The sequence below is a fragment of the Argopecten irradians genome, chromosome 6 (assembly GCF_041381155.1).
Source record: "Argopecten irradians isolate NY chromosome 6, Ai_NY, whole genome shotgun sequence".
NCBI lineage: Eukaryota > Metazoa > Mollusca > Bivalvia > Pectinida > Pectinidae > Argopecten > Argopecten irradians.
This window is the reverse complement of record NC_091139.1, coordinates 46407253-46508824: the sequence shown is the minus strand read 5'-3', so window position 1 is coordinate 46508824 and position 101572 is coordinate 46407253. Positions and strand designations below refer to the sequence as shown.

Below are 101572 nucleotides of genomic sequence, written 5' to 3'. Positions count from 1 at the left end.
TTGTCACCACTTGATACATACAGTAAGACTCTATCCTACACAAGTCATCCCTTGTCACCACTTGATACATACAGTAAGACTCTATCCTACACAAGTCATCCCTTGTCATCACTTGATACATACAGTAAGACTCTATCCTACACAAGTCATCCCTTGTCACCACTTGATACATACAGTAAGACTCTATCCTACACAAGTCATCCCTTGTCACACTTGATACATACAGTAAGACTCTATCCTACACAAGTCATCCCTTGTCAACACTTGATACATACAGTAAGACTCTATCCTACACAAGTCATCCCTTGTCAACACTTGATACATACAGTAAGACTCTATCCTACACAAGTCATCCCTTGTCACCACTTGATACATACAGTAAGACTATATCCTACACAAGTCATCCCTTGTCACCACTTGATACATACAGTAAGACTCTATCCTACACAAGTCATCCCTTGTCACCACTTGATACATACAGTAAGACTCTATCCTACACAAGTCATCCCTTGTCACCACTTGATACATACAGTAAGACTCTATCCTACACAAGTCATCCCTTGTCACCACTTGATACATACAGTAAGACTATATCCTACACAAGTCATCCCTTGTCAACACTTGATACATACAGTAAGACTATATCCTACACAAGTCATCCCTTGTCATCATGTCATCACTTGATACATACAGTAAGACTCTATCCTACACAAGTCATCCCTTGTCACCACTTGATACATACAGTAAGACTATATCCTATACAAGTCATCCCTTGTCAACACTTGATACATACAGTAAGACTATATCCTACACAAGTCATCCCTTGTCATCATGTCATCACTTGATACATACAGTAAGACTCTATCCTACACAAGTCATCCCTTGTCACCACTTGATACATACCGTAAGACTCTATCCTATACTCAGGTACACTACCATAGCGGAATATTTCATATCAAAAGGTCTGGATCAACAATCTTCTAAAAAAGTAGTTGTAGAGATGATGTTTTAAGAAAACATGATATTTTATGACTATATTGAATTTCATTTGCATCACATAACAAGCTGATTTCTCTAGTATCAAACGTGTAATAGGTCAATTTTCTAGCCATTAATACTGAGGAACACATTCGTATAAAATGTAATGTGCAGGTTTTTGACAATATCTTTTAGCATAGATAGAAACTGGGGTTTTTCTGGGGGACATATTACACTCTAAAACAAATTAAAGCACATCTTCCAGTGTCCATCAATCTGTTATTATCTTTGTAAGGCGTTGGAACTGTATATAAGAAGGGCGATATCTCACCTTATAAAACAAAAAAATGATACATGTATATTTATAAGAAAGTTATTATGTGAAATAATTATCATACAAACAAAAAGTTTTAACGGAATAAAACGAATTCGATTTTTAAATTCAAAATTGATGTTTGTAGCAGTACTTGTGTATTGGTATGGAAGGCTCACATAAGTATATATCTGAGGGTTGTCAACCATGACGTTGTTTACCACTCAGCTCCATACATCAACAAACCCTTGGGCTAATGTTGATAAACTATAAGTACAATTCGTGTCCGATCACAATATTTCTAGAACAGCTTAACCATGTCTATTTACTGACATAAAAACTCTTTTGCATCCTATCTTATTTACACATTGAAAAGTAACAGTATCTTTAAATCCTACCCCGACAAATGGAGTGCCGAGGTATTTTTCTATGGTGATTGTTTGAAGTCTTTTAAGTAAAATTATGAAAAATGTGAAAATTTATAAATGTATGAGTAGATATTGACCCGTGATTGAACCCGGATATGGATTGTTGGTTTCTACGTTAACTTTCCTTTTTAAACTGTGTACAGACTGCTGACTACGTTAAAAGGCAGAATATGTTTACATGTATATTTAAAAACCAGGTAAATACTTCCTCGTGTAAATTTTGCATTTAATCACACACAAATCTGAACATTCTTGAGAGTGACAAGAATATATATATTCACAATGAAAATACTTAAAAAAAACCCGTTGCTCGAAACAGTATTAAAGACAATTTTGGGGCTAAGGTGATGACAACATTTTTGTTTACATTATACAAAAAAAAAATGTTTTTGTTAGGATTCTACATGTTAATCAGAGTATGTGGCATAAAAAGGGACAATTTATCTATGACAGCGTTTTCTATTAAAAAAATTCTCTCCACCTATGGAATTATTATTTAAAAGATGATAGAGAGCACGATGACATCACAGTGGGCCGTCACTCCTGATCCACTGCTCTGATTCGGAGGCTCCATTGTGTCAGTGTTGGTTCAGACGCGGTTTAAAGGATATCACAGACTTTTTAGATACCACGTGTAATCTGGTGAACTGTTCCAACTACCCACAACTGCTGTTAAAGCGATGTCCAAGGTTACATTGTACTTCTAATCTGGTTACTGTCTTCAGAGTCCTCTGAGAGTGACCTCTTGTGATAATAACAAGAGACATCGTCAACACTTTATATTTCGTCGAGCTTATCAACCTGTATAAAAGGTTTGGTGACATTAAAGATCTTTGACGTAACTAACGAACGTTCGTAAGTTATCAAGTTTTGTGAAATTGTTCGTATAAGTAATCCTCATGTGATCGCTCTCCTCTGAAAATTGAGCTGACGTAAATGGCTTTAGATTTTCGAGATCCAAAACTGTCTGCATCCATTTCTGTCGAATACGAAAACCACAAAACGATTCAGACCTCACACTCAATGGAATTAAAATTACAGTAGTTGAACATACTAATTTTCTTGGACTAATAATTGATTCGAAACTGTCATTCCTTCCTTATATCAAACATCTGAAGGATAAGTGCTCGAAGGCGCTATCATTCTACGTGTTCTTTCCTGTTTTGAATGGGGTGCAGACCGTGAAATGCTTCTGCGTATCTACCGGGCACTTATTAGATCAAAACTTGACTACGGCTCGATTGTCTATGGATCGGCTCCTATCTACAGATGCTTGCCCTATTCAGAATCAGGGACTGCGTCTCGCTCTTGGAGCTTTTTTAACAACACCCGTGAAGAGTCTCCGTGTGGAAGCTAATGAGCCATCTCTAGACGATCGAAGAAAGAAACTATCCTTAAATATGCTGCTCAACTGAAATTCAATCCCAAAAACCCCGCATTTAATCTTGAATTCAATCCATAACATCAAGATATATTCACACAAAATAAAAAGCTCATACCAACATTTGGCATCAGAATTTCAAAATTTTTGCAGGTACAAAATTATAAATTGCGACGCCATTGACGAGTACACCGTATCGGATGTACCACCATTGCTCATTCAAACACCGGATATCAATTTAACTCTACATGAGAGAGCAAAGTCCGGTGCATTACCGAAGAACACAAATCCTCCTTCCGGGAGTGTATTAGGTCCTGATCATGTTCAGATCTACATTGACGGCTCAAAAGATGGTGATAATATTTCGGCAGCATGCTGTACATCTAAACACTGTTCCTCTATCCAACTCCCGGATGTTGCCTCCATTTTCTCTGCGGAAGCAAGTGCTATCGGTCTGGCTCTTGACCATATCGAAGAACAACGCATTAAAAAGGCAATCATCTGTTTCGACTCTCTTTCGGTTCTTCAGGCTTTGTAATCAAGAAACCCTAGAAACACATTAATCCAAAATCTTTTGATCCGAACAGTTCGATTATCTTATAAAACTCAAATTACTTATCTCTGGATTCCCAGTCATGTGAGTATAAAGGGGAATAAAAAATATAAAGTAGCTAGACTGCTCTTCGACTAGCATAAACAGATTTGAAACTGCCATACACTGACTTCAAGCCTTCAATTCAGTCAGCTATCAACCACAATTAGCAACAAAGGTGGTATAACGAAACCAACAATAAGCTGTTTAAAACATACACTTAATCCTAAACTGTCCAGTCGGAGAGACCGCAGAGAGGAAGTTGTTCTCTCTCTCGACACCGAACTGGAGACACCTATTTTACACATTCCTATATATTAAGAGGGGAGGATCCTCTTGCATGCTATGCATGTGATTCTCCTCTCACAGTGGAACATGTTTTATTGCGTTGTATTGATTTTAAACACATACAAGATCAGTATTACGATGCCTCCGACATGTACACTTTATTCCGTGTCGTGAGACATAATCGTATTTTCAATGATCTCAAAGAGATCGGTATTTTAAACAAAATATGAACGTTTTCTCATCTTATTATCGTATCAACTCAACATCTTTTCATCAACATTGTGCATGGGTTTTCTCATGTGTTTTTACCAAAATTATTTTATCCCATGCAATTTGTTTTTATATACAGGGTGTTCCAAAAAACATGTCCCGACTTTGACAGGTAAATACTTTTGCAATACTAAACTTTTTTTTACAAATTCAAAATGATTTGGAAAGCAGGAGTATCCAAAGTTAACTGAAGTGAGTACACATGTACATATTATATCATCATTATGTGTGATGACGTCATAATTGAAATGAAGACATCATCGATAAAGATTCCGACTGAAGTTATTGAACTTTACAATGCGGTCGCAATATCCCCTACTTTAGTAAATGAAATGTTATGAAAATGTCACCCAGGTATGAAGTCCACCAGGAAGCAGATTTACAGGATTTCGAGGTGGTGAGGAATTTCAGGGACAGTATTCATCATGCCATAGAAAAGAAAAGCGGACACCTTGTGCCCTTTCTTAAACTGAAAGTTATTGATTTTCTGAACAAATCGCGAAATTAGCGAAATATGACTTTCTCTCGATTTTCCATATAAGAATTAACAAAAAGATATTTGTCTGGATTGTTATATTTCGTTGTACAGAGCAGATCACTACCTTTCTAATGGTAAATAGATCAAATTCCTCCATCTATCAAAATATTTTTAATAAAGCGTCAAACTCGGGACATGTTTTTGGGACACCCTGTATATAAAATCAACATTTAAAATCTGTGTTTTAGTTCTTACTTGCCTTTATCGTATCCTAATCATTTTAGATACAGTCATTGTTTATATCCTGATAGTAATGCCTAACTTTCAGTTTGGCCCTAAATGACCTTAGTTATCGATGGGCCGTCAAACTCAAACAAACAAACCTCTGAACATTCTCGATTACAATTTTGTCCTTGAGCAGAATCGTGTTTTATGTGCATGTCGCATAATGAAAGTGCGGTCGAATTATTGTCTTATACGAGTTATAGAACATCTCTTGATATAACTAAATATCAACCTTCGAAACACGAAAAGAGGCATGTACACTGCTGTCTCCAACGTTACGTCTTTTTCGGATTTATTTTGTATGCATTTAATCTCGATACTTTGGGCCGCTTTGGCTCGAGTGGTTTAGGTGTCCCTACATATTACCACAATACCTTCACTTCTGGGTCGCGAGTTCGAATCCCACGTGGGGCAGTTGCCAGGTACTGACCGCTGGTCGGTGTTTTTCTCCGGGCACTACGAATTTCCTCCACCAACAACCCTGACACGTCCATAAATGACCCTGGCTGTTAATAGGACCTTAAACTAATAAACCCAAACCTAACCATCTCGATTTTCGATGTTGCATTAGTTTTTGTTGTCCTTGGAGTGGGATTGGAGTTTTTGTTGTCCTTGGAGTGGGATTATAGTTTTTTATACACTGCCTTACTTATTTATTCACTTACATTAAAATATTAAGACCAAGACAAAATGCATGCATGTCTTATCATCTGATATTTATTACGTATGGCAGGTGACATTTTACTAAGAAAATCACTCAGTTATTAATTTGTCTAACTTCTATGTAATGTAAATAATAGAAATAAATAAGCATCGTTCGTGATAAATGTTGAAACTACTTTTTTAGATTATTTCAAGATGCAATACATGTGTTTTATCATTGTTAGACTTTAAAAAAAATAGAAAACTAAAATATAAAGGTTCACATTGTTTTATTGCAAATTCCGATGAAAAATACTTCATACATAAAAGGAGGGTCAACCAGTTAAAAAAAATATCCCTATATAAATAGGAGAATCAACCAGCTTTAAAACATACGTATTACAACAATAGGGGTGGTCATTGATATGTAACAAAGGTAAATAAGATGGGACTATCTATAACAATGTAGCTTAACAGGTAAAAACATCCACACTTATGGTATATAAATAAACCCATTGTTTTCATTGCAGCAGACTGGATTATCAGTCATAAGATATCTACTCTCCGCTAGACGTCGCTCCAAAATACATGAATACATGTACCGTCTAGTGGAGAGAATGAAATTCAGACATTATGACAGACGATGTACGGGATCAAGGTCAACTTGTATACAAAATACATTCGTGAGCGCTAGAACGATGGACTGCAAATAGGTACGTCAGTTACTTTATACTCCTTTATTCTTAACAATACAATAAACTGATGACGGCATGAAAACGTAGCTGCGCACTATACACGAGTGTTAAGATGTTCGCTTTATCAGTGCTGCGCATTATACACGAGTGTTAAGACGTTCGCTTTATCAGTGCTGCGCATTATACACGAGTGTTAAGATGTTCGCTTTATCAGTGCTGCGCTTTAGACGATGTTTTACGGGTGTAAATGTCATCAGTGACCAACAAAGAATCAGAAAGGTAATTGGTTCAAAAGATTCCAGATATAATATATATATATATCGTTTCATATCGTAACAGATTCCGTATAATATTATTTTAACAAGTTTCGGATAAAATTTGTGACTACTACTTCTTGTATCAAAAATGGTTATCCAGTCGTGAAATAATTCAAACAAAGAACACAGGTCTAGAAATAAAATCCACGGGTAATTAATGAAAAAATATATTTACACCAAAACCCTGAATCTAACAAATGTATCACAGATATCTATGAACACATGACAGACGTATGCTGGTATACGCAACTGCAACACCTACCAGAATGACATGTTTTCTATCTGAAATAAATGTTGACATTTACATACTGTAATCGTTATTTTTCTATCACTGAAGTTTGAGAAAAGAGGTAACGTACTTAACAGTGCAATGTTAATAAAAAACAACCCTGATCTGGTCATATCAACCAAAACAACCCTGATCTGGTCATATCAACCAAAACAACCCTGATCTGGTCATATCAACCAAAACAACCCTGATCTGGTCATATCAACCAAAACAACCCTGATCTGGTCATATCAACCAAAACAACCCTGATCTGGTCATATATCAACCAAAACAACCCTGATCTGGTCATATCAACCAAAACAACCCTGATCTGGTCATATCAACCAAAACAACCCTGATCTGGTCATATCAACCAAAACAACCCTGATCTGGTCATATCAACCAAAACAACTAAAATTTTGTCAAAACAACTAAGAAATGTCCTATTCTAACAATAAAGCAAAAATGTAGTATTTTTTAGTGTATTTGAAAGCCTGCCCCAGAAGTTTGAGTGATAATAATGATAATAAAAACAACACAAAATACAGAAATATTACTGTATCAATAGACCTAAAAAGCAAATATAAATTTGTAATAGCAAGTCTGTCATTGTTATATTTTTACACTAGAGGCTTGGCATGAAAATGTCTACCTATCTATAAAGGCAATCTGATTATAGTGACCAGCTTTGTCAGTCGCTCATTCAGCCAAACTGTAAAAGTATTCTCCAAATTAAAGATATAATCATCAAATAACATGAAAGGTAAAACATATTCACTTAATTAATAAAATTGTCCACATAGTTTCACTCACTTTCTACTAATCGATTAGTATTTCTGTTTTACAATTTTCCCGTGAGCATTTTAATGATACAATTTCTAGAGGTGCCCATTAAGTTTGGTAACCCAGAAACAATTATTAAAACAGAATTTGATAAAAACTTCCATCAGAATTATGCATTATCATGTGAGACAGTGAGAAGGATGAGGACAATATCAACCAGAGATCGTACTGATTTAGTTATCAACGTAATACCCTAATATGTCACCAATTTGACCTGAAGTATGACTAATTTTCTCTGTAGTAAATAAACCCTCGACGCACAGTGGATTGAGAAACATATGGATATAATCTCCTACACAAACTATCCGATAGCAGAAGACTTTGGTGATAAAACCAGCCGGAGACGAAACCTGTTGGACAAATGAGACGTTTCTATCGGGAAGTTCCACGTAAATAATTGGTGTTTGTTGTACAGAAGAAGCCTGGCGAGGGCGAGCCAGGAAGACAGTAGAAATATATTTTAAACACCCTGCTGATTGATCTTCTTTACGTAATTCTCCCTACTGAGCCAGCATACCTCTGGTATTAAGTAGAGGAACCTCACACCAAGTCAACTGATCACGATCAGCTCTATTACCTAAATTTTACCAAGTAGAGAAACCTCACACTAAGTCAACTGATCACGATTAGCTCTATTACCTAAATCTTACCAAGTAGAGGAACCTCACACCAAGTCAACTGATCACGATCAGCTCTATTACCTAAATCTTACCAAGTAGAGGAACCTCACACCAAGTCAACTGATCACGATCAGCTCTATTACCTAAATCTTACCAAGTAGAGGAACCTCACACCAAGTCAACTGATCACGATCAGCTCTATTACCTAAATCTTACCAAGTAGAGGAACCTCACACCAAGTCAACTGATCACGATCAGCTCTATTACCTAAATCTTACCAAGTAGAGGAACCTCACACCAAGTCAACTAATCACGATCAGCTCTATTACCTAAATCTTACCAAGTAGAGGAACCTCACACCAAGTCAACTGATCACGATCAGCTCTATTACCTAAATCTTACCAAGTAGAGGAACCTCACACCAAGTCAACTGATCACGATCAGCTCTATTACCTAAATCTTACCAAGTAGAGGAACCTCACACACAAGTCAACTGATCACGATCAGCTCTATTACCTAAATCTTACCAAGTAGAGGAACCTCACACCAAGTCAACTGATCACGATCAGCTCTATTACCTAAATCTTACCAAGTAGAGGAACCTCACACCAAGTCAACTGATCACGATCAGCTCTATTACCTAAATTTTACCAAGTAGAGGAACCTCACACCAAGTCAACTGATCACGATCAGCTCTATTACCTAAATTTTACCAAGTAGAGAAACCTCACACTAAGTCAACTGATCACGATTAGCTCTATTACCTAAATTTTACCAAGTAGAGGAACCCCACACCAAGGCAACTGGTCACGATCAGTTCTATTACCTAAATTTTACCAAGTAGAGGAACCTCACACCAAGTCAACTGATCACGATCAGTTCTATTACCTAAATTTTACCAAGTAGAGGAACCTCACACCAAGTCAACTAATCACGATCAGCTCTATTACCTAAATCTTACCAAGTAGAGGAACCTCACACCAAGTCAACTGATCACGATCAGCTCTATTACCTAAATCTTACCAAGTAGAGGAACCTCACACCAAGTCATTGATCAGATCAGCTCTATTACCTAAATCTTACCAAGTAGAGGAACCACACAACAAGTCAAACTATCAACTGATCACGATCAGCTCTATTACATAAATTTTACCAAGTAGAGGAACCTCACACCAAGTCAACTAATCACGATCAGCTCTATTACCTAAATCTTACCAAGTAGAGGAACCTCACACCAAGTCAACTGATCACGATCAGCTCTATTACCTAAATCTTACCAAGTAGAGGAACCTCACACCAAGTCAACTGATCACGATCAGCTCTATTACCTAAATCTTACCAAGTAGAGGAACCTCACACCAAGTCAACTGATCACGATCAGCTCTATTACCTAAATCTTACCAAGTAGAGGAACCTCACACCAAGTCAACTGATCACGATCAGCTCTATTACCTAAATCTTACCAAGTAGAGGAACCTCACACCAAGTCAACTGATCACGATCAGCTCTATTACCTAAATCTTACCAAGTAGAGGAACCTCACACCAAGTCAACTGATCACGATCAGCTCTATTACCTAAATCTTACCAAGTAGAGGAACCTCACACCAAGTCAACTGATCACGATCAGCTCTATTACCTAAATCTTACCAAGTAGAGGAACCTCACACCAAGTCAACTGATCACGATCAGCTCTATTACCTAAATCTTACCAAGTAGAGGAACCTCACACCAAGTCAACTGATCACGATCAGCTCTATTACCTAAATCTTACCAAGTAGAGGAACCTCACACCAAGTCAACTGATCACGATCAGCTCTATTACCTAAATCTTACCAAGTAGAGGAACCTCACACCAAGTCAATTGATCACGATCAGCTCTATTACCTAAATCTTACCAAGTAGAGGAACCTCACACCAAGTCAACTGATCACGATCAGCTCTATTACCTAAATCTTACCAAGTAGAGGAACCTCACACCAAGTCAACTGATCACGATCAGCTCTATTACCTAAATCTTACCAAGTAGAGGAACCTCACACCAAGTCAACTGATCACGATCAGCTCTATTACCTAAATCTTTACCAAGTAGAGGAACCTCACACCAAGTCAACTGATCACGATCAGCTCTATTACCTAAATCTTACCAAGTAGAGGAACCTCACACCAAGTCAACTGATCACGATCAGCTCTATTACCTAAATCTTACCAAGTAGAGGAACCTCACACCAAGTCAACTGATCACGATCAGCTCTATTACCTAAATCTTACCAAGTAGAGGAACCTCACACTAAGTCAACTGATCACGATCAGCTCTATTACCTAAATCTTACCAAGTAGAGGAACCTCACACCAAGTCAACTAATCACGATCAGCTCTATTACCTAAATCGTACCAAGTAGAGGAACCTCACACCAAGTCAACTGATCACGATCAGTTCTATTACCTAAATCTTACCAAGTAGAGGAACCTCACACCAAGTCAACTGATCACGATCAGCTCTATTACCTAAATCTTACCAAGTAGAGGAACCTCACACCAAGTCAACTGATCACGATCAGCTCTATTACCTAAATCGTTACCAAGTAGAGGAACCTCACACAAAGTCAACTGATCACGATCAGCTCTATTACCTAAATCTTACCAAGTAGAGGAACCTCACACCAAGTCAACTGATCACGATCAGCTCTATTACCTAAATCTTACCAAGTAGAGGAACCTCACACCAAGTCAACTGATCACGATCAGCTCTATTACCTAAATCGTACCAAGTAGAGGAACCTCACACCAAGTCAACTGATCACGATCAGTTCTATTACCTAAATCGTACCAAGTAGAGGAACCTCACACCAAGTCAACTGATCACGATCAGCTCTATTACCTAAATCGTACCAAGTAGAGGAACCTCACACCAAGTCAACTGATCACGATCAGCTCTATTACCTAAATTTTACCAAGTAGAGGAACCTCACACCAAGTCAACTGATCACGATCAGCTCTATTACCTAAATCTTACCAAGTAGAGGAACCTCACACCAAGTCAACTGATCACGATCAGTTCTATTACCTAAATCTTACCAAGTAGAGGAACCTCACACCAAGTCAACTGATCACGATCAGTTCTATTACCTAAATCTTACCAAGTAGAGGAACCTCACACCAAGTCAACTGATCACGATCAGCTCTATTACCTAAATTTACCAAGTAGAGGAACCTCACACCAAGTCAACTGATCACGATCAGCTCTATTACCTAAATCTTACCAAGTAGAGGAACCTCACACCAAGTCAACTGATCACGATCAGCTCTATTACCTAAATCGTACCAAGTAGAGGAACCTCACACCAAGTCAACTGATCACGATCAGCTCTATTACCTAAATTTACCAAGTAGAGGAACCTCACACCAAGTCAACTGATCACGATCAGCTCTATTACCTAAATCTTACCAAGTAGAGGAACCTCACACCAAGTCAACTGATCACGATCAGCTCTATTACCTAAATCTTACCAAGTAGAGGAACCTCACACCAAGTCAACTAATCACGATCAGCTCTATTACCTAAATCTTACCAAGTAGAGGAACCTCACACCAAGTCAACTGATCACGATCAGCTCTATTACCTAAATCTTACCAAGTAGAGGAACCTCACACTAAGTCAACTGATCACGATCAGCTCTATTACCTAAATCTTACCAAGTAGAGGAACCTCACACCAAGTCAACTGATCACGATCAGCTCTATTACCTAAATCTTACCAAGTAGAGGAACCTCACACCAAGTCAACTGATCACGATCAGCTCTATTACCTAAATCTTACCAAGTAGAGGAACCTCACACCAAGTCAACTGATCACGATCAGCTCTATTACCTAAATCTTACCAAGTAGAGGAACCTCACACTAAGTCAACTGATCACGATCAGCTCTATTACCTAAATCGTACCAAGTAGAGGAACCTCACACCAAGTCAACTGATCACGATCAGCTCTATTACCTAAATCTTACCAAGTAGAGGAACCTCACACCAAGTCAACTGATCACGATCAGTTCTATTACCTAAATCTTACCAAGTAGAGGAACCTCACACCAAGTCAACTGATCACGATCAGCTCTATTACCTAAATCTTACCAAGTAGAGGAACCTCACACCAAGTCAACTGATCACGATCAGCTCTATTACCTAAATCTTACCAAGTAGAGGAACCTCACACCAAGTCAACTGATCACGATCAGTTCTATTACCTAAATTTTACCAAGTAGAGGAACCTCACACCAAGTCAACTGATCACGATCAGCTCTATTACCTAAATCTTACCAAGTAGAGGAACCTCACACCAAGTCAACTGATCACGATCAGCTCTATTACCTAAATCTTACCAAGTAGAGGAACCTCACACCAAGTCAACTGATCACGATCAGTTCTATTACCTAAATCTTACCAAGTAGAGGAACCTCACACTAAGTCAACTGATCACGATCAGCTCTGTTACCTAAATCTTACCAAGCAGCAAACAGCTGCCTGTAGTAAAATACTTTATCTTTGGCATACGTACAAAAAATGACAAAAATATAAATATAATGTGCATATAAAGTAAAATTATGTCTAATAAAAGATATCTACAAACTGGCACAATCTTATTGAAAGGAAGATTTAAGTTCTCGCGTTGTACTAAAGGACATAGAGAACAACATCTTGAACAACAATCAGGCTTCAAGATCATAACACTGTCTTAAGTTTAGTCAGTCACAGATGACGTTGCAAAATGTTACATTATTTTTTAATAGTTCAGCAAACAGCGAAAACTTTGAAGTCTAAGATTGTGTCATTATCCTGGAGTCTAGATCTCCATTTTAATCGGACTAAAATGAGGACATCACCGGGATAATGCTGTACATGTAGGAGAAGTACCTTATACAGTGTATGTACAAACAACCAGGTGTCATGGAAGACGTTAATCGCACATACTGTAAATATTGATAGTTTAGGGGTAACCAGACGTTTATCACACATACTGTAAATGTTGATAGTTTAGGGGTAACCAGACGTTTATCACACATACTGTAAATGTTGATAGTTTAGGGGTAACCAGACGTTTATCACACATACTGTAAATGTTGATATTTTAGGGGTAACCAGACACTTCACACACACTATAAATGTTGATATTTTATGGGTAACCAGACACTTCACACACACTATAAATGTTGATATTTTAGGGGTAACCAGACACTTATCACACATACTGTTAATGTTGATATTTTAGGGGTAACCAGACACTTCACAAACACTATAAATGTTGATATTTTAGGGGTAACCAGACACTTCACAAACACTGTAAATGTTGATATTTTAGGGGTAACCAGACACTTATCACACATACTGTTAATGTTGATATTTTAGGGGTAACCAGACACTTCACAAACACTATAAATGTTGATATTTTAGGGGTAACCAGACACTTCACAAACACTATAAATGTTGATATTTTAGGGGTAACCAGACACTTCACAAACACTGTAAATGTTGATATTTTAGGGGTAACCAGACACTTCACACACACTATAAATGTTGATATTTTAGGGATAACCAGACACTTCACACACACTATAAATGTTATTTTAGGGGTAACCAGACACGTATCACACATACTGTATATGTTCATATTTTAGGGGTAACCAGATGTTTATCACACATACTGTAAATGTTGATATTTTAGGGGCAATCATATTTTTGTGGGGGGGGGGGGGGGGGATTGGGTTTGGGGGGGTTCGTTTTCCATTGTACCAGAATTCTGCATCACACCATTATTGTGACATTCTTATGTGAGTGGTAAATAAATTGATAACAAAAAAAGTGCCCAATGCATAAGTAATTAACATATTACATTACTTAATGACCGGGACACCTGAATTAAAGCTCCTGAATTAAGGTGTTGTAGCACCTTTGTCATCTTAATGTACAGGGCCCCATACAACATGGTCGTATTTCTCCCGTAGGACTTGCTCCAGTTCCTTACTCTGCTCTGCATCTCTTGTCTCCACTACACATTTCACCTGTCAATCACAAAGAAAGCTTTTAACCAATGAAACTGAATATAAGGGATAGGACAATGAAACTTAGTGAGGCAACTTTTACAAGGGAAATAACCCCTACTTCAGAAAAAATCATGACAGAATTTAGTCAGAATATTACAATACTCTCACAAAGGGAAACAACTCCAATTAATTTGTAAGTAACCACATTATGATTTCTCCATAATGACCAATACCCACCAGTAATATATAATACTATAATTACGGACAGGGATTAACTATTGGCCTCCATGCTATAAGTAACAGTGTAATTGTTAACAAGAGAATAGACATGTTTGTATTTGTTGAAGTAAAATATGTTTGTACCTGTACTGAAAAAATGTCTGACTTTATCCACGCTCGCTCATGGTACATATCCTTTAGACTGTAAAGAAAAAGGAGAACAAATATTGTAATTAGGGGACAAGGTGTAATTAGGGGACAAGGTGTAATTAGGGGACAAGGTGAGTTTTATTAAATATATATCATGTTAATGACAGCTACAAACTCGGACGGCTGTCAAACATCTTTATATACTTCAGATTTATTACAAATATTTTTTTCTCTAACAACAACCTTAATTTAAACAAATAAAATGCAGTGTGGGTAAAACAAAACAAATCAGCCCAAATGTTTGAGATTACCTGAGTATATACGAAGTGACTAAAACATGAATATGGTACCTAATTCCCATCTTTGAGATGGTCCTGGCGAGTTCTGTTATACCACCTGGTCTGTCACTGACCGTCACCACAAACCTGACCAGTCGTCCATCAGCCGCGAGACCCCTCTCTATGACACGACCCAGACATGTGGTGTCAATGTTACCGCCACACAGGATCACAACTACTCTGTATAGGTCAAATGTACAGCAGCCATATTATAAAGAAACACACAATATATATAGTGGAAACTACAACATGCTTCTCATAAAGTCTCTTAACAAATTTAATTGCTATCATGATTATAGTTTATCAATTCCAAGGTGCTTGTAAAGAATCAGGACCTTTGCATTAACAAAACTACAAATATTGTCTTTTTGTATATTACCAATCAAAAGACTGTGCTTGCTTTTAGTTTCTATTCAGAAACTTAAGCACTTTTCACTAAATACAACTGTAAGCACAGTAGAAGCATTGATATCAGCACTTTTAATCACTAACAGAAAATTCAAGACCTTTTCAGCCACAGTCCCTTTATAATTTTAATAAAATGGATTAAAGTGGTATTAAGCACTTTTTCATGCATTAAACCAAAATTCAAACACTTTTCAAGCAGGGACTCCAATTCAAGTTCTTTTTATGCACTGACCAAAAATACAAGTACTTTTCAAGCAGTGCCATAAACTTTAGCCCTTTTTATATTGACCCAGAATATGAGCATCATTCAAGCTCTCAGTTCATAGACTTTTTATCTTCTGCTGTGAACTGTGTACTCACTTTTTCCCAGACAACTCTGGTAGCATGCCCTGTATAATGGCGGCCAGACCAGTAGCCCCCGCCCCCTCCACAACCGCCTTCTCTAGCTCTATCAGTCGCAGGATGGCCAGGGCGATGCTCTGTTCCTCGACCACCACCATCTTGTCTATGAGAGGGGCAGCAGTGACAAAAGCGTTCACCCCTACAGTGGGAACGGCCAGACCTACAACATATACATACACGACCAGTAAGTACACAGCCAGACCTACAACATATACGTACACAACCAGTAAGTACACAGCCAGACCTACAACATATACATACATGACCAGTAAGTACACAGCCAGACCTACAACATATACGTACATGACCAGTTAGTACACAGCCAGACCTACAACATATACGTACATGACCAGCAAGTACACAGCTAGACCTACAACATATACGTACATGACCAGCAAGTACACAGCCAGACCTACAACATATACATACACGACCAGTTAGTACAGACTTATTGTACAGATTGTACCAGCAGTAAAATGGCAAATTATACAATAGTAGCATTTTGATGAAGTTGATGCATGTTTTTATTGACTAAAGAAAACTAATAAACTGAGGACAACTTACCTAGATTATGTTGTTGTGAAAATTTAATAGAAGTAATGATATTTGATTTATGCTTTCATCTAGCTTCAATATCAATATCTACACATTAAGAAATGTAATAGCCATTTGTGTTAGAAAGCAAAAATCAAAGTCTTGTCCATTTTATTGTCAGCTTCAACTCAAATGTAATGTGTTTGCGACAGCCTTTCAGACCTGGATTTCGTCAGTCAGAGAGTTTGTGTATTATTATCACAGCAGTAGATAAGTTAGACCTGGAATTACCATGTTATACATCACTCTCATAAAAACTCAAATCTGTGAGCTAGCAGTTTCAGTATTAGATTGCCAAACAAAAATTAATTTCTGACACATTTTAAACAACATTAGGCACTCTAACCCTATTACATGTGCCATGTATGGACAGTTTCTACAAGTAGCTAGACATTCTCATCCTATCCATTCTGTGATTCCTCTAACCCTAATAGCACACAAGAGAATCTCTGCAAATCCCTTTAAAACTTTCTCTGCATACTGTTACACCAATATCACTGTGCTATGAAGCTTTCGGAGCCCTCTAGACTTATTGTTTCTGCTGACCAGTAGCACACACCAATATCACTGTGCTATGAAGCTTTCGGAGCCCTCTAGACTTATTGTTTCTGCTGACCAGTAGCACACACCAATATCACTGTGCTATGAAGCTTTCGGAGCCCTCTACACTTATTGTTTCTGATGACCAGTAGCACACACCAATATCACTGTGCTATATGAAGCTTTCACATGTTCTGCGACCATAGCACACACCAATATCACTGTGCTATGAAGCTTTCGAGCCCTCTAACTTATTGTTTCTGCTGACCAGTAGCACACACCAATATCACTGTGCTATGAAGCTTTCGGATTGTTTTGTCTTCTGCTGACACTGTGCTATGTTTCAGAGCCCTCTGACACACACACCAATATCACTGTGCTATGAAGCTTTCGGAGCCCTCTACACTTATTGTTTCTGCTGACCAGTAGCACACACCAATATCACTGTGCTATGAAGCTTTCAGAGCCCTCTAGACTTATTGTTTCTGCTGACCAGTAGCACACACCAATATCACTGTGCTATGAAGCTTTCGGAGCCCTCTACACTTATTGTTTCTGCTGACCAGTAGCACACACCAATATCACTGTGCTATGAAGCTTTCAGAGCCCTCTAGACTTATTGTTTCTGCTGACCAGTAGCACACACCAATATCACTGTGCTATGAAGCTTTCGGAGCCCTCTACACTTATTGTTTCTGCTGACAGTAGCACTAATATTGCCTGACGGCGACATAAAACCCTTCGACTTCTTTGGGTTTATTGAATGCTAGTTGGTCTGTAATAATTCCCCACTGGCACCTCAATGATGACATCATAACCAAGTAACCAATCGGCGTACAAGAATCAATCAAAGTGAACAGGTGAAAAAGGTATAACCAGGTGAGTTCTAATAACATGGCAGGCAGATTAGCAACCAGTCCTGACTGTTACCATCCTGGGATGGTAGTCAGTGTCCCTATATAGAGGGCTCAATCAGAAGCTTACCATCGGCTAGTGTCGAGATCATTTTCCCAGCTTTCAGAGTACCTGTTCAGTCAGAACCAAGAATGCTGTACGACATCAAATATTTGTGGATGAAATACACTTTTTTTGTAGCTTGGGACTTTTTAACAATTTTTGGGATAAAAACCTTTGTGGTAGTATAGCTATTAATCTATTTGTACCTACAGATTTCACATTTGTAGACAAGGTAACGCAATATCTCAAATGCAAATCTAAGTGATGCAGTGTTAGAAATAACAAAATCAATAGGAAAGATAGAGACTGATGCAGACAAAAAGAGAATTGGATTCATCCAGAATTGATCTCTTGGTGAAAGTGTTTCCCAAGAAATGGCATGTTTGTCTTACCATCAGCCAGTGTTGAAGTTGTAGAAGTGTAGACAGGCTTGCCAGCTTTCAATGCTTCAGCAAAACTAGGGCAGGTCTCCGACTCCACTCCCTGTGAGGATCAAAGTGTATGTAGGACGTTGCTATGGTGATAATAATTTCAAATATAAACAAAAGGCCCAGAGAGCCTGTATCACTCACCTTGTTGTTTTTTTTAGTAATTATTACAAAGACTCTTACAATTAGAACAAGATGCCCAGAGGGCCTGTATCGCTCACTTGAGGTTTTTTTTTTGGTAATTATCACAAAAACTCTTACAATTAGAACAAGAGGTCCAGAGGGACTGTATCGCTCTCCTGGTTTTTTTTATTAATTATCACAAAGACTCTTACAATTAGAACAAGAGGCCCAGACGGCCTGTATCGCTCACCTGGTTTGAAACGCTAAGTAATGTTCTGAATACAGGTTCATTGTTTCTTTTCTGAAAGAATTTGAATATTTACTCCAATTCCCTTATTGGACCCCACTCTTTCTGCTCCAGAGGGTCAAAGCCAAAATTTGTACAAATTCTGATACCCTTCCTTCAAGGATGTTTCTTGGCCAAATTTGGTTACAATCCATGCAGAACTCTAGGACTAGTAATAATTTAAATGATTTACCTCTATTTCCCCTATTGGGCCCCGCCCCTCCTTCCCCAGGGGGGTCAGAGCCAAAATTTATACAAACTCTGTTCCCCTTCCCTAAGTATGTTTCTGGCCAAATTTGGTTATAATCCATGCTTAACTCTATGACTAGTAGCGATTTAAAGAATTTACCCCTATTTCCCCTATTGGGCCCCACCCTTTCTGCCCCTGGGGGGTTCAGAGCCAAAATTTATACAAACTCTATTCCCCTTCCCCAGATGATGTTTCTGGCTAAATGTAGTCATAATCCATGCAGAACTCTATGACTAGTAGCGAATTAAAGAATTTACCCCTATTTCCCTATTGGGCTCTGCCCCTCCTACCCCCAGGGGGTCAGAGCCAAAAGATATACAAACCCTGTTCCCCTTCCCCAGAGGATGTTTCTGGCCATATTTGGTTACAATCCATGTAGAACTCTATGACTAGTAGCGATTTAAAGGAAATGGTGATGGATGACGGACGGACGGATGGACAGACAACGGACGCCGCGCCATGACATAAGCTCACTGGCCCTTCGGGCCACGTGAGCTAAAATGAGCAATCTGTTCGATTCTGATCCGAGATACTTACAATAATCTGGACAGATGGCTTGAGACTTTTGATCGCCAGTGCGGCCCCAGCGATGAGACCAGCGCCACCTACTGGGATGATACAGGCATCAAGGTCAGGGACTTGCTCCAGGATTTCCAGGCCGACAGTTCCTTGGCCAGCCAGGATGTGTGGGTGATCATATCTAACAACAAAATATATAATACTTTCCTGACATCTTATAGGTGTAGATAGTAAAGTGTGCATTCTAATAGTAAAACAAATACCATTAATGAAAATCACAACTAAGGTATTCATAACAGTTATAAGAATGTCACAGACATAATATTAGTTAGGGTTTCTGGACCAGTACTTAAAAGTCATTCACAGACTTTGACCCTTGTTTCCTTAAATGAAGGTCAAGGTCAAAGTCTTGCTATAGTCCAATTACCAGGTCTCTTTCAGTGAAAGATTTAAAACGTGTTAGATCATCTGACACCACTGTGTAATGTTGAATGAGAATTGGGATCATTGATTTAAAAAAAACTTGTAAGTAAATTTAAGGTTCAAGGTTAAGTCCCTAGGCCTTATAGACATTACAGGGAAAAGATGACAACAAATACACTATACAATGTTTTCACAGAGAAAATTTCACAGATGAATTATCCACAGTTTACTATAATCTCATTTCCCTTCTGTCTGGTAATCCCACAAAAGATTGCATCTTATAAAGAAGACAAGGAATAAAATCTATATACAAACCCATTGATGTATCGTAGACCCTCTTGCTTGCCGAGTTTCATTGCATATTCCCTCGACTTTAATAAAGAAGACAAGGAATAAAATCTATATACAAACCCGTTGATGTATCGTAGACCCTCTTGCTTGCCGAGGTTCATTGCATATTCCCTCGACTAAAAAATATAATCATACACTGACAATAACTGAACCATATATCAAACAGATATCTTTACATAGATCTGTTTACCAAAGTAAAATTTACAAGTACATGTAGTATGCTTTTTAGTTACTTATTGTCATCTGCATACTTCAAATAAAACATACATGTAACAAGAATTACACAGAAGTGGATGTGTCGCCTGCACAACAGCATCACAAAAAATAGTTATTTACAGTTGAAAATATTGTTAATAATTAGGTGAAGTTATCAAATCTGGTAACTCTTGCAAATATTAATGGATTTTGACCAGTATCGAACCCATCTAAGATCTCATTGATATAAAGCAATACACCAAATTTGGTTGAAATCGGACAATAAATACTAAAGTTATTGAGTGGAAACCATTGTTTGACGATTTTAAAGTCCCGTAACTCTTGCAGATATTGACAGATTTTGACCAGTATCGAACCCATCAAAAACTCATTGATATAAATAACTACACTAAATTTGGTTGAAATCGGACAATAAATACTAAAGTAATCGAGCAGAAACCATGGATTTATCTGTTTTGACGATCTAAAGTCCCGTAACTCTAGCAAATATTGACGGATTTTGACCATTATCGAACTCATCTGAGATCTCATTAATATTAATCAATTTATAAAATTTTGTTGAAATTGGACAATAAATATTTAAGTTATTGAGCGGAAACCATGGATTTATCTGTTTTGACGATTTTAAAGTCCTGTAACTCTTGCAAATATTGACAAATTTTGACCATTATCAAACTCATTCAAGATCTCATTGATAGAAAGCAATATACCAAATTTGGTTGAAATCAGACAATAAATATTTAAGGTATGGCACGGAAACTGTTTCCTGGACACCGACATAGTGATACCTAAGTGTCACCCTTGCGTTGCAGGCGACACAAAAATGAATCACTGAGAAATAGAATCAATCACAGGTACAGTCTAAAATTCAACACAACATCACATCTCTACCCATTGTAGCTGTGAAGGGGAAGAATGCTTCCCCTAGATCGATAAAATTGAAGGCATTAATTGTCTTCCCTTGATAGACGATATACAGGGATAGATTATATTCCCCTAGAAAGATATTACAGAAGGAACAGATAGTCTCCCCCTAGATAGATATTACAGAAGGAACAGATAGTCTCCCCCTAGATAGATATTACAGAAGGAACAGATAGTCTCCCCCTAGATAGATATTACAGAAGGAACAGATAGTCTCCCCCTAGATAGATATTACAGAAGGAACAGATTGCCCCCCTATAACAGAGGAACAGATAGTTCTAGAAGTTGGGAACAGATTGCTCCCCTAGATAGATATTACAGAAGGAACAGAGATTGAGTCTCCCCCTAGATAGATATTACAGAAGGAACAGATAGTCTCCCCTAGATAGATATTACAGAAGGAACAGATAGTCTAATAGATATCAGAAGAACAGATAGTCTCCCCTAGATAGATATTACAGAAGGAACAAAGATAGTCTCCCCTAGATGATATTACAGAAGAACAGATGTCTCCCCTAGATAGATATTACAGAAGGAACAGATAGTCTCCCCTAGATAGATATTACAGAAGGAACAGATAGTCTCCCCCTAGATAGATATTACAGAAGGAACAGATGTCTCCCCTAGATAGTATTACGAGAACAGATAGTCTCCCCTATAGATATTACAGAAGGAACAGATGTCTCCCCTAGATAGATATTACAGAAGGAACAGATAGTCTCCCCTAGATAGATTTACAGAAGGAACAGAATCCCCCTAGATAGATATTACAGAAGGAACAGATGTCTCCCCCTAGATAGATATTACAGAAGGAACAGATGTCTCCCCTAGATAGATATACAGAAGGAACAGATTGTCTCCCCCTAGATAGATATTACAGAAGGAACAGATAGTCTCCCCTAGATAGATATTACAGAAGGAACAGATAGTCTCCCCCTAGATAGATATTACAGAAGGAACAGATAGTCTCCCCTAGATAGATATTACAGAAGGAACAGATAGTCTCCCCCTAGATAGATATTACAGAAGGAACAGATAGTCTCCCCCTAGATAGATATTACAGAAGGAACAGATTGTCTCCCCTAGATAGATATTACAGAAGGAACAGATAGTCTCCCCTAGATAGATATTACAGAAGGAACAGATAGTCTCCCCCTAGATAGATATTACAGAAGGAACAGATAGTCTCCCCCTAGATAGATATTACAGAAGGAACAGATTGCCTCCCCTAGATAGATATTACAGAAAGAACAGACTGTCTCCCCTGGATCGATAATATTGAAGGCATTGATAGTCTTCCCTTGATAGACGATATGCAGGGATGGATTGTCTCCCCCTAGATAGATATTACAGAAGAAACAGATTGTCTCCCCCTAGATAGATATTCCAGAAGGAACAGATTGTCTCCCCCTAGATAGATATTACAGAAGGAACAGATTGTCTCCCCTAGATAGATATTACAGAAGTAACAGATTGTCTCCCCCTAGATAGATATTACAGAAGTAACAGATTGTCTCCCCTAGACAGATATTACAGAAGGAACAGATTGTCTCCCCCTAGATAAATATTACAGAAGGAACAGATTGTCTCCCCCTAGATAAATATTACAGAAGTAACGGATTGTCTCCCCCTAGATAGATAAGACAGAAGCCTTGATGGCTAAAGTTGAAGGAATCCAGATGATTACAAGGTTGGAGGTTTGATGTTTTAGTGATAAACTGCTGACATAAACAAAACGTGCCTGCCCCTCCTTTTAGCGATAGTTATCTTTTACAGATAATACAATCAGGGTCATCCATTAACAAAGGACAGATAAGAGTTATCTAAACCTTAAAACCTCTGAGGTGAGGGAGATTGATTTAAGATGATTATAAATGTTCCATGATAAAGATCAACCCATATTTAGCAACAGGGGCTTGGAGCATGTTCAACCCACTGTTCAAAGATATGTATAGAACCATACCTTGCACCATTAGATAGGTCACAGCCTAGGGGAACCTACATATGAAATTTGAAACAGATCCCTTCAGTAATTTCGGAGAAATAGCAGTAACAAACATCAACTGCCAAAATCCAAGATGGCTGCTGGGGGCCATATTGTTTTTCTTATCAGTCTGAAAATCAGCATGACACTCCTAGGGCCCTAGGGGAACCTACATATGAAATTTGAAGCAGATCCCTTTGGTAATTTCTGAGTAATAGTGGTAACAAACATCAACTGCCAAAATCCAAGATGGCTGCCTGGTGGCCATATTGTTATTTTAGATCAGTCTCAAATTAGCATGAGACTCTGTGTGCCCTGGGGAAACCTACATATGAAATTTGAGACAGATCCCTTGAGTATTTTCTGAGAAATAGCGGTTACAAACATTAACTACCCAAATCCAAGATGGCTGCCTGGCGGCCATATTGGTTTTCCAATCAGTCTGAAAATCTGCATGACACTCCGTGTGCCCTAGGGGGACCTACATGTAAATATGAAATTTGAGACAGATCCCTTCAGTAATTTCTGAGAAACAGCGGTAACAAACATCAACTGCCAAAATCCAAGATGGCTGCCTGGCGGCCATATTGTTTTTCCGATCACTCTGAACATCTGCATGACACTTCAAGGGCCTTAGGGAAACTACATAATAAGTTTGAGACAGATCCCTTGAAGGCTTTCTGAGAAATAATGGTTACAAACATCAACTACCAAAATCCAAGATGGCTGCCTGGTGGCCATATTGGTTTTCCCATCTGTCTGAAAATCTGCATGACACTCTGTGTACCCTAGGGGGCCTACATATGAAATTTGAGACAGATCCCTTCTGTAATTTCTGAGAAACAGTGTTAACGAGCATTGTTTATGGACGGACGACGGATGAAGGACGACGGACCACGGACCACGGACATAAGGTAATTTGAATAGCCTACCATCTAATGATGGTGGGCTAATAAAAACTTTACCTCCGAAATATCCTTCCCTGTGACAATCACATGAGCTCCGTAGGAACGACACGCCTGCACCTTCATCAGTGGAGCTATTTTAGGCATCACCACGGTGATAGGGATGTTGAGTTCTTTGCCATGGTAACTGAGTGCAAGGGCGTGGTTACCAGCACTGGCGGCCACAACTCCTTTCTCTTTCTGCTCCTGTGGGGTCAGCAATGTACTATAGATACATGTATCTTACATGGTCTCAAAAAGGCATTTCTTTATACATGCTTTTATAAGATATTAAAAAGATTATTTAAATTTAATTTTCTAATTTGCTCTGAAATATTTTATCTATGGATTCATGGAGGTAGAAGCTTCCCTTCATCCCCTGTTCTTACCTGTGGTAACATCATCAGTGTATATCTTGCTCCTCTTTCCTTGAAACTGTCAAATGCCAAGAAAATGATCATTACATATCAAAATCTATAAAATTCTTTGACTAATGAGACATTGATAAAAATAACTAACATTATAATCAGTAATTTATTCAGTAATTTTCTCTTGAGATCAAATGCTGATTACTTCATTTTTCCACTCAAAATCAAATGACAGCAATGAACAAGTATTCCCATGGGGAGATAACTCTGAATAAGTCAAAGACTCAATAGTGCCCTATTTCAGTGATAAGTTACATTCTGTAAGCTCCAACTTATAATGAACTCTAAAATATGAAATTTTAAAATCTTTTTGTGCATCTGGACTAAACAATATATAATTTTATAGATTGCATAACAAGAATTCCACTAATCTCAAAGTTTATCAGCTGACTTGACAGTATTTTTTTCACTATAACAAAGTCAAGTCTTGATTAGAGCTATGATGTGATGTGCTAAGGATATAATGAATTTACCTTCCAGTGAACTGCAGAAATTCTTTTTTAAAGAATAGATTCACGCCCAAAAGTCCAGACAATCGAGATCTCTGACAAATGGAAGGATATTTTCACAGATAAGCAGTAAATTCTGTTAAGTTCATATTGTGTCCAGAAACACATACAACCTGTCTTTTTTATATTTAAAATCAAATTTTAAAAAGTAAAAGGAGAGGAGAAAATGTAGCGGCCAGACATGGTTACACTGCTGGAACCAACAGAACTCTAGAAGTGGCTACCAGGAAAGTCGTAGACAGAGTTAGGTAGGTGGTAAACCAGTAATTACATGAAGAGGACTACCTGGTCACTGGGTGTCTCAGTTCAGCTCTGCTACAAATAAATAAAGAAAATATGAGAAAACAAACATTAATATGTTAATTACATGTAATACCTACCGTACATGGAGTCTTCATGACACCATCCCTGATTTTGTAGGCGGCAGCGCTGATGTCCTCAAACTGTATCTGCTTAGGATTGTCAGGATCACAGAACTCATCTTTCAGCGTCGACATACTTATCTGTCTCTCAAACTTGGGCTCCGCTTTCTCTGTTACCAAGGTTACAGGTTCGCCATCCAATGATGTGGAAGCCTGCTGTAATATTGTAAATATTCATGTTTTAGTGATACTACACGTATTATCAATAAAATATTTGATTATAATGACTACATGTAACTTAGAGAAAACAAACAAAAGAGTAATAGGTAACACTATACAAATAAATATCCATTTCACCACTATGAGTCTGGAGAGGCTTACAGACTTGTTTTATTATCTGGCGTTGGATTCCGTCACACAACAAAGGAATCAACATATAAAACACTTAACATGTACAGTCCATATGTTTTATAATGATGAGGCGACATATTATCCTTTATACCAAACAGACTCTGGGTCAGATAGCTGTAACACCATACATCTCCCCTACATGTGTCTTTCAGTAAGTCAGCCCCTATATGTATGAGCAGAAACATATATATACATAAAGATTGGAAACTCTTTCTTTGTCTTTGTTGACAGCCAGCTGATGGACCTATGGTTTATAGGCACTTTCCCTGGGCTAGCTACTTTTAAGTGTACTCTTTTAAACATGATATTTTTGCATCAACACAAAGTTTAAACATTACATCATGGTTTTATATAACCAGTTTTCCCAATTGATGTTATCTAAAATGATTTTTGAAAGCATGAAAATAAGCAATTTTACCCGGTTTTTCAAATATCAGACATTAAACTGGAAATGCTTTTTGTTTATTAATTTATCAGTTAAAATATTATTTTTTCTTACCAAAATCGTTCTCACACCATCTTAAAATTACTTAACTTTTATAACATATCAAAGTTATTCTGCTGTATTTAGGTTTATCTAAAAACCCAAAGCACATACAAAGGTTCATCTGCCTATCGTAAAAATGGCAGAGTTGCCAATCTCTCTAATATATGCTAATATATTTCTGCAAGGATGTATATGAATGTATAAACACAGTCGCCAATAAATTCACTGATTTAAAAGCTTGTTGAGTTTGGATGATATTGTGCTGGATTGATACCCTCAGTGTGTGCCTGTATATTGAGCTTTTTGTCATGTAATAGAGAAGAGATTTAGCATGCAAGGAATTTGAACCCATAACCATAGGCTGACTGGGTCACCCTTCAACTCCTGACCTACAATGTTCAGAGAAATACTCCTATCACAAAGTTACAAGGTGACGATCAATACCACTGTGTACACACAAATTAAACTGTAAACAAAGCAATAATACATACATGGCATCATGTGACACTCATATGTAATCAGGTGGGATAAGACCTCATATATATCTGAATCAATCAAAACTTATCACCTCTATGGATTTTATACATGTGTAACAGGAGAGGAGAAAATGTAGCGGCCAGACCGGGATTCGAACCCGGGACCCTCAGAATACTAGCCGAGTGCTCTACCGACTGAGCTACCTGGTCACCGATGATCGACCCAGTCCAATCCCGCTACACTCCTCCCTCCTTTCTCGAAGTCTTCGCCCTCGAAGACACACGAGACCCTTCCAAACACCACCACCGTGGGTTATTTAGTTGGGCGCCAATTCTGTAACAGGAGAGAAGAAAATGTAGCGGCCAGACCGGGATTCGAACCCGGGACCCTCCGAATACTAGCCGAGTGCTCTACCGACTGAGCTACCTGGTCACCGATGATCGACCCAGTCCAATCCCGCTACACATGCATAAATTCAAAAGAATTTAGTATATTAGTGACACTATAACTCTGTCTGAATATGATAGTCACTTCAATAAACTACAATGTAGTCTGACACTTTATCTTGTAAATGAAGAGTTCATTTTCATATATATATAAGTTTAAGCAGAAACATATATTATGTACTGTATATGTTTCTGGTTTAAGGTCCTACGTGTACTGTAAACATGTATTTGGATAATCGGATGCCCTTCCCTTTCCTTTCCCTGAAGTGTGCCATCATCACCGTGAACAATATACTATTCACCTTCAGTTTCACCTTGAGTAAAGTTTACATTATAGTAGTCATATTCACCATTTTCAACCCCCATAAAATCTGAAAAAATAAAGCATTGTCGGATAAGTTAAAATCATACGTGGAATGTGATGTGCAAGTTGTAAACAATCGGATTCTTTGCCCTTGGCTCGTAATGGCAACACGAAAGGCAAATTATGCATTTATTGTCATCATAAAGGGTTTCTTTCGTTTTCTTTTATAAACAAATGTAATCAAACTCAGTAACTCTTACTATCACATTGACTTATACTCACCATCGTCAATTCGTACTCGTTGAAATCGTCCCGTCAGAAAACGTAAACAACAACACGTTAGGCTTATTTTGTGATCGAACTTCTCCTTAGCCGTTAGCCAATCAAATCTTCGAAGAAGCCACACACCCCTAATGCACAGCCAATCACAATAGAGCTTACATCAGCATTCATATGCGACCTTCACATGCTTCGTTGCACAGGGACTCGAAACATTTAATGGGCCCGGCACCATAAAACTTTTCTCTCGTTTTTTTCTCGTTAACAATTACAAATAGGAAGATAACTGATGTTTGCTCATAATTTGAACAAATAACTGGTGTTTTAATCGTGTAGACATATGTCTAACTAACACAAAAAATGATATAAACTAATTTATTTTGCTTTTGGTGCATGCGCAATCAGTACTTCATTCCATATAGGACATATTTCGGAATTCTTTATTTTTAATATTTTTGTATTGAAGTAAAATTAGGAAGTCAAACTTTTCAATGGTGGTAGTAATGGACAGTAAGTAACTTTTGTAACTGAAAAAAACCAACTAATTCGTGCTTTTGGGTTGTTTTTTTTTCTCTCTTTTTTCCCCCCAGTTTTTGTTGTTGTTTTGTTTTAGGGAAAAACTACCATTTTTCAGCAGCGTCGCATCTTATATTTAAATAATGGTTGAACGACATTCTTTCTTAATTTATATTGAAGCACTGATTTCAAGCACGGTTTCTCACAAAAGTTTGCAAACAACATTTTTACATCAATGCTTATAACTAATTTTATAATCTGTTCTAGTTTACAAGGGATTCTTTTTTCCGATTGATTTAATTTGATTTAACATATTTTATTGCAAATATATACAAAAGGATTGGGTACAAGTTTTATGCAACTTATATTGCCACCCTTTCCAAAATACAGAACGAATACAAGCATGATATGCAAAGTAATGAAATATATAAATATGATTAAATAGTAAATAAGAACACTTTGGAGAGAAAGAGAGAGAGAGAGAGAGAGAGAGAGGGAGAGGGGGGGAGGGGGGGAGAGGAAGAAAATTCAATGTCTTAAAATTGTAATACTAAATCGACTTGATTAATAAATAATAATTTACGGCAACAGTTGGACTAATTATCTCGTTCTTTGCCTTACCTCTAAGAGAATGTCCATCACACTCCTAAAATCTTTCTCCTAGCTGTTCAGGTCTTCCATCAAATCCATAAGCAATCGTCGCCTTAGTACCAACTTGCCATAATATCTAAAATAACGTGATTTAAGTCGATTTCTAGATAACACAAAAATACACAAAAGAGATATCGAAAAGAACTGTTAGGTGTATAACAATAAAGGTATTCGTCTAATATTAAAACCTTTTGCTTAATTTAATAAAGTTTTGAACATATAAAAATATTCCTGTGTTCGTTTCCAGAGACAGATCCTCATTTCCAAACAAGATTAAATTTAAATCAATAAGAACATTTAAATTCATATTATTTAGGCTTTCCAATAGCAAATTCCTTTCAACATTATAATTTTTACATTCGAAAAAAAGTGATGTACACTCTCACAAATATGTCCACAGTTACAGCATGGAGTTTCCACAAGGTTTATCCTGAACAAATCGTAATTTAGGGAACTACATTGATGTCTAAGTTTTGTATGCAATATATTTAACTTCCGGTCACCAATGTCAAAGTAAGAAGGAGAAGATTTTTTTCCGATTCAATATATTTATATCATAAAATATATTAGAACTGTTTTAAAACACTTTCTTGCATAAGATATATATATATAATCATAAAGGATTGATAAATGTAAATGCAAAATAAATGTTATTTCAAAAATACCGAGAAAATCCGAACTGTGGCACACTGCATGTATACATATATGTTACAACGCCAATACATGACTGTAGTCATTTTACAACGATTTTCAAGACTGGGGCAGGTCTTGTGTACAAATGTATGGTAACTAATTTCGGCCATGTCTTTTAGTTTACACATACTTTATTGTCAATACCAAAGACAAAAAGGATCAGATAAAAGTTATTATGTATTTATGGCCCCGTTGGCAGTGTGATATGAAGGTTTATTTACCCGAAGTTGTGATATTTCACTAGGATTTGATGTGATTCAACTAATCACAGATACTTTTGTTTTTGCTTGTTTTAATATTTGTATTAATGTGTACTGTATATATATTATTATATTTGTCTATGCTTCTTGCCACTTTTCGCCTTAAGGAGAAGACCTAGATAGGCCTTGCCTGTTGTCTAATCCTCTTGACTGTAAATAATATGTCAATAAAAGGATCCTTTGTTGAAATTGAAATAACAGACACTGTTATAAACATGAGGTATAATAATGCAACTTATTAACTGATAAAGCCTTCTTCCAAAATAAATGACGAAACAAGAGACAATATACCTAGACAATATTAATGTTAATAACACTAAATAAAAAAATACATCTTAAATGTAATGTCATGTCACATTGATATATAACTCTTTTTGCAGTGTGAAACTTAAAACACGCAAATGTGACAAAATCAGTTACGCTGCAAAACATTGTCGAGGTTTTGTCGCGTTATCGTACTGCCGCACAGTCCACACTGCGCATAGATCTACTAATTTATTTCAATTTGTTCATTGATCGGATTTAGCATATAATATTCCAAATGTTTAGATAAAGATCAAACTTCAGTGAAGGAATTGTCCTATACTGAGATGATATTTCAATAGGCTTGTTATACTGGATACCGCAGAGTCATAAACATAATCAATACATAATTTGGGAATTTGGAGATCCCGCAAATCAGACTGGACAAAACTAGACGCATTTCTGACCTCGGGATATTTGATTTTAGTTTTCAATCATCGGTCAGTTAAAACGTTTTTATATAACAAACTATACTCTGTGATAGAGCCATACATGTACGTATAGGTATATAAAAATTTAATTTCATATGTTACTCTCATTTCTATTGGTTAGATCTTTGGGGTTATTTTTCCATAGACCGAAAGAATGATACGTCAAGTATATTATGGCGTCATACATACAGAACGGTTTCACGGGAAATTTTAAAAGCGGCACAGTCATTGGTCAAAATAAATTATTTGGATAAGATATCAATGCACCGCAACTCCATTTGTTTTATTGTAAAAGTAAGTAAAATCACGGAAATTTATGCATAATTAGTACCTGATTGAGGTATCTGTATTAGATAATAAGCATTATTCCCAATATCTTTTGAGGTTATGAATTCATAGACAAAAAAAAAACGGACGGACATTCTTTTTCATATATGCAAAGTTATTGAGAATATTGCTTAAATGGTAACAGTTACGTGTATCACTGTTGTTACATCAGTGCCCAGTTTCAGCAACAGTCCTTAACTTTAAGGAATCCCGTAATTAACTTAAAATTCTCCATAGAAAAGCATTACAGATCTTCAGGAAAACATCCTAAGTTAAGGAGCTTTCCTTAACTTCTGTAATGCTTTTTTATGGAATAAGTTGAAGAATGTTGATGAAACTGGTCCCAGTACAAGATTGAAAAAAACCAACATCATGCAGCTTTAAGATATTTTATTTGCTCTTGATATTCTAGCAAATTGTCAAATATAAAAGTTCCCATTTTTAGGTGTCAATTAGAACAATTTGGAAACTGGTTAATTGTTATAATAGAATATACTGTACTCAAACAACTTCATCTAACGAGAAATAGTTTGTTTCGAATAACGTGTTTCCAAATATATACCTCGGACACACTTTGTTGAAATTTTTGAAATTAACATATAACGTGTATATTTTACATTTGTTGTATTCTTTAGCAATAAAATGCTTCAGTTAAAAGTACTATTAAAATAAATTTGACAAAACAACAAATTTAATGAAAGAATGCCTGGAATGTGGCTATGTCGTTCACATATTAGAAACAGACTATAGATAGAGTTAGTGGAGGAAAATATGTCACGTGACTTCGGCAGTATCCGGTGAAACTGTCATGGCCGAACTGTCGAAAACTTTACAAACTTATGTGAAGTTGTTTTTATTAGTGCATGCAAGTTTTTAGGCTACTTTGTGCAAATCTGCAACATGCCATAGGGTAGATATGAAGAAAATCGATGTATATTGATTCCCTGGAACGTCCAAAAGTGCGAGATGTACTCGAAGGGACGAAAAATCGGCATAAACATAGCAGGAAAGTTGAAGAAAAAACTGGGAGACACTGATGAAAAAGAACAGGTACAGTTTGTGTGGCGTATTTGAAATGTATTTAATGTTGAAACGTATTAACAACATTATGCAACAATATGACGCGGCAAGTTCACATAATCACAATGCAAAGATCAATCTGATAACATCAGTCACTAGTCTGCCATGTTTTCTAAAACTTCTGAAATATGTAAAAATAAGTCCTACGAATGTTTCCAATCATCACATATTTTATGTTTAATAGTTTACACATATGTGTCTTACTGACCACCGTTATAAACATTTTATGCTTGATGAAAATATAAACTCTCAAAAAATTATTAAACTTCACAAGTTATGGAAGTGACAAATCTGGATCTGATCATCAGTGTTGGCCTATAACTACCTTACTTAACCCTAACCGTTAGCTGAGTTTTTCTGGCCCAGACACAAGGCCTAACTTAGAACGAATCTACGTACCCAGTCTACTATACCTTTCGGCCGGGTACGAAATGGTCCCTATATATGTCGTAGTGGAGCACTGCCTCAGAAAATCACTTGGGCACAGTTTTTTTATACTTTTTTGTTGGTTTCCAATTATTTTAAGTTTGTACATGCATTTATATATTATTTTTGTCCAAAAGAAACATAAAGACCATTCTTAATATCTACTTTACCTCTCATAAGACGTCAAATTCATAATTTGTAGACTAATTGCCGTATAGTTTCCCTTCGAAAAGGGGGCCGCGGTGGCCGAGTGGTTAAGATGTCCCGACATATTACCACAAACCCCCTCCACCTCTGGGATGCAGGTTCGAATCCTATGTGGGGCAGTTGCCAGGTACTGACCGCTGGCCGGTGGTTTTTAGCTCACCTGGCCCGAAGGGCCGGTGAGCTTATGTCATGGCGCGGCGTCCGTCATCCGTTGTCCGTCCGTCGTCCGTCCGTCGTCCATCCGTCAACATTTCCTTTAAATCGCTACTAGTCATAGAGTTCTGCATGGATTGTAACCAAATTTGGCCACAAACATCCTTGGGGGAAGGTGAACAGAACTTGTATAAATTTTGGCTCTGACCCCCCGGGGGCAGGAGGGGCGCGGCCCAATAGGGAAAATAAAGGTAAATTCTATAAAACGCTACTTGTCCTAGAGTTCTGCATGGATTGTAACCAAATTTGGCCACAAACATCCTCGGGGGAAGGGGAACAGAACTTGTATAAATTTTGGCTCTGATAAATGGTGACCCTGACCCCCTGAGGCAGGAGGGGCGGGGCCCAATAGGGGTAATAGAGGTAAATCCTATAAAACGCTACTTGTCCTAGAGTTCTGCATTGATTGTAACCAAATTTGGCCACAAACATCCTTTGGGGAAGGGAAACAAAACTTGTATAAATTTTGGCTCTGACCCCCCTGGGGGCAGGAGGGGCGGGGCCCAATAGGGGAAATAGAGGTAAATCCTATAAATCGCTACTTGTCCTAGAGTTCTGCATTGATTGTAACCAAATTTGGCCACAAACATCCTTTGGGAAAGGGAAACAAAACTTGTATAAATTTTGGCTCTGACCCCCCTGGGGGTAGGAGGGGCGGGGCCCAATAGGGGAAATAGAGGTAAATCCTAAAAATCGCTACTTGTCCTAGAGTTCTGCATGGATTGTAACCAAATTTGGCCAGAAACATCCTTGAGGTTAACAGAATTCGTATAAATTTTGGCTTTGACCCCCTGGAGCAGAAAGAGTGGGGCCCAATAGGGGAATTAGAGGTAAATATTCAAATTCCTTTAGAAAAGAAACAATGAACTTATATTCAGAACATTACATAGCATTACAAACCAGGTGAGCGATACAGGCCCTCTGGGCCTCTTGTTTTTCCCAATTCAAGACTTAAATTTCCCACATCAAAATCGAAATAAATTGAAAATCATTCAATACCTGGTAATTTTGATCATTTTTGCATTTCTTCCTAATTATAAGAAAGATAATTATAAACAGAACATATAGCTTAAATTCCCTATTAATATTTCAGATTTATAGTTTATGTGTATATTTATAATAATGATTAATTACATAACAAAAGAATCTTAAATTAAAATGCATACCGTATTTTTGCGCGTATAGTGCGCACTTTTTTTCATAATTTATCAAGTGAAAAGTTGGGGGTGCGCACTATACGCAGGTACAAGGCATAGCCAGGTCCTGGGTCATAATCACCGACCGGCAGGTCCGAGCTGTGCAGTAACATTTTGTACACGTTGTCGTGAAATAATTATGACTAAATACTTGGATCTTTAAGTCAATGGTCAATGCATATATTCAATATAAAAGGAAAACATCTCTTGAAATTTTTATCTTTAATTCCTTGAAAGTCCGTTTTGAGAGCACATGTGTTCATGACCGGATTCATGTTACGATCGTGAATCTTCAGTAAGGTATCTCCAAATCTAAATGGCTAAATGAATATAGCCTGGAGCTTGAAACGATGTATAAATGTGTAAGTAATTCGTCACATTAGACAGATTACCTTATAAATATGTTTCTCCATCATGTGATAACTTTTGAACTTGCAAATGTTTACGGAAGTGAGTGTAATCCCACATGCAGAGCCAGCAAATTAAATACGAAACTAAAACCTTCTTACATTAACACTGACCAATCGGCACTATAAATGATGGTATGACTGTAAAATTTACTCTTATTACTATCTTTTGAAATGGTTCTGTAAGATATTATCCTGATTTCAATACTAATTGAAATAATTGAGAATACGGAAGCGTGCAGTCAGTAATCAAATATGGCGGCCACCTGTGGTTGATTAGCCTACTCGGTCAGCTTTCCAGCTAATATCTTGGACAATGATTAAATCTAAATGCCGAACAGATACACAATAGACTTGATTGATACCACTTGGAATTACTCAAGGTATGATTAATTATTTGATTGTAAAAACATCGTTGTTGATATCCTCATTATAGTGTCATCGGCAATTCACAAGCTAACTAGGCCTGCCGTTGTGTAAACAAAGTGTCAATCATCGTGTCAAACTCCTCTCGCCAGTTAATTTTAATGAACAGAAGGTTGTTTTAAGCACTGATAAACAATAAGAACCGTTTGATTTTGTTCTTCAAAAGTGTTTGGTGGCAATGCAAAATGTTGTGAACGAAGATACAAAAACTGAGATTTTTTTTTGTAATTTTTTTTTTTCCAAAATGGAACTCAAAAACGTACCTGCGCACTATACGCGGGTGCGCACTATATGCGCAAAAATACGGTATATATATATATATATATATATACAACATATACAAATGATTTTCTTAAAGATGCTCCACCGCCGACAGAGCATACCGTATTTCACCGCAAATAAGACCCCTCCCTTCAAATAAGACCCCCAACCTATTTTGACACATTTTCAGACTTAGGGGGGATGTCTGCAAATAAGACCCCCACCTATTTTTCCGTTTACTGGACGATGGATTTGAGCAATGGAGTAATTAAAAATATCACCAAAATGACTTTGTATCGGAACTTTTTTTGTTTATTTTATCGGCATAGAAAAATCACGTAGATCTAGTAAAGAACTGTTTGTGTGCTTGTTAATTTTGTCATTTAATTCAAGTTAATTCACGGGGGATTTAATTTAATTTATCAATAACTACGAAATGTGAACAGTGTTTATATTTAATCGGAGGCTATTTTCAACAAAATACGCCGATATTTGTTTCCATGAACACTTCAACACGTTTTAGTGTTCGTACGGCTTGTCATTTTTTATATGCATCGGCAAAGATATTCGTCATTGATGCAGATCGTTTCTGCACTCGTAGATTCTAACTTAATACAATCATTACCTAAAACATCTACTTAAGGCATTTACAGTTTCAAATATGTTTATTTGTGAACGTAACGTACCTGCCATGTTTTGTTTACGCAGTCAGTATAATATGATTAGCCGCAAAGTTTCGTATTTTACTCTGGATACCAAAATACTTGCTACGATGTTTTAATGCAGTTAATACTTGGATTAATATCTGAAATATTATCAAAAACTATCGTCGTATCAATAGCAATACCGATCAAATTCCCAAACACGACCCGGTGTGAAAATGTGAAAGTATGGCTTCAACCCGGCGCCATTTTCCTACACATGTGTGTACGATGTTACAAACAACTGCATCAGTGCATGTCGGCACGTTGAAGTTAAATCACGATCGTTTGCTCATTTGACTGAGACAAATGTACGTAAATTCTTCTGTCTATGAACAAATTTGATATGTAAACGTTTGCAGTGAATTTTAAATAGGCCTGAGTCTGAACGGCGATCGTCCTTCCGATTCACAGCGATTGATTCACGTGTTTACTAAGACGGAGATGTAGTTGTGATCGTAAACAATAACCTAATTTGAATATTTTAAAATAACAATACGATTATTAAAACTTCTAGATTAAAATGACATTGCTTATGATGCTGTTTCTTCGTTTTGATTCATTGGTGAATGTCCGCGTGACTCTTGCAAACTTGTGCATTTCCTTTCAGACTTACAACTGCCCTAATATTGTTTAACAAATTATATTTTAATTTGTCATAATATTTGATTTAATTTTACTCATACGTCTTCATTATTATTATAAATACTTGAACATCTTGCTATTACCCATCTGTCATATGACTGTTACAACGATGACAGGACATTAAAAAATCCAAGATGGCGACCTCATAGATCGATGTTATCAGGCGGGTTGTCCGCAAATAAGACCCCGCACCACTTTTGACCTTTATTTCTTCTCTGGGAGGGGGGTCTTATTTGCGGTGAAATACGGTAAATGATATTCATTATTTGAACAGTAATTGGTGTTCAATCGGATGTATGTATGTCTAATTAACACAAAAATAATATATATATTTTCAATTTGCCTTTGGTGCATGTGCAATCAGTTCTTCATTCCATATAGGATATAGTGCGTCGGTATTTTTTCGGGATGCAAATAATTATTTTTCATATTTTTAACTTGACGTAGAATTAGAAGCTCAATCTTTTCAATGGTGGTAATGGTGTAAAGTAAGTAATTTTTGTAACTGAAGAAAAATACTAAATCGTCTGCTCCTGTTTTTGATAGTGAAAAAATATTATTTGTTGGCGGTGGAGCATCTTTAATTAGAAATTATGGAATTGTTATAATTACAGCATGAAAAACAGATTCTCAAATTAACTATAAATGACTTTCTTAATTCCTGGTGTTTTTTTTAAATGACAGATAGAAAAAACCCTGATGATTAAGCAATTTTGGGAATAGATAATCCTATGCATTTTTGTGTGAGAATAATTATTATTTTTTGTTGACGGGTGTGGAATCTATATACTCTATATACTTCTGCTGTGTGCAAATTCTAACTGCACACGCTACTGGAAGTCACTGTCTTCAGTTATCCCGTTCATTGGTAGATTTTACCATTATTTAGTGACACCAACCTTTTAAAAAATAAATATTAAATTAGCAATACCATCCCAGTCAGCATTATTCTAACAACATTGACATTAGAATGCACTCATTTTGTGGCATATGTACTAATGCTTGTATTGGTCATGGTATTCTAATCATAAGCATGTCATCTCATGTCATTCTATTCACTAGATCTGTGGATCAATCTTAAATAGAAATATTTGTCCTGTTTCTCTATGTGTAAAAATCAAACTATTCATAAAGAAAGAATTTTAGGCCAGACAAATACTTATCGCATCATAAGAATTATTGAGTAAATTAGGCTCTATATTAGATACACAAAAAATAACATTATTAGGACGCTGTTAACCTAGCACTTGTTAGTGTGTATTACATGCACATAAAATTGTACGAGTCTGTGCCTGGCGATGAACGTTTGGCTGGTGATGGGGAAGCATCACAATTAACCTCCACTACTTCACAATTTGTACAGCGAACACTTAATGGTGAGGGTGGATTGAAGTGTGCTGTCAATGCATCAAGATCAATTAGTGGTTATTAGTATGGTTGTGTGGCAGGTTACTACACCGGCAGTAGGTCTGAGACACATATCACTAAGTGTGTAATGTATCCATCAAATACGTGTCATTGTATAAAAACTGTATACTAGTGTCAAGTAGCAGCTCAATTACATGTTAACAGGCTAAGGATTATGTCAACAATGAAAACACAAACATTATCCACAACACTGATTACATAATGGTAAAATACAGACAAAGCTTTTGTGGTTCACAAATTCATACAGCAAAAATGCTTATGGTATCTCAATATAATATATCTTGTTGTAACTAATGGGAAGGTTACATATTCAAAGACCTACTATAGACATAGGCAGGTTAATAAGGCTACTAGACATAGACCAGTTACTAGGCTACCAGACATAGGCCAGTTGCTAGGCTACTTGTCATAGGTCAGTTACTAGGCTACTAGACATTGGTCAGTTTCTAGGCTACTAGACATAGGCCAGTTACTAGGCTACCAGACATAGGTCAGTTACTAGGCTACTAGACATAGGTCAGTTGTTAGGCTACTAGACATAGGCCAGTTGCTCATGGCTACTAGACAAAGGTCAGTTACTATGTTACTAGACAAAGGTCAGTTACTAGGCTACGAGAGATAGGTCAGTTGCTAGGCTACTAGACATAGGCCAGTTGCTAGGCTTCTAGATAATGGTCAGTTACTATGTTACTAGACAAAGGTCAGTTACTAGGCTACTAGACATAGGTCAGGTGCTAGGCTACTAGACAAAGGTCAGTTACTATATTACTAGACAAAGGTCAGTTACTAGGCTACTAGACATAGGACAGTCATATTACTAGGCTACTAGAGATAGGTCAGTTACTAGACTACTAGACAATGGTCAGTTGCTAGGCTACTTGACATAGGTCAGTTACTAGACTAATAGACAAAGATCAGTTACTATGTTATTAGACAAAGGTCAGTTACTAGGCTACTAGACATAGGACAGTTATATTACTAAGCTACTAGACATAGGTCAGTTACTCGGCTGGTCAGTTACTAGACTACTAGGCAAAGGTCAATTGCTAGGCTACTTGAAATAGGTCAGTTACTAGACTAATAGACAAAGATTAGTTACTAGGCTACTAGACATTGGTCAGTTACTAGGCTACTAGACATAGGTCAGTTGCTAGGCTACTAGACATAGGTCAGTTACTAGGCTACAGCTAGACAAAGGTCAGTTACTAGGCTACAGCTAGATATTGGTCAGTTACTATGCTACAGCTAAACATTCGTCAGTTACTAGGCTACTAGACATAGGCCAGTTGCTAGGCTACTAGACATAGGTCAGTTACTAGGCTACTATACATTACATAAGTCAGTTACTAGGCTACTAGACAAAGGTCAGTTACTAGGCTACTAGACATAGGTCAAATACTATGCTACATTTAGACATAGGTCAGTTACTAGACTACTAGACATAGGCCAGTTACTAGGCTACTAGATAAAGGTCAGTTACTAGGCTTCTAGACATCTAGACATAGGTGAGTTACTAGGCTACAGCTAGACATAGGTCAGTTACTAGGGTACAGCTAGACATAGGTGAGTTACTAGGCTACAACTAGACATAGGTCAGTTACTAGGGTACTAGGCATAGGTGAGTTACTAGGCTACAGCTAGACATAGGTCAGTTACTAGGGTACTAGACATAGGTCAGTTACTAGGCTACAGCTAGATATAGGTGAGTTACTTTGGTACTAGACATAGGTCAGTTACTAGGGTACTAGACATAGGTGAGTTACTAGGCTACAGCTAGACATAGGTGAGTTACTAGGGTACTAGACATAGGTCAGTTACTAAGGTACTAGACATAGGTGAGTTACTAGGCTACAGCTAGATATAGGTGTGATACTATGGTACTAGGCATAGGTCAGTTACTAAGGTACTAGACATAGGTGAATTACTCGGCTACAGCTAGACATAGGTCAGTTACTAGGGTACTAGACATAGATCAGTTACTAGGGTACTAGGCATAGGTCAGTTACTAAGGTACTAGACATAGGTGAATTACTCGGCTACAGCTAGACATAGGTCAGTTACTAGGGTACTAGACATAGATCAGTTACTAGGGTACTAGACATAAGTCAGTTACTAGGGTACTAGACATAGGTCGGTTACTAGGCTACAGCTAGCCAAAGGTCAGTTACTGGGCTACAGCTAGCTACATAGACATAGGTCAGTTACTAGGGTACTATATATAGGTTGGTTACTAGGCTACAGCTAGCCATAGGTCAGTTATGTTACATTAGACTATAAACATAGGTGAGTTACTAGGCTAAAGCTATATAGCTAGCCATGGGTCAGTTTTATTAGGCCATTAGACATTTAAGTTAGTTATACTAGTCTAGAGCCATAGGTTAGTTACACTATTCTCCCTCTAGGTCAGTTACTAATTCCATTATATGTCTGTTTTATATGGCATCCAATTCTTTATCCAAAATTAAATGCAATAAAATTTTGAATCTTCGCGCTTTTCCTTTGAGTAATTTTCTATAGATACTGGTCATATTGGTCAGCATTTCCTTTGAGTAATTTTCTATAGATACTGGTCATATTGGTCAGCATTTCCTTTGAGTAATTTTCTATAGATACTGGTCATATTGGTCAGCATTTCCTTAGAGTAATTTTCTATAGATACTGGTCATATTGGTCAGCATTTCCTTAGAGTAATTTTCTATAGATACTGGTCATATTGGTCAGCATTTCCTTTGAGTAATTTTCTATAGATACTGGTCATATTGGTCAGATCAGCATTTCCTTTGAGTAATTTTCTATAGATACTGGTCATATTGGTCAGCATTTCCTTAGAGTAATTTTCTATAGATACTGGTCATATTGGTCAGCATTTCCTTTGAGTAATTTTCTATAGATACTGGTCATATTGGTCAGCATTTCCTTAGAGTAATTTTCTATAGATACTGGTCATATTGGTCAGCATTTCCTTTGAGTAATTTTCTATAGATACTGGTCATATTGGTCAGCATTTCCTTTGAGTAATTTTCTATAGATACTGGTCATATTGGTCAGCATTTCCTTAGAGTCATTTGAGTAATTTTCTATAGATACTGGTCATATTGGTCAGCATTTCCTTAGAGTAATTTTCTATAGATACTGGTCATATTGGTCAGCATTTCCTTAGAGTAATTTTCTATAGATACTGGTCATATTGGTCAGCATTTCCTTAGAGTAATTTTCTATAGATACTGGTCATATTGGTCAGCATTTCCTTAGAGTAATTTTCTATAGATACTGGTCATATTGTAAAGTATCCAAATGGTTAAGTTCACTGTCAGATCGATGTATGACTAATGATACATGTTTCTGTTGTCCAAGTTTCGCAATGAAAAGAATTCTTGAATTCCGTATAAATAAACAATCCAGTCTAAACCTACTATCTGATGTACACCCATCCAATTCTAAGTCTGAATTTACCATGGTCTTAGCTGACCTTTCATTTGTGGGATGTACACTGGCCAAAGTGTAGCAATCGGTTGAGAGGTCTTGCGCTATTCATGAATCTAGTTTTTTCTTAACGAGTGATGTAATGACGTTGTTTATAGGTCTTGCAGCGCTGCTTGGAGGCTGTAAAATGTAGTTAAACATCATCGTACCTGTTTTCTCTTAACATACATATGGTCCAAAACTTTTCTAGCTTGAAATTGAGTTTCCTGTTATTGGCATAATAGAGTCCATTGAGTTGGTGTCATGTGTGTTTTAAACTTTATAGTAGAGCTTCCTTTATCATACCATGTTTTCACTGTTAGTGGTGATTTGAGAGTCAACAGTCTAAGTTTGAATTTGCCAGAGTGGCACATGCCCTTGTCAGACTTATCGCATAAAGCTAGAGTACATACTTAAGAGACTGACTATTCGGAATCTTTAGTGTAAAAAAAGTTTTGTCTATTCCAAACTCTGCAATATTGCCTGACGTAGAGTATGTCCACATGGAAATCTGTTCTCAAGAGACTGAAGCCAAGAGATCCCAGGGAACTATAGATGATGTCTCTAACGCCATAAACATTTAGATGGAGGATTTTTTATTCCCAATCTCCTTTTGTTATCAAAACAATATGTAGTGATCTATACTTCATTTTTCTGATGAAAACGTTCTAACTAACCTGGATTTGGATAATTAGGCCCAGATAGAGTTGCTGAAGACTGACTTTGAGTCTGGAGCTCGGGTACATGAGGTTGTTGAAAAAATACAGAACATGAAATTGCGAACCTTGGTCGACGTTGGAAGCTTCCGGAAGATCCAACCTGTGTTGTGAGTAGAAGTATTTAGTGACTAAAGCCTTAACTATATTAGGGGCCTTGTAATATTTCTGAGTGGAATGGCTTCAGGGAAAATCTGTGGAAGCACACATTATATTTTACAACTAGAGTCATTGCCCAGACTTAGTTTGAAGTAGGATGAGCGTACACAGTGTCATAATGACTGAACTAAATGTTCCCTCATATGCTGGAATGAGTGATGCCAAAGGTGCAGACAGGTGATTATTTGATTTGGTTTCATCCTTCCACCTGCAGAATATGACAAGACACGTCACTCTATGTCTATGTACATCCACGTTTAACTATGGGCCGAAAAGAAAGGTGAGTTGTGTACAATCTTCTATAAGATGTAGGTCAGACCTCAGTGCCCTCGCGCCATTGGTAAAATTACGTTCAGTGTGAGAGAGAGAACTGTCACAATATCTTAGACTGTCTATACCGCGGTTGGGCTGGTAATTGATTGCAATCTTTCCAGTCTGCCTCGAGGTGTGACACATGAGCGAGGCGCACTTGCTCAGGAGAACGCCTGAATCTACGAATGAGTAACATACCGGGACTTAATCCGCCTGATATTCCTCACTGTAACCAGATCTTGAGATTGCACGCAGTAATCTGGATGATGTGTGCAGGAATCTTTCACCTGTTTCTACGTATAAGCTCCTCTGTAGACAAAGATGACTTATTCAACATGTCAGTGTGCAAACGCACATGTACCCTTGAGTAGTGATCTACAACTCTATCATGATCAGAAATGACGTGACAGAGATTGTCAAATAAGATCACACTTGGTCCCGACATCCTCTATATCATGAGCAAGAGTAGTTGATGTCACCTAACCTAGTGACTATAGAATGATCCCTCAATTCTTACTGCACTCATGTAAAACGCCTATGTACTCAATTGACGTGTTACAGACATCAAGAAGCTGAAGAATACAGTGGAAATTCTGTTGAATAGTTCAGACAAGCAATCATCTGTTTTATCAGGGAATTACATGGACACTAAGGGATCTACCCATACCTTTCGTCTCTGCAGCCAAGTCATTGCCTAGAAATGAGCGTACACGCCCTCTATCACGGATAGTTACGGTCTAACACCAATGAGTGACAAGTGTGCCCTGATGAAACAAGTCAGAACTATAAGATTACACAATCGCGGAGAGGCACTTTAACAGCTAAACTTTTACTTACCACTGAGTCTCTACGCAGACAAAAGGACAACGCATGTATGCTAATATCAGAAAGAATGAGTGTATAGTATCTCGCAAAATTTGTTCACAGGTTTCAGGGTGGTAATATCACTAGTGAAGTGGTACAAAACCTGATCCTACAGCAGGGCTGGATATGTAATTGTACAAACTGATCTACTGCAGGCTGTAACCATATCTGGTGTAACAATGTTATTTAGGGTGGATATGTACAAACTGATCCTACAGCAGGGCTGGACCATATATCTGGTGTAACAATGTTATTTAGGGTGGATATGTAATGTACAAACTGATCCTACAGTTATAAGGGACTGGACCATAATATCTGGTGTACAATGTAATATTTAGGGTGGATATGTAATAGTACAAACTTGATCCTACAGCAGGGCTGGACCATATATCTGGTGTAACAATGTTATTTAGGGTGGATATGTAATAGTACAAACTGATCCTACAGCAGGGGTACTGGACCAATATCTGGTGTAACAATGTTATTTAGGGTGGATATGTAATAAGTACAAACTGATCCTACAGCAGGGGACTGGTGTAACCATATTTAGGGTGGATATGTAATAGTACATAACTGATCCTACAGCAGGGCTGACCATATCTGGTGTAACAATGTTATTTAGGGTGGATATGTATAATAGTACAAACTGATCCTACAGTTATAAGAGGCTGGACCATATATCTGGTGTAACAATGTTATTTAGGGTGGATATGTAATAGTACAAACTGATCCTACAGCAGGAGGGCTGGACCTTATATCTGGTGTAACAATGTTATTTAGGGTGGATATGTAATAGTACAAACTGATCCTACAGTTATAAGAGGGCTGGACCATATATCTGGTGTAACAATGTTATTTAGGGTGGATATGTAATAGTACAAACTGATCCTACAGCAGGGCTGGACCATATATCTGGTGTAACAATGTTATTTAGGGTGGATATGTAATAGTACAAACTGATCCTACAGCAGGGCTGGACCATATATCTGGTGTAACAATGTTATTTTAGGGTGGATATGTAATAGTAACAAATGATCCTACAGTTATAAGAGGCTGGACCATATATCTGGTGTAACAATGTTATTTAGGGTGGATATGTAATAGTACAAACTGATCCTACAGCTTATAAGAGGGCTGGACCTTATATCTGGTGTAACAATGTTATTTAGGGTGGATATGTAATAGTACAAACTGATCCTACAGTTATAGAGGACTGGACCATATATCTGGTGTAACAATGTTATTTAGGGTGGATATGTAATAGTACAAACTGATCTACAGCAGGGCTGACCATATATCTGGTGTAACAATGTTATTTAGGGTGGATAGTAATAGTACAAACTGATCCTACAGTTATAAGAGGGCTGGACCATATATATCTGGTGTAACAATGTTATTTAGGGTGGATATGTAATAGTACAAACTGATCCTACAGTTATAAGAGGCTGGACCATATATCTGGTGTAACAATGTTATTTAGGGTGGATATGTAATAGTACAAACTGATCCTACAGCAGGGCTGGACCATATATCTGGTGTAACAATGTTATTTAGGGTGGATATGTAATAGTACAAACTGATCCTACAGCAGGGCTGGACCATATATCTGGTGTAACAATGTTATTTAGGGTGGATATGTAATAGTACAAACTGATCCTACAGCAGGGCTGGACCATATATCTGGTGTAACAATGTTATTTAGGGTGGATATGTAATAGTACAAACTGATCCTACAGTTATAAGAGGGCTGGACCATATATCTGGTGTAACAATGTTATTTAGGGTGGATATGTAATAGTACAAACTGATCCTACAGCAGGGCTGGACCATATATCTGGTGTAACAATGTTATTTAGGGTGGATATGTAATAGTACAAACTGATCCTACAGCAGGGCTGGACCATATATCTGGTGTAACAATGTTATTTAGGGTGGATATGTAATAGTACAAACTGATCCTACAGTTATAAGAGGGCTGGACCATATATCTGGTGTAACAATGTTATTTAGGGTGGATATGTAATAGTACAAACTGATCCTACAGCAGGGGGCTGGACCATATATCTGGTGTAACAATGTTATTTAGGGTGGATATGTAATAGTACAAACTGATCCTACAGTTATAAGAGGGCTGGACCATATATCTGGTGTAACAATGTTATTTAGGGTGGATATGTAATAGTACAAACTGATCCTACAGTTATAAGAGGGCTGGACCATATATCTGGTGTAACAATGTTATTTAGGGTGGATATGTAATAGTACAAACTGATCCTACAGCAGGGCTGGACCATATATCTGGTGTAACAATGTTATTTAGGGTGGATATGTAATAGTACAAACTGATCCTACAGTTATAAGAGGGCTGGACCATATATCTGGTGTAACAATGTTATTTAGGGTGGATATGTAATAGTACAAACTGATCCTACAGTTATAAGAGGGCTGGACCATATATCTGGTGTAACAATGTTATTTAGGGTGGATATGTAATAGTACAAACTGATCCTACAGCAGGGCTGGACCATATATCTGGTGTAACAATGTTATTTAGGGTGGATATGTAATAGTACAAACTGATCCTACAGGAGGGCTGGACCATATATCTGGTGTAACAATGTTATTTAGGGTGGATATGTAATAGTACAAACTGATCCTACAGTTATAAGAGGGCTGGACCATATATCTGGTGTAACAATGTTATTTAGGGTGGATATGTAATAGTACTAACTGATCCTACAGCAGGGCTGGACCATATATCTGGTGTAACAATGTTATTTAGGGTGGATATGTAATAGTACAAACTGATCCTACTGCAGGGCTGGACCATATATCTGGTATAACAATGTTATTTAGAGTGGATATGTAATAGTACAAACTGATCCTACTGCAGGGCTGGACCATATATCTGGTATAACAATGTTATTTAGGGTGGATATGTAATAGTACTAACTGATCCTACAGCAGGGCTGGACCATATATCTGGTGTAACAATGTTATTTAGTGTGGATATGTAATAGTACAAACTGATCCTACAGCAGGGCTGGACCATATATCTGGTGTAACAATGTTATTTAGGGTGGATATGTAATAGTACAAACTGATCCTACAGCAGGGCTGGACCATATATCTGGTGTAACAATGTTATTAAGGGTGGATATGTAATAGTACAAACTGATCCTACAGCAGGGCTGGACCATATATCTGGTGTAACAATGTTATTTAGGGTGGATATGTAATAGTACAAACTGATCCTACAGTTATAAGAGGGCTGGACCATATATCTGGTGTAACAATGTTATTTAGGGTGGATATGTAATAGTACAAACTGATCCTACAGTTATAAGAGGGCTGGACCATATATCTGGTGTAACAATGTTATTTAGGGTGGATATGTAATAGTACAAACTGATCCTACAGTTATAAGAGGGCTGGACCATATATCTGGTGTAACAATGTTATTTAGGGTGGATATGTAATAGAACAAACTGATCCTACAGTTATAAGAGGGCTGGACCATATATCTGGTGTAACATGATTAGGGTGTAAATAGACAATGATCTACAGTTATAAGAGGGCTTATAGGGTGGAACATGTAATATGTAATGTACAAACTGATCCTACAGCAGGGCTGGACCATATATCTGGTGTAACAATGTTATTAAGGGTGGATATGTAATAGTACAAACTGATCCTACAGCAGGGCTGGACCATATATCTGGTGTAACAATGTTATTTAGGGTGGATATGTAATAGTACAAACTGATCCTACAGTTATAAGAGGCTGGACCATATATCTGGTGTAACAATGTTATTTAGGGTGGATATGTAATAGTACAAACTGATCCTACAGTTATAAGAGGGCTGGACCATATATCTGGTGTAACAATGTTATTTAGGGTGGATATGTAATAGTACAAACTGATCCTACAGCAGGGCTGGACCATATATCTGGTGTAACAATGTTATTTAGGGTGGATATGTAATAGTACAAACTGATCCTTCAGCAGGGCTGGACCATATATCTGGTGTAACAATGTTATTTAGGGTGGATATGTAATAGTACAAACTGATCCTACAGTTATAAGAGGGCTGGACCATATATCTGGTGTAACAATGTTATTTAGGGTGGATATGTAATAGTACAAACTGATCCTACAGTTTAAAGAGGTCTGGACCATATATCTGGTGTAACAATGTTATTTAGGGTGGATATGTAATAGTACAAACTGATCCTACAGCAGGGCTGGACCATATATCTGGTGTAACAATGTTATTTAGGGTGGATATGTAATAGTACAAACTGATCCTACAGTTATAAGAGGGCTGGACCATATATCTGGTGTAACAATGTTATTTAGGGTGGATATGTAATAGTACAAACTGATCCTACAGTTATAAGAGGCTGGACCATATATCTGGTGTAACAATGTTATTTAGGGTGGATATGTAATAGTACAAACTGATCCTACAGTTATAAGAGGGCTGGACCATATATCTGGTGTAACAATGTTATTTAGGGTGGATATGTAATAGTACAAACTGATCCTACAGTTATAAGAGGACTGGACCATATATCTGGTGTAACAATGTTATTTAGGGTGGATATATATATATATGTAATAATATAAACTGATCCTTCAGCAGGGCTGGACCATATATCTGGTGTAACAATGTTATTTAGGGTGGATATGTAATAGTACAAACTGATCCTACAAAGGGCTGGACCATATATCTGGTGTAACAATGTTATTTAGGGTGGATATGTAATAGTACAAACTGATCCTACAGTTATAAGAGGGCTGGACCATATATCTGGTGTAACAATGTTATTTAGGGTGGATATGTAATAGTACAAACTGATCCTACAGTTATAAGAGGGCTGGACCATATATCTGGTGTAACAATGTTATTTAGGGTGGATATGTAATAGTACAAACTGATCCTACAGCAGGGCTGGACCATATATCTGGTGTAACAATGTTATTTAGGGTGGATATGTAATAGTACTAACTGATCCTACAGTTATAAGAGGGCTGGACCATATATCTGGTGTAACAATGTTATTTAGGGTGGATATGTAATAGTACAAACTGATCCTACAGTTATAAGAGGGCTGGACCATATATCTGGTGTAACAATGTTATTTAGGGTGGATATGTAATAGTACAAACTGATCCTACAGTTATAAGAGGCTGGACCATATATCTGGTGTAACAATGTTATTTAGGGTGGATATGTAATAGTACAAACTGATCCTTCAGCAGGGCTGGACCATATATCTGGTGTAACAATGTTATTTAGGGTGGATATGTAATAGTACAAACTGATCCTACAGTTATAAGAGGGCTGGACCATATATCTGGTGTAACAATGTTATTTAGGGTGGATATGTAATAGTACAAACTGATCTTACAGTTATAAGAGGGTTGGACCTTATATCTGGTGTAACAATGTTATTTAGGGTGGGTATGTAATAGTACAAACTGATCCTACAGTTATAAGAGGGCTGGACCATATATCTGGTGTAACAATGTTATTTAGGGTGGATATGTAATAGTACAAACTGATCCTACAGTTATAAGAGGACTGGACCATATATCTGGTGTAACAATGTTTTTAGGGTGGATATGTAATAGTACAAACTGATCCTTCAGCAGGGCTGGACCATATATCTGGTGTAACAATGTTATTTAGGGTGGATATGTAATAGTACAAACTGATCCTACAGTTATAAGAGGGCTGGACCATATATCTGGTGTAACAATGTTATTTAGGGTGGATATGTAATAGTACAAACTGATCCTACAGTTATAAGAGGGCTGGACCATATATCTGGTGTAACAATGTTATTTAGGGTGGATATGTAATAGTACAAACTGATCCTACAGCAGGGCTGGACCATATATCTGGTGTAACAATGTTATTTAGGGTGGATATGTAATAGTACAAACTGATCCTACAGTTATAAGAGGGCTGGACCATATATCTGGTGTAACAATGTTATTTAGGGTGGATATGTAATAGTACAAACTGATCCTACAGCAGGGCTGGACCATATATCTGGTGTAACAATGTTATTTAGGGTGGATATGTAATAGTACAAACTGATCCTACAGTTATAAGAGGGCTGGACCATATATCTGGTGTAACAATGTTATTTAGGGTGGATATGTAATAGTACAAACTGATCCTACAGCAGGGCTGGACCATATATCTGGTGTAACAATGTTATTTAGGGTGGATATGTAATAGTACAAACTGATCCTACAGTTATAAGAGGGCTGGACCATATATCTGGTGTAACAATGTTATTTAGGGTGGATATGTAATAGTACAAACTGATCCTACAGCAGGGCTGGACCATATATCTGGTGTAACAGTGTTATTTAGGGTGGATATGTAATAGTACAAACTGATCCTACAGTTATAAGAGGGCTGGACCTTATATCTGGTGTAACAATGTTATTTAGGGTGGATATGTAATAGTACAAACTGATCCTACAGTTATAAGAGGGCTGGACCATATATCTGGTGTAACAATGTTATTTAGGGTGGATATGTAATAGTACTAACTGATCCTACAGTTATAAGAGGGCTGGACCATATATCTGGTGTAACAATGTTATTTAGGGTGGATATGTAATAGTACAAACTGATCCTACAGTTATAAGAGGGCTGGACCATATATCTGGTGTAACAATGTTATTTAGGGTGGATATGTAATAGTACAAACTGATCCTACAGCAGGGCTGGACCATATATCTGGTGTAACAATGTTATTTAGGGTGGATATGTAATAGTACAAACTGATCCTACAGTTATAAGAGGGCTGGACCATATATCTGGTGTAACAATGTTATTTAGGGTGGATATGTAATAGTACAAACTGATCCTACAGCAGGGCTGGACCATATATCTGGTGTAACAATGTTATTTAGGGTGGATATGTAATAGTACAAACTGATCCTACAGTTATAAGAGGGCTGGACCATATATCTGGTGTAACAATGTTATTTAGGGTGGATATGTAATAGTACAAACTGATCCTACAGCAGGGCTGGACCATATATCTGGTGTAACAATGTTATTTAGGGTGGATATGTAATAGTACAAACTGATCCTACAGCAGGGCTGGACCATATATCTGGTGTAACAATGTTATTTAGGGTGGATATGTAATAGTACAAACTGATCCTACAGTTATAAGAGGGCTGGACCATATATCTGGTGTAACAATGATATTTAGGGTGGATATGTAATGGTACAAACTGATCCTACAGCAGGGCTGGACCATATATCTGGTGTAACAATGTTATTTAGGGTGGATATGTAATAGTACAAACTGATCCTACAGCAGGGCTGGACCATATATCTGGTGTAACAATGTTATTTAGGGTGGATATGTAATAGTACAAACTGATCCTACAGCAGGGCTGGACCATATATCTGGTGTAACAATGTTATTTAGGGTGGATATGTAATAGTACAAACTGATCCTACAGTTATAAGAGGGCTGGACCATATATCTGGTGTAACAATGTTATTTAGGGTGGATATGTAATAGTACAAACTGATCCTACAGTTATAAGAGGGCTGGACCATATATCTGGTGTAACAATGTTATTTAGGGTGGATATGTAATAGTACAAACTGATCCTACAGCAGGTCTGGAACATATATCTGGTGTAACAATGTTATTTAGGGTGAATATGTAATAGTACTAACTGATCCTACAGTTATATATATTACAGCAGGGCTGGACCATATATCTGAATGGCTGTGTTTATAGCGTGGTATATCCAGCTCACTCCAGCATCTGTACCTCTGTGTTTACATTACACCGACTGGGGGCAAAGTGCCATTTCTCACACACATACATATCTATAGAGTATACCGTAGATTGAATATGTTCTGGTATTGAAACTCAAATTTATTTATGTCTGAAACTTTTATTACTTGTATGGGCTTTGTCTGTGTAATACAAATATAATTTGTAGCTATTGAAATACCTTAATTCCAATCTATTTACAAAATGTGGGTGGGTGTGAAGAGTGCAAATTACTGCATATTATCAGTACTAGACAGAGAGGGTGATGGTACAGGTTTTCAAGTTTAGACGATTAAGTCAGATAAACTGGTACAGGGAGTAGCTGTGTGTGATGTACACTGTTAGAAATGTTGGTGTGTGTTGTGCACATGTGCATGTTCAATGTTCTGAAGAGTTCTGATGATAAAAGATACGATTAGAAGTCTGAACTTCTACAGATATGCATGGGAGACTGACTCAAATACTTTATGGGTTAAAGATAAAATGTGTTAGTTGACGGAAAAAAAGCAATAAAAATTGTAACACATATCCATTAAAGTACATAGGTGAAAGATGCATCAACAGTGACACGTATTTGTACTCAAACACTGGATCCTTACAAATGTATATCTACAAACTAGAAAATTTGACGTTCTAGTTAATGTCCACACTGTGTAGGTATCAAAAGTATATAATGGACTAATAAGAATGGTAAATTTGTTTCATGACCCTGCCAATGCTTTGTAACAGGAAACAATTCATAAACAAACCTGCATAACACAAATACTTGTTTAACTCAAAGTTTAAATTAACAATTTTTCCCACAGATGATTCACAGCATGTATATATATGTACCCATCAAAGAGAGGAAAAAGAAACGTTGGTAGTCAGTATTTACGGTCCCCATAAGGACCACCATAAGTCTTTATAATGGTCACCCCCACTCAAGGGTAACAAGTGTGATATATAAAACCTGTCCGGGTTAAGGGTGTCCAGTCCCAGGATGTGATTTTTATGTCTCTATGTTTTAGGGCGTCCCATCTCAGGGCCTGGTGAGTGACACACCTGGAATGAAGGCAAGTGCCCCGGCCCAGCCTCTTAACAAAAGTACATCACTGGGCAGTATCCATAACGACTCCTCGTCTGACGGTGCCATTGTGGACCACGATGACATCATTAACCTCACACAGAATGTCAAGAGATTCTCAGACGGCCTGGCCAGACTAAAGGCAGTGTTTGGAGAGTGTTCAGGTAAACTAATATGTAGAATACAGTCAAACCTTGTTATCTCAGGTGGAACCATAGCTAGGTACACGGCATGGTAACTTTGTTTACAACTTCAAGTTAATAAGATTCAGCCATGTTTTTAGATTACATAAATCAAAAGGATTATCATAATGCTACTTTAAACTTGTCAATACAGATTTGTTATTGTTGAAAAATATTCAACTAATATATCGAGTTTTACATCCTAAAGTCACTTGGTTGTTCACTTATGCCAAAGTTTTAATACTTTATCAGGAAAATATCATCTCCATCCTCTGTTACCTGTACTAAATATTGATGGTAGATTATAGAATTTAGATTTATTATTTCTGTACAGAATCTGGAGATGAGCTGCGACACAGAACACATGAACAGCTTGGTGAGGTGTTGTATACTCTGAAGAATATCTTACAGACTTACCCTGTACTTCAGTCTACAGAACTGTTCGCTGCCTCAGGTGCTCTTATCTCCAAGGTTAAAAGTGGGTATATTTCTCTTACATTGACAACTGTGTAGTTCCATTTATACTTTTCTTCATTTGCTTGACCTTCAGTTGTCCTCCTATAAATGGAAGGATACAATGGTTCCATTGTCTCTTCTTGTGCATTTTATGGCATTCTATTTTGATTTTATATAAAAATTAAGTCATTATATCTTGTATACGTTTCTAATTTGTCTTTCTTCATTTCTAAAACAAAATTATATGTATATGTATAACATATGGACAGTTATCTATATGTTTTGTATAATTTCAGGTTTTGACTATGTTGGGACATCCACTTCATCAGCAGAAATACATTTTTCTGAGGCGATCGATCAGTTAGCTTTGGTATTTAGTAGTAGGTAGGTAGACCAAGAGGTTACCAGGTAACCTCCAATATACCAAAATCTGCTCACTTAGGTAGGTAGACCAAGAGGTTACCAGGTAACCTCCAATATACCAAAATCTACTCACTTAGGTAGGTAGACCAAGAGGTTACCAGGTAACCTCCAATATCAAATACTCAGGTAGTAACAGAGACCAGTAACTCCAATTACCAAAATCTACTCACTTAGGTAGGTAGACCAAGAGGTTACCAGGTAACCTCCAATATACCAAAATCTGCTCACTTAGGTAGGTAGACCAAGAGGTTACCAGGTAACCTACAATATACCAAAATCTACTCACTTAGGTAGGTAGACCAAGAGGTTACCAGGTAACCTCCAATATACCAAAATCTACTCACTTAGGTAGGTAGACCAAGAGGTTACCAGGTAACCTCCAATATACCAAAATCTACTCACTTAGGTAGGTAGACCAAGAGGTTACCAGGTAACCTCCAATATACCAAAATCTACTCACTTAGGTAGGTAGACCAAGAGGTTACCAGGTAACCTCCAATATACCAAAATCTACTCACTTAGGTAGGTAGACCAAGAGGTTACCAGGTAACCTCCAATATACCAAAATCTACTCACTTAGGTAGGTAGACCAAGAGGTTACCAGGTAACCTCCAATATACCAAAATCTACTCACTTAGGTAGGTAGACCAAGAGGTTACCAGGTAACCTCCAATATACCAAAATCTACTCACTTAGGTAGGTAGACCAAGAGGTTACCAGGTAACCTCCAATATACCAAAATCTACTCACTTAGGTAGGTAGACCAAGAGGTTACCAGGTAACCTCCAATATACCAAAATCTACTCACTTAGGTAGGTAGACCAAGAGGTTACCAGGTAACCTCCAATATACCAAAATCTACTCACGCAGGTAGGTAGACCAAGAGGTTACCAGGTAACCTCCAATATACCAAAATCTACTCACTTAGGTAGGTAGACCAAGAGGTTACCAGGTAACCTCCAATATACCAAAATCTACTCACTTAGGTAGGTAGACCAAGAGGTTACCAGGTAACCTCCAATATACCAAAATCTACTCACTTAGGTAGGTAGACCAAGAGGTTACCAGGTAACCTCCAATATACCAAAATCTACTCACTTAGGTAGGTAGACCAAGAGGTTACCAGGAAACCTCCAATATACCAAAATCTACTCACTTAGGTAGGTAGACCAAGAGGTTACCAGGAAACCTCCAATATACCAAAATCTACTCACTTAGGTAGGTAGACCAAGAGGTTACCAGGAAACCTCCAATATACCAAAATCTACTCACTTAGGTAGGTAGACCAAGAGGTTACCAGGTAACCTCCAATATACCAAAATCTACTCACGGTAGGTAGACCAAGAGGTTACCAGGTAACCTCCAATATACCAAAATCTACTCACTTAGGTAGGTAGACCAAGAGGTTACCAGGTAACCTCCACATATACCAAAATCTACTCACTTAGGTAGGTAGACCAAGAGGTTACCAGGAAACCTCCAATATACCAAAATCTACTCACTTAGGTAGGTAGACCAAGAGGTTACCAGGTAACCTCCAATATACCAAAATCTACTCACGCAGGTAGGTAGGACCAAGAGGTTACCAGGTAACCTCCAATATACCAAAATCTACTCACTTAGGTAGGTAGACCAAGAGGTTACCAGGTAACCTCCAATATACCAAAATCTACTCACAGTTGTACCTATACACACAGTTCTACTTCTGTTACATGATCATGATGTACCTATACACAACAGATTCTACTTCTGTTACATGATCATGTTTGTACCTATACACACAGTTCTACTTCTGTTACATGATCATGTTGTACCTATACACACAGTTCTACTTCTGTTACATGATCATGTTGTACCTATACACACAGTTCTACTTCTGTTACATGATCATGTTGTACCTATACACACAGTTCTACTTCTGTTACATGATCATGTTGTACCTAATACACACAGTTCTACTTCTGTTACATGATCATGTTGTACCTATACACACAGTTCTACTTCTGTTACATGATCATGTTGTACCTATACACACAGTTCTACTTCTGTTACATGATCATGTTGTACCTATACACACAGTTCTACTTCTGTTACATGATCATGATGTACCTATACACACAGTTCTACTTCTGTTACATGATCATGTTGTACCTATACACACAGTTCTACTTCTGTTACATGATCATGTTGTACCTATACACACAGTTCTACTTCTGTTACATGATCATGTTGTACCTATACACACAGTTCTACTTCTGTTACATGATCATGTTGTACCTATACACACAGTTCTACTTCTGTTACATGATCATGTTGTACCTATACACACAGTTCTACTTCTGTTACATGATCATGTTGTACCTATACACACAGTTCTACTTCTGTTACATGATCATGTTGTACCTATACACACAGTTCTACTTCTGTTACATGATCATGTTGTACCTATACACACAGTTCTATTCTGTTACATGATCATGTGTACCTATACACACAGTTCTATCTGTTACATGATCATGTTGTACCTATACACACACAGTTCTACTTCTGTTACATGATCATGTTGTACCTATACACACAGTTCTACTTCTGTTACATGATCATGTTGTACCTATACACACAGTTTACTTCTGTTTCATGATCATGTTGTACCTATACACACAGTTCTACTTCTGTTACATGATCATGATGTACCTATACACACAGTTCTACTTCTGTTACATGATCATGATGTACCTATACACACAGTTCTACTTCTGTTACATGATCATGTTGTACCTATACACACAGTTCTACTTCTGTTACATGATCATGTTGTACCTATACACACAGTTCTACTTCTGTTACATGATCATGTTGTACCTATACACACAGTTCTACTTCTGTTACATGATCATGTTGTACCTATACACACAGTTCTACTTCTGTTACATGATCATGTTGTACCTATACACACAGTTCTACTTCTGTTACATGATCATGTTGTACCTATACACACAGTTCTACTTCTGTTACATGATCATGTTGTACCTATACACACAGTTCTACTTCTGTTACATGATCATGTTGTACCTATACACACAGTTCTACTTCTGTTACATGATCATGTTGTACCTATACACACAGTTCTACTTCTGTTACATGATCATGTTGTACCTATACACACAGTTCTACTTCTGTTACATGATCATGTTGTACCTATACACACAGTTCTACTTCTGTTACATGATCATGTTGTACCTATACACACAGTTCTACTTCTGTTACATGATCATGTGTACCTATACACATTCTACTGTTACATATATGTTGTACACACAGTTCTACTTCTGTTACATGATCATGTTGTACCTATACACACAGTTCTACTTCTGTTACATGATCATGTTGTACCTATACACACAGTTCTACTTCTGTTACATGATCATGTTGTACCTATACACACAGTTCTACTTCTGTTACATGATCATGTTGTACCTATACACACAGAATTGGTTCTACTTCTGTTACATGATCATGTTGTACCTATACACACAGTTCTACTTCTGTTACATGATCATGTTGTACCTATACACACAGTTCTACTTCTGTTACATGATCATGTTGTACCTATACACACAGAATTGGTTCTACTTCTGTTACATGATCATGTTGTACCTATACACACAGTTCTACTTCTGTTACATGATCATGTTGTACCTATACACACAGTTCTACTTCTGTTACATGATCATGTTGTACCTATACACACAGTTCTACTTCTGTTACATGATCATGTTGTACCTATACACACAGTTCTACTTCTGTTACATGATCATGTTGTACCTATACACACAGTTCTACTTCTGTTACATGTTCATGTTGTACCTATACACACAGTTCTACTTCTGTTACATGATCATGATTGTACCTATACACACAGTTCTACTTCTGTTACATGATCATGTTGTACCTATACACACAGTTCTACTTCTGTTACATGATCATGTTGTACCTATACACACAGTTCTACTTCTGTTACATGATCATGTTGTACCTATACACACAGTTCTACTTCTGTTACATGATCATGTTGTACCTATACACACAGTTCTACTTCTGTTACATGATCATGTTGTACCTATACACACAGTTCTACTTCTGTTACATGATCATGTTGTACCTATACACACAGTTCTACTTCTGTTACATGATCATGTTGTTCCTATATACACACAGTTCTACTTCTGTTACATGATCATGTTGTACCTATACACACAGTTCTACTTCTGTTACATGATCATGTTGTACCTATACACACAGTTCTACTTCTGTTACATGATCATGTTGTACCTATACACACAGTTCTACTTCTGTTACATGATCATGTTGTACCTATACACACAGTTCTACTTCTGTTACATGATCATGTTGTACCTATACACACAGTTCTACTTCTGTTACATGATCATGTTGTACCTATACACACAGTTCTACTTCTGTTACATGATCATGTTGTACCTATACACACAGTTCTACTTCTGTTACATGATCATGTTGTACCTATACACACAGTTCTACTTCTGTTACATGATCATGTTGTACCTATAACAACAGTTCTACTTCTGTTACATGATCATGTTGTACCTATACACACAGTTCTACTTCTGTTACATGATCATGTTGTACCTATACACACAGTTCTACTTCTGTTACATGATCATGTTGTACCTATACACACAGTTCTACTTCTGTTACATGATCATGTTGTACCTATACACACAGTTCTACTTCTGTTACATGATCATGTTGTACCTATACACACAGTTCTACTTCTGTTACATGATCATGTTGTACCTATACACACAGTTCTACTTCTGTTACATGATCATGTTGTACCTATACACACAGTTCTACTTCTGTTACATGATCATGTTGTACCTATACACACAGTTCTACTTCTGTTACATGATCATGTTGTACCTATACACACAGTTCTACTTCTGTTACATGATCATGTTGTACCTATACACACAGTTCTACTTCTGTTACATGATCATGTTGTACCTATACACACAGTTCTACTTCTGTTACATGATCATGTTGTACCTATACACACAGTTCTACTTCTGTTACATGATCATGTTGTACCTATACACACAGTTCTACTTCTGTTACATGATCATGTTGTACCTATACACACAGTTCTACTTCTGTTACATGATCATGTTGTACCTATACACACAGTTCTACTTCTGTTACATGATCATGTTGTACCTATACACACAGTTCTACTTCTGTTACATGATCATGTTGTACCTATACACACAGTTCTACTTCTGTTACATGATCATGTTGTACCTATACACACAGTTCTACTTCTGTTACATGATCATGTTGTACCTATACACACAAGTTCTACTTCTGTTACATGATCATGTTGTACCTATACACACAGTTCTACTTCTGTTACATGATCATGTTGTACCTATACACACAGTTCTACTTCTGTTACATGATCATGTTGTACCTATACACACAGTTCTACTTCTGTTACATGATCATGTTGTACCTATACACACAGTTCTACTTCTGTTACATGATCATGTTGTACCTATACACACAGTTCTACTTCTGTTACATGATCATGTTGTACCTATACACACAGTTCTACTTCTGTTACATGATCATGTTGTACCTATACACACAGTTCTACTTCTGTTACATGATCATGTTGTACCTATACACACAGTTCTACTTCTGTTACATGATCATGTTGTACCTATACACACAGTTCTACTTCTGTTACATGATCATGTTGTACCTATACACACAGTTCTACTTCTGTTACATGATCATGTGTACCTATACACACAGTTCTACTTCTGTTACATGATCATGTTGTACCTATACACACAGTTCTACTTCTGTTACATGATCATGTGTACCTATACACACAGTTCTACTTCTGTTACATGATCATGTTGTACCTATACACACAGTTCTACTTCTGTTACATGATCATGTTGTACCTATACACACAGTTCTACTTCTGTTACATGATCATGTTGTACCTATACACACACAGTTCTACTTCTGTTACATGATCATGTTGTACCTATACACACAGTTCTACTTCTGTTACATGATCATGTTGTACCTATACACACAGTTCTACTTCTGTTACATGATCATGTTGTACCTATACACACAGTTCTACTTCTGTTACATGATCATGTTGTACCTATACACACAGTTCTACTTCTGTTACATGATCATGTTGTACCTATACACACAGTTCTACTTCTGTTACATGATCATGTTGTACCTATACACACAGTTCTACTTCTGTTACATGATCATGTTGTACTATACACAGTTCTACTTCTACATGATCATGTTGTACCTATACACACAGTTCTACTTCTGTTACATGATCATGTTGTACCTATACACACAGTTCTACTTCTGTTACATGACCATGTTGTACCTATACACACAGTTCTACTTCTGTTACATGATCATGTTGTACCTATACACACAGTTCTACTTCTGTTACATGACCATGTTGTACCTATACACACAGTTCTACTTCTGTTACATGATCATGTTGTACCTATACACACAGTTCTACTTCTGTTACATGATCATGTTGTACCTATACACACAGTTCTACTTCTGTTACATGATCATGTTGTACCTATACACACACAGTTCTACTTCTGTTACATGATCATGTTGTACCTATACACACAGTTCTACTTCTGTTACATGATCATGATGTACCTATACAACACAGTTCTACTTCTGTTACATGATCCTGTTGTACCTATACACACAGTTCTACTTCTGTTACATGATCATGTTGTACCTATACACACAGTTCTACTTCTGTTACATGATCATGTTGTACCTATACACACAGTTCTACTTCTGTTACATGATCATGTTGTACCTATACACACAGTTCTACTTCTGTTACATGATCATGTTGTACCTATACACACAGTTCTACTTCTGTTACATGATCATGTTGTACCTATACACACAGTTCTACTTCTGTTACATGATCATGTTGTACCTATACACACAGTTCTACTTCTGTTACATGATCATGTTGTACCTATACACACAGTTCTACTTCTGTTACATGATCATGTTGTACCTATACACACAGTTCTACTTCTGTTACATGATCATGTGTACCTATACACACAGTTCTACTTCTGTTACATGATCATGTTGTACCTATACACACAGTTCTACTTCTGTTACATGATCATGTTGTACCTATACACACAGTTCTACTTCTGTTACATGATCATGTTGTACCTATACACACAGTTCTACTTCTGTTACATGATCATGTTGTACCTATACACACAGTTCTACTTCTGTTACATGATCATGTTGTACCTATACACACAGTTCTACTTCTGTTACATGATCATGTTGTACCTATACACACAGTTCTACTTCTGTTACATGATCATGTTGTACCTATACACACAGAATTGGTTCTACTTCTGTTACATGATCATGTTGTACCTATACACACAGTTCTACTTCTGTTACATGATCATGTTGTACCTATACACACAGTTCTACTTCTGTTACATGATCATGTTGTACCTATACACACAGTTCTACTTCTGTTACATGATCATGTTGTACCTATACACACAGTTCTACTTCTGTTACATGATCATGTTGTACCTATACACACAGTTCTACTTCTGTTACATGATCATGTTGTACCTATACACACAGTTCTACTTCTGTTACATGATCATGTTGTACCTATACACACAGTTCTACTTCTGTTACATGATCATGTTGTACCTATACACACAGTTCTACTTCTGTTACATGATCATGTTGTACCTATACACACAGTTCTACTTCTGTTACATGATCATGTTGTACCTATACACACAGTTACTTCTGTTACATGATCATGTTGTACCTATACACACAGTTCTACTTCTGTTACATGATCATGTTGTACCTATACACACAGTTCTACTTCTGTTACATGATCATGTTGTACCTATACACACAGTTCTACTTCTGTTACATGATCATGTTGTACCTATACACACAGTTCTACTTCTGTTACATGATCATGTTGTACCTATACACACAGTTCTACTTCTGTTACATGATCATGTTGTACCTATACACACAGTTCTACTTCTGTTACATGATCATGTTGTACCTATACACACAGTTCTACTTCTGTTACATGATCATGTTGTACCTATACACACAGTTCTACTTCTGTTACATGATCATGTTGTTCCTATATACACACAGTTCTACTTCTGTTACATGATCATGTTGTACCTATACACACAGTTCTACTTCTGTTACATGATCATGTTGTACCTATACACACAGTTCTACTTCTGTTACATGATCATGTTGTACCTATACACACAGTTCTACTTCTGTTACATGATCATGTTGTACCTATACACACAGTTCTACTTCTGTTACATGATCATGATGTACCTATACACACAGTTCTACTTCTGTTACATGATCATGATGTACCTATACACACAGTTCTACTTCTGTTACATGATCATGTTGTACCTATACACACAGTTCTACTTCTGTTACATGATCATGTTGTACCTATACACACAGTTCTACTTCTGTTACATGATCATGTTGTACCTATACACACAGTTCTACTTCTGTTACATGATCATGTTGTACCTATACACACAGTTCTACTTCTGTTACATGATCATGTTGTACCTATACACACAGTTCTACTTCTGTTACATGATCATGTTGTACCTATACACACAGTTCTACTTCTGTTACATGATCATGTTGTACCTATACACACAGTTCTACTTCTGTTACATGATCATGATGTACCTATACACACAGTTCTACTTCTGTTACATGATCATGTTGTACCTATACACACAGTTCTACTTCTGTTACATGACCATGTTGTACCTATACACACAGTTCTACTTCTGTTACATGATCATGTTGTACCTATACACACAGTTCTACTTCTGTTACATGATCATGTTGTACCTATACACACAGTTCTACTTCTGTTACATGATCATGTTGTACCTATACACACAGTTCTACTTCTGTTACATGATCATGTTGTACCTATACACACAGTTCTACTTTCTGTTACATGATCATGTTGTACCTATACACACAGTTCTACTTCTGTTACATGATCATGTTGTACCTATACACACAGTTCTACTTCTGTTACATGATCATGTTGTACCTATACACACAGTTCTACTTCTGTTACATGATCATGTTGTACCTATACACACAGTTCTACTTCTGTTACATGATCATGTTGTACCTATACACTATTCTACACATGATCATGTTGTACTATACACACAGTTCTACTTCTGTTACATGATCATGTTGTACCTATACACACAGTTCTACTTCTGTTACATGACATGTTGTACCTATACACACAGTTCTACTTCTGTTACATGATCATGTTGTACCTATACACACAGTTCTACTTCTGTTACATGATCATGTTGTTCCTATACACACAGTTCTACTTCTGTTACATGATCATGTTGTACCTATACACACAGTTCTACTTCTGTTACATGACCATGTTGTACCTATACACACAGTTCTACTTCTGTTACATGATCATGTTGTACCTATACACACAGTTCTACTTCTGTTACATGATCATGTTGTACCTATACACACAGTTCTACTTCTGTTACATGATCATGTTGTACCTATACACACAGTTCTACTTCTGTTACATGATCATGTTGTTTTATCTATTATTTCAGTCTTATGATGGTTTAACCTCCACGCAGGAAAAAAGTGAAGAAGTCCAAGAGGGTGATAGTAGTGCTAAAGGTAGGACAATATCATAGAAATCATGTACAGTCAAGACTGTCTTATTTGACTTTCCAAGGGACCATTACAAATACCGTAAGTGACATAAGACAGGGAGTCACTTAAGACAGTCCCAGTTCATCCACAACATCATGGTACGAAAATCTGTCTTTAATTGTCTTTAAATTTATTCTTCATAATAAATATATCAATATTCCAGATTTTTGTGAGAAAAAATAAATAAAAATAATAATAAAAAAAAAACACAACTGAAAAATGATTTTACGTTAGGGGTCTTAAGTAAGGTCACATAAGAGAGGGAGTCGCTAGATACAGGAGGTTACTCAGACAGTCCCGACTGTATACTACCATGATAAATTGTTGATGTTCCTACACAGCAATATTGTTCAGAAAACATGTAGAAATAAAAAATAGCATTAGGTCATGCTGAATAGCTACAGACAAATTTACAAAACTTATATCAGGAGCAAGGATATAGGATATCACAAACCACTAAATTCAGATTCAGGACTCAAATAGAGTCTAAAAATAGAAAATAGAGATGTAGAATTTGGTTGATAACTTTTATAATGAAGAATTAAAGTCGTAATAGTAAATATGGTTCTTGCCATTGATAGTTCATTTAAAGAAGAAATTTTGATGTGAATTTCCTTTATCTATGTGACTTGTGTACTAAGGTGTTGCCGTGCTGACTACAGAAGGTGTTGACCGTGTCCTGTGTCAGTTACAAGCAGGCGTGGATGTTGCTCTCCAGCGGGCGAAGGTCTGGTCCAAATATATGAAGGATGTCACATCGTACATAGAGAGAAAGGCTCAACTAGGTAAAATCTGCTAAAATATTATCAGGATTATTTTTTCGCCATAGTGTTACCAACATTCATCCTATCCCATCCTGCTACATTTCGGCATATTTTATCCTGCTTTATTCTTATTTGTAACTTAATTATTTTGAAACTACATATATTGACATAATGTACAAGAGTTGAGGTACATTCATTAGAATTACCATAAGTATAAAGTCTAAAGATAAATTTGATATTTTTTAAGAAGTAAAAGTTGATACTTTTGTCTTTTCTATCATAACTTCTTCAAATTATATTCATTTCTTGTTACTATAGAAACAGACTACTCAAAGAACCTGGGCCGTCTAGCCCAGACGATGAAGCCCATTTTAACAGAGGAGGTAGGTACAAAACACACTGTCTGAAATTGGAAACTTCCCATGTACTCAAGACTATAAAAGTTCTACTTTTCAAATGAATGCTTGGTAAAATAGACAAACAAATCATAGACACAATTGTTAATTAATCTATCATAATACTTGATAATATATGTATATTGTATTACTGCATTAGACTGTTTGAATTATTTGGTTTTCTTTTATTACATGTACCTAATGAATACTATTGCATTGCAATATCCAATTTGACCCTAGGATCCCAAAATAAATCACAATCATCCGCGATTGGACTTTTTTTTCTATTATTTCCATGTAATTTATAAAACCTTGAGACATAAAACTGAAGTTGTTAATATCTAAAAGATTTCTTGGTTTTGGAATAGGGTTAGAAATGAAAAAATGATGTGTCAGCCAAAACAAGAAAAGTAAATTGAATTGTTATTTCCAGGCGTTCTTACCTCTACAGTCGGTGTATTGTACAGTACTACAGCAGGTAAGTGACCAGTGAGTGACCAGCAGGGTTCACACCAGCCGGGGAAATTCTGTCCCAACAATAAGTAAGTGACCAGCAGGGTTCACACTGGCTGGGGAAATTCTGTCCCCACAATAAGTAAGTGACCAGCAGGGTTCACACAGGCTGGGGAAATTCTGTCCCCATAATAAGTAAGTGACCAGCAGGGTTCACACCAGCTGGGGAAATTCTGTCCCCACAATAAGTAAGTGACCAGCAGGGTTCACACCGGCTGGGGAAATTCTGTCCCCACAATTAGTGAGTGACCAGCAGGGTTCACACCGGCTGGGGAAATTCTGTCCCCACAATAAGTAAGTGACCAGCAGGGTTCACACCGGCTGGGGAAATTCTGTCCCCACAATTAGTGAGTGACCAGCAGGGTTCACACCGGCTGGGGAAATTCTGTCCCAACAATAAGTAAGTGACCAGCAGGGTCCACACCGGCTGGGGAAATTCTGTCCCCACAATAAGTAAGTGACCAGCAGGGTTCACACCAGCTGGGGAAATTCTGTCCCCACAATAAGTAAGTGACCAGCAGGGTTCACATCGGCTGGGGAAATTCTGTCCCCAAAATAAGTGAGTGACCAGCAGGGTTCACACCAGCTGGGGAAATTCTGTCCCCAAAATAAGTGAGTGATCAGCAGGGTTCACACCAGCTGGGGAAATTTTGTCCCCAAAATAAGTGAGTGACCAGCAGGGTTCACACCAGCTGCGGAAATTCTGTCCCCAAAATAAGTGAGTGACCAGCAGGGTTCACACCAGCTGGGGAAATTTTGTCCCCAAAATAAGTGAGTGACCAGCAGGGTTCACACCAGCTGGGGAAATTCTGTCCCTACAATAAGTGAGTGACCAGCAGGGTTCACACCAGCTGGGGAAATTCTGTCCCCATAATAAGTGAGTGACCAGCAGGGTTCACACCAGCTGGGGAAATTCTGTCCCCAAAATAAGTGAGTGACCAGCAGGGTTCACACCAGCTGGAAAAATTCTGTCCCCAAAATAAGTGAGTGACCAGCAGGGTTCACACCAGCTGGGGAAATTCTGTCCCCAAAATAAGTAAGTGACCAGCAGGGTTCACACCAGCTGGGGAAATTTTGTTCCCAAAATAAGTAAGTGACCAGCAGGGGCCACACCAGCTGGAAAAATTCTGTCCCCAAAATAAGTGAGTGACCAGCAGGGTTCACACCAGCTGGGGAAATTCTGTCCCCAAAATAAGTGAGTGACCAGCAGGGTTCACACCAGCTGGGGAAATTTTGTCCCTGAAATAAGTGAGTGACCAGCAGTGTTCACACCAGCTGGGGAAATTCTGTCCCCAAAATAAATGAGTGACCAGCAGGGTATATACCAGCTGGGGATATTCTGTCCCCACAATAAGTAAGTGACCAGCAGGGTTCACACCAGCTGCGGAAATTCTGTCCCCAAAATAAGTGAGTGACCAGCAGGGTTCACACCAGCTGGGGAAATTTTGTCCCCAAAATAAGTGAGTGACCAGCAGGGTTCACACCAGCTGGGGAAATTCTGTCCCTACAATAAGTGAGTGACCAGCAGGGTTCACACCAGCTGGGGAAATTCTGTCCCCATAATAAGTGAGTGACCAGCAGGGTTCACACCAGCTGGGGAAATTCTGTCCCCAAAATAAGTGAGTGACCAGCAGGGTTCACACCAGCTGGGGAAATTCTGTCCCCAAAATAAGTGAGTGACCAGCAGGGTTCACACCAGCTGGGGAAATTCTGTCCCCAAAATAAGTGAGTGACCAGCAGGGTTCACATCAGCTGGGGAAATTTTGTCCCTGAAATAAGTGAGTGACCAGCAGGGTTCACACCAGCTGGAAAAATTCTGTCCCCAAAATAAGTGAGTGACCAGCAGGGTTCACACCAGCTGGGGAAATTTTGTCCCCAAAATAAGTGAGTGACCAGCAGGGTTCACACCAGCTGGGGAAATTCTGTCCCTACAATAAGTGAGTGACCAGCAGGGTTCACACCAGCTGGGGAAATTCTGTCCCCATAATAAGTGAGTGACCAGCAGGGTTCACACCAGCTGGGGAAATTCTGTCCCCAAAATAAGTGAGTGACCAGCAGGGTTCACACCAGCTGGAAAAATTCTGTCCCCAAAATAAGTGAGTGACCAGCAGGGTTCACACCAGCTGGGGAAATTCTGTCCCCAAAATAAGTAAGTGACCAGCAGGGTTCACACCAGCTGGGGAAATTTTGTTCCCAAAATAAGTAAGTGACCAGCAGGGGCCACACCAGCTGGAAAAATTCTGTCCCCAAAATAAGTGAGTGACCAGCAGGGTTCACACCAGCTGGGGAAATTCTGTCCTCAAAATAAGTGAGTGACCAGCAGGGTTCACACCAGCTGGGGAAATTTTGTCCCTGAAATAAGTGAGTGACCAGCAGTGTTCACACCAGCTGGGGAAATTCTGTCCCCAAAATAAATGAGTGACCAGCAGGGTATATACCAGCTGGGGAAATTCTGTCCCCACAATAAGTAAGTGACCAGCAGGGTTCACACCAGCTGGGGAAATTCTGTCCCCAAAATAAGTGAGTGACCAGCAGGGTTCACACCAGCTGGGGAAATTTTGTCCCCAAAATAAGTGAGTGACCAGCAGGGTTCACACCAGCTGGGGAAATTCTGTCCCTACAATAAGTGAGTGACCAGCAGGGTTCACACCAGCTGGGGAAATTCTGTCCCCATAATAAGTGAGTGACCAGCAGGGTTCACACCAGCTGGGGAAATTCTGTCCCCAAAATAAGTGAGTGACCAGCAGGGTTCACACCAGCTGGAAAAATTCTGTCCCCAAAATAAGTGAGTGACCAGCAGGGTTCACACCAGCTGGGGAAATTCTGTCCCCAAAATAAGTGAGTGACCAGCAGGGTTCACACCAGCTGGGGAAATTTTGTCCCTGAAATAAGTGAGTGACCAGCAGGGTTCACACCAGCTGGGGAAATTCTGTCCCCACAATAAGTGAGAGACCAGCAGGGGCCACACCAGCTGGGGAAATTTTGTCCCTGAAATAAGTGAGTGACCAGCAGGGTTCACACCAGCTGGGGAAATTCTGTCCCCAAAAATAAGTGAGTGACCAGCAGGGTTCACACCATGTGGGGAAATTCTGTCCCCAAAATAAGTGAGTGACCAGCAGGGTTCACATTATTTGGTGAAATTCTGTCCCCAAAATAAGTGAGTGACAAGCAGGGTTCACCACCATGTAGGGAAATTCTGTCCTCAAAATAAGTGAGCGACCAGCAGGGTTCACACCAGCTGGAGAAATTCTGCCCCAAAAATAAGTGAGTGACCAGCAGGGTTCACATTATTTGGGGAAATTCTGTCCCCAAAATAAGTGAATGACCAGCAGGGTTCACACCAGCTGGGGAAATTCTGTCCCCATAATAAGGGAAATTTCTTTCATCAAATAAATTTATTTAGTGCCAAAAAATAAATGTAAATTTGATTGTAAGAGAATATGAGTTATCTGCCTTCCCAATTAAAAGGTTACTTATATGTTTTCTTTGAAATGATAATAGTTCTCGACTGCCTTTGGTACCAGACAATTCTGTAGATTTGTAACAGTTGACATACACTCTGTCGATGTTAACCTGGGTATTTCTGTTCATGCTTAATTTGGTGTCAGTGTTCTTTTTATGATCAAGAAATGTTTGAACTTTTAGTTGTATAGATTCGTGTATTCCAACAAAAAATATTTGTAAAGAAAATTCATTAGCAGCATAAAGGCCTTTGCTTAGTTATCATAATTTTCTCTCATATCTCGACATGTACATTGTTTCCCTTTTCCTAATCAATTGATTGATTGAATAAAAGATTTAAATACAGATGAACCAGCTTAAGTTTATCTCTTGTGTCTTCAAATACCCTATTGTCTTTATAATACAATGTATGTTCATTGGTAAAAATCATAAAAAAAATCAGGACAATTCATTTTTCCAAAGACTGAAAACTTCTTGCCTTTCAAAATTAAATGTAATAAAATTTCTACCAATTCATTTTGCAGGACAAAGATTATGCCAGCACTTGTCAAGCTACACAAATGTTATTACAAGCTTCCAAGTTTGTAGAGGTAAGAAAGTGAATTGTCTGTTATTGTTTGTAAAAGGAACAGGTCGGTTTGTCTTATACAAAATATTTGATAAAGTCTTGGTCCATAACTGAAGAAAAATGATTCTATTTGATATAAACAAGGGATGATCACACGTATCACTGGAGAAGAATGTCTGAAGATGTAAGGCTGTCTGTCACAATATGTCAAATTGATTGCTTTTAATGGGTTAAAAAATTATTTTGAAAATTCTGTATTTTGGTCCTGCAACATAGCAATAATTCTGTAAAAATCTGATCATTGTCTGTATTGAACAGCCATTAACTGCCAGGCGGTTGGAGCATGACAAGGAACGCAAAACTATAAAAGACTCGTGGCTTAAGGAAGTGAAGAGAATGGTATGTGACAGTGAATCTGAATTATTATTTCACTCATCTTACTTTTTACCATCATGTCAATATTCCAAGAATTAGCAAAAAATTCAATACCTGCACAAATGACTGTCTTTACGGTATATATTGAGTAGGATTTCCCAAGCAATATTCCTTAACTGTTACAGTATTTAATCCTAAAAATAATGAAATATTGTCGTTTAAGTCATATTATTTTCACCTGGCAGCAAGATGCAGTTCACAGCCTACGGAAAGCACAGTCGTTGTATGTAACGCGACAACAAGAGTATGAGAAAGTGCGAGAGCAGGCGAACAAGCTGGAGGCGGATATGTCCCAGAGCAGTGCTGGCACTAGTGCTCTTAGTAAGGTGGATAAGAGACGTAAGATGGAGGAGGAGGCCATGCATAAGGTTTGTATGCACAACACAAAGTACTTGTTAGTGTATCATGTATGCTAGGTTACAGACTGGTTTGTATACACAACACAAAGTACTTGTTAACTTATCACTAGGTTACAGACTGGTTTGTATACACAACACAAAGTACTTGTTAACTTATCACTAGGTTACAGACTGGTTTGTATACACAAATATCACATTCAAACGTACTTGTTAACTTATCACTAGGTTACAGACTGGTTTGTATACACAACACAAAGTACTTGTTAACTTATCACTAGGTTACAGACTGGTTTGTATACACAACACAAAGTACTTGTTAGTGTATCATGTATGCTAGGTTACAGACTGGTTTGTATACACAACACAAAGTACTTGTTAGCTTATCATGTACGCTAGGTTACAGACTGGTTTGTATACACAACACAAAGTACTTGTTAACTTATCACTAGGTTACAGACTGGTTTGTATACACAACACAAAGTACTTGTTAACTTATCACTAGGTTACAGACTGGTTTGTATACACAACACAAAGTACTTGTTAACTTATCACTAGGTTACAGACTGGTTTGTATACACACACAATACTGTGTATCATGTATGCTAGGTTACAGACTGGTTTGTATACACAACACAAAGTACTTGTTAGCTTATCATGTACGCTAGGTTACAGACTGGTTTGTATACACAACACAAAGTACTTGTTAACTTATCACTAGGTTACAGACTGCTGGTTTGTATACACAACACAAAGTACTTGTTAACTTATCACTAGGTTACAGACTGGTTTGTATACACAACACAAAGTACTTGTTAACTTATCACTAGGTTACAGACTGGTTTGTATACACAACACAAAGTACTTGTTAGTGTATCACTAGGTTACAGACTGGTTTGTATACACAACACACAAAGTACTTGTTAGTGTATCATGTATGCTAGGTTACAGACTGGTTTGTATACACAACACAAAGTACTTGTTAGCTTATCATGTAGCTTATCATGTACGCTAGGTTACAGACTGGTTTGTATACACAACACAAAGTACTTGTTAGTGTATCATGTACGCTAGGTTACAGATTGTTTTTTATACACAACACAAAGTAATTGTTAGATTATCAAGTAAAAAATAAAACTTATACATTTGTATATAGCTAAAAGAATATCAATTTGTTACAATATCAAGGTTTGTTCAAAATTACATAGATTACACACCAGAGGTCAACTTCTTAGAAAAAAACTTTGCTGTTTTGCATGTTGTCTTCACAACATTTTTACAGAGATTTGATGTCAAGATTTACTGTCCTAAGGTTTACTGTACCTGTGCTTGTGTACAGAGATTTGATGTCACGATTTACTGTCCTAAGGTTGACTGTACCTGTGCTTGTGTACAGAGATTTGATGTCAAGATTTACTGTCCTAAGGTTGACTGTACCTGTGCTTGTGTACAGAGATTTGATGTCAAGATTTACTGTCCTAAGGTTGACTGTACCTGTGCTTGTGTACAGAGATTTGATGTCAAGATTTACTGTCCTAAGGTTGACTGTACCTGTGCTTGTGTACAGAGATTTGATGTCAAGATTTACTGTCCTAAGGTTGACTGTACCTGTTCTTGTGTACAGAAATATGCAAAATTTAATGGCACTCAAATTAAGAAGGTTAGCAGTAGAATGGATGCTGAGTTTTGGCGGGACTCTCTTCTAAAAAGAACTCATGTATTTAGTTCTTATTATAACAATCATGGTTGTGGAAATGTTTGCATAATTATGACGTTTGACTTTCCAGGCTGCGGAAGCTGAGACCACGTATAAGGCCTGTGTAGCAGAGGCGAACAGTCGGCAACAGGAACTCGAAAAAACTAAGGTAGTGTTACTAATGTAATCATCACAAGTTATGTCTACTGGCTTATTCATGAAACTTGATCATTTTACTTAGCAGAACTTGATCATTTTATTTAGCAGCTAGGACTTGATCATTTGATTTAGCAATTGATAATAAAAATGTTTTCCATAAAAATGAGATATTTGATAGATCAATATTTAACTTTAACAATTTGTTGGTTTCAGGCTGATCTAATAGCACGAATACGAGATCAGATTTTTCAGTGTGACCAAGTTATAAAACTGGTGAGTTACAAATATTACAATAAAAAAAAAAAATTCTTGCTTTCAGTAAAGATCCTGTGAAATGACTTAATATATAAAGAGGTTTAAATTATCTTCCAAAGTACAATTTTATTGAAACTTCACATGTCAATGTTTCCACCCCGTCAGGAGGTAGTGCTAACATCCTGTATTGTCACTTTTTAAGACAGTAACAAAGACAGCGGCATTTATAGTTGACAAATATTTCTAGTTTATGGACTTTCATCTCACTATATTGTTACATTTCACAAATATCATTGACTGTCTTTGAGCACTTTGAAAATAAAGTTAAAATGTTATAGGTAGCGTTATAGAATTACAATGTAATGTTTTTACATAGAACTGTGATAATCTTGTTTCCAGGCCACGATAGAATATTTCCATCTCCTACACACAGTAACCACACCAACACCTATACAGGTAAGATTGCTTCTACATATTAACTAGACTTGCTGTATATAGTAATCAATAATCATATCATAATATATTTACCTTTTGTTTTGAAATATGGTCATAATAATATTTTTAGGTCACCTGAGACGAAGTCTCAAGTGACCTATTCTAATCACCTTTTGTCCATCGTGTGTCGTATGTCTGTAAACAATTTACATTTTCGACTTCTTCTCCAAAACTGCTGAAGCAATTTCAATGAAATTTTGCACAAACCTTCTAAGGCATAAAGCCAATCAAAATTGTAAATTATATGGTCCCCACCCCCAGGGGGCTGTGGGAGGGGCCAAAAGGGGGAAAATTGACTAAAATTTCAAAAATCTTCTTTTCTACTCACAGATGTGGTAGAATCAAATACTCTTCATAGATAGAAAGGTCTTAAGGTCCTTCATAAAAATTGTGAATTATATGACCATGGGGTCTCTAGTTTCCCCCTGGGGAGGAGGTTAAGTTTACTATTAGTTTATATTGGGAAAACACATTTTTTAGCATTATTTGGTCATTTGTAATAGGAAATGAGTCAAATATTGTCAGAATTATCAGTATGAGATGGCCATTTAATCCTATTAACAAATTTTCAATAAATGACCCCCAGGGGCCTTAGGGGCCGGGTCAAAAGGGGTTAAATAGGCTAAAACTTCAAAAATCTTCTTCTGAAATTCTAGAAATGGTAGAATCAAATACTTTTCATAAATAGAAAGGTCTTAAGGTCCTTTACAAAAATTGTGAATTATATGACCCTGGGGTCTCACGTTTCTCCCGGGGGAGAGGGTCAAGTTTACTATAGTTTATATAGGGAAAACACATTTATGAGCATTTTTTGCTCAATTTTCATTGAAAGGGAGTCAAACTTGGTTAGAATTATTAGCCTGAGATAGCATTTTAACATCATATCCATATTGGTCCAGGCCGACCCCGTGGGGGCAGAGGGGCGGGGCCAAAAAAAGTCAAATAGGCTAAAACTTCAAAAATCTTCCAAAATTCTGGAAATAGTAGAATCAAATAATTATAGATGGAAAGGTCTTAAGGTGTTTTGTAAAAGTTGTGAATTATATGACCTTGGGGTCTCACGTTACCCCCTGGGGAGGGGTCAAGTTTACTTTAGTTTATATAGGAAAAACATATTTGTGAACATTATTTGCCCAATTTTCATAGGAAATTAGTCAAACTTGATTAGAATTATTAGCCTAAGATATAGCATTTTAACATCCATATCCGTCCTTGATGACCCCCTGGGGGACCAGAGGGTCAGGACCAAACAGGGTCAAAATGATTAAAATTTCAAAAAATACCTCTAAGTTCACAGGTTTGATGGAAGCAAATACTCTTCATAGTCTAAAAAGTCAAATTTATAAATCACTGACCAACTTCAAGGCCCAGCATATAGTGTTTATATGTCTTCAATTTGTTTCATTATTTGTTTCACTATATATATTCTAACTCAGGTGACTGTTAAGGCCCATGGGCCTCTTGTTGAAAATGTATATCAATTTTATGTAAAGTTTAGTTGATGAGAATTCCTTTAACCTTAATACTTGGATAATGAGAATTCCTTTAACTTTAAAACTTGGATAATGAGAATTCCTATAACCTTAAAACTTGGATAATGAGAATTCCTTTAACCTTAAGACTTGGATAATGAGAATTCCTATAACCTTAAAACTTGGATAATGAGAATTCCTTTAACCTTAAGGCTTGGATAATGAGAATTCCTATAACCTTAAAACTTGGATAATGAGAATTCCTTTAACCTTAAGACTTGGATAATGAGAATTCCTTTAACCTTAAGACTTGGATAATGAGAATTCCTTTAACGATAAGACTTGGATAATGAGAATTCCTTTAACCTTAAGACTTGGATAATGAGAATTCCTTTAACGATAAGACTTGGATAATGAGAATTCCTTTAACCTTAAGACTTGGATAATGAGAATTCCTTTAACGATAAGACTTGGATAATGAGAATTCCTATAACCTTAAAACTTGGATAATGAGAATTCCTATAACCTTAAAACTTGGATAATGAGAATTCCTTTAACCTTAAGACTTGGATAATGAGAATTCCTATAACCTTAAAACTTGGATAATGAGAATTCCTTTAACCTTAAGGCTTGGATAATGAGAATTCCTATAACCTTAAGACTTGGATAATGAGAATTCCTTTAACCTTAAGACTTGGATAATGAGAATTCCTTTAACCTTAAGACTTGGATAATGAGAATTCCTTTAACCTTAAGACTTGGATAATGAGAATTCCTTTAACCTTAAGACTTGGATAATGAGAATTCCTTTAACGATAAGACTTGGATAATGAGAATTCCTTTAACCTAGACTTGGATAATGTGAATTCCTTTAACGATAAGACTTGGATAATGAGAATTCCTTTAACCATAAGACTTGGATAATGATAATTCCTTTAACCTTAAGACTTGGATAATGGGAATTCCTAAAACCATAAGACTTGGATAATGAGAATTCCTTTAACCTTAAGACTTGGATAATGAGAATTCCTTTAACCTTAAGACTTGGATAATGAGAATTCCTTTAATGATAAGACTTGGATAATGAGAATTCCTTTAACCATAAGGCTTGGATCATGAGAATTCCTTTAACCTTAAGACTTGGATTATGAGAATTCCTATAACCTTAAGACTTGGATTATGAGAATTCCTATAACCTTAAGACTTGGATAATGAGAATTCCTATAACCTTAAGGCTTGGATAATGAGAATTCCTTTAACGATAAGACTTGGATAATGAGAATTCCTTTAACCTGAAGACTTGGATAATGAGAATTCCTAAAACCATAAGACTTGGATAATGAGAATTCCTTTAACCTTAAGACTTGGATCATGAGAATTCCTATAACCTTAAGGCTTGGATCATGAGAATTCCTATAACCATAAGACTTGGATCATGAGAATGCCTTTAACCTTAAGACTTGGATAATGAGAATTCCTATAACCTTAAGACTTGGATAATGAGAATTCCTATAACCTTAAGACTTGGATAATGAGAATTCCTTTAACCTTAAGACTTGGATAATGAGAATTCCTTTAACCTTAAGACTTGGATAATGAGAATTCCTATAACCTTAAGACTTGGATAATGAGAATTCCTTTAACCTTAAGACTTGGATAATGAGAATTCCTATAACCTTAAGACTTAGATAATGAGAATGCCTTTAACCTTAAGACTTGGATAATGAGAATTCCTTTAACCATAAGGCTTGGATAATGAGAATTCTTTTTACCTTAAAGCTGACAATGCAAGTTAAAATTATTAACATGATTTTTTTAAAAATAAGTACACTCGTTTTTCCAAGAATCGTTTATGAGACATTCCCCGGTTGAGGACAGCCATTTTTGTTTTACATTCCGACGACTCACCGACCCCTATATAAAGCGCGTGAATCGACACACGTGCGCTCATTCATGTACCTATACACCTAGCAGTCCACAGGTTACACTGGTAACCCAAAATGTGTTAATCTTGCCGAAACTTGTTAGAATAACGGCAGAATACTTAATTTTTAACAAGTTTCGGCAGGATTAACATATGTGCTTTTTATTCAGTATTGACCCTTTATATTAAGACTTTTCCTTAGAATTCCAATTCGATCAATAAAATTAAGTATTTCTGCCGTAAAATTAAGTATTTTTCTGTCCGCCGTGGATCGTGACGGCTGACGGCCGAATAACAGAGGGTATCAGTCACAATATACCCAACTTCGTTACGTGCACGGCTATTTATTGCTACATTGTCGGAGGTTGGGAATCGACAAACTTTTCCGATGCGACGGTGAAATTAACAGATTCGGCGATAGAATTAAGAGTTTCTGCGTTTATATTCAGTGTTTCTGCGTTTATATTCAATGTTTCTGCGCTAATATTAACACATTTCGTCGCTTACATCGAGCGGGCGCGCCGAGCCGTGACGGCCGAGCACACGGCTTACACAGGTAAACTTTACCTTGTGAAACGAGACTTACAGTACGTACAGCCGATTGTACCTGTAAAATAATTATGTTTACAATTCTCTTTTCCCCTTTAAAAATACATATATCCTCATTATCCTATTCTACTATCTTTTGTTGTTTTCTTTCCCGCGTCTCGTCATTTGAGCTATGCATTTTGCACCTTTTTTCGGAAGAGTTCCGATACGAGCGGTAACAAATGAATAACTGTCTAGGTTATGTGTAAAATATGTGTATATACACGGGGGATTAACTATGACAAACAAATTATGTGTTTGATTATGTGCAATTACATGTATGTATATTCTTCTCACAAATTTGAATTGTTGACGATATTAAAGATAGTTTTTTCATAAAGATCATCATTTTTTTCATGATCTTTCATTAAAAATATTTTTGATGAATCTGGTCAGTCAAATATCTTCCTCAATGAAATACAAATGATTAATAGTTTTTATAAAGTTTTATGAAACAGCGCCTTCAAGATCAGTTCACACAAAAATGGTTCTCAGATGTGGAAAATTCCTCAAGAGGGCAAACTTATGTAATATATAACAAAAATTTGGATTTGAAAAGTATCTTATAAAATTATCGGAAATGTATATATAACTAAATTCCGTACATCAAATTTAAAAATTCCAATTGAGACTGGAAGATGGTGTAATGTTGAGAAACGTGAAAGAATATGCCATTTATGCAATGAAAATATCGGGGATGAATTTCACTATCTTTTTGTATGTAAACACGAAGAAATAAAAAAATATACGTATTAAATATATCCCACAGCATTATTATAGTAATCCCAGTCTTCATAAAAATGGGTGGCCTTATAGGTATTTGTAATATCCAATTATTGAAGAAGGTGTCTCTATTCATTAGAAAAATGATGGTATTTTTGTAGATGTGAATAAAAGCTATGATAGTAGTACGGTATAAGTATTAATTTCCAAATTAATTGTCCATATTTTAGTAATTGGTAATGATATATATTGTCCATCCTGCCACGTGCAGTTAAAAATGTAACTTGTATTTTTATAATCCATGTAACACATTTAAATGTGTCTGGGAGACTATAATAAAATTTTTGAAAGATATTTTGCTGTTGCCTTTAATTGTAAAATGCTGATTAAGTGTTATACATAATGATCTGCTTTTCAGGTTTGCTGAATTGATTTGATATACATAAAACGACTGATATCATATTCTGGTAATATTTGATGTACTTTGTTGCATGTAATTCCAGTATTTATTTATTTCTGCGTTTATATTCAATGTTTCTCCGTTTATATTCAATGTTTCTGCGTTTATATCAACACATTTCGTCGCTTACATCGAGCGGGGCGCGCCGAGCCGTGACGCAAGGTAAGCCTAGTACTATACATGTATACAGCATATATACGTTAGATCTACAATTTGAGTTTTTCGAGTAAATAGTTATTCTAGCTTTATGATGTAGATATTTTCAGTTTCAAAAACATTCCATTTACACCACTTCAAAACATTCAAACAAGCATATATCTAACTTGAGATGAGATAATCAGTCCAATTTGATAGCGATATCAAAATGATGTTCGGTCAGTCTGGACTGAGATTTAGATAGCATATGATGTAAATTTCAGTGTAATAAAAAAAAGTATAATGTAACACTATCTTTTTACTAGTAAAATCCCAAAATTTAGCATGAATATATCTAGAATCCGTGTTTTTATTTCATTCAAACTTCTGCTATAATGATATGATGCAAACACGGCACCGTTTTTGAGTAAATGTGATATTGGAGTTACAGTACCGAACTTATACCGAAAATAATATGTATATCTATATTGTTGCCTTTGAAACTTTATCCATAACGTTTACTAAAAAGCAGAAATACATCAATGGTATTTCTGATATATGTTCCTTTATTACAGTTTAAGTGTAGATTTAAATTCATTATTTCAAAATTATACTAAATCCTTAATAGTATATTCATTGTCGACCGTTTTGTATATCATACCGAGATTTAATAGTATGATATATGAACATTTATCGTATAATCCAAAAAGTAACCACATACAGTGTTCAAATGAAAATTGAAATTATTCGTATACAGGCGTTAAAAAATAGATATAATATCTTGTATCTTTTTAAAAATATACTAAGTGATCTTTAAATAAGTATATTTAGTGTGATAATGTTGTAACCCTTCTTGTATGACTATACATGTACATTAAGATTCGAAACGGTGAAAAATACATGCTTAGAATTTTTACTAATACCTTAAAATTACTGGAGATTGCTATATGCCACGATTCCGTAATTACAGTCTAGACTGGAATAATTTTTAAGGTTAAACCTTTAGTTGAGCTAGTTCTTAGAACCATTTTTGTTTCTGAATAAGTCACCTTCCATTTTTGTTTTACCTGTGTACGACATATATATATGTAATATATATTCCTAGGTATGATCAGGTATATTTTATTTCCATTTGCTTTTACATCTTCATTCTAAAAATGGAGGTGACAATAAAAAAAACTTTAGCATAGATGTACGGGGTTTCCATAATTCAAATCACAATCCAATTAACGGATGTCCTAACCTGATTGACAGTAAGACAATAGCAAATACCCGATATAGTCCACCGAATAGCAAATTGCCCGCGGCCAGGTAATTACAGGTGAGTTCGATGAATGGCGTTGTGTACAGGTAAACAACATCCTGGTCAAGGTATTACATAACCATCAAACCAAAGGCATGGCTAATTATATATCTATAATGTCGGTGTATCTACTAGTATATCGATTAAAAATTGAAAGCGACCGCACGGTCTGAAAAAATAGTTTGTTTTGCTTAATATCAATATTTAGATCTTTTATAATATCGAAAGTAAATTCTTTCTACCACATGTTGAAACGTTTTTACGGTATTGTAATAAATGTATCTCGATTTATTCGGTTAGCAACACACACAACACAATGTTTGTAATGATAAATCATCGGTGTGTACGTATGTCAAGCATCATATCCTTGATTCTTTAATCAAGAATTTCTTCAACTGTTACGTAAAATTTCATTCTACAGTCACAAACTTTGCAATTCACAATGTATCAAAGATACAGATTACAGGAAAATATTATTTAATTAAAGCGAATTCGTTGCTGAACTCCTCGACAAAAAATCGGAAACTTTTATTTCTGTGTGGATTTTCTTTTATAATTACACGAAGATACCTGCTATTAGAGCATAAATTAGAGTATATTCGAGACAAAGTTATTGTACGATTAACTTCACTCAAAAGTAATCATAAAAAAATCTTTGATCGGCTTTTCCTGTGACCGTCGATGTAAGTGATAGCACATCAGTTAAAGTACAGCAATAAGCCACGGACTATTGTGACGTCACACGGTTTAGGGCTAGAAAATATGCATAATCGGGCGGTCAGAAAATTTGACCTCGATATCGGCGGTTTACAGGTTAATCCGGTCGCGCGCGACACGGAGAGGTTTCTACACGGTCTAATAAAGCCATTTCCAGCATAAACTAAAAAATTATCATTTTTGACTACACAAATCCTTTAAATATATCACGGAATTATAAATGCTTATAAATCCTTGTATATATGTAATCGTGTTCCGTATTTTATTAACACTTTTTGAACTTGATTTAGGCCTAATAGTGATCGGACTAACGCACCATTTTATCATAATAAAAATGTAAATGTGTACAGATTACCGAGTACCCGGATGTACTGTTACATGAATCTCCTAAAAGTGCTGACTTGCAATATGGCGTGTGTGTCAATGATTATATATATATAAAGTCAAGTGAATGTATTATATATGCCAATTCATAAATACTTGGTACTGAAACCACCCCCATTTTGTATCCCAACATCGTCAAAAGTATCATCAAGGATTCATAAGTGAGAACTGTCTCTTTACCCTACTAAACACCACGCGTAACGCTAGACCAAGGACGTATATGAGTCTCACTTATAAATCCTTGGCTAGACGAACCGGGAAATCGAGTCCAACGAAACACCAATGTAAAGTTAATAAAATTTCACAACGTTTAGTACTTGCTTTAAGGACGGAAGATTTAGAAGATATGTCTTAAATTTTTGTTAAAAAAAAAACAACTCATGAAATGACGCTTCAGAAAGTAAGACGGTAACCCTCGCACCCACAAGCTACATCAAAGGCTGCGCCGGCGGATATTAACGGAAAATCAGTCGTCGCCCAACGTCACGGTCAGTACACAAACGCAAAAGCTCCTACGTCGTACTTGCCCAAAACCCAGCGTGACTTATTCACCTCACATACGTCCTTGGTATCATCAAGGATGTATTTTAGACAAAAATCCTTAGTATCATATTATCATCTTATTATAAGCGACCGCGGTGTGAAAAAGTGCTCACAGAAATTAGACATACACTACATATGACACTATGTATACTATGGTCTCATTAAAACTATTAGGTAGCTGCAGCTGTATGACTGTGTTTCTGGTGTTAAAAAGTGTATACAACTATCGTCGGCCATTTTTCTCACTTCGAGCTCCCCAAAATGCATACGCATCCCCTTCGTAACCCCGCAGGGTACCGCTAGCTAGCTCCTACCCGTGGTGTCAGGATGGCCCCAATAGGGCAAGCAATATAGCTAAATTTGTCCACGGCGTCCGTTATCTGTGGAGTTAATTAGTCGGATGACACGTGTGCGGTACACAGTACACCTGAGAGGTGTATCTATGGCGACAACATATAAGTAAATGTACAGGTAATATAATTCACCTGACAGAGAGAGAAGAACATATACTGGCAATAAGTTTTTTTTTTTTTTTTTTTTTGTAAAGTTCATTCTTTGTAAACCCCCATTAAAGTGTACTGGGTTAAAAAGGGTCTTCCCGAACTTCACTGACAATCTAGTCTCTGTCTTTCGTTGATTAGCATTTTGAGTATATAATTTTTAACAAATGTATAGCACAGTGATCGTTCATATGATATTTTATGTTTATCATAGTGACGTTGTGTATCGATTACGTCACGCACTAAATATAGCCTTGAAAAAATTGCTAGCCGTTGGTCGGTTTGTGTTGACACAATATTCCATGTAAATGTGTATTTTATGGTGTAATAAATAACATGCCAGCTATGATAACTCCCAGTAACTGGGTTTCGAAAGGTGTGCTCTTAAACTGTAAATTGTATGAAAATTCTGTTATTATGTGACCTTCTTATTAGTGCTTTATTCGATTCTTGCCATGACGGTTCATCAGGATATCTATTCAAACCTATATTATTTTCACTTTTGTGTCTCATTTTTAGAAATAAGATATGATGATTAATACAGACACCGGTATATCCCGATGTCATTTCCTATAACGAGTTGTACATAGATCTAACAAATATCCCCAGCTAACCAGTTGCTTTTAAAGACGTTTTTAATATTGTCCAGTGATAGTAATATTAGGAAAAAACCCTTTTAAAGATATTTTTAGGTGTAACGACGTCACGAGTATAAAAATGCATACTGAATCAGAAACGTATAAAAAATTAATGTATGTCGTTAAGTTTCAGATTCAATAAGTTAATCGACAAAGAAATAATGATTTTAAAAAATTCGTTGAAACCTCACTATCATTATGTGTAAACTGGAATATGAAGAAATGTACACGTTTTATCATTTAACCAATCGATGAATACAGCTCCCTATACTACTCTCCTTATGGTCGTATCCAGAGTACCTCTCTTTGACGACACAAAAGAAATCATACATGACCAAGCTAAGTTTGCTTCGTTGTAATAACATAGGCCTGGGCATGGCCTCGTAATTAGGGTAGTAGTAAAAACCTTTACCATAACACTGACTAATTAGCAAAGACAGTATATCACCATTGTTTATTTAAGTCAAACATGTAATTATGTAATATCAAATAAAAAAAAACAATTTGTGAGAAAGAGTGATCCTTTTAATGAATACAATTTCATATCGCAAACCTCAATAAGATATAATTATGCATTTACGGCATCATGCTAAACATCAAGCCCTGCAAAGCGAAAGTCTCGCCAAACGAGACTTGGAAAGTCTCAACGAGACTTTAGAATCTCGCATCCCGCGAGATCTTCAGTTTTAAAAATGGCTTCATGCTAGCTGCAGTGCACGTTTGCAAGAAGTATTATGGCAAATTCTATAGGTGTTTCTTACGTCGAACCCACCCACAATGTGGAGTCGGGGGACGATAGGGATACCGGGCTTGACCCGGACTCCCGACGTGCCGGCGTACGTGGCCGATGTAGAGTTAGAGAGACCAGACACTCCTCTCCTATGTCTCAACCACGTGGTCGGAAAAGGGACAGGCACTATGGTGACCGTTCTTCTCTTTCTGATGATCGGGGAAAAGTAAGATCTTCTAGATATGATCGTTTTAAATGTTCTCGATCCCCATCTCATTCCAGAGATGTTTCTGATCGATCCCGTTCTCGGTCTAAAGATCGTTCTGTTTCACGAGGTCCTAGCGGGGGCGAATCGTCGTATTCGTATACTAGACATAGTAGTGAGGACGAGTCGTCCAAGTCGTCCATCTCGTCTCGGCGTAGTTCTAGCCTAAGTCCACCACGTAAACGAAAGAAAGCTAAACGTAATAGCAGTGACTCTCGTTCCAATTACGTCCGTTTTGAGGTGGCTGACACGGAAAGTGAGAAACCAGAACTACCATCAGATATGGCAAATTATGTAATGAACAAATTTACATCGTTCATTCCAGAGAAAATTTTAATGGATAAGATTCTGGACAAATATCCAGTGCCAAAGAACATTTCTGTTGGGGCACACAAGGTTGACTCTTATGTGCCAGAAATTTTTCAGTCAGTAAATCGCTCGTATGGTAAGGCGTATGATCAAAACTTATCTTCAATTCAGACACGGGTTGGTAGCGTGATGGGACCCCTCTCAAAATTGTGGGTCGATATTGATGGTGTGCGCTCAGGTGAGACAGACAAGAAATTAGATCTGTTTTCATGTCTAGAACTGGTAGAAAAGACTATAACATTAGTTGGTCAAGCATTCAATGCTACTACCTATCACAGGCGGATGAATATCCTATACAACCTCACTAAGGACGTTAAGAAGTCCAAACACTTGTTGAAAGAAAACAGTGACAGGTTAACATCGGACAGTAAAATTTTTGGGAAAAAATTCTACAAGGCATTGGTTAAATCTTCAGCCATTTCCCGGGAGTCACGTGAGATTTCCAAGGAATTAGCAGCCAAGTCTAAATCCAGCCTAGACCGCTCTAGGTCTACGAACACTCAGAGGGACCAGGCTAAACCATACAATAAGCCCTTTCAGAAGAAGGCCCCATTTCGAGGAGGAGGAAGTGGTGGCCGATCCAACTCTTTCCGGGGACGCAGAGGAGCCCAAAAATCCTATAAAGGTAGGTTTATTACCTTCATTACAGGTAAACAAAAATCTAGACGCAATACCTCAGACTCTGTTAAAAGTACCGAACGAACCTCCAGCCGAGTTCAGCTCGGATTTAAACCTCGTTCATCTAGAAATAAAGTCACTTTCTTTTCGGCGAATGATCATAAACAAACCAGTAGGGGGTCGTTTAAGACATTTCATAGACAACTGGAAAGTTATCACTCAGGACCCTCAGGTTCTGGAAATGGTACAAGGGATAAAAATTCCGCTGGTCAAAGAACCCTTTCAAAATCGGATCCCATCATCATGGGTGGAGGGTCAGGACGCACATTTGATAGAGTCAGAGGTACAAACCATGTTGGAGAAAGAACGTGATTGTCAAATCGTTTCATTGCACGGGTCAGTTTCTAAGCCCTGTATTCTTGGTTCCAAAGAAGGACGGGGGAAATCGTCCAGTAATAAATCTGAAGAGACTGAACTCGTGTGTGGAGTATCAGCATTTTCAGATGGAGGGGGTACAGTCTCTAAAGACACTGATTCAGAAGGACGATTTCATGGTAAAACTAGACCTAAAGGACGCTTACTTCACAGTACCGGTCCATCCAACTCATCAGAAATTTCTGAAGTTTCTTTGGGGGGACCAAATATACATGTTTGTGGCAATGCCCTTTGGGCTAGCTCCAGGCCCTCGGTTCTTCACCAAACTGATGAAACCAGTGGTAGCCCTCATGAGAAGGATAGGTGTCCGAATGGTAATTTACTTGGACGACATGATTCTTATGAACCAATCCAAGGAAAAGCTCCTGATGGACATACACTCTCTGAAATTCCTGTTGGACCAACTCGGATTTCTGATAAACACAGAGAAATCAGTTTGGATCCCTACTCACGAGATAGAATTTTTAGGCTATCTAGTCAACTCAATGGAAATGACATTGTCACTACCTCAAAGGAAGGTGTCAAAGGTCATCGACAAGTGTCGTCATTTGTTGACAAACAAAATAGTCACAGTGAGGGAGATGTCAGAGACTTTGGGTCACATGACCTCGACCTTGCAAGCGGTGGCTCCCGCCCCTCTGCATTACAGACATCTTCAAATGTCCCAAATCCAGACCTTCCTATTGGACAAATCTTACCAAGGGTTAGTAACTCTCTCCTCGGATTGTCTGGGGGAGTTGAGATGGTGGATCTGTCAGATGGAGAGTTGGAATGGGAAGGCTATTATAAATGCAGGCCCGGATCTGATCATAGAGACGGACGCCTCAAAAAAAGGGTGGGGGGCGGCGTCAGGTACCAGCAGGGTTCAGGGCCTATGGACTTCGGAGGAGAGGACATGTCATATCAATGTGCTGGAACTGAAGGCAGCACTATTAGCCCTGAGATCCTACACAAAGGAAAATTCCCCAAGTCATGTTCATCTGAGACTAGACAATCGGACAGCGGTAGCATATATACAAAAGATGGGGGGGACCAAATCTCGCCAGCTACTGTTGCTGACCAAGGATTTATGGGATTACTGTCTGAAAAAGGGAATGTATCTGACAGCAGAGTACCTTCCAGGCAGTTTGAACACGGAGGCGGATTGGCAATCTCGCAACTTCCAGGACAGCAGCGACTGGCACTTGAAGGAAGAGGTGTTCAAGGCTCTAAACCGTCTCATGGGTCCATTCAAGCTCGACTTGTTTGCGAGTCGGCACAATCACCAAATGTCCAGGTATGTGAGCTGGCGCTCAGACCCATACGCAGTCCAATCGGATGCCTTCCAAATGAGGTGGACAGAGGAGGGTTTGTACCTATTCCCTCCGTTCTCCATGATATCGAGGTGTCTAATGAAAGTACAATTGGAGAAGGCCACTGTAGTGCTGATAGCGCCGACGTGGCAATCTCGTCCATGGTACCCGTCTCTGCTGGGCATGCTAGTGGAGACTCCGGTGTTACTACCCCCGTACAAGGACCTCCTAACGTCGGTAACAGGAGAGTCCCACCCGCTATTAATCCAGAACAATTTCAGGTTAGCGGCGTGGAAAATCTCCGGAGACAGGATGTTGGTAGAGGAGTTTCGGAAGAAGCTGCCAATATCTTGGCAGAGTTCTCATGGAGGAAAGGCACTAACACTGCTTACAACAGCTGTTGGCGTCAGTGGTGTTGCTGGTGCAATAGAAAACAGTTTGATCCATTTCGGACCCCTGTGGTAAACGTTGTTAACTACCTATCTGAATGTTTCGAGAAGGGAGATAAATACAGGACCCTCAACTCTCGGAGATCTGCTATTTCAGCATTTCACGAGATTGTTGACGGAACTAAGGTGGGTCAGCATGACCTTGTAAAGCGTTTCTTAAATGCCACCTTTAATGCTAGACCTCCACAACCTAGGTATATGGGCACATGGAATGTTGATATGGTATTGGGTTTTCTTGATCTCGAATCAATGTCTGTTCTTTCAGATAAGATGTTGACATTGAAGGTCAGTATGCTATTGGCCTTAACATCAGCGAGTCGAGTTTCTGAGCTTTGCGCTCTAGACACAAAGTTCATGTCGGATACAGGTTCCAAATTTACTTTCAAGTTAGCCAAACTTACAAAGTCTCGTCGTGTTGGAGACTCCCCTATTGAGGTTGTGTTTCAAGCCTATGTAGAAAACCCCAATTTGTGTGTAGTACAGACTCTCAGAGAATATCTGAAGAGGTCCGAGTCTTGGAGAAATCGTGACGCTACTAGTCGAACCCAGATTCTACTTAGTTACGTAGAGCCACACAAACCTGTTGTCTCGTGTACAGTTGCGGGCTGGTTAGTTTCCCTGTTAGGTTTGGCTGGTGTTGACACTGACAAGTTCAAGGCACACTCTACCCGTAGTGCCTCTACTTCAAAAGCTCGGGCAATGGGACTATCTTGCCAGGAAATAATGGAGAGAGGCCACTGGTCAAAAGTCTCCACGTTCAGGAGACATTATTTGAGGGAATCTTCTGATCTATCGAGTAAAGATAACTTTCAGAAAGCAGTGTTATCTGTAGGTTAGTACAGATGTATGCTTTAAACATGCATAATTATATCTTATTGAGGTTTGCGATATGAAATTGAGAATTTCATCAGTGCATGTAATGCACACAATGAAATTAGAATTTCATGAGCAAACCGAAATAAGATATAATTCCCAGGACCCTTACCCACCCTCTTTCTTGCTTACAAAGTTATCTTTGTATTGGTTTTGGTTTATTATAAGAAATGAGTTGTTTAGTATACATGGAATGACTTAATGTACATGATGTCCTTTCTATACACACGCATGAGCAAAGTTGGCTTGCGTTCCATATAAGTTCCCCTTTTTCTATGTTACAGGAGGGAAGAGCGCAGGTGATGTCTAGACAGACAAAGAGGACTGGTTAGACGAGTCGACAGACCGATGTCCGTCCATGGATTTTTGAAATTTAAATGGAATTTTGATGTTAGATGCAATAAATATTGCAGTGTTTAATGTTTCTCTTTGTTAACGTTTTCCTTTACTATCATTCTTCCATTTTTAAAACTGAAGATCTCGCGGGATGCGAGATTCTAAAGTCTCGTTGAGACTTTCCAAGTCTCGTTTGGCGAGACTTTCGCTTTGCAGGGCTTGATGTTTAGCATGATGCCGTAAATGCATAATTATATCTTATTTCGGTTTGCTCATGAAATTCTAATTTCATTGTGTGCATTACATGCACTGATGAAATTCTCAATTAAACTGGTAACGTTTCTACAAATTTTGCAAACATTAATTTTATAGTCTTTGTCATTCCGACAAAAAATATCAGTGGCCAAGGCTATAAATACTCCCTCACACAATCCTTATAGTATCATACAACATGAATACCTTTCAAGAAGCAACCTACCGATACCTGTCCAGCGACACTAAGAAGACCTGCATCCTCGGTCACAGCTTTATCAGACGCCTCATCGCCTGATGGAGAAAAGAAGAAATACCACTACCCAATTGGTCATTCCATGCCTTCGGACGAGGTGGTTTGAAGCTTCGACAGCTGAGAGACATCGTACTAGCCGAAGATTTTTCCATCTATCACTCCGTCTTTGTACAGATAGAAAATGACATCGCTGACCAGTCAACGGCCCGTACAATTGGACTTCTTCAAGAAATCCATCAACTGTTTATCGCCCAGGGTGTAGAAGTGGTGATGTTCGGCGAGCTTTTTCCGAGACACGATCGCAAATTCAACAAGCCGCATCACTTATCAACAGAATGATGAAGAAAACAACACCCTGACATCATTTGCCAACACGACAGAGACTTGTTGAAGACAACCTCAATCCGAGCTAAAGATGGTACACACCTGAAACCGTCGGCGGAAGTTGCTTTCTCCAACAGCATTGACCGGGCCATCAGACACATGAGGGCTTGATCTTATAATCAGCCAATCCTTTATAAAAAAAAAAGCCATTTTCATGGCTACCCAAATATCACAAAAAGACCCATGAACACTCGAAAATACGCATTTATATATTACGAATTATATATCTTTAGCATGAATAAAAAACAACTGAAAATTGACACGTGTATACTATTTATAATTCTATGATAAATAATTGACGAATACTTCTTAAAACTAAACATGTATTTAATCAGAAACATATATGTATAATTGTTTCTGACAATATGAATTAAATTTTATCGTATTAGTTCACCAGTTAAGTTTGGCCTCTATACTGGCATTACGTGCAACAAAGTACATCAAATAATTACCAGAATATGATATCGGTCGTTTAATGTATATCAAATCAATTCAGCAAACCTGAAAAGCAGATCATTATGTATAACACTTAATCAGCATTTTACAATTAAAGGCAACAGCAAAACGTCTGTAAATAACAAATATTTATTCATTTTATGGAAAACGATCTTATTTTAATATCGTCAACAATTCAAATTTGTGAGAAGAATATACATACATGTAATTGCACATAATCAAACACATAATTTGTTTGTCATAGTTAATCTCCGTGTACATTTGTTACCGCTCATATCGGAACTCTTCCGAAAAAAAGATGCAAAATGCATAGCTCAAATGACGAGACGCGGGAAAGAAAACAACAAAATATACATGTAGGAGAATATGATAATTATGGTATATGTATTTTGAAAGGGGAAAAGAGAATTGTAAACATCATTGTTTTTCAGGTACAATCGGCTGGCGGCTGTACGTACTGTAAGTCTCGTTTCACAAGGTAAAGTTTACCCGTGTAAGCCGTGTGCTCGGCCGTCACGGCTCGGCGTGCCCGCTCGATGTAAGCTACGAAATGTGTTAATATTAGCGCAGAAACATTGAATATAAACGCAGAAACATTGAATATAAACGCAGAAATAAATAAATACTGGAATTACGTGCCACAAAGTACATCAAATATTACCAGAATATGATATCGGTCGTTTAATGTATATCAAATCAATTCAGCAAACCTGAAAAGCAGATCATTATGTATAACACTTAATCAGCATTTTACAATTAAAGGCAACAGCAAAATATCTTTCAAAACGTCTGTAAATAACAAATATTTATTTATTTTATGGAAAACGATCTTATTTAAATATCGTCAACAATTCAAATTTGTGAGAAGAATATACATACATGTAATTGCACATAATCAAACACATAATTTGTTTGTCATAGTGAATCCCCGTGTATATACACATATTTTACACATAACCTAGACAGTAATTCATTTGTTACCGCTCGTATTGGAACTCTTCCGAAAAAAGGTGCAAAATGCATAGCTCAAATGACGAGACGCGGGAAAGAAAACAACAAAAATAGGAGAATGGGATAATGAGGATATATGTATTTTAAAGGGGAAAAGAGAATTGTAAACATAATTATTTTACAGGTACAATCGGCTGGCAGCTGTAGGTACTGTAAGTCTCGTTTCACAAGGTAAAGTTTACCTGTGTAAGCCGTGTGCTCGGCCGTCACGGCTCGGCGCGCCCGCTCGATGTAAGCGACGAAATGTGTTAATATTAGCGCACAAACATTGAATATAAACGCAGAAACACTGAATATAAACGCAGAAACTCTTAATTCTATCGCCGAATCTGTTAATTTCACCGTCGCATCGGAAAAGTTTGTCGATTCCCAACCTCCGACAATGTAGCAATAAATAGCCATGCACGTAACGAAATTGGGTAATTGTGACTGATACCCTCTGTTATTCGGCCGTCAGCCGTCACGATCCACGGCGGACAGAAAAATACTTAATTTTACGGCAGAAATACTTAATTTTATTGATCGAATTGGAATTCTGAGGAAAAGTCTTAATATAAAGGGTTAATACTGAATAAAAAAGCACATATGTTAATCCTGCCGAAACTTGTTAAAAATTAAGTATTCTGCCGTTATTCTAACAAGTTTCGGCAAGATTAACACATTTTGGGTTACCAGTGTTATATCACCTACAAATAGGTAAACAAAACCCTCACCTGTAAAACTATATGGGACTTTTTTTTTTTAGCAAAAAAACATGTCAACTCCTCTAAGTTGTCATTTAGATGTTTCTCAAAATAAAATTCCAACGCAAGTGAATATAAATCCAAAAATAATCCGTCCACATATCTCCACGTATATCATCGTACCCGACGCACTCAACTGACCATATACACGTGACTACGTACCTGACCCGAACGAGGGACAACTATCAAGGACACACACATGTCGTTGAACATGTACATGTAAAAAGTGTATATTGAAGTGTTTTATTAGTTCGTATTGGACATATGTTGGGATATAGCTGACAACACATTCATCTATTACTTCAATGAAATATTGTCAGGTGAGTGCAGTGTTTATTTTCAATTTGACATTGTTATTTGCAATATCGGGGCATATGTATCTGAGACAAGATATGTTTAGAATGATACACGTGTGTCAAGTGTCCCGTGCTTTATATAGGGGGTTGGCCAGTGAAGGTTACTAAGCAGAGCAAAAGAAAAATGGCTGCCACTTCCTTAGATACCACACTGTCATAACTAGGGGATGTCTCAGAAACAATTTTTGAAAAAAAAAAAATTTCGTTAATATTTTTTTTTAATTTCAACTGCACGTTTTTAACTGGCATTGTCAGCTTTAAGACTTGGATAATGAGAATTCCTATAACCTTAAAACTTGGATCATGAGAATTCCTTTAACCTTAAGACTTGGATAATGAGAATTCCTTTAACCTTAAGACTTGGATAATGAGAATTCCTATAACCTTAAGACTTGGATAATGAGAATTCCTTTAACCTTAAGACTTGGATAATGAGAATTCCTATAACCTTAAGGCTTGGATCATGAGAATTCCTTTAACATTAAGACTTGGATCATGAGAATTCCTATAACCTTAAGACTTGGATCATGAGAATTCCTTTAACCTTAAGGCTTGAATAATGAGAATGCCTTTAACCTTAAGACTTGAATAATGAGAATGCCTTTAACCTTAAGACTTGGATCATGAGAATTCCTTTAACCTTAAGACTTGGATAATGAGAATGCCTTTAACCTTAAGACTTGAATAATGAGAATGCCTTTAACCTTAAGACTTGGATAATGAGAATTCCTATAACCTTAAAACTTGGATCATGAGAATTCCTTTAACCTTAAGACTTGAATAATGAGAATTCCTTTAACCTTAAGACTTGGATCATGAGAATTCCTATAACCTTAAGACTTGGATCATGAGAATTCCTATAACCTTAAGACTTGGATCATGAGAATTCCTATAACCTTAAGACTTGGATTATGAGAATTCCTTTAACCTTAAGACTTGAATAATGAGAATTCCTTTAACCTTAAGACTTGTGGATAGTGAGAATTCCTTTAACCTTAAGACTTGGATAATGAGAATTCCTTTAACCTTAAAACTTGGATCATGAGAATTCCTATAACCTTAAGACTTGGATCATGAGAATTCCTATAACCTTAAGACTTGGATTATGAGAATTCCTTTAACCTTAAGACTTGAATAATGAGAATTCCTTTAACCTTAAGACTTGTGGATAGTGAGAATTCCTTTAACCTTAAGACTTGGATAATGAGAATTCCTTTAACCATAAGACTTGGATCATGAGAATTCCTTTAACCATAAGACTTGGATAATGAGAATTCCTATAACCTTAAGGCAAGCTAATGCGAGATTGTGTTATTTGTAGTATCACACTTTATCTGAGACAACAAAACAGTATGATTGTGGGGTCCAGCTTCAGGAGTTTGTCAAACGTTTACCTGTCAACTCCAGTAATACTACCAACACAGAACCGTTACACATTTGAACCTTTCCACACTACAAGGTCAGTTGTTTTAAATATAGCCATTGTGCTATCAATATAGTTTAATCCTGTCATTCCACCCTTCATTCCTTGGGTTATATATTCAACTGAGTGAAGCAGTGGTTCTAGTACCAAAAAATAAATCATGATGACTGCCATTTTGATCAACAACAAGAAAAGAGATTATTTCAGTATTATCTTGTGCCCTACTTGGTTTCATGTTACGGTAATGAGTTCAAGTGAATTTGTGTTAAGTGCAAAAAAAGGTCAAATATATTGAGTTTTCACTTACATTAAAAATAATCAGAGAGTTTATTTTGATGATTTGTCTTGTTCAATATATGTGTATCTCAGGATAAATGATTTTCTGATTTATACTCAAATTTATCGTCTTCATGTAAAACATTTATCGTCTTCATGTAAATACATGTATAAAAAATCTTTGATATATTACAGGGAAAATGAAAGTAGGAAAACAAGTACACAATCAATAGGGTCTGCATCCTCAGGACCTCATTCACAAGAAGGCTCACCTCAGCTAGCTTCCCCTCGCAAAGGTAAGTAAACTGGCCAGGGCTTTATTACATTGATTGTTCCTTCACTAAGGTATGTAGACCCTGTTAGGGGCCTAAATCACAAGAGGGCTCATTCCTGTAACCAGTGATCATATTTCAGACTGAACTTTTACCCTGTAGTAACCTGTGTTTATATTACAGACTAGTACCGTGCCCCTTTGATAGCTACTGTTTTTATTACAGACCGGTACCGTGCCCCTGTGAAGGCGTGGAGTCCAGGCCTGGTGATGGGTAGTGACACAGATAGTGCCAGTGGTAGCAGTAAATCTGTTGACTCGTCTCCTAGTAGCAGTCCCCACCCCAATAGTCACAGGAAACTTGTGACCTCGGGGTCCATGGACGGCCTAGACGAGAGGGACGACACTGATCAACACAGTAAGAGTTCTCTCTCCTGTTACATTTGATAAAACGATCTGATGGAGACGCAATAATTGTGTAATGAGATGAGTACAATAATTAAGAAATGAATAATGGAAGGTAATTAACAAGGTTTAAAAAGTAGGCTTGAATTTGATTATACTTTAAGTTTAAGTATTCATGTTCCATATTAAAATGCAGTTGAACCTTGTTTCCTCGATCTGATATTAATGTGCTCAGTTTATTGAAGAGTTTCGTTCAGGCTTCACATTAACAGTTCATCTCCTTTAACCTGAATGTATGGAAGTTTATATTAGTAATAGTATTGCTGGTTTGATTGTAGATTTACTGTCACTACCTGGAGCTGATGGTGGAGACCTCAGAGGTATACTAAAGGTACGCCTCATCAAATGTCAATCAAAATATGGACTTTATCCTCAGTCTGCTGTTATTTCAATATTCATCAGAGCAGCGTTAGAAAATTCAGGAAAAGAGGCATGCTTGTCATGTTGATGTCACAATAATGTTGTGTAATGCTTTATGTCTAAGTTAAACAAAAGTTGAAAGTTTAAACATTCAGGTGCTATATAATATTTAATACTTACCAATGTGAATGCACTCTGGCTTTAAATAAATAAATGTATCATAATTGGCTAATTGTTAGAAATATCTACCTGTCTATAAACATTGAATTAGGCTGTGTCTAACATGTTAGTCATGCTTACATGTGTTCCTGTATGTGATATAAACATTGAATTAGGCTGTCTCTAACATGTTAGTCATGCTTACATGTGTTCCTGTATGTGATATAAACATTGAATTAGGCTGTCTCTAACATGTTAGTCATGCTTACATGTGTTCCTGTATGTGATATAAACATTGAATTAGGCTGTTTCTAACATGTTAGCCATGCTTACATGTGTTCCTGTATGTGATATAAACATTGAATTAGGCTGTCTCTAACATGTTAGTCATGCTTACATGTGTTCCTGTATGTGATATAAAACATTGAATTAGGCTGTGTCTCTTACATGTTAGTCTTACATGCTTACATGTGTGTCCTGTGTATGTGATATAAACATTGAATTAGGCTGTGTCTCTAACATGTTAGTCATGCTTACATGTGTTCCTGTATGTGATATAAACATTGAATTAGGCTGTCTCTAACATGTTAGTCATGCTTACATGTGTTCCTGTATGTGATATAAACATTGAATTAGGCTGTCTCTAACATGTTAGTCATGCTTACATGTGTTCCTGTATGTGATATAAACATTGAATTAGGCTGTCTCTAACATGTTAGTCATGCTTACATGTGTTCCTGTATGTGATATAAACATTGAATTAGGCTGTGTCTCTAACATGTTAGTCATGCTTACATGTGTTCCTGTATGTGATATAAACATTGAATTAGGCTGTCTCTAACATGTTAGTCATGCTTACATGTGTTCCTGTATGTGATATAAACATTGAATTAGGCTGTCTCTTACATGTTAGTCATGCTTACATGTGTTCCTGTATGTGATATAAACATTGAATTAGGCTGTCTCTAACATGTTAGTCATGCTTACATGTGTTCCTGTATGTGATATAAACATTGAATTAGGCTGTCTCTAACATGTTAGCATGCTTACATGTGTTCCTGTATGTGATATAAACATTGAATTAGGCTGTGTCTCTAACATGTTAGTCATGCTTACATGTGTTTCCTGTATGTGATATAAACATTGAATTAGGCTGTGTCTAACATGTTAGTCATGCTTACATGTGTTCCTGTATGTGATATAAACATTGAATTAGGCTGTCTCTTAACATGTTAGTCATGCTTACATGTGTTCCTGTATGTGATATAAACATTGAATTAGGCTGTGTCTAACATGTTAGTCATGCTTACATGTGTTCCTGTATGTGATATAAACATTGAATTAGTCTGTCTCTTACATGTTAGTCATGCTTACATGTGTTCCTGTATGTGATATAAACATTGAATTAGGCTGTCTCTAACATGTTAGTCATGCTTACATGTGTTCCTGTATGTGATATAAACATTGAATTAGGCTGTCTCTAACATGTTAGTCATGCTTACATGTGTTCCTGTATGTGATATAAACATTGAATTAGGCTGTGTCTAAACATGTTAGCATGCTTACATGTGTTCCTGTATGTGATATAAACATTGAATTAGGCTGTCTCTTACATGTTAGTCATGCTTACATGTGTTCCTGTATGTGATATAAACATTGAATTAGGCTGTCTCTTACATGTTAGTCATGCTTACATGTGTTCCTGTATGTGATATAAACATTGAATTAGGCTGTGTCTAACATGTTAGTCATGCTTACATGTGTTCCTGTATGTGATATAAACATTGAATTAGGCTGTGTCTAACATGTTAGTCATGCTTACATGTGTTCCTGTATGTGATATAAACATTGAATTAGGCTGTGTCTAACATGTTAGTCATGCTTACATGTGTTCCTGTATGTGATATAAACATTGAATTAGGCTGTGTCTAACATGTTAGTCATGCTTACATGTGTTCCTGTATGTGATATAAACATTGAATTAGGCTGTCTCTTACATGTTAGTCATGCTTACATGTGTTCCTGTATGTGATATAAACATTGAATTAGTCTGTCTCTAACATGATTACATGTTAACATGTTAGTCATGCTTACATGTGTTCCTGTATGTGATATAAACATTGAATTAGGCTGTCTCTAACATGTTAGTCATGCTTACATGTGTTCCTGTATGTGATATAAACATTGAATTAGGCTGTCTCTAACATGTTAGTCATGCTTACATGTGTTCCTGTATGTGATATAAACATTGAATTAGGCTGTGTCTAACATGTTAGTCATGCTTACATGTGTTCCTGTATGTGATATAAACATTGAATTAGGGCTCATGTCTGTGTTCTAACATGTTAGTCATGCTTACATGTGTTAAACATGTTAGCTGTGAACAGTTAGTCATGCTTACATGTGTTCCTGTATGTGATTAAACATTGAATTAGGCTGTCTCTAACATGTTTAGTCATGCTTACATGTGTTCCTGTATGTGATATAAACATTGAATTAGGCTGTCTCTAACATGTTAGTCATGCTTACATGTGTTCCTGTATGTGATATAAACATTGAATTAGGCTGTGTCTCTAACATGTTAGTCATGCTTACATGTGTTCCTGTATGTGATATAAAACATTGAATTAGGCTGTGTCTAACATGTTAGTCATGCTTACATGTGTTCCTGTATGTGATATAAACATTGAATTAGGCTGTCTCTAACATGTTAGTCATGCTTACATGTGTTCCTGTATGTGATATAAACATTGAATTAGGCTGTCTCTAACATGTTAGTCATGCTTACATGTGTTCCTGTATGTGATATAAACATTGAATTAGGCTGTCTCTAACATGTTAGTCATGCTTACATGTGTTCCTGTATGTGATATAAACATTGAATTAGGCTGTCTCTAACATGTTAGCCATGCTTACATGTGTTCCTGTATGTGATATAAACATTGAATTAGGCTGTCTCTAACACATGTTAGTCATGCTTACATGTGTTCCTGTATGTGATATAAACATTGAATTAGGCTGTCTCTAACATGTTAGTCATGCTTACATGTGTTCCTGTATGTGATATAAACATTGAATTAGGCTGTCTCTAACATGTTAGTCATGCTTACATGTGTTCCTGTATGTGATATAAACATTGAATTAGGCTGTCTCTTACATGTTAGTCATGCTTACATGTGTTCCTGTATGTGATATAAACATTGAATTAGGCTGTGTCTAACATGTTAGTCATGCTTACATGTGTTCCTGTATGTGATATAAACATTGAATTAGGCTGTCTCTAACATGTTAGTCATGCTTACATGTGTTCCTGTATGTGATATAAACATTGAATTAGGCTGTCTCTAACATGTTAGCCATGCTTACATGTGTTCCTGTATGTGATATAAACATTGAATTAGGCTGTCTCTAACATGTTAGTCATGCTTACATGTGTTCCTGTATGTGATATAAACATTGAATTAGTCTGTCTCTAAACATGTTAGTCATGCTTACATGTGTTCCTGTATGTGATATAAACATTGAATTAGGCTGTCTCTAACATGTTAGTCATGCTTACATGTGTTCCTGTATGTGATATAAACATTGAATTAGTCTGTCTCTTACATGTTAGCCATGCTTACATGTGTTCCTGTATGTGATATAAACATTGAATTAGGCTGTGTCTAACATGTTAGTCATGCTTACATGTGTTCCTGTATGTGATATAAACATTGAATTAGGCTGTCTCTTACATGTTAGCCATGCTTACATGTGTTCCTGTATGTGATATAAACATTGAATTAGGCTGTTCTCTTACATGTTAGTCATGCTTACATGTGTTCCTGTATGTGATATAAACATTGAATTAGGCTGTCTCTAACATGTTAGTCATGCTTACATGTGTTCCTGTAGTGACATTGATATAACATGTGTATGTGATGTGTATAAACATTGATTAGCTGTGTCTAAACATGTTAGTCATGCTTACATGTGTTCCTGTATGTGATATAAACATTGAATTAGGCTGTCTCTTACATGTTAGTCATGCTTACATGTGTTCCTGTATGTGATATAAACATTGAATTAGGCTGTGTCTCTAACATGTTAGTCATGCTTACATGTGTTCCTGTATGTGATATAAACATTGAATTAGGCTGTCTCTAACATGTTAGTCATGCTTACATGTGTTCCTGTATGTGATATAAACATTGAATTAGTCTGTCTCTTACATGTTAGTCATGCTTACATGTGTTCCTGTATGTGATATAAACATTGAATTAGGCTGTGTCTAACATGTTAGTCATGCTTACATGTGTTCCTGTATGTGATATAAACATTGAATTAGGCTGTCTCTAACATGTTAGTCATGCTTACATGTGTTCCTGTATGTGATATAAACATTGAATTTAGGCTGTCTCTTCATGTTAGCATGCTGTGTGTTCCTGATGTGATATAAACATTGAATTAGCTGCCTCTAACATGCCATTACATGTGTTCCTGTATGTGATATAAACATTGAATTAGTCTGTCTCTTACATGTTAGTCATGCTTACATGTGTTCCTGTATGTGATATAAACATTGAATTAGGCTGTCTCTAACATGTTAGCCATGCTTACATGTGTTCCTGTATGTGATATAAACATTGAATTAGGCTGTCTCTAACATGTTAGTCATGCTTACATGTGTTCCTGTATGTGATATAAACATTGAATTAGGCTGTCTCTAACATGTTAGTCATGCTTACATGTGTTCCTGTATGTGATATAAACATTGAATTAGGCTGTGTCTAACATGTTAGTCATGCTTACATGTGTTCCTGTATGTGATATAAACATTGAATTAGGCTGTGTCTAACATGTTAGTCATGCTTACATGTGTTCCTGTATGTGATATATAACATTGAATTAGGCTGTCTCTTACATGTTAGTCATGCTTACATGTGTTCCTGTATGTGATATAAACATTGAATTAGGCTGTCTCTAACATGTTAGTCATGCTTACATGTGTTCCTGTATGTGATATAAACATTGAATTAGGCTGTCTCTTACATGTTAGTCATGCTTACATGTGTTCCTGTATGTGATATAAACATTGAATTAGGCTGTGTCTAACATGTTAGTCATGCTTACATGTGTTCCTGTATGTGATATAAACATTGAATTAGGCTGTCTCTCTAACATGTTAGTCATGCTTACATGTGTTCCTGTATGTGATATAAACATTGAATTAGGCTGTCTCTAACATGTTAGCCATGCTTACATGTGTTCCTGTATGTGATATAAACATTGAATTAGGCTGTGTCTAACATGTTAGTCATGCTTACATGTGTTCCTGTATGTGATATAAACATTGAATTAGGCTGTCTCTAACATGTTAGTCATGCTTACATGTGTTCCTGTATGTGATATAAACATTGAATTAGGCTGTCTCTAACATGTTAGTCATGCTTACATGTGTTCCTGTATGTGATATAAACATTGAATTAGGCTGTCTCTTACATGTTAGTCATGCTTACATGTGTTCCTGTATGTGATATAAACATTGAATTAGGCTGTCTCTAACATGTTAGTCATGCTTACATGTGTTCCTGTATGTGATATAAACACATTGAATTAGGCTGTCTCTAACATGTTAGTCATGCTTACATGTGTTCCTGTATGTGATATAAACATTGAATTAGGCTGTCTCTAACATGTTAGCCATGCTTACATGTGTTCCTGTATGTGATATAAACATTGAATTAGGCTGTCTCTAACATGTTAGTCATGCTTACATGTGTTCCTGTATGTGATATAAACATTGAATTAGGCTGTCTCTAACATGTTAGTCATGCTTACATGTGTTCCTGTATGTGATATAAACATTGAATTAGGCTGTCTCTTACATGTTAGTCATGCTTACATGTGTTCCTGTATGTGATATAAACATTGAATTAGGCTGTGTCTAACATGTTAGTCATGCTTACATGTGTTCCTGTATGTGATATAAACATTGAATTAGGCTGTGTCTAACATGTTAGCCATGCTTACATGTGTTCCTGTATGTGATATAAACATTGAAATTAGGCTGTCTCTATACATGTTAGCCATGCCTACATGTGTTTGTCTAACATGTTAGTCATGCTTACATGTGTTCCTGTATGTGATATAAACATTGAATTAGGCTGTCTCTTACATGTTAGTCATGCTTACATGTGTTCCTGTATGTGATATAAACATTGAATTAGTCTGTCTCTAACATGTTAGTCATGCTTACATGTGTTCCTGTATGTGATATAAACATTGAATTAGGCTGTCTCTTACATGTTAGCCATGCTTACATGTGTTCCTGTATGTGATATAAACATTGAATTAGGCTGTCTCTTACATGTTAGTCATGCTTACATGTGTTCCTGTATGTGATATAAACATTGAATTAGGCTGTCTTTACTTGTTTAGTCCATGGCTTACATGTGTTCCTGTATGTGATATAAACATTGAATTAGGCTGTCTCTTTTAACATGTTAGCCATGCTTACATGTGTTCCTGTATGTGATATAAAATTGAATTAGGCTGTCTCTTACATGTTAGCCATGCTTACATGTGTTCCTGTATGTGATATAAACATTGAATTAGGCTGTCTCTTACATGTTAGTCATGCTTACATGTGTTCCTGTATGTGATATAAACATTGAATTAGGCTGTCTCTTAGCATGTTATTTCAATAAGAACACATGTAAGCATGGTAACATGTTTGAGGACAGCCTAATTCAATGTCTTACATTCACATGACTAAACAGGAACACATGTTGGCATGACATGTAGATGACCAACTGTAGAGACAGCCTAATTAATGTTTATATCACATAAGGAACACATGTCATGGAGAATGGTTAGACTAGCCTAAATTGTTTATATCACATACAGGAACACATGTAAGCATGACTAACATGTTAGAGACAGCCTAATTCAATGTTTATATCACATACAGGAACACATGTAAGCATGACTAACATGTTAGAGACAGCCTAATTCAATGTTTATGTCACACATACAGGAACACATGTAAGCATGACAGCCATGTTACACGAACCATGTCATGGCTAACATGTAAAGCTACATTCAATGTATATCACATACAGAACACAGCATGACTAACATTTAGAGACAGATTCTAATTCAATGCTTTATATCACATACAGGAAGCCACATGTAAGCATGGCTAACATGTTAGTGAACAGATTCAATGTTCTATATTACAGCATGACTAACAAAAATGTTTATATCTAACAGAACACAGCTTATTCAATGTTTAATCACATACAGGAAAAGGAACATGTAAGCATGGACTAACATGTAAGAGACAGCCTAATTCAATGTTTATATCACATACAGGAACACATGTAAGCATGACTAACATGTAGAGACAGCTAATTCAATGTTTATATCACATACAGGAACAAAATGTAAGCATGTAGAACAGCTAATTCAATGACTATATCACATACAGGAACCTCATCAAGCATGGACTAACATGTTAGAGACATGGCCTAATTCACAATGTTTATATAATACAGGGAACACATGTAAGCATGGCTAAACATGT

The 101572-nt window shown here is 37.1% G+C and overlaps 3 protein-coding genes across 7 annotated transcripts; 2 read left to right on the top strand and 1 right to left on the bottom strand.

Annotated features, from left to right (window-relative positions):
• Positions 1–13615: 13615 nt before the first annotated feature.
• Positions 13616–28293, bottom strand: LOC138326076 (L-threonine ammonia-lyase-like). Of its 5 annotated transcripts, none has more exons than XM_069272209.1 (13): positions 28197–28293; positions 25808–26005; positions 25392–25462; positions 24880–24925; positions 24512–24697; positions 20483–20538; positions 19667–19829; positions 18435–18525; positions 18070–18111; positions 15910–16111; positions 15115–15321; positions 14798–14855; positions 13616–14452 (listed from the first exon to the last, which is right to left on the bottom strand). In XM_069272209.1, exons 1-13 carry the CDS (start codon positions 28197–28199, stop codon positions 14351–14353), a joined length of 1425 nt encoding a protein of 474 aa, XP_069128310.1. In that variant the 5' UTR covers positions 28200–28293; the 3' UTR covers positions 13616–14350. The 5 variants fall into 5 exon arrangements, with proteins under 5 accessions (XP_069128310.1, XP_069128311.1, XP_069128314.1 ...); XM_069272210.1 differs by lacking the exon at positions 20483–20538 and adding an exon at positions 20387–20442 and having other exon boundaries at positions 15154–15321; XM_069272213.1 differs by lacking the exons at positions 20483–20538; positions 28197–28293 and adding exons at positions 20387–20442; positions 27913–27963.
• A 3861-nt stretch (positions 28294–32154) lies between these two features.
• LOC138326563 (rho GTPase-activating protein 45-like) lies at positions 32155–93837 on the top strand. The gene is made up of 19 exons (XM_069272660.1): positions 32155–32424; positions 52719–52938; positions 53291–53434; positions 53709–53792; positions 54014–54033; positions 63636–63705; positions 64383–64526; positions 64824–64888; positions 65334–65378; positions 69400–69465; positions 69762–69842; positions 70064–70246; positions 72022–72099; positions 72303–72362; positions 72744–72800; positions 92373–92510; positions 92946–93046; positions 93248–93439; positions 93765–93837. The coding sequence occupies exons 1-16, from the start codon at positions 32341–32343 to the stop codon at positions 92490–92492; spliced, it is 1521 nt and encodes a 506-aa protein (XP_069128761.1). The 5' UTR covers positions 32155–32340; the 3' UTR covers positions 92493–92510; positions 92946–93046; positions 93248–93439; positions 93765–93837.
• On the top strand, positions 82961–87681 carry LOC138326124 (serine/threonine-protein kinase fray2-like). The gene is made up of 2 exons (XM_069272257.1): positions 82961–84215; positions 87542–87681. The coding sequence occupies exons 1-2, from the start codon at positions 82961–82963 to the stop codon at positions 87565–87567; spliced, it is 1281 nt and encodes a 426-aa protein (XP_069128358.1). The 3' UTR covers positions 87568–87681.
• Positions 93838–101572: the final 7735 nt, after the last annotated feature.

Coding starts and splice junctions, on each gene's coding strand:
- LOC138326563 (XM_069272660.1), top strand. CDS start 32,341: ATGTACTCGAAGGGACGAAAAATCGGCATAAACATAGCAGGAAAGTTG. Junction 69,843..70,063: donor TTAAGGAAGTGAAGAGAATG/GTATGTGACAGT, acceptor TTCACCTGGCAG/CAAGATGCAGTTCACAGCCT. Junction 70,247..72,021: donor AGGAGGAGGCCATGCATAAG/GTTTGTATGCAC, acceptor TTGACTTTCCAG/GCTGCGGAAGCTGAGACCAC.
- LOC138326076 (XM_069272209.1), bottom strand. Junction 18,526..19,666: donor AGCCATCTGTCCAGATTATT/GTAAGTATCTCG, acceptor TGATCCTCACAG/GGAGTGGAGTCGGAGACCTG. Junction 14,453..14,797: donor CAGACATTTTTTCAGTACAG/GTACAAACATAT, acceptor TGTGATTGACAG/GTGAAATGTGTAGTGGAGAC.
- LOC138326124 (XM_069272257.1), top strand. CDS start 82,961: ATGGCAAATTCTATAGGTGTTTCTTACGTCGAACCCACCCACAATGTG. Junction 84,216..87,541: donor AGCCCAAAAATCCTATAAAG/GTAGGTTTATTA, acceptor TCTATGTTACAG/GAGGGAAGAGCGCAGGTGAT.